This window comes from Ailuropoda melanoleuca, chromosome 4 (genome assembly GCF_002007445.2).
Source record: "Ailuropoda melanoleuca isolate Jingjing chromosome 4, ASM200744v2, whole genome shotgun sequence".
In the NCBI taxonomy this organism is placed as follows: Eukaryota; Metazoa; Chordata; class Mammalia; order Carnivora; family Ursidae; genus Ailuropoda; species Ailuropoda melanoleuca.
In genome coordinates, this window is record NC_048221.1 from 144585640 (window position 1) to 144729818 (window position 144179).

Below are 144179 nucleotides of genomic sequence, written 5' to 3' on the forward strand. Positions count from 1 at the left end.
AGGTAGGGATAGAAGTGATTGGTTATTGNTATTTTCTTAATAATACTTTTTAAAAATTTTAAAATTTCGATGCAGCCTGATTTTCCATTTGTTCTTTTTGGGTTAGCGCTTGTTTTTTTTCTCTTCAAGAAATCTTTGCCTACACGAAGTTTGCAGAATATTCTCCCATGTTTTCTTCAAAGAGCTTTATAAGTTTACTTTTTATTTGGTATATGACCATAATTTATTTATATGTGTAGTGAGAGGTAGGGATAGAAGTGATTGGTTATTGGGGTGCCTGGGTGGCACAGCNTCCATTTGTTTATTTTATTGTTACAACACTTTTTTAAAAACACCATTTCTCCATTTAGTTTCTTTAGAAATTTGTCAAAAATCAATTTATTATCTACATGGGTATCTATTTATGAGCTAGCTACCTGTTGTTGTGCTGATCTAATTGGCTAGACCACACCGTCTTTATTACTGTGGATTTTTAGTAAGTCTTGCAATTAGGTAGGATGACTTCTCTNCATTTCTTAAAAACACCGTTTCTCCATTTAGTTTCTTTAGAAATTTGCCAAAAATCAATTTATTATCTACATGGGTATCTATTTCTGAGCTAGCTACCTGTTGTTGCGCTGATCTAATTGGCTAGACCACACCGTCTTTATTACTGTGGATTTTTAGTAAGTCTTGCAATTAGGTAGGATGACTTCTCTTCTTTCTTCTTCATGATCAAAAGTATTTGGGCCTTTCCAGGTCCTCTGTATTTCCATATAAATTTTAGGATTAACTTGTAAATTTTTATAAAAACAGCCTGTTGGTATTTTGGTTGGAGTGTGTTGAATCTAAATAACAGTTTGTGGGCATTTGAAGTCTTAACATATGAATCTCTAAATTAATGACAGTAGTATTTCCCACCATTTATTTAAATATTTGTTAATTTCCTGAATAATTCTTTCCCACTTTCATAAAATATGCTTCTGAATATTTTATATTCTATCTTAATTCTATTATAAATTAAGTTTTATTTTATTTTCCACTTGCTTGATGCTAGTATATAGAAATATAAATACAATTAATTTTTATATTTACTTTGTATTTTATGGCCTTGCTAAATTCACTTACTATTTCTAGTAGTTATTTCGTATATCCCTTAGAATTATCTGCATAAACAATTGTTCCATGTGTAAATAAAGACAGTTTTCCTTTCTTCTTTTCCAATTCATATGCCTTTTTATTTCTTTCTCTTGTTTGATTGCACTGGCTAGCTACTCTGATGCAATGTTGAATTTAAGTGATGAGAAAGAATATCCTTGCCTTGTTCATGATTTTAGGGGGAAAGCCTTCAATATTTTACCATTAAGTGATCTGTAGGTTTTTCATAGATGCCCTTTGTCAGATTGAAGAAGTTCCTTTTTTATTCTTTTTTTTTTTAAAGATTTTATTTATTTGTTCGACAGAGATAGAGACNTTTTTTAAAGATTTTATTTATTTATTCGACAGAGATAGAGACAGCCAGCGAGAGAGGGAACACAAGCAGGGGGAGTGGGAGAGGAAGAAGCAGGCTCACAGCAGAGGAGCCCGACGTGGGGCTCGATCCCATAACGCCAGGATCACGCCCTGAGCTGAAGGCAGACTCTCAACCACTGTGCCACCCAGGCGCCCCTTTTTATTCTTCTGTTTGCATTTGCTAAAAATTTTTTTATCACAAATAAATGTTTAATTTTGTCAAATATTTTTCTGCATTTAATAAAATTATCATATAGGTTTTTTTCTTTATTTTGTTAATATGTTGTTTTATATTGATGGATTTTTCAAATGTTAATCTTTGGATTTCTGGAATATATCTTACTTAGCAATGTTATACTATTCTTTTATCATGTTTTGTATTAGGGCTGTGTGGGCTATGCGAATAAAATCAGTGAGAAACTATTCCTTCATCTCCTATTTTTGTAATTTTTGTAATATTATTTCTTTCATCATTCTAGAATTCATCATTTGGGATCAAATTTATCTTTGAGGTAAGGCTTTTTTTAATAATTTTCAATATAGAAGTTTACATTTTAAATTAGACACATAGATATTTAAATTTTATATTTATTTTTGTGTCAATTTTGGCAAGCTGTCAAAGACTGTCCATTTCATCTAAGTTATCAAATTTATTGGAAAAACTTTGTTTATAAATTCCCTTATGGTCATTCTAAATTATATTAAAATTCTGTGATATTCCCACTTCCATTCTGATATTTTCTGTTTTTATTCTTTTTCTTGATTAGTCTCAAAATATATAGAAAAATCTGTATATTTAAATATGGTTGTCCTGAGGTTGCTTTAGCAGAGAATAAAATTATACCAGGGAAAAAGTGAGGCCCATCAAAAACATTATTGGTCATTAATCCACAAATATCTTAAATATAACAAGTTTTTGTATATATCTCATGGGCATACCATCATCAATATGTATCACTGATGTAAAAAATTAACCCTGAAGCTCACTCCCATCATACAGCTGAGTCAGGATATGGATCCCACTTTGCCACAGCCTGTGAAGGTGGCACTAAATTGTGGTCATGTTACTGATACCGGTAGGAGTTCCCATGCCCTTACTTATTACTGTATGGAACAAGAAGAATTTATATATAAATATTTTTAACACTTCATGTATAAATAAAAAAGAAATGAAAAATTAAATTTGGTAACCTTTTGGAGCCTTAAATTATTTTCTAATACAAAAATCAGGGTTCCTAAGAAACAACCCAGGAGACTAGAATATTAGGTACTGCTTTTGGCTAAACTCTGTTTTCATGCCCTCACATTCTCAAAGCACAATGTTTTATTTATGGGAGCTCTATATAAAACTTGGAATATTGAACAAAAACAAACAGATATGGTTTGTCTTTTGAGTCATGAGAGTTCAAAACTTACCAGTTCAACAGTGTGTTCACAGGACCTTCTAAAACAACATCAGGGTAGACAGAGCCAAGATGGGCCACACACGCCATTGTCACTCCTCACCTGAGCAGTAGAATTGTTGTCTTGGACCTGACATAGTTAGAAACTCCAAGTTCCAGTTCAGCAGGAGGCATCCCAAGGGTGTGGAAAATAAGATTTCTGGCTTCTAGGTCCTGAATCCATAAACCATGAAACTCAGAACATCTGGAAACGTTGAGTTGTGTGTTGCAAGACAGAGGTGGAGGAGTTGACAGAGGCCTATGAGCAACCTCTGCCAGCCAGCTTGGCTCTGGGAAGAGCTCGCGCCCCATCCGTCTCCTACTCATGATAGCTGTTGGGCACAACCATGGAACTCTAGGACTTAAGCCAGAGTTAGCAACCCAAGATTGTTTTTCATATTTACCTTCATAGATTCTGTCTGAAGGTTCTAATTATTTATGTAGCCCTGGAAAGTCTGGAGACATGCACGCAAGGACTGAAGGTAGTCCCAATTTCCCTTGGACAAGTAGAGTCAGTTTACACCGTTTTTAGAGTCTTGTGAGGAACCAAAGGCCAAACTGCAGAACTCTGGGAGAGCGTGAGAACTCATGGTTAGGCAACAACTAACACCACAAAGAAAACAGAAGTTAATTTAAAGTGAAAGAGTTTCCTACTGTCCTCTCAGCTGAGCTGTCAGGATTCCCGCGTGCTGTCTCCCACTCCCTCACTCACGCGGCTCACCCTTCCCTGAGCGCCTCTCTCTTCCTCCGTTTCCTTTTAAGATCTAGGGAATGACAGGTGACATAAAGGACAAATGTGGACTCCGGGAAATGCAGAGGATAGAAACAAAAACACTTCATCCTTCACACAAATCCCCACAAAGTTTTCAAGGTAGGTGGCTTCTTCATGCCAGCACCACACTCCCGGTTCAAGGCCAGAAACAGCACACTGCGCTAGCCCAGAATCGCACCAGCACGTGGAGCTCTGAAGGTCGGGACAGTCTGCTCCTACCCCACCAGAAGCTCTGAATATCCCTAGGCCTCCAAAAAAACCCTAGCTCAAAATGAACAGGCTAGAGGTTCTAAGGTTCCCTTGTCGCTCTAAAGGTTTCTCTTCTCAAATGCTGTTGCTTATACCCTGCCTTGGGGCCTGGCAGGAGCCTGGGAGGAACCGGTGCCTGGCACCCCGTGGTAGGACAGAGGTCTGACCACCTTTTCCATCCAAACAATTCAGTGTAGCTTCATGACTGAAAGAACTATGAGATGGCTTCACTGTCACTGGGACACTCAACCGAGAAACTGCCTCAGAGGTCTTTCCATGAAGCACTGACCGTATGTTGAAAAGAGCCTGAGAATTCTGGCTGAAACTCATGGAATCAGCCCACGAGGCCCCTGGTGCTGTGATCTGAAAAAGCAAAGGCCCACAGTGGCCAGTGACAAAGCATCAGGGGACCCGATGAAGTGTCCAATGTGGGGAACTCTGAGTGCTTCCCCTGGGGGCCAGTGGAAGTGCCAGGTGAACGGCAGGCTTGGCCCAGTGGAGATAAGTCGAATGCTCTCTTCCATAACACATCAAGCTGATTCAGCCAGAGATACATCTTCCCAGGGCTGATAATCCCCTCTAGAACAGGCTCCTAAGGCAATTCCCTCCACCTTGAGAGTCTCATCCTTTGCCCCCATATCCCAAAGTAGCAACATGTTACTCTTTCTTCTTTGCTTTTTGGGATCCAAAAATCAAACATCGGATGCGAAGTCCTCCTTTCAAACGCTGTGGCTCAGGACCCAGAGCATTCCGGATCAGCCACAACTCTGTATGGACCGGTTCAGCCTTCTAAGATGGTGCTGAGAGCAGCCAATGCTCAAACGGGCTAGTACCTCCCCCCAGGTCGGCTGATGTGTCGCCCAGTGTGCAGCTGCGCGGCCGTCCCTGCCCGGAACCACGGTGTGCTGCAAGTGCTTCCTCCTTTTAAAGGGGCACCTTTTATACTAATCTCATTTCAAATCCAAAGTTAATCTATCTTAATATCCAAAAATTAATACTATTTTAGATGCTTAATATATTTTTAATTTTTTTGAAGCAGTTTTTTGCCTTACTGAGAAACACCACTCTGAGCAATGTTGAAAAAGGGGATAAATCACCACTAATTGCCCTCCTCTATCAGAGCCTGTGTAAATCGTGTTTCCTTTATGAGATGGCACATGCTCACATGACCCTATGTGTTAGGGGGTGTCATTCCTGTTTTATAGTGAGGAAAGCAGGGCTTTAAAACTTGCTCAAGGTCACACATCCAGACTCCTGACCAGGCTCCTCTAGGACACTGACGCCATACCCTCACCTTGGCATCCCCATCCTCGCCCCTCCTCCGTCCCCAGTGGGCATGCCCTTCACACCTTTACGTTCGTGGCCACTCTGACCTGGAGACATAAAACTCTCAGAAATGAGTAGGGAGAGACGTGACCCCACATATGACAGCTGCCTTTTTCTCTCAACTTTCCTGGGGCCGGGACACATATGCACATTTCCAAATCACACAGGTAGAAGTCAGGAATTGCAGAGGACGAGAGACTTGACCATGTTGTTCATTAGCAGCAAAGCTAGGGCTTTCCACCATGCATCTCTGTGATCACGGACAAACCAAGTCATACTACAACCACACAAAAGAAGGTCCAACGTCCTGCACATGGAGAACACACTCTCCTTTGGAAATGGTGTAAGTATTTGCATGTATTACTTGAGTGAAGCTTCTATAAAACATCTTTTACTTTATCTGTTTAAAAATTGCATAAAGGGGCACCTGAGTGGTGCAGTCGTTAAGCGTCTGACTTCGGCTCAGGGCGTGATCCCAGCGTTCTGGGATCGAGCCCCACATCAGGCTTCTCCGCTGGGAGCCTGCTTCTTCCTCTCCCACTCCCCCTGTCTGTAATATAAATAAATAAAAAATAAAAAGTGCATATGAATATAAGATGTTCTACTGAAAGTATGATATCCCTCACCTAAAGCTTCAGCAACGGGTGATCCCAGGTGTGCACGGGTCCTGTGGGCTCCAGAAGCTGCGTCCCTGGAGTGAATCCTTCAGCCCCTATGGGGTTCCCAAGCCCAGCGCCAAGCACAAGGTTGGTGAGATTGGATTGCATCCACAGAGGCTGAGAGCTGCTGTGTGCACGGCTGGGTTCCCTGTGTTAGCTCCACAGAGTGAAGACACACCTGAAATTCGCTGTCAGACAGACATGGAGAGACGATCCCCAGCATATGGAAGAGGTTCAGAGCTTTGCTCTTCCAGACCCTCTGTTCCAGCCTTTCTCAGCACCGTGGGGGATTCCTAACCCGAACTTCAACAGGAGGGGCCACCTGTTCAAGGCTCTCGGTGGCTGGGTCTCACCTCGTCTGTAGCCTGACAGTCTAACTATATCCACTGGTCAGGTCCTACTGGAACCACATGGGAAGGGAAAGAGGGAAAGCTGATGATTCTGACATTTTAAACAGGGCAATTTCACACCAGATTTACTTTTGAGAAAGGTGTGTCCAAAAACAGTCCTAAGTGATCAGCCTTCGGCAGTTGGAACCTATAAACAAGCAGATGGGACCCACTTTGCACTGCAGACAGGGTCCGCAGGAGGCTAAGTGTGGTTCCTGACAGCCAAGCACAAGTCCCAGTGTGAAACCCACCGGGGAAAACAGCCAGGGATGAACGAAGGGGGACAGGGCACAGTCATTCGTGTCACTGAATCAAGTCCAAAGATGTCTGCTCGTCCTAGAACCAGATGCACATGACCCCACCCCACAGGACAAAGGACATCTGAGCAGAGGAACAGGAGATGGAAACAATCGTATTCTACTTCTGTGTCTTTCTTTCACATACTGTACAAATGGCAGAAGAGAAAGTTGCCCAAGTTGATAGAAAAGGGGGATCCCCATTACTCAAGAGTCTGTAGATCCCTTTTTCTTACTTTTTATTTAAAAAAATGAATCAAACTTTCAAAAAATGCCCGTGGTATGGAATTCACAAGACACCACACGGTGCGGTAAGAACCCCTTGCCACCTGCCTACCCACAGGCACCCACCCCACGTCCCCAAAGCAGCCCGAGCCCTGTGTCCCACAACCGCCTGTTCGTCTGCTTTAGGTCCCGACTCCAGCCGCACCCTCAGCACTACGCCCCGGCCTGAACAACGGGCATCAGGGTTTCCCACCTGGATTCTACTTTTTAGAAATTTAAACATTTCCTGACTCTGAGACCTCTCCTTCACTTCGAGGTGGAGAATTTCTGAACAAGACGGAGTGGGCGACCTCGCCTGCCTTTGGTTAGATGCTCAGCGTCCCTGGAGAACAGTCTAAGTCCAATCTAAAACAAAATCGCAGGCTTTAATCACACTTTCATAACTAGCTCGTTCTGTATTGATTGCATGTGTCCAAAAGGAGAGTAAGTACGAAGAGCCTGAATTATGCTGGGTCAAATCAAGAGACGCTGTGTCGGGGGCATGGAGGGGGGGGCTGGCCTTTCTCCAACCTCCCTGCAAACACAGAGAGGCTGTTTATATCCTGGTGCTTTTTCTGTCACTTACTAAGCCACCATGGGGAAGATGAAAAATTCTAGGAGCGGCAATGCATAAGTAATTTGGCCAAATGCCAAGCAAGTGGCCAGTGGCCCTCCACGCGGAACTGAGGGTGGAATTTTGCCTTTATTTGGGTACCAGACGAGTAAAGAAAATGAACAAGCAAGATGAATGGAGGCTGAAAATATCTTTCTTGATGAATAGCTCAAATTCCTTTTTGAATTTTGAATTTGGTGGCTAAAGACTTTATCCTCCCATTTTGGTGCCAATGAAAGAAAGGCCCTGGTCCGTGTACGTGAACACAACAAAACGATGACTTCTATTATGAACAGGAGGCTTGCGTGACCTAAGAGTCGTCTAATCAGCATTGGTTCAACATGGACATCTAAGGGGTACCAGACACAGGGTCACCTCACCCTTCCTATTGGCGGCATGCCTCCGCACTGATTTCCCCCGGGGCCGGCACACTGGGGGAGTGTGCCTAAGACGACCTTGGGGCTGGGCGAGGCGGGGGCTCCTGGTCCATTACACCTGCTCCCAGAAGACGCTTCTCTTCGTGGCCAACAGCAGGTTCTGAAGTCTTCTCTGAAAACAATATAAAACTTAGGTTTCTTAGCCTTTTCTCCCCAGATTATCACTTTTGCAGCCATGACTTGATTCCAACATGAGGGTTTATCTCATCTAAAGCAAAGCTGACAAGTTGCAACGCAATAGGAAACTTGAATCTTAGAGGATAAAAAGCCAAAAAGAATTTTTTTCATAAAGATAAAACATTTTGCCAGAATGACAGAGACAAGTTCCCCTGCACTGACCTGGGTTAAGGTCCTGATCCGACACGGTTCGCTGTGGCCTCTGACTCAGTAAACATTCCGCAGGGCGGTTCTCAGCACAGAACCCGTGACGGAGGCCCAGCCGAGGTGCAGCAGGAAGCTGCGTGTGGCCCTGCCTGCTCCGGTGTGGCCCCAGCACCCCTGCTCGGGCTGCAGGCCCTTCCCGCAGGCCTTGTCAAGTGCACACCCAGGCCTGGGCGGCCCCACCGGACAGGCGGAGTCCAGATCTCACCGGAGGAACGGCCCCCTGGCCTCGGGGCCCCTACAGACCGCCGCTGGCAGGGCTGACAGCAGCAGCCCTGCTTCTGCTCCGTCACAGGAAGGGGTCAATCAAACGAAAGCCTCAAACCCTCGCCTCTTGTGTGGGCTGACAGGTCTGACTACAACAGAAGGTCATTTCGTTGAAAAGTGAAAAATGCCATTTACTTGAGTGGTGAGTCATCAGACTGCACCGTTGAACGGGTCCTAAGAGATGCTCCAATTTCATTTTCTTATTTCACAGTAGAGGCACAGAGGCCAAAGAGGGCAAGCCGCTCGTCAGGGTCGGAAGCTAATTAGTGGCCCTGGGACCCACACCTGGGCTTGAGGGTGGCGACCCCTGGCCCCGCGGCTGCCCACGCCTGAGACAAGTCAGCTCTGAAAACGTGGACCTTGTCTCTCCCTTCACGCCCAGGCGCCATCCCACAACACTTAAGAGATGTGCTCAGCTGAACGCGTCCACTGTTCACTATTCTTTTAATCCTTTCAGACCCGAGATGGGTGGTTTAAGAACATCCAGGACTTGGGGACCTGGGAGGCTCAGTCGGATACGTGTCCAACTCTTGATTTCGGCTCAGGTCGTGATCTCAAGGTTGTGGGATGAAGCCCATTCTCTGGCTCTGCGCTGGGCATGGACTCCGCTTGAGATTCTCTCTCTCTCCCCCTCCCACCTCCCCTCTCAAAACAAAAACAAAAACAAAAACAAAAAACATCCAGGCTTTCCTCAGCCAATCTGGATTTAAGTTTCCTATGATACTCTCGGACTAGGGTGGGTGGTAAAGGGACCTGCTCCTGGAGCACTAACCATTCCCACTCTATAAATACCTGTTCAGCGGTGAGCCAAACACCCGCTTGGACTCCACTAGGCAGTAGTGACGGCACCAGCCGTGATCTAGACACTCGGCGTCCGCTCAGTGTTGGTGCAGATTCATGGTCTGGTCCCCGGGACAAGTACAAAAACCGGGGCATATGGTATCTTTTGGATAAGCACTTGCTCGTAGTTCCAAAGAGAACCTTCCTCTTCAAATGCAACTGTTATTTTGGTTAATTAGGCCAGTTTGCAGAACCTTTCTGTGATAGCCATCAAGACGCTACTTAAATAGCCTCTTCCTAAATCAGGGTAGCACTTCCAGTATCACCTACGTAAGTGGTTTCGATTTGGAAAGAATTAAAAGTCAGAAAATTTTCACTCTTGATGGTTAAACTGAGGAAAGATATTGATTGAGTCAATCACTCAGAAACATTTATGGAGTGTCTCCTATGTTCAGATATTCAGCTGAACATGGAGTAGTCTCTAGAAAACAAAACAGATTCATTCTTGCGCTTAACACATTCACAGTCTAGAGCGAAAACCGGCAGCTCTCACCCCATGTTGCCACCAAGCAACCCCAAGCTGTGGGCACTTACGTGAAGGTAAATCTATGCAGGGCTGAACCAAAACACTCGTCCTTTGTAGCCCCACATACACCTGCAGGTGAGGTGTGATGAGCCAGAAACATGTACAGAGAGGGGCTCTGATGTTTCCGACACGTCCCCAGCACACCCCAAAGGCTCGCCCCACTCTTCAGGGCTTATTGGCCAAGGGAAGCAGACTTTCTGCCTTCTCGGTGAGTCCAACAGGAGTGGAAGGGCATCGTTTTCTGCCACGAGCTACTTGGGGCAGAAACTTACAATAAGGTTCACTACGGAGGGCATTGCACGACCTTAGTTTTATGTGCAAAATTTACTATTTGTCCTCTTTCTCGTCCCCTCAACTCAAAGACATCCTTTCCATAAAGCACAAGGGGAAAAATCAGGCCAATGTTAAACAAATGCACTTAGGAACAAAAGCTGAAAACTGAAACCAAAGTGACGTCTGGGGCCGCAGGAGCAGCCCAGGCACCAGAGAGGCCTCTGCGTGGGCAGGAAGGGGCCAGGACACCTGCTCCAGCAAGGCCGGGCTCCCAGCTGCAGACTAGCCCCTCGATGTGTTCTCAGTCCAGGGAACAGAAACGTGCCACGAAAGCTGGGAACACCTGTGCCCTCTCCAGGCAGCAGACCACACCTCTGGACACCCTCAGGGGGAGTGGAGGTGATGAGGGAGACGCAGGGTCCAGCCGGCTACAGCCCAGTGAAATCACAGCCGGAAGGCTTGCTCACCTGAAGCTGGCGACCGAGGAGGTAGGGGTCACTCGGGGCTCCTGCCCAGATGAACAACAACGCGCTGTCTTCCTTCTCCCGGCCCTGGGCCTCAGCAGCACTTTGTAACGTTTCTGTTTGCTCTGGACTCGTTTAAGTGGGGGATTGTCAGCTATTTTTGAACTGCACGAAAGGCTACTCTAAGAACTCTCCTAGGACGAGCACAGTCTCAAAGAGCCAACTGGCTGACAAATATGGCCTCCGTGTATGTTTTTTCCATCTGAACTCAATTCCAGATGTTTTACAAGCACAAAAGGTCTGTGTTGTCCTCTGGTCAGAAAAGGGACTCAGCTGATGGTGTGGAGGCCGGAGCCACGAGACGCCCATGAGCTGACTGGGCGCAAACCGTCTTCACACAAGCACTCGCTTTCAGACCCAGGGCGACACAGCACGACCGTGCGTCACATCTGCTTCGTGACATCTTCCTGGACAAAGTCGCTGCCTAGGGGGTCATCCGTTTTCTCAGGCCCTAAAGCTCCTCTTAGACTCACGGGGGGCATTTCAGTTCTGCCACTGGCTTCTTAAGGCAGCACGGGGGACGTTATTAACGCTCCCGGACCGGATCTCCGTGTGTCTGAGCGGGCATAATCGTAACACCTATCGCATGGAGCTGTAAGGGAGACCCCGTGACCCCCGCAAATTGCACACACCCCTCCGTTTCTGTGCTCGCAGCATTTCATCATCCGACACATGATTTCATTTACCTGTTTATCACCATTCTCCCCTCCCTGGCATGCCAGCCCCATTGACTCACTGCTGCATTTTCAGCCCCCCGAACAGGGCACTCAGTACATGTCCGTCTGTCTCTAGCTTAGAGCAGCTGCCGGCATGCAGCCCACACCTGTGAGTGTTTGGGGAACAACAGTGGGGTCCAGCCCCTAACCGGGCCAGGGAACCCGAGGTCCTTGCACTTGTTATACCCAGACCCACACAATCATCGTCCAGCTGCAGCACTCTGTAGTCATTCTCGGAATCGAGGGTCACAGAGCCAGACCGGCTTCGTGGAAGCCCAGGTGCCCTGGCCACGGGCGGCTTTGTCCCCTGTTCAGGGTTGTCAGATGAAGGCAGTGACTCACCCGCCAAAATGAGGCAGACGTCAGGATGGAGCTGACACCCACTGTCGCTGCTCTTGTTGTCCCACATGCTTCACCCCTTTCTCTGATAGAAGAACCACCAGGCCTTTCTGCACAGGAACCCGTGCAGACTGGACGAGGCAGGAGAAGGTGAAGGGCAACCTGTCTGCTCAGAACTTCAGTCGGTCCCCTGTCCAAGCCCGCTGCCCACTCCTGCCTCTTCCATCCCTGGTACCTGCCTGGACAAGCTGGTGTTTCTCTAGGGCCTCAGGTCACCCACGCGGTATAATGCCTGCGGCCACACTGCCGTGGGCCTCCCGGGCATCTGACCAAACACCATGCTCTCTGCAATTGGAGGGTCATTCTAAGTGTAACCTCAACTACCATTTCAGGGGAAACCAACAAGGAAAGAAAATAAATACACGGTTCACCTGGCCATCTTAAACCAAAGACACACCATTCATTTCTCTAAATGGTATTATTAGTATAAAAATAACTCTCTCTTGTCTTATTCTTTCATTCTCTCTAGATAGAGATATAGAGGTATAGATTTGAAGACCTGTCTGTCTGTCTATCCAGTAAGGAAGAATATATATATTTGAATTCACTGTTGATAAGAATGTGACCTCATCCTCTTTCACATCATTTTTAGTTTACATAGGAATCACCTGACCTGCTTGTTTGAAAAATAAAGAGCTGGGCTGTACCCAGACACTGATTCAGCAGTTCTGCGCAAGCCTAGAAATCTGCATTTAAAAACTCTGCCAGGGGCGCCTGGGTGGCACAGCAGTTAAGCGTCTGCCTTCGGCTCAGGGCGTGATCCCGGCGTTATGGGATCCGAGCCCCACATCAGGCTCCTCTGCTGTGAGCCTGCTTCTTCCTCCCACTCCCCCTGCTTGTGTTCCCTCTCTCGCTGGCTGTCTCTCTCTCTGTCAAATAAATAGATAAAATATTTTTAAAAAATCATCCCAATAAATTATAGTAACTATTTGTTACTAAGTTGTGGCAAAAGGTATCCATTTCCCAACAAGACTGGCCATTCCCTCAGCGGGATTGAAGGAAATACAGCTGACCACTTTGGGGTGGTTAGAACTTTGATAAAAATGTAAATAATTTTTAAAAATACCTTTTTGGAGGCATATTTATTTTTATGTCTGTAATAACTTAGGTCATTAATAACTATGAACATTGAATTAACAGTATGCCAGCTGTCACACACAGGCTAACCCATCAGCATGACCACGCAGTGCAGAGATCTCAGGAAGGCGGTCACTTCCCAATACGGGGCTCGTAGTTTACAAAGACACAGGCAGTCCTTAAATGGAGTCACGCCACTCATTGTCTGGGGAGAGACTCTCCGTCACAGGACCAAGCTCTCCATACTTGAACTGATCTCGATACTGCTGATCAATTCCTAAGACTAACATTGGCCGTTTCTGATCCATTCTAAGAAAAACATCCCAGTCTCTCAGTCTGGAGAAGGAGGCTAACATTTTTGTTGAGAACACGTTGCTTCCTGTAACTACTGACAATCTGAAATAAACTGGGAAGTATAGCAATGCCTCATGCCTAGACCAGGGACTATCATCATGTTCCCAAGGGAATCTCTTCACTTCGTCAAACCCACGGAATTATATCAAGACAACTATTAGCATAGAGCAATTAATGCACTTTTCATTTCATTATTTTGAAATCTTTATGGAATTATTTAAGGAGACATTTAGCCTCTAGTAGAGGAAAATCTTGTACATCAAAGACGTGTTCTTCAATTAAGTGGTCAATCTCATTCAACATGGATTTCCAATCAGACTCTGAGTGACCGCCTGCCAAGGAAAAGTACTGATCTCTGGATAAGCAAGAGGCTTTCAGTAGAAACCCTTAGGCAAAATAAAGGAGCTGTGTTTTATTCAAAAATGTACAAAAGATTCATGGGTTTATACTAGAGAGAGCAACAGAGAGAGAGCCAGAGACAGAGAGCAAGAGAGCTGTATCTGCCTCTCGGTTTGTATGAAACGTGTCAAAACAGTCAGGGACTCTCCAAACTACTTTGGAGGCAAGTGGGGCAGGAAGAGGACCCTGACTTATTCTACATAAGCACAAATTGTGTTTTTCTTTCACAGTGAAAAGCAAAAAGAAATACAGTATCATACTGTACTTTTAGATATATTATTAGTGAAAGTTATCCATTAACATAGCACAAAAACTGTTGATCTGTTAAAAAAAAAAAAAAAGAATCAGGAAAATCCTAAGCAGAGGAATGGCTGGCTATGACACCCCAGACTGAAGCCTCATGGCTAGCAGAAAGACTGAAATTGAATGCTAATTAAAGCTCCATTTAACAGGGAGGATAAATTAACAGAGTGGTTACCATAGCAACGAAGGGAGTCTAAGGGATCAGAGTACCCTGCGTTAAAAACAGGTAACATCATGGTTGGTATACTTGTTGAATAAATTTATCTTGACAATTCACTGCACAGATTCTCACCTGATCACTTTGTCTGGGTAGGACTGGGCCACACGGGACCAAAGCATATTTCATAGATTACAGGAAGAAATAAACTAAAATAAAATACCAAATACATATAAGACAGATTAATTTTTGTTGACCACCAAAGAGCACTGAGATTTCCCAGGCAATCTCAGCTTGAAAAGTCATTCATTTCACTGAATGTCAGTGATGACTGACCTCCAGCAGGCCCTGGGGCCTTGGGCGAATTTGCTGGCGAGGCTCGGTCGGGTCAGGCCAACGACAGCTCATCCAGGGGCTTCGAGTGTCACCGTCGCCTTGTGAGACAGGTGTGGGAGGCACAGCCCTTCATCCATCTTTTACGCAGCTGGTCCCCCAGGAACACTGTTAACCACTCAGATGCCCAATTCTTGTTCTGTTTATAAAATAAGCCTATTTACATGGTTACCTTTTAAAATTAGCATAAGGAGCTACGGGGCCGAGTGGAAGGGTACAGGAGCACACGTCAAATGCCTTGAATCTTGGCCTCAAATCTCCTACGTAATAAACTGTGTGATCTTAAGAAACTTTACCTCTCTGAATAAAACCTACAAAGGGAGCGCATGAGACTAGATCAGTAATTTTCAACTTTTATTAAGCAGTGAAACTTCTAAATTTTTTTGCTAAGTGTAAAATTAGGCAGAAGCCCAATTTAAAAATGAAAGCAGAGTTGTTTAAAATTAAGCAAGGGTTAAGGACCTAATATCAGAATGCGCAGACTTCCCTGTAAATCATGGAGCTCCTTGGAGCACTTGAAACGTGGACACTAGTTCCAGGGCCATGTTCTACAATTGACCAATTCACTCAGAAACAAGAGTAACAAACGGAGACTTTCATACAAAGACGTGTCAAGCACAAAAAAAAAGACATGTCTGTAAAATGGAGATGCCTCAGTTCTTGATGAAAGACAGGAAAGGCAAGAGTAAATTGTAATCTACATGGGGAATAACCTAGATTTACATTCACAGTAGCAGCTCCAAGTCACCACGATTCACTGACTGGCAGGCAGGCTGGTTCACTGACACGTCCAAGTAATCTCCGGTAGGGCTAAGTTTGGTTGCGTGCAGCAGGAAGGCCAGGGGCGAAGTGGGGAAGTGTTTTTGCATAAACAAGCAGGCCCCGGTTGCGCACCCACCACGCAGACGGCAAGCCCACGGTGCCACCAAGGTCCCGCTGCTTTTCTGCTTCACACAACCTGGATTTCACTTTTGCTTTAATGGCTTCAACTTGGCGTTTTCCTGGATCATAAGAAATATGTGCATAGCTGCTCACAACTGGGTGTCAGTTAGTAAGAGGCGCAGAATACGCATGAGGCAGGTGCACCAAACAGCTTCTGTCTGACCTTCCGACAGGCTCTGCAAACTTCTCTCCCTATGTCTGCTCCAGTGGACTAAATACAACGCACCTCGTGACCCCTTCTCCAGCTTCCAGCGAGGTCCAGCCAGTGGGAAGCCCAACAGAACATCAGAGGGAGGAAGGAAAATCGGGGTTGGTTACCATCCTTCTGCTCCTTCCCTTAGCAGTCGCCTCAAAGTGATTTGCCTCCCACCAAAAGTCATACCCACCTCATTATTCTCAACTTCACCCTTTTGGGTCTGGCGGCAGGAGAAGTCCCAGGTACAGCAATGGCACTGCAATGTCTCTACAACCTGTCCATAACTTGGGAAATAACCATACCATCAAACTCTCCCCCCTGATTCTAATGATGAATAAGACAGTAAGTAATAGCTGCCTCTAGCAAAGTGTCCCCTATTGACCAACAGGCACCCACACACACTCCTCTTCAATACCTTTACCAAATTCTCACCTGCACGTTGCTTTCAGCTCAAAACCCTCCTGAGGCCCATAAGGCGCCTCCACTCCACTAACTCATTAGCTTAACAGACAAAACCAGCTGCCCTCTCAACATACCCAACCACATCGGTGCAGGAAGAACAGCACGAAAGCACACGATGAACCCCAGTCGGACAGAAGACTCTACCTGGTGATGGTGAGAAAAACCCTCAGTCTGAGGCACCCAACTTGTGACCATGACGAAATGTCCAAAGGAATGACCGGGGTGCTGGACCTAATGTCCAGCCACTGACGAACCCCAGAAGCTACTGCCCTAACGTCTTGTGTGTGTGTGTGGCTGTGCATGTGTATGTCTACGTATTGTGACATGAGATGTGTGTCTGTGTATTTCACATATACACTTTTAAGCTACTTTTGAACTTCCTGTAACTTATTTTAAAAATCATCGCAAAATCATTCATTCTCAACTAGGTCAGCGAGAGTCCGAACACGATATTCTCATCGGTGGTATGGGTTGTCAACCTTGAAAATAAACAGTAGGGGATAAAATGTGTATAGGGTGAAAGATCAGGTGATATTATCCGTACTGAATGTACGATTAAGCTGTGTGTGTTGTAGAATCCTCAGTGGAAACAATGGAGAAGAAAGAAACAAAGAAATATTACATTTGCATTGGACAGAGGGGAGGAGAGTTGATGAGGGTCTTGACCATACCTAGAAATCAACAGACGTTATTTAACATCATCCAATGTATTTAAAATTATGTAAATCAGTGCTTCAAACCTTTACTGGGAACAAGATCTCTGTAAAATGCAGACTCGGAATCTCTAGGTGAGTGGGGTCGGGGGTCTGTACTTCGCGTTTCTAACAGTTCCCAGAGGACGCCAAGTTGGCCGGTGAGTTTAGGGAAGCAAGGACCCCACGGCATGGGCAGCGCTGGCAGGAGCCACTACCCTGTGGGAGTGGAGTCTCGAAGCGAGCGGTCCCTGAGCCCCACGGGAGTGTAAGCAGCATCAGGGTGTGTGTGTTGGGTTAGATCTCCTTGAGACTCGCTAACTTGATCTGACTGATACAAGTCAACAACTTTTGGGACGAACAGTGTGTGCGCAGAGAACGGGTAGCAGTGTAGAAGTAAGTGTCTCCTTCAGAGAAGATTTTCTAGAAAGTGATGATGATGATGATGAGAAAGGCACATCTTTCTTGAGCAACATAAAGGGTTACAGCAGACTTGACAGATTTTTCCAAAACCTCTTGCCCTCACTGCCCAAAGCCCTAGCTCAAGTCTAGCTAGAGTCAGCCTGGTGGTGATGAGGCTTGGAGATGCAGGGTTCCACAGCGGTAAACACAGTATTATGCTTCTCTGCAAATACCACAATGTTCTTATGCAGCTTAGTAGGGCTTCAATATTAGTTTTAAAATAATTATTATAAAAGGAAAAGAAATAGTGAAAATAATTCTAAAATATCCACAAGTGTTCTAAATATCCATGTCTACAGTGACATAAATTTAAATTTACCAAAAAAAAGAAGGAAAAATGAATTTTCCTTATGAAGTGCTTATTTGCTTTAAAAATAAATTAACCACAGGTTCTTTAAATAACAAACATCCTTAGCATATTTAAGATTCAATTCAACTTAAATTTCACCCATATTCTCAGGGATATACATTAGTAATTACAAGCAAATCCTCAGGGTCAAAATATAAAAAATTGAGCCAGTCATTCAGATGGAATTTCTACAGATGCCAAACATTTGGAAGCATCTGAATGATTGATTCCATTTTTCATTTTCATCTAAATGTTTTTGCCTTTTGTAGAGTAGATATTGCTATGGTATATCTCAGTTTCTCAAAATTAAATGCATTTTAAAAGATGGAGGAAATTATAATTACCAACCCCCTACATATGGGACTATTCTTTCACAAACCTGCTAAATGTAAGGGTTCAAATAAAAGTCAAAGATGTAAAGAGCACTTTTACTTCTTGTACATACAAATTATATTGGAAAACAGCTGGGCCCAGCGAAAGCGTTGGGATTGATTTAAATTTATATCCACTATATTCCATCACTCTGTGATTTCAGCTTGCTGACAATAAAAATGGAATTTCTTCATATTGTGATGTGTGCATGAAACTCCTTGTCAGAAATGTTCATCAGGACTTGAGTAATAACACAGTCACAGGAAATAAGAACTGCCAATCCCTTCAGCATCTATCTGTTAAGTTTAGCACAAAAGATCCCTTGAAACGGTGTATTGCTAACACTTCAACTAGAAATGCCTTTAAAATGACACCAGGCAATTCCAGAAATGACTATTTCAATCCAGACCTCCATTAGATTGGTTATATCCTCATTAACATGGTTATTGATAATGTTTGATAACATTTAGTAAGGGCCCTATCTGAAGAAAGTCAGATATCAAAGATTCTGAGTAATGAAAGCTGTACTCACTTTCTGCTATACATATATTTGGATTTTATTTTATAATATAAACACAATATAATATCAATTATTAAAATGTGCCAGGCAGGGTGTGCCTGGGTGGCTCAGTGGACTGGGTGTCCCACTCTTGATTTCAGCTCAGGTCGTGATCTCAGGTTGTGGGATCGAGCCCCGCATCAGACTCTGTGCTGGGCGTGGAGCCTGCTTAAGATTCTCTCTCTCTCTCTCTAAAAAAACAAAAACAAAAAACTGCAAGGCCGTTGAAATATATTTTGATCTTAGTAAAGTCACAGCAATTTAAGGACACAAAAATAAAATGCCCTTTTTAAAGATGGGATCTCTTCTCAAACTCAAATGTTCCGACTCTGTGGGGAGAAAATAATCACCCATTGCCATCTGCCAAAATCCTGCTGTACAAGATATTGTTTAAATCTATCCTGAAACAGTTAGAATAGGCCCCTCCTGTCCCCACTCGGATATCTTCTAATGGGTGTTTTATAACTAGGTACTGATGGCTACAGGTGAAGTAACAACAGTACAGCACATTGTATTATACACGTGAGGGCAAAAGTCATAACCACAGCATTCAGGTTTTCAGTAATGCTCACAAACAGAGGAAAGTCGGGACAACCAGTGAAGGCACATTATGCCCAACTAATGAGCCAGGTGTCCACAGCAGGATGAGGGTGACAACCTATGGCCTTTAGACCCCTTTAGATCTTTAAAGCATTTGAAAAGGAGCCAGTACTCACAATACTAAGTCATTTCCCATTTAGGCATGAAGAAACTGGGCTCAGAGACACCGTCCTGCCCTAGTTCACATGCTGGTGAGCGGGAATGAGAACCCTGGCCAGCGTCTGTGATCCACAGCCACGTCCATGTTCACTCTGTATGCTGCTTTCCCGGAAGAAAGTGGACACTGGTAAAGCTGTCCCTCTGAAGTATGTCTGTCCCCCTCTCATACAGTCTGTTCTTCCTAAACAGGCTCACGGGCTCTGAGGTTCGCACCTTGGACTCTGCACACACGTCTCCCTCTGTCTAGGATGCTCGGCCCCAACCCAACGTGACGTCCCCATCACTACAAACACCCCTTCTGTTACGGAGTCCACACTTCCTACAGGTATATTCTGAGAGAGCTCCGACTGGATTTCGTCTTTATCATTAACAGTCTACCGACCCTACCTTTACTGTATGACCGTATACTTTCCAAGGGGCCGATCCATGCTCAGATTGTCTCTGTAATTCTACAAACATTGGTTTTCAAAAAACAAGTACCCGATAATATCCGTCTAAGTAATGCTCCGCGAGCACCTGTCAGTAAAAATACTTAAAAAGAGTATGCTTGCTCATTTTTTCAACATCATTTACTTTGTACATACGACGTTCCCTACATGATACGAAGCACTGGCGAGGTAATGGTGAACAAGAGGCAGCTCCTGCCTCCCAAAACGTGGTAGTCCACGGAGGGTCCAGAACGGTGACCTGGGACACGTGCAGACACTAAACTGAGTAAGTGGGGCTGCTGCCGTGATGGCGACAAGCACGAGGGGCAAAGCGGGGGGAGATCGGCGGCGTTCCCAGAAGATCTGCCGTCTACGGTGAAATAGGGTGAGTTACTCAATGAAAGCAAGTGGCAGAAGGAAGGGAAGTTGTCTCAGACAAAAAGAGCCGTCTGAATAAAAGTCTTGGGGGCAAGAATTGGTCCTTCCAACATTGCTTAAAGGAAAAGAAAATATCCCAACAAGTACTGTTTTCTGAAGAAAGCGGGTTTCTCTTACACTGATTTAAACCTACCTGTATGCTTGCTGAGGGGCACCCGGCTGATAAGTGGAGCACTGGCAGAGGGGGCACAGGCCACCCCCAGCCCTGGCTCTTACAACCTCCAAGGCCGGAGGCAGAGGACCCAGTGTGGACCTGTAGGTTCTTAGAAAGGGCAGAGCTGGGAGCCTGACAAGATCGATCGGTTAAGTGACTAACTCTTGGTTTCAGCTCAGGTCCTGATCTCAGGGTCCTGGGATTGAGCCCCATGATGGGCTCCCTGCTCAGTGGGGAGTCTGCTTCTCCCTCTGCCACCTCCCCCCACGCTCATGTTCTCTCTCTCTCAAATAATTTTAAAAATCTAAAAAAAAAAAAAAAGTGTGATATTGGAGCCTTAAGGGGTAGGTAAGTGTCACTAAGCTTTAAGACCTCTTCTCTAGCTGGATTTCATAATTAAACCAGTGCCAGGGAACAAGGTCAAGTCCATGCTCCCTTTAAACCTGCCCATTAATGGTCCTATTCCTCTTGGCCACGGGATAAGAAAACTGAGCAAGAGTAAATCAGTCACATTACAGAGCGTCCCAAGCCTTCATCCAGAACATTCGGCTCATATCTCTCCTAGACTTGCACTGCAGTATGGTTTTGCAGATGCAAAAGAGTGTATCAAAAACTGAAAAGGAGGCGGATGGCCTATGTGTCCTTACAATTGTGGGCTTCCTCTACATATGAGAGAAAGAATTTGGTAGAAGGCTGTATTTCATTCATCCAGAATAAACTGCTAGAGAGCCTATGCACATTATACGTATAAGAGATTACACTGAGTACCTTTACACCAGAAAGACTGGTCCTGTCTTCCTAAATGCTTTATATACTTTCTAGCACCTTCCCCGTGTACTAATAATATATTGATAGCAACAATAACAGAACTGATGAAAGTTAAATATTAAGTAACATATCTTTATAGCACATAAAGTTATCCTTCACAAAAGGTAATAGTTTTTCTCTCTAATGGGATCTTAGATTGTTAAATGATCAACATAATTGTTGAACTAATATAATAATTCATTTAAAAACATGTAGCTAATATATATTTATTTTAGAAGTGTTTGAAGGTAGTTAATAGTCCTCTCAAAAAAAAAATTATACCTTCTCAGGAAGAGAGAAAAGTCATTGTAATCGAAACACTGGAGCTTTAGCCGATTTATAAATTGAAAGACAATAACTCGCCCATCTTACAACACAGATCTATACTAAAAGCGGGCTAAACACAACTCTCCCCTTTCTTGTTAGTCTTCGATGATCTAACATGGTTTTCTCAAAAAAGGAAACAACTAAACCAAATCTAGCAAAAGTTACTTTTGCCAATAATGCTTAAAATATAGTGTTGCTAACTTACCTCTTTCGGACCCTTCATAATAGAAAGTTGTTCACTAACGTACGGAATTAAATTATGTAAGATGAATATATCACCTCTTCTTGCACGAAAACAGATGATGAAACTCATAGTGACTATTTTAGTGAATTAATTCACTTCAGCGCTTTGAAGAAATACTGCATTTTTTGTTTTCTGACTTTTTTGGTAACGATCAGAATTATACAGCTTTAGACTTCAGAGACCATGTAGTTCAACTGCCCTATTTTATAGGGAAGAAGTGGAGAGCCTAAGCCATTTGTCAAATATAACTTTATATTTTCACGTAAGCCAGTTTACATATACTTTGCTTTGCATTAACCAGTACAGACAATTAATTTAGCTGATCAGAAAGTGTTAACAATGGATACATAAACCATATTTCAGGTGACTGGAGAACTCCGAGGCGTTCTTCCTGACAATACCATAAACTGAACAGCTCAGGAGAGATTATAATTCAGTGCACTTTTTTATTTAGTTGAGAAAGTCTATAAAATGGTTTATACAAAATGAGTGGCTCCTGAAATCATTTCCGTACAGAGCTTTGCAAAAATGAATGAATTAAAACATGCTGGTCTGATTCCTAATTGCCAGCTCTCATGAAACTGAGCACTGACCAAGCACTAGTTTTGTTGCTGTTGTTCACGCGTGTAAGCATCTGACGAGCTGGGCTAACATACTGGCATATACTATTGGGTGGTAGAATGGAGTCATTCAAAAAATCCGTTTGTCTGTCCTATTAAAAACCACAAAAGAGAAAAAGGACAATATTAATTACTAGTAAGGTCTCCTTGGTTGGTAGAATTTGGAGAGGGGGGAATACTTCTAATTGGTATTTTTTAGAAAAACCTAATTTAAAAAATTAACTTTTAAAATTAATTTCTTATTTTTAATTGAAGTACAGTTGCCATATAATATTAGTTTCAGGTGTACAACATAGTGATTTAACATGACATGCATTAGAAAATGTTCACCGTAAGTGTAGTTACCATCTGTCACCATACAAATTATTACAATATGATCGACAGTACTTCCTATGTTGTGCTTTTCATCCCTGCGACTTATTTATTTTATAACAGGAGCTTTGTACCTCTTAATCCTCTTCATTGATTTCATCTGATTTTGTAAAACAGTATTTAAAAGGAAAGACTCTATGTAAACTTAATATGTGATTAGGCTAAATTCTTGTGGGTTGGTTTTTTTTTTTTTTACTATAGCAATATTTTTTATTTCCGAAAGCAATTTTTACACCAAAATGTTTAAGGACAGAAGCTCCCCGTGCTCCTTCTATTGGGTGGGAAAGAGGCTCCTGAACCCCTGGGCCACTGCGGGGCGCCCACAGTGGGAGGCTTTTGTCACTAGGGGGCGCTCCCGCAAAAGAAGCTCACCCCACCTTGGGGGAAAAGGGAAAAAGGAAAAAATCCTACTTCACCTGCCTAAGAACTGTCTGATAAGAATTCCCCCCCCCCTTTTTTTGGAGTATATCTTAACAGAAACGCTCACATTTCAGTCATATTGTCTGCCAAAAGAAGTGCTCACTGAGAAATAAACCCATTTCCTTTTACAGAGAACAGAGTATAAACACATCCCCCCAAAAGTTGTGGGGAGGGGATTTAGACGATCACATTTTAGTATCTTCTGTCTCTATTCTATTTACTCCAGCCCTACTTTGACAAACTCACTTTGTGTTCCCGAGGAAAGGGAGACAGAGACAGAGAGAGACCGAGACAGAGAGACCGAGACACAGAGAGACAGAAGAGAGACAGAGAGACAAGCCAGAGACAGGGAGACAGAGCAGAGACAGAGAGACAGAGACAGAAACAGAGACAGAGAGAGACTGAGACAGAGAGATAGAGACAGAGAGACACAGAGAGACAGAGCAGAGACAGAGAGACAAGGCAGAGACAGGGAGACAGAGAAGAGACAGAGAGACAGAGATGGAAACAGAGAGCAGATACAGAGAGACAGAGAGAGAAACAGAGACATTGAGAGACAGAGACAGAACCAGAGAGCAGAGACAGAGAGACAGAGATGGAAACAGCAGAGATAGAGACACAGAGAGATGGAAACAGAGCATATAGAGACACAGAGACGGACACAGAGAGAGCAGACAGAGAGACAGAGACTGAGACAGAGAGGCAGAGATGGAAACAGAGCAGATAGAGACACAGAGACAGACACAGAGACAGAGCAGAGACAGAGAGACAGAGACTGAGACAGAGCAGAGACAGAGAGAAACACAGACAAAGAGATACAGATTGAGAGAGTTCTTCCTTGGGGGTTCCTGCCCCTGGGAACCCCAGGCCTGGCTCAGGGGTCCGCACCGCTCGCCCAGGGCGTCTCTGCCCAGGGACCCTGTGTGCTGGTCCTTCTAAGGGTGGAGGCTTTTAATTCCTGCACGCACCCTCCCTTCTGGTATTGTACTGAGAACACCTTTCCCCATCAGATCGCTGACTTGGAGGATGTCCAGCTCTTGCCCAGAAAGTGCCAATAAAATGGGAAAGCACGCAATTGATTGATAATACATTTTACAAGAAAAAAAATTAAAGGAGATAAACTGTTGAAGCCTCACAAATGTGCCTGCCTGCATCCAAAGAACCCAAACTTTCAGAAAGACTAGGCCTGGAGGGGGTGCCCCAGGAGGTCTCCTGCGGACGTTTCTGAGGAAGGCGAGCGAGCCACCAGCCCCCACAACCCGGAGTGCGGACCGCACTGTCCCCTGCGGGAGGGGCTTCGGCTCGACCTTCCGCGTGGATTGGGGGGATGAGCGTGTTGAGGAGGGGGCTGTCACGTGTCCTGCCAGGTAACTGTGTGCATCCCGAGGTTACCAGAGCTTTGCCCATGTCCTACCCTGAACCCAGGCCCCTGCCCTGGGGGCTGCCCGGCCTCGGGGACCTGGCCTGCTGCTCCAGGCCGTGGGGCGGTGCAGACCTCTTGGGGTCCTGAGAGTGGCCCCCAGCCACGCCGGAAGATTCCTCCAAAAAGGATAGACTCTAATTGACTTATTAAATGTCGAGGCAATCAGGCAGCTCCTTTTTTAATAGCCCAAGATCTACATTTAGACAAAAACAGATCTGAGTTCCTGGTAAAGGCGTTTCTTCTCATCCTGTCACAAGTGACAGGAACGGAGGGAAACAGACTGAGGGAGAGAAGGGGGAGGGGAAGACGAAGGGGAGGGAGGCGAGGGACGGGGGAGGGGAAGAGGGGAGAGATGGGGTAGGGAGAGAGGGGAGGGAGCCGGAGGAGATGACGAAGGAGGAGATGGGGGAGGGGAGGAGATGGGGCAGAGGGAAGAGAGGACGGGGTAGAGAGGAGGGAGGGGGAGGGAAGAGGGGGAGACAGACGGGGGTAGGGAGAGATGGGAGGAGATGGGGGGGGTGTCTGACGAAGATCCGCACAGTGGTACGAACACTTCAGCGGCTTCTAATTAAAGCCCCGCGCGGAGCCCTCGGGGACCGGCCTGACGTCGGCGGGCGCGGGGATAAGAAGCGGCCGCGGTAGGAGCGCAGCCCAGGCAGCCGCGCGTCCGGCGCTCCGAGCGGCCGAGCCACCGCGTCTCCATCCCCGCGCGTCCTGTGCGCTCCGCACGCCGGGTCCCCGCGGGGCATGGAGTAGCGGGGCGCGCGGCGGCTCCGGGACGCGGGGACAGGCGCCGGGACAGAAGCCGAAGGACGCCCGCGGCTCCGGGACACGGGGACAGGTAATCTGGCCGGGCTGCGACGCGCAGGTGGCCCCACGGGCGGCGCCGGGCAGGTGTGGGCCGGGCTCCCTCCCCTCCCCGATGGCGGGGGGTTTCCAAAACAGGGCACCGCGGGCGGCCGGAGCGAGGGTCCCGGGGCGGAGGGCCTTTTGGGAACACGCGGCGGGAGGAGGGGGCGACCACCACACAAAGGCGTTGCTGCAAACTTGAGCGCAGCCGCTCGGGCGGGGCGCGCGGCCCCCACTCACCGGAGAGCGCCACGCTGCCCGGTCGGGAGGAGATAGGTGCGCGGGCAGGACCCTCCTAGCGTCCTCCAGCCTTCCTGGACGGGTGGGCGCGCGGCCGCCCCGCCGGCGGAGTAGGCGCCGCAGCGCCGCTTGGCTTTAGAGGTTAAGAAAGTTGTGCCGACGCCGTGCGCTGCGAAACGCAGGCGGATGTGCCATTCCTCCGAAAGTTGGGAGGGCCGGCGCGGGGGCGGGACGCGGGCGGGAGGAGGCGCGCAGAGGAGGGCGGCGGCGCCCGAGGCGAGGCTCTCGGCATCACCGCAGCGGGACCTCCCCGGGTCCCGGGGACACCGCGTCCCAGCCTCCGCCGCCGGCCCCTCATCCGCCCGGGGTTGCGAGGGGCCGCGGTCTCAGTGGGAGAGCCTCGCCTCGCCTCCGCCAGCACCCGCCGACTTTCTTTCCCGGTCTCCCCCTCCAGCGAGCCGAGCTCCCTCCGGCCGAGCGAGCGCACGATGCGCGGGCCTGGGCGCCCCCTCCTCCTGGGGCTGCTGCTAGTGCTGGGGGCGGCGGGGCCCGGAGTCGCCGAGCCCCGGGAGGCGGCCGACAGACAGACCCTGCTGCGGCTCATCGTGGAGATCCTCCAGGAGCTCAAGAAGTACCATTCGGGCGAGTCGAAGAGGCTGCCGCTCTCGGGCCAGCACGACTACACTCTGGGCCGCCGGGAGGCGTCGGACTACCCGGTTTATCCCGAGGAGCAGAGAGTGGGTGAGTGCCCTTGCCTCGGGCTTGCGGACCGAGTGACCTGCCTCCGACGGTTCCCTGGGTGTGTGCAGTGTAGACGGAACGTCTCAGGAGACACTAGAACTCGTGTTTGCTTGGAAATAGAATGGTCTTTGAGAAAATATACATATTTTTAACAAGATAAAACCATTTCGAGTGTTTGAAAAAAAAACTAGGCATTTTTTTTTTAAAGAAGAAAACAGGAGGTCGGTCAATGATGCCGCCTCGCGTATAAATGTCCCTACTCCACTTCTAAGACACGTGAGTTGTTACCTAGGTTGGGAGCTTTGGCACAGAACTGTCATCTGTTATTTAGGAAATGGAAATATTTTCAGCAAAGCACTTTCAACTGAGACAGAAACGTTTCAGAGCCACCCCTCCACCCCCCTCTGCCAATGGCAGAGCCTTCCCAGAGTGGGTGCCCCATGGGAAATTTCCAAAGAAAGCAGGCAAGCTTTTAATGCTTTCATGACACAATTAGGTCAAATGTGATAAGGTCAATTTCATACAGACTGACATTCAAGAGATGTCTAAGCCTTGCAAGTGAAGAGGTCCACAAGAAACCGCTCCGTCCTCAGATGAGGGCTACGGTTGGTAAAACAAAGTGCCATCACATGCAATCACAGCAAAAGTTACTATCCAAAACAAGGGAGTGAAAAATGGTTACAGGTGACCGTAAAAAAGCAAAACAAGGCCTGGAGTTGGAAAGAATGTCAGTGGGACCATTGCTAGTTCCCAAGTAAAAGCTGAGTGCTGTCTTTCTCTGGGAATTGTGCTTTAATCTTATAAACCAGGTGAATATCTACTTCCATGCATTTACACCAGCCCTCATAACAGTGGTTTTGAAGGCATTTAACCCTTTTGATAAATATATACCTAGAAAAAAAGTCTTATAACAAGTTTTGTTTGTTTGAAGGATTGGGTCTTCATTCTAGAACTTTGAGAGCTTGTGGTATTTGATTACCAAGCTGTCCAAAATGAAAATGTCTAGAAGTGATTTATATACGGGAAGCTACCATCAACAGACACCCCTCTTCACCCTTACATAACTTACGGTCTCTGTCTTTACACTCGTGGCAGAGACAAGACAAGTAATGTTGAAGCTTTGTGAATAGCTCATACTTTATCTGAAGAAAACTGTGACCCTGATTCCAAGTCTTCGCATTATGTCGTGTACAGTAATCAAGGGGGCTCCAATCTGTTTTATTTAGTGCTATGTAACATGGATAACAAAGAGGTTCCAATAACTTTTCTTCAACATTCACTTAGATCACATGAAAAAACAAAGGTTCTTTCAAGCAATGCGATAATCAGCCTCTTTCCCTTCAAACAGAAATTGTTCCTCGGGATCTGAGGATGAAGGACAAGTTTCTAAAACATCTTACAGGTAAGTGCCCTCGTCCCTTTACCTGTGCCCAGTTCTGGCATCCTGCAAGTCCTCACAATCTGCTTCTTCCATGTTCCAGGTCCTCTTTATTTCAGTCCAAAGTGCAGCAAGCACTTTCACAGACTTTACCACAACACCAGAGACTGCACCATCCCTGCATGTAAGTGACAGAATCCTGATTGCTTTGGGAAGACCGGCACATATCGATGTGTTTCTCGTGTCCTTCCACGCCACCTTCTAAATCTCCTCTTTGCTAATATATATTCCCTCTTAGCTATGGAGTTAAGGGTTAGGGTGACCAGACCATAGAAGAGGGTGACTGCATTCTATAGCAGCTCGTGCCAAATGGAAAATTATTTACATTCACTGGAATTAATCAACTCTTGGAATGGGCTGAACTCTTCCATTCACATTCTTGTTGTGTTTATGGATTCTGGCATGATGTCTATATTTGTATCTATGCAATATGACAAACAAACGTTAAGAGTGAGTTGCTAGGATGACTGCCGTGGTGTTGCGTGCTCTGGAGTAGAGACAGTCTGTGGACCAGGGCCCCCCCACCCTGACTGGACGCTGCTCTTCAGTAACCCAGAAACACGGAGCTCCCTCTCGGTCTACGGCTCAGCAATAGCTTTCTGATTGTATCTGAAAGAAAAGGTATTTCATTCCCCCAAAAATGGTCACTAGTGCTCTTCAGAAAACATGTACTGATGACAAGTGGCTTATTAGCTAGAGTGGCATCAGTTAAGGCCCTACACCAATTTTCTTCGTAGGGACTACAGCTTTCATTTCATATGAGGCTCGCAGGAGAAAGGTGGTGCAGACACCCCGTGTGTCTTCGTAGCTGCCTTCAGAGACCATCCAGACCAGACTTCCCTGCCCTGCCTCCAAAAACGAAAAGTAAAAAAAACAAGCCACTTTGTATGGAAGTTCTTCCGCTTAGGCAGTAAGGTTGCCCCAGATAATCGCAGCGGCCGTGCGTGGAGCTCCTTGTCCAGACGCGTTGAGGAAGCTGGCCGAAGCCGGCGGTAAGACGGGGAGCACCACCTTCTGCAGGGAGCGGGGGTGCCCCGCGTGAAGGCCCTCGGGCTCTCACCGCTGCCAGGGCTCAGCCACGGCGAGCTGCACACCTGTCCCACAGAGCTTGGATTCTTATTTTTCAAGCACTGGCTGCTTTGGTCCATCCTCCCATCCATGCCCTATGCTCCTGGCACGTCCCCTCTCCCCCTTCCTCCCTCTGAAATGGAATCGCCTTCTGTTTGACAGTTATTCATTATTCCATGGGCCAGAGAACCTTCTCATTTTTATTGCTGAAATGTGTATTTTTAACTGCCATCTTACAATAATAGGATCGCAGATTCTGAATTTGATCTCTGGGGTCATTACTTCTACTAATCTTCTCATATATGGATGAGGAAACAGACAACATGCTTAAATTCCTTGTGCCCTGACACACAGACACCACACACTCGACCCTGCCAACCCTTCCCCAGGACACCATGAGTGCCCACACTCACTGCCTCCTTTGCTCAGAGTAACTCAGCCACATGCCACCCAGATCCCTGCTCACCCGTTATGGGAGGTGGCCATCAGGGTCCATCACAGTTCCCCTCGGGCCTGGGAGACATGAAGCCCACAGCTGTGTGCACTGGGTGAGTGGCTACTTACACTTTACCCATATGGAGGTGGAGAGCCAAAGCTGGGCCACTTCTGTGTTGCTTCAGGCTGTAGGAAAGAAAACGAGAACCCTGGGAGGTCAGGACTGAAAGGAACCAGAGCCTTCTAACTCAAAGTGTGGTCCCAAGGGCAGCTCTTCAGAGTCTCCCCAGACCACCTTCACAAGACGCCCAGATGACGTTAGGGCTGGAGAGCATGTGGGTGGGGTGGGATGGTGGTCAACTTCACGGTCTCTAGATGTGCTGCAAATGCAAGTATTTACCTTGAACTCACACAACACTGCATCCACACGTACTCTATCTAGGAAAACTGCCTCCTAAAATATTTGGTGCAACTGGGGAAGAGGGGAAAAATGCCAGGAATCCAGACGACCCAGCCTCCAGCTGTTAGACTTTCCCCTTTGAACACAAACTATTACATCATCGAAATATTTAGGAGCTGCATTTTTAGGGGTTAGCGGCTTGTCCGACATATTGTGCAAATTCATTGTTGTCAATTTACTCATTCATCCAGAATTTCAGTTAAGAGCATGAATTCTTCCATTCTTAAGTAGGATTTTGAGACTCTCGAGAAGTGAACTTTAGTAATTTATAAACTGCTGTCGCTTTCCACAGAACTTCAAACTGAGGAAATCCTTTATGGCCACGATCACCAAACCTCACTTGTTTCTCTGAGGTTAGCACCTATGGAATAATTTAATAGGAAATTAGGTGAGATATCAAAGAAAACCTGTCTGTACTCAGAAATTAGCTTATTGCTTCCTTTCACCATCCAAACCAGGTCTTTCTTCTCTGTTACTTGTTGACCCACTTTCTTTACATTGTTATGCATAGGGTTTTGTGTATGATCGACCCAAGTGAGGATCCAGCCTGCAGTGCCCTGGAAGTTAAGTCACACAGGGCACAGGAGACTGTCTGCTAGGGAGCAAAACCAAAGTCGTTTTGACGAGCGTGAGGAGCCGCTGGGAAAAGAAAATGGGCAGGAGAAGATCCTGCATCTGCCCCTCCCTGCAGCCTCCAGTCCCGTTCTTTATCTTCTGCCAGGTGACACGAAAGCCCCTCAAGTACCGTAAATTATTACGTCAACAACTGAAAGCTCAGGAGTTCAGATGACAGTCCCCACATCATTTCCAGGGAATTCAGAATATTTAAAGAAATAAATGGCTTTAGCAGTTGATATTAGGAGTTGTTGATGTCACTGACAAGGGTCCACGATTTATTTTCACCACAGACTATAAAAGATGTGCCCGGCTTCTTACCCGGCTGGCTGTCAGTCCAATGTGCATGGAGGGATAAGGTAAGCTGACCACAGCCTCGCTGGCACACACACCAAAGACCCAAATCCCGTTTGTGACATGAAAAATTCATGGGAGTTAGAAATACTCACTCTTTCACTAAAGTAGCCTTACTTTGAATAAGGTTAACGTAACACTCAAAATATCTCCAAATATTGGCCATCAAGAAAAGGTACCCAGGCAGCTGGGTGAATATTCTGGTGAGCACTCAGTTGGAAGAGTGTGTGTTAATTTGAAACACAGCCCATTAGTGGACTAATTTCGGCACATGACTTAGTGCATAAATTAGGATACATATCTAAAATCATGCCTGTTCACTTTTAGGGTTTCACTCATTCATTTACACTCAAAAATGAGTATATGACTAACCATATCCATGCAACTTTTATAGACATATCTGGCTAATGTTTGAGTTGGAATCTATCATTATGCCAGGAAGCTTATAAGGAACAGCTAAGAATAGCTATGCTCTCTCTGTTTCTATCAGTTATGTTTCCACAGCCTCCAATGGCAAAATATAAATGCACATGGAGAGTTTATGAACTCAGTTTTTAGCCTTGCCTCTTGAGGGCTGGTGAGCAACATGTAACACCAACTATCAGCCATACTGATGGTGGAAAGGTTTTATTTTCCTGACACAAATGCCATGGATTTCAGTCACAAAACGGTAATTTCGTAATCTATTTACGATGGGTCTTGTGTGTGCTGGGCACTGCCAGAGGCCACGTTTACCCCCACAAATAAGATATGCTTCTGGTCCTTGACGGCTGTCCGGGAATATTAAGAAAGGGGATATGATACTGTGTGCACCGTGGTTACCCTCTTCGTCTCGTGTGAGTGGAGGTGGCAGTCGTGTTCTTTCTCACACAGACATGCCCGTTGTGGGAAAGCCTGTGAGATAAAGGTCTAGACAGTGCAGAGGGGGCTGAGCCAAACCCTGGCAGCCGTCTGGCCATGCAGGTACAGCCAGCGCCTTCGTGGGCGCCGTCTTCTCCCCGCCGGAGTCCCACTGATGATGAGAGAAACAACATGGCAGTTCAGTGAAGCATGTGGTTAAGTGCAGGATTACGAGACCACATCCTTGAAGGTTCACAGGAACTTGTAGGGCACTTTTTATGTGGGGGAAGTACAAGCATGGCTTTTAATGCCAAAGCTGAGAAATGCACACAGAAGAAAAGACTTTTTAAAGCAATGAATGGATTCTCCTAAGTCTCTCAAGGTGATATGCTACAGGAGATGGGAATGTTATTTTTCTTAAGCATTCCTTCATAGTTAAAGCACTGTTTCCAGATATGAACCAGGCACATCCTCGGAAAACAACTTCCATTTGCTTACAGGAAGGAAGACCAAATGCCCTGTGCTCCTCTCCACCGAAACAACTCCTCCCTGTCTCACTAACTCGTCTCCAGCCAAAGAGAAACTAGATTCCCAGCTACTCCCCCTCGTCAGAGATACTCCAGACCTCTCACACACATTACTTCATTACCTCCATCTGCAGCTAAGTTAAGTTAGAGGCCTGAGCTCTGGAATGTATTTCCAAAGAAATGGAGTTTTGAGTAACAAGGACCTAGTTCAGTCCACAAAATGCGGCTTAAGTTTAGTAACCCTGGAGCTTACCATTATTTTTAAAATTAATGAACACTGTACCAGTGATTTGGGTAAACTGCATGGGGTGCTAGAAAAAAGGGTTTATTCTTGGTTTTTAGTTTTGTAAATGCTCATGCAGATGGAGGCATGAGGGCCAATGAGCGGTTTCTCAGGACTGCCAGACTGTCAATCACTATGGTCCGAATTAGAGGACTTCACAACACACGTCAGGTGTGCGGGCTGTTCTTTAGACTTTAATAAGCATTCAGTTGTACCGATGATGTTTTTCATTCCTTTAGCATAGTAGGCATGTAACAACTGTAGAACTTGGTTATTTCCACAATAAAACAGACAACTTTTTGGAACATAGAGAAATACACATGCAGACTATGATCCCTTGTGTTTTCAAACAGATTATCATTTGATGATAAGAAAGTGTGAAGTTATATGAAACCAAATGTGTTTTTCAGCAGTGAGCAGAGCTGCAAAGGACCAACAGCCCACGAACCATGAGAAGTGCCTTGGAAATCAACAGAGAACAGAACCTGCTACCTTCACGAACACATCCCCTTGTGAACAAGAGATTTATTTTTGCAGACAGACTCTTCCATAATTCCTTTAACTTGAGTTTTGTATGTTGTTGACACTGTTGGCAGACACATATTCAGTAAATCAGCGTACCTGACGGTAACACTTGCCATTCGTGATTTTGGGGGTAAAAGTGAATGCTCCACATTCGATGTGTAGTGCTATAAAATGACAGACAAAGCTGTTTCATTCTCCTGATTAGGCGAAATCTCAGAGTATTTCTTTAGAAACATAAATAGAATCTGAAACTATATTTTCATATAGCATATGGTATGATTTAATATTTTTGTTACTTTTACAATTAAATTCCCAGAGTATTATTTGGAACTGCATGAAGGAAAAAAAAAAAAACTTGTCATGATTTGGAGACAGTGGAGTGTAAGTCTGTGAACATATCCAGGCTAATTTCATTTGTCCTTTTGTATCATAAATGTAAGATAGTATCCAGATATTGTGCAATATGTAAATACTGTAAATAAAACACTTAATAAACCAAGTGTTTGTTATAACGAGGTCTTCAAAGTGACTCCTCACTTCTAACAAGCTCGCCGGTGGGAATTCCTGATTTATAGACCCATGAAGAGATCCCAACACTGCCAGAATGTCATGGAATATAAAAGGCATAAATACATGAAAGGGGAAGGTGACGAATTCTTGGAAGGGACAGTTAAACTGGCATTTTTTAAAGGAGATGCTGCTATGTGATGGTGGCATGTCTTACGACAGAGCCTGATAGGGTGGAGAATATTCAAGTAAGGCTGCGTCTGTATTTTCCTGTTTGACTTCGTAATCATAAAAACACGAAGAGGTAAGACTTCTAAGCAGCTGATTTTTACAGGCTATCTGAACGCATCCAATTCATGACAAGTGAGTTCGACACCGAGTTTCTCTGTTCACAGGACCTCTAGTCTGGATGCAGCTGTAACAGTAAAGTAGACACGATTCCCAGGATGTTTCTGAAGTGTGTATTTCAGATACAGATGCAAACAGTACAGAAAACCAAGGGTAGGGATTTATTCACGATCACGAAGGAACAGAGTATGAAATTACTTAGAGATTAGTAAGCAACTACTGAATGATTAGGGCAGAGAGTAACTAAAGTGCTCTTTCTTACCCTATTTTCTACTGACGTCATCTCTGCAGCCGAGCTCTTCACTTTCTGGAACATCGTCGCCAATCTCTCGACCCACGTACCTCGCGAGGGTCCTACTCGCCTGAGGAGAGGCAAGTCCTTCAGGTAGGACTGTCTTTGGGAAACCCACAGGGAGTCAGACACATGTCCTGAAGAGGTGCTGGCAAGTCACCGTGCTCACCCTCTAGGACTAAATGGTCCCACCCAACCCCCCACCCGGGACCCTCAGGTTCTGAGGACTGGCAACTGTTCCTCTAAACTCCTCCTTCTGAGCAAGGGTCCACTCAGGCTCTGCAATGAAGACTGATCCATGACTGAGGGGTCCTCCCAGGATTCCGGGCCTCCAGCTGTGACTCAGGGTGAAGACGGAGTGCAGCAAACTCACTCATCTAGCTGTGCCGCCCGGGAAGGCCCAGCTTGGAGGGCCAGCTCCAAGGAGGAGACTGCCACACTCCACAGATGGTGGGGTCAGGCAAGGACACGTACGGCTACAGGGGCCTCAAACTTCTTTCACAAAGAAGTGGAAGCAATGTACTTATTTCTGTCATTTTATTTCCTAACGCTGAAGGCAAATATGCACATATAACAGATCATCTGAAAGGGACAATACAGGCACTGTTTTCTAATTCTTCACTTATCAATAAAAAAGCAGGCAGACACCAGACTTCTTAGTTGTGTTTTTATAATTTCCCCAGTTTATTTTAAAAACAATCTTTTCTGCCATATATCCATATGAATTTTAGATTAGTTATCTCAAAGTGCACAGAAATTACCTGTATTTGTCTATAAATTAAGCACTGATGAAAGAGTACTTAATGTCAATATTTAAGCATCCCCGGGGCGCCTGGGTGGCACAGCGGTTAAGCGTCTGCCTTCGGCTCAGGGCGTGATCCCAGCGTTATGGGATCCGAGCCCCACATCAGGCTCCTCTGCTATGAGCCTGCTTCTTCCTCTCCAACTCCCCCTGCTTGTGTTCCNAAAAAAAAAAAAAAAAAAAAAAAAAAAAAAAATATTTAAGCATCCCAACATAAAAGAACTTTTCCCGACTTTGTAATTATTTTTTCCCACCTAAGCTAATCTATATTTGACATTTGGGTTCTATAGGCATTTAAAAGCAGACACGTTCCTCAAACTGACAATAAGATAAGCCAGCATACAGCGTCCTTTCTGGCTGTAAATTTCCAGAGGGAAAATGGTTCGAATGGAATCAAGCTGACTCCCTTATGCAATAAACTAGCAGGCAGGAAAGGTTCTGCAGACTGACACCTTAACTCTTCCACGTAAACAGTGTGCACTGTGAGCTCCCGTGGACGGGCGGCTGGGGCTGGTGGAGGGGCCCTGGCGAGAAGAGGCCGTACAGACAGCAGAGGACATGGTCCCCATCGGTCGTCCCGAAAACTCAAGGGAGAGGTAGAGCTCAAGTGCCTGAAGGATGCTGGATGCCGTCATGCTCCGGTGCCTGTTCTATTCTGTTTGTTCCACCGTTTTTGTAACTGGGGCAAAGTGGGAGGTTCAACGGGTCTAAGAACACTTCGCATACCCCATAAACTGTCTGGATGAAACATCTTTATTTATTTGTCTGTCAAATACAGTAACTGATTTCCATCTACAATTATGTAAGGTAAGACACAGAGGGTCAACTGAAGAAACAGTTGTGGCCTTACAGCCCAGGCTGCGGGGCCCACCGGGGGCTGCGGGGAGAACAGGCGTGGCGTTAGCGGGCCTTCTCCAGGAAGGCTCTGCAGCACCTCACACACTGCTGGTAGACAGTCTCGAAGTCGGACTCACTCCCCTGAAAGCACAGGGGGAGAAAAAATAACAAAACCTGCATAACAAAACGCCCTCAGGAGAACCTTCCTGTGCTACCGCACGTGGCAGGACATGCACACAGGCTCATCCCCACGGCTGCTACACACCAGCATCGGAACAGAAATGAGAGGTGTACTTACGTAATAGGGGTCTTCAATAATGAGTTGATTTTGTGGATCATAGCTCCCAAGTAGTTCAATTTTAGCTTTGCAGTTTTTAATTTGATTACTTTTTCTATTCAAGTCTCTGTAAAATTGAAACACGAACTTAGTTTTCTGATCTATGGTTTCAAGTTAAACAGGGACATCTGCTAGGGTTTTATGAAATATCCATATCAAAATCCAGCAAGAGTGACCTGATTTAAAAAGGAAACCCAAGCCTCGGCACACCTGTGTGACCCTCCGTGCCACAGGTTTCCGACTCTGGCAAGAGGGTCCCCAACAGCAGCATATTCTCACAAATACTTTACACAAAATACGCATCACACAGTAATTATGTACCCTCCTGTGAAACACACACTGAGACAACCGAATCAAAAAGCTCCTATTTCAGACATTACACAAAGGTGGCAGAATGGAACTCAAAAAGCCACGTGAACCAAGTCCCAAAGGGCTGCCAATCCCACCCCAAAGTGTCCTGACGCAGCACTTCACGCAGCGAGCCTCCCTGTCTAACCGCTTCTCCTGCTCCCGTTCCTCCAGCCTCTGCCTGAGCTGGAAACACAGCCCCTGCTCGCCGCCCCCGCCCCCGCGCTCACATGGCAGCGAGCGAAGCGGCAGGCTCCCCAGCTGCATTCTGACCAGTCCTCCACTGAGCACCTAGGATGAGTCAGACGCAGCGCTGGTGTGGGGGAAAGGCTGGCCAGGCCTCCGAGCAACAGAACGTGTCCCCAGAGCAACCAAGGCCGAAGTGTGGGCTTCACCTGCTCTCCAGAGAGACCCTGCTCTGCACGCCCACCCAGCCTGGAGACCGGGCTAATAAACGGAGTCCCACTCCTGGCAACACCTGTCAGCTACTGTGGAAGTGAGGAAAATGAGAACAAAACAAGCCAACAACTGAAAAACAAAAATAGAAAATGTATGTATTTTAGTGATGTTCCTGATTCATAAAAACAAAAGTGGAGCCGCGCCCCGTATCTGCGCACTCCTACAACGGCAATTAAAAGCAGAAACCGTTTCTATTCATAAAACGCGTGGCACCCTTGTGAATTAGCAGGGTTTCGGTGAAGAATCCCTGCAGCTCTGCTGGGGGCACGTCCCGGCCCTTCTCTGTGCTGGCAGAGTGTGGAGGCTGGCAGGAGGGCTGCGGTCTTGCTTCGCAGCGCTGTAAACCGTAAACCGGCCGCGTGGCAAAGGGGCGCCGGGCCCTGGCCTCACGACCGGAACTTCTTCATCCATTCTCTTGGGTCACTTACTCTGCAACAGCTTCCACATCTGTAGAATACAGTGTGTTCACTTGTTCTCGGCATCATCACACCGCGTCGCCACGCCGCGTCACCACGCCGTCATCACACCGCGTCATCACATTGCGTCATCACATTGCATCACCACGCCGTGTCACCACGTCATCACATTGCACCACCACACCGCATCATCACATTGCGTCATCACACCGCGTCATCACACTGCGTCATCACACTGCATCATCGTGACGGCTAATTTTGTGTTAATACAGGTGGCCCACGCCAGACTGTAGACGTCATGGGTAGGCGGCATCAACAAGTCCTCATCCTTGTTTCCCGGTGCATGGCACCGTGTCAGGCACACAAAAGCTCACTCAAGAAACGCCACGAAGTTCCTTGTTGCTCAAATGCAGGTCCCCATGCAAGGAGACAGGGCACCGCGGGGAGCATGGCTCACGAGAGAGACAGCGGGCTCTGCTTCGCAAAGCCTAGGCTAAAATTCTACACACCGATCGGCTCCATCTGTGAACCGGGGCAGGTAACTTAACTTCTTGTGCCTCTCTGATAAGATGCAGAACAAGGGTTAAGTGCTTTGGCGTGCAGAGCACGTAATACACACCACAGCGTAGTCAGCCAGCGTTACCTAATACCCAGTCTGTCTGGTGTTGTTTTTATATCCATTAAGGCAATCAACATAGTCATAGGGTAAAAAGTTTCCCTTTTTGTCCATCTTCCTCTTGGGGGGCTGGGGGGCAGCAGTCATGGGGGGATAACATGAGAAACAAAACAACAGGACACGGCCCATGAATCGCTACAGCAGTGACAACACTGCTCTCCTGTACAACAAACCCCACCCTCAATGAAACTGCTCACCACCCAGCCGGTCTTCGGGTTATACCCTAACCAGGCTCTCCCCTCCTGAAAGCATCTCTGCATGAACACACCTGGGAGACAATTCTCAGCTCCCCCCTGGTTTCTTACTACTCTAAACAGATAATTCTGTATGTTCTGACCATCACTACCTTTAAAACTTAAAGATAATAAAAAAATCATTTTTGACAACAAACAATTGGCCTATTACTGAACTGAGAGTTGAACGGAAACACCCTTTAAAATATGATTACCTCAGATTGCTTTCATCCATACATAGTATATAATCAAATGTGGCAAAGTCCTCCTTGGTAACCTAAAATTAAATAAGTCAAAAACATAGTGTTTATATTTATAATAATCAAGCCTAGAGGATCCAAAGCAGTCAAAAAAAAAAAATTTGCTGTATTTGAATTTGTTACTCACTTAAATAATTTAGGGTATTTTAAAGTTAAAATAGAGTTAACCTATTTTGTAACATTGTATTGCAAAGAAATTTTACATTATTAAGTTCCTGGGAATAATTCTAATAGTATAATATGTAAACACAAAGTTTATACTCCATCTGCAATTTCTCAGTAACAAAGTATAATTCACTTAACATATTAAAATGTCACATGTTTAACCCCCTTCATTGTTTTACCCTATTTTTCATTCTGCTCTCATTCTGCAAGAACATAACATCCTAGGCCCCAGTGACAAACACCAAACTAAAGAGATGGATGGCTGTCCCTGTGAAGCCTCCCTCCTGTGCAGGGCAGGCAACACGCTGGCAGAGATAAAAACCAGGCAGAGCCAGGTGCAGAGTTTTGGGGCAGAGAGGAAGATAAAATGTTAGGTAGGGTGTTCATGGAAGGAAGAGTCCCTAAGAAGGAAACACACAAGGACCTGGACACATGGCTCTTCTCTCCCCTGAGCACGCACAATCTGAACACAATACAGAAGAGGCCACCCAGTATTTTTACTGATTCTGTCAGTTTTCTGACATCATAATTATCAATATAAGCCCACTAAAATGTAAATGGGAAAATTATTTGATGATTTCTGCCTTTATAAATAATGGCAGACACAGAAAGGAAGGCACATAAATAGGCCACATAATGAAGGTGGGAATAATTTCTAACAATGTAATTTTTCAATAATAACCTTCCCCACTAAAAAAATCATCTAAAATCTAGGAGTGCCAGGAAACTACAAAGAAGATATTCAAACCCTTTTGTTTCAAACAGTGTACTTTTTTTAACTTTTTAATTTAACAGAGTACTGACAATCAGCGTAGCAAAAGAATAATAAATCTGTTCACTACTCTGGTAGACATTCTAACTGGCGGCTCTTAGTATAAACTGCACTAGCTTTAATGTAGCGTGTTCATCAGTACTGAGGACTGCAGTTTGTCAACATTCCCAAGATACTAGCTTTTTCCCCAAAACAGTTTACGAGAAGGTGCTTGGATTCACATTGTTTTTAATCTTAGAATTACTGCAGTTATGGATCGAAGATGGTCTTAGAACTGACAGCCATCTATAAAAACCATATGCAATGTTTAGACATTAAAATGACTGAGCAGGGACGGAAGAGTGGGGAGCGAAGGACTTACGACTGCAACAACACACGGACGCCTGTGGCAAACCACCTCCGTGGCCAGAAGCGAGCAAACGCCCAAAAAACAAGCACTTCTGCAGAGCCGTGCGTGCGCTGCTGTGGGGACATGGCCTGGGGAGGCCTGGGAGAGCAGAACCCCAACGGGAGCCCCCTGGGGTTACACATGGCAGTATTTACCACTGAATACTGAATATTTAATAGCATTACTAAAACAGAAAAATTTTAGGGGCACCTGGGTGGCTCCGTCAGTTAAGCATCTGACTTGATCTCGGCTCTGGTCATGATCTCACAGTTGTGAGTTCGAGCCCCGTGGGGCTCCACACTGGGTGAGGAGGCTACCAAAAAAAAAAACCAACTGAAAAGTTTTAAACCTTTATTGTCTGTTATTATAACATTTTTAAAGATAAAAAAACAGCTATACTTTCTAAATGGGAACAGTCCCTAAGGAGTGGCCCTGTTCTACATTTCTGCATATCTCTGTAATGTCTGCTTGCTGGAGGACAGAAACGTTTCCTCTGAGCCTCTGTATCTGACCTGCAAAATGCCATCTGAGTCGAAGTATATAAAGTGAACCCAGCCTTGCACAAGTATGTAGTTTACAAGGAGTATTTTTACAGCTATTGTAGGTAGCTATGGGTAATCTTTGGTACTGCACCAAAACTCAGTAAGTGGTAGTTTCTTAAAGGTGACTGGCACTATAGGATAGGAAAAACATCCATAAGCTTTTCTTCCTCTGTTCAAGTCCACTGGTCAGTCTGACACTTTTGACCTCATGGACACTTTGAGAATTTGAGGGCAGTGATTCTCAAAGAGGGGGGCAGCTGGCAATGTCTGGAGACATCTTTTTTTTTTTTTTAAGATTTTATTTATTCATTTGACAGAGATAGAGACAGCCAGCGAGAGAGGGAACACAGCAGGGGAGTGGGAGAGGAAGAAGCAGGCTCACAGCAGAGGAGCCTGATGTGGGGCTCGATCCCATAACGCCGGGATCACGCCCTGAGCCGAAGGCAGACACTTAACGTCTGAGCCACCCAGGCGCCCCACGTCTGGAGACATCTTTTATTGCTAGGATGGAGAGGAAAGGGGTGTTCCGGCATCAAGTGGGTAGAGACCAAGAGTGCTGCCAAACACCGTACGGTGCCCAGGATGGCCCCCCAGCAAAGGATCACCCAGACGCAGAGTCAGCAGTGCCAAGGCCAAGCACCCGCTCTAGACGCTGAGTAGCCTGGGCAAAGGACCACTGCTGGAGAAGAGAAGCGCCAAGGACCAGTCAGCAACCTCATAGGCTGAAGAGAAAAACAGCACATAAAGGCAGGCCCAACAGAGACCCCAGGAAGCAGTGAGCCTGACACTTACAAGCTTTCTTCTCAAAGCCTTTGCTAAGTTCTTAAACTACTCAGGGCACAAAGCTAAGAAGCCACAGGGACGCTGCAGCTACTCAGTGAGGGAGCAGCTGCCAAAGAGGAGGAGCCCTGTCCGCTGCACACCAGGGGCTCTCAGGTGGGGGACCCTGGAAGGTTCGGCCCAGGAGGGAGGACCAGTCCAACACAGTCCAAGCCTCACAAAGCCAGGGCCAGCAGGTGAAAAGGATGGAAAATGGAGAAATTTCTGTTCAAACTACAGACAAGTTGAATCTCTGAAAAAAGAATGAAGAGAAGGAAAATATAAAAAGAAAACAACATAGAATTTTTCAAAACTGATGGAAACCATTGAGGTGAAATTCAGGAAGCATACTTTGGCCTATCGTAGTAAAACTGCTGGAAAAAAAAAAAAGAATACAAAAGAAAAACCTAAAGACATCAGAAGAAAATAAGAGCAATTTCAAGATACAGAGACAACTGATTCAGTGAATCCTGCCAAATCATTAAGCAGAAATACTTTCAAAAATCACCAAACTTCTTCAGAGAACAGAGAAAGAGGGGACATTACTGACCGGTTTTATGAGGCTAAACAACCCTGACACGTGGGCTCCAGAGTCTAAAACCCACCCTGATACGTGTGTGACCCTCGGTGTGCATCTGACCCTGAGTGTGCATCTGACCCTGACACTGTGTGTGACCGAGTGTGCATCCCACCCTGACACTGTGTGACCCTGAGTGTGCATCCCACCCTGACACTGTGTGTGACCTTGGGTGTGCATCGAACCCTGACACTGTGTGTGACCCTGAGTGTGCATCCCACCCTGACACTGTGTGTGACCCTGAGTGTGTATCCCACCCTGACACTGTGTGTGACCCTGAGTGTGCATCCCACCCTGACACTGTGTGTGACCCTGAGTGTGCAACCCACCATGACACGGTGTGACCCTGAGTGTGCATCCCACCCTGACACTGTGTGTGACCCTGAGTGTGCATCCCACCCTGACACATGTGTGATCCCAGGTGTGCATCCAACAGAACTGCACACAAGCGTTCCCCAAAAGAAACACAAATATTCACCAAGGCCCTCCGCCCAAAGGAGAACCAGCCCACCTGTCCATCCAGAGTAGAACAGATACAACAGCAGCAGCACGACTGTAACAACGTATCAGAGTGAGTGCTACAACAGAGGCCATGGAGAGTCTCACAGAGAAAAGCTGACAGAAAGAGCACACACTGTAGGATTCCAAGGCCATAAAGTTAAAAAGGTAGAAAGAATCTGAGTAGTGACCTCTGGAGTGGAGGGAGCAGCACTGGTCCCAAGTACCCACTGACAACCTGTCAGCTGTCAAAGGGCTGCTGAAAAGAAGAACAAGTGTATAACAAAGCACGTATCTCCACAGAACTAACTGGATGTGCAATCACACACCCAAAAAACACGAAGCACCCTAAACATATTTTATTTATTAAACCCACGTTGAAAGTATTAGGAAAATCAAAATTTTAAGAAATAGAATAGTTCTCTTACACATTCTGACAACTGCTAAAGAGAAAGCCTATATGGGCGCCTGGGTGGCTCAGTCAGTTAAGCGTCTGCCTTTGGCTCAGGTCATGATCCCAGGGTCCTGGGATCCAGGCCTGAGTGGGGCTCCTTGCTCAGCGGGGACCCTGCTTCTCCCTCTCCCTCTGCTTGTGCTCTCTNAAAAAAAAAAAAAAAATTTTAAAAAAAAAAAAAAAAAAACCCTGTAAACAATCACAAGATGCTAAAAGGTAACAAAGATCTAAAGATACTAATTTATAAAATACATCTTGTCAATGTTTTGAAATAAAAAAATCATTGAGAAATTTTTCTTTAAAGGAACAGGGAAAACAGAAAAGGGAAAGAAACAGACTGTGTGGGAATATTACTTCTAAAACCAACACTTACAATTGATCTTTAAAAATTACAAGTTTCTAGTTTTTAAGATTTAAGATTTTAAATATTAAAATACTTCATTTTTACCCAAATTACATACTTGTGTACAAAAAATAATCCGATCTTAAAAACAGAAAACATGAAAGTGTGACTGCTTGAAATCATGAATGACTACTCAGAATAAATCCGCATTCTCTGAAACACAGAAAGTAGAAAAGGACAAGGTGTGCAAATCTTGGAGATGAGGACATGTGACCTAAAAAATGTGTACTATTCTGTCCAATGAGAATTCGATGTAAGAACAGGTCAGTCCTAAGGCAGTTAACTTAAATAGTTAGCTGTTAACATACAGAGTCAACTGACAGCCAGAAATGAGAAATTCAGATTCCAGGGTAAATTTATCTAAGCCAAAATAACGTGTATTACTAGCTTCTGAGACATCACTAACGCATCAGAAGTGTTTCTGTGGCACTTTTGTGAACTTTCTGGCTCACACCTGTGTATGTTTTTATTAAAACGAACAAATAAGCCCATGGTCAAATCCCAGTTCTACCACTTTGAAGCTGGATGACCTTTGATAAGTTATGTATTTTCTCTCCAGAACTCAGTTTCTCCGTGTGCAAAACAGATTTGCCAACTACTCCCTTCCCTAACAAGGTAACAGAGAGAACAAAAATCAAGATGATCAAAAATAAAAACGCAATGCTGTATGGCAAAGCAATCTGAAAAGCTTTCAGTAAAGACATGGTTTAAGATAATAATGATTAGAGTCTTTGTCCAGTCTTATACAAAGTTCTTGTTCAAACACTAACACTAAATTGTAGCTCTCACACTGCCAGCCGTACTTCTAAATACATAATATATCTGACAACTCATTTTCAAAACATCTGGCAGCTTCTCATTTTAAAGGCCTCAAAAGCTCATCACTAGACATAGCCTGTTGTTTCTGATGCCAATCCACAGCCTTACTTGGCCTACAGAGCCTGCATATTTTGTTAGGTTGGATACAAAAAAACTTAGAAGATTTAGCCAGATTTTAATTTTTTTTTTAATTTTTTAAAGATTTATTTTAGAGGGAAAGTGAGTGAGAGAAGGGGCAGAGGGAGAGAAAGAGGGAGAGCAGACTTCTGCTGAGTGGGGAGCCTGATATAGGGCTCAATCTCATGCCCTTAAGATCATGACCTGAGTCTAAATCAAGAGTTGGACGCTTAACTGACTGAGCCACCCAGGCGCCCCAGGCCAGAAGTTTTAAACATTCAACTGAGTCTCCAAAAATAATGATACTGATAAAAGTAACTTTCCCTGCATAACAACATACGAAACATTTTGCATCAGAAACTAAGCACATTTCTTTAGCAGCTAGCCCCTGGGGTTCTAGAAGGTGCCAGAGGGCGCAACTGCAGCATGCTCCTTTTTAAAGTTTTTTTCTTTTTAAGATTTTTTTATTTATTTGACAGAGAGAGACACAGCGAGAGAGGGAACACAAGCAGGGGGGAGTAGGAGAGGGAGAAGCAGGCTTCCCGCCAAGCAGGGAGCCCGATGCGGGGCTTGATCCCAGGACCCCGGGATCATGACCTGAGCTGAAGGCAGACACTTAATGACTGAGCCACCCAGGCGCCCCTGCAGCATGCTCCTAGTAATGGAACTCTACGTGCCTGCCCTTGAGCTTCAATGTCTCACTGAGGCTGTGGTGGAACCCTCACGCTCTCCCCGGTGCTAATGCATGACTCTTAGAACTGTGTGGCCCACTGAGCTGCTTGCCAGTTCCAGGCAGCTACTTAAGTTAAAATGTAAACTTCAGTTCCTCCGTCACACTGGCCGTATTTCAAATGTACAATAGCCATTAGTGGCTTCCACACTGAACGGAGCAGATACAGTGCACCTGCCTTATCCCAGATGTTCTACTGCTCAGGACTCCAGAATCCAAACCCAGAAGTCCAACTGCTGGGATGCAGGCTATGCACCCATAATAGTATTGGTGCTACCCTATATTTCTAAGACACTTCACAGTTGAAAATACATTTTTGTAGACATTATAGAACTTTATTCTAGCAACAAACTTGTAACGTAAGCAGGCTAGTTACCAGGGCTTAAATGTTTCAATCACACAGATAGAAATGAAAAAGGAGATTATAACTCAGGTCTCCAGGTCCGAGGCAAGGCTCACACCAGGATCACTTATGTGATTATAAATGCATTTTAGCCTTTCTCTTTCCTCCATCTTGGAGCCTATAGAGGCCTGCTGGGAAGAGGACTCCTAAAACGCCAAATATGTCTGGAAGGCTGTGGTCCAAGGCCATTTTTGCTGGCTATAGGCGGGGTCTCCAGAACCAGAGGGAGCACACGGCTCTTCTTAAAATCGAAGGTGTTTATGTTTGAGATGAAACTGAATTCCATTTAGGCAAGAGATGTGCTTATGTGTACAAAGCAAAGGACACCACAATGACTCCTCGTGGCAAACCGAACAAACCAGAGTAATCTGGGGAAAAGGAACTCGAGCTCATGGAGACAGTGGCATGGTTCGTGCCAAACCACGAAGCAACCTCCCTGCTAAAGCTGTTGGCCACAGAGTCCGTGTGATGCTGTACCCCTCAAGGATTTAAACTTAATGAAAAGTAAATAAATAAAGGTGTAGACTTGTTCTCTTGTAGTTTTGTTAAATTAATTAAAAATAAATGCATTTTAATAAGTAAATTCCAAGATTATGGCCACCTTTCAGAACTGTGGAACCAGCAGTGAAACAAAATGGGTACGCTGTGGCTATGTAAGCGGACCCAGAGTAAACACCCATTAGCACGTCAGTGTGGCTAAGCTCACAACTTCTCAGGTTAGGGGACTCCAGTATTAGAAATTAAATGAGATCTCTTCTACCTGTCTTGCTTTATGGGCTGTGTTAATGCCATGATTTCTGAGGCAGCTCAGAGCTCTTGGATCTGGTGACCGGCCCACGTTCCAGTCAGACACAGCGCCGCTGTCAGTGACCCACTGCAACACAGAACACATATATACGCCTTCAAGTCCCAGCACAGTACCTGCCGGGCAGTGTGACTCATAGGGACACCATGCTTCTTCATGCAGCTCTGCCCTCGATAATCAGGGGGGTTTCCTATTTCATACGTGGATGTCGCTGCACTGTCTATCCTCCACTGCAGGAGAAAAAAAGAATTTTTTTCACAATTTCCTGCTGCAAAGGCAGTCAGGTTGGCCTCTTTAAGACAGAGAATGGTACTTACATGATCTGAAAGCTTTTGATCTGTTACAAGTTTTCTGAAAACTGCTTCTGCAATGGGTGACCGACAGATGTTACCTTAAAGAGAAGGGAAGGCAGAGAGTGGGCGTCAGGTTTGATGCTGGGGCAAATGCTGAATTCCAGCGACCACTTCACCACAGACACACAGCAACAGCACTTCCCTAGGGCAAGTGAGGCCGGCATCCTACCAGTGCATGCACAGTAGGACCTCTGGAGAACAGCTGACCAAACCCAAGCTCAATGATGTGACACCAGCTGTCCAAGTACTCAAAGTACAAATAACCAAGACGTGGGAAAATCAATTACAACTGAAATCCCTGTCTTTCAGGCTGCTATCAGTAACCCAGAAGTAACTCACAAAATCAATGAAGTGGGTTGCAACGAGCCTATTTTAAAATGAAATACAACAGGATTAAAAAAATGTATTTTCAAGTATATTGCACATAAGGATGAATACTGTTTTCATAAAATACACAAATACATTTCAGCCTAACAGTAGTTCGACACAAACTTTCAGGGAGCAGTCTGTTGGGATTCGGTCAGCTGAATTAAGGGTGCTGCCCTCCAGGTCACCAAGTCTGCCCAGAACTTCCAACACTGGCTGCAAGTTCAGGGATTCCCCAGGGGCCACCCACACTTCAGAGCAGCTGGCTACAGATCCAGGAGTCCCTACACGTTCACACGTTCAATAATTCTCTAGAAGAACATGTAAAACTCAGGAAATGCCAGACTTAGGATTACAGTTTTATCATAACAAAAAGATTCAAAGCAGAAAGAGCCAAAGTTAGAAAGCATAGGGCAGATTCTGGAAGAGTCTTGAACCTAAAGCTTTCTGGTCCTCAGACACACGTCACCCTCTTGTCATCCATGTGAGACAATACTCAGGGTATTGCCAATCCAGGACGCTCCCCAGAGCTCCAATGCCAAGGGTTCACTGAGTTTCATGAAGTAGGCATGAGTGATGGAATTATGGGCCTGCAGCTGAACTAACTGTCCAGCCACCCCCCCCACCGCCGGCGCCAATATGTGCCTCAGAGACCCCACCCTGACTCACCCTACATGCACGAACTCTGTAAAGACCTCCTAGAATAACAAAACATGCCCACTACCCTAAGAAATTATGCTAAAAGCAAAACAAGATAATAAGAAAATTACTTACAGTAAAAAAAAGGAAGATTGGAATTGATCTCTTAGGAAGAGGACTTTACTGGGCATTTAAATTAGGGGGTTGTATGAATAAGAGAGCAATGAACGTGTGCTGGTGGGTCTGGGTTACAGGAACCGTAACTGTGTGCAGGATATGGACTTAGTGGGTCCAGTGGGAAGGGAATGTTCAACAAACATATTCTCCATGTCTGTGACACAGGAGCCCAGCACTCTGCAAGGGCCTGAAGAGAAAGACCCTTCCCACAAGTTAGGAAAACAACTGCAGGGCTGGAGAGCCTGGAATTCAAGGTGGAGACTCTGCCTACAGAGGCCAACACTAGGAATAGACGGGAGCTAAGTTAAGAAGACACGGGTCACTCTTTACCCACATTAGAATCTTTGTGTTTGTGATAAATACGTAGAACTGTATCTTCTGAAGTGTTGTGAAACACAATGAATGCTCTGTTACACAAAACCAACACTGACTTTACTACAATATTCTTCACTGTCCACATTAGTCTCAGGCCTTATAATGTATTTATAAAGTACTTTTTTCCCCAGAGATTGTGGTTTCCACAGCAGTGAAGTCTAACAACCACTCAACCATGAAAGGGACAGGAATTAATCCCCAATGTCTTCTATAAGCTAGTTTGTGTTGTAAAGTTTCTTCTTACCACATTCTGAATTTTTGTTTAGTTTTTAAAACAAGTATTATCATCCCCACTATGTTAATTACTGAAAGGCTCCAATAGATGTGTAATTGTTTTATCTGTCCCCACACACTCTGGAAATACTGTCATCTGCAACCACTCTATTAAAGACAACTGTTATTATTTTAAAACTCTAGAATAGACACTTACAATCTCACATCTAAAGACATAATAAAAAGACTAGTCTCATCCCTTAACAAATAATTAACTGCAAAATAACAGCTTAGCTTCCCCACAAGACAAAAACTAGGATTATTTACTGCCTTAAAGTCAAGGCATATTCATCCACACTTAACTTTTTCCCAGATAGTTATACTTACAGCAGGATGTATGTATAAGTACAGATGGGAAAAAAAATTACTACTACAAAAATTAGAAGTCATACTACTTATAAAATTAGCAGAATCCTGCTTCCTTTTAACTTGCTCTCTTGATTTCAAAAGTTGGTATCACCAAATTAACGCATTATTTAAAAATGGAGCTCATAGTAAAACAAAGTACTTCAGGGACCCCCTTTGGAAAAGTTCTAAAACTTAAAATGTCATCTTCATATTTCTTCAGAAAAAAGCTCAATCTGTGAAGTCTCAAGTTTGTTTTTTTTTCCAAATTAGGGGGCATAATATGCCCTCTTACTCAATATCTGTAATTCAAGGGCCGAGACTCACAAAAGGAAGAAATGAAATTCTCCAAGGGTAGGGGCGGTGTCTCTTACCTTGGACTGCACGCCCCACCAGGTGCAGCACATATGAAGTATCAATAAATAATAATTAATGGTAGGAGAGAGGTGACCTGACCCCACTACCAGTTATCATTCCCAACCATGCTGGCTTCCACAGAGGCACCAATGCCTTCAACAGAGCAGTATATCTCTACAGCACAAAACACGCAACACATTTAATAATCTTGCCAAAATAAGGAGTGCAGTTCTTTCCTGCCATTAGCCTTACCAATGGAAAACATCTGACACTCCTCTCTACACTTCAGTCTGAAAAGAGCCCATATAAATGCTCTGAAGGAATGATTTTTTTACATTTCAAAAATATACCGTTCCTACTGCTCTATGTATATACAGGCTATTCATCGACTCCTCAAACCTGCCCAGAACTTGACCACTTAGCAGCCCCACCAGTGATGCTCTCTCTGACCCAGCACATGCTCCTCTGCACCCCCTGGCCTCACCCCTGCGGCCTCGCCCTTGCCCAGTCTAATCTCAACACAGCAGCCCAACACTTCTTTCTAAATGTCCCACCTCTGCTCAATGGCTTCATCCTCCAGTGGCTTAATTCCTTCAGAGTAAGCCCATGCCCTTACATGGCCTCATCAGACATGTCCTCTGTAGGCCCTAAAACAGCATCTGAAAACTATGACCCACTGCTCACACCCTTTGTGTACAGCCCACAGAACCAAAAATAACGTTTACCGTTTTAATAGTTGGAAAAACTCAAAAGAAGAAGAATATCTTGTGACATGAGAAAATCACACGGAATTCAAACTGCAGTGTCCATAAATAAAGTTATACTGGGACACAGTCAAGCGTTATTGTTTATGTATTGTCTAGGCCTGCTTTTCCAAAGCACCAAATATTTACTTTCTGGCTCTTTACATAAGGAGTTCACAGACTCCTGCCCCAGAGCGCTCATTTTTATGTAAGGAATTAACTTTCCTATACATCCAGAATAGTTCTAGTTACGTATTTCTGGTGACATTGAGAAAACAGTCATTCAAATTACCTTCCAGTTCAGGTACAGATGAAGGTCTGGCTGAAAAAGGCTACTGGGTCTCTAGGCCAGGCCACAGTAGTTTCCCTGCCAATATGAATAGGACGAGCACTCTCATTTCAAAACTGTTCACCCACTTTCTTTTGAGGCCCGACACTTTTCCAAAGACCCAAGGCTTGCTTTCTCAACTCTCAAGTCTTTGCCCAAACATCACCTTATAGATAAGGCCATCCCTGACTGCTCTGCATAAAGGTGCATTCCACTCCCACCCCCTTCCCCATTCTACAGTTCTTAACACATCACCAACTTATTAAGTAACCAAGTACTGGGTTGTTGGTGACAGAGAGTGAGCTCTGCAGAGGCAGGGACTTTTGTCTGTTTTGCTCACTACCACACCCTATCACTCAGAGTGCCTAGTAATGTAGCAGTTGCTTAAGAAAAAAATTTTGTGGAAGATAAATATACACAGGTATACATCCCTTGTGAATAACCACCATGGTGCATTATGTCAGCATAATCGACAACAACAAGTAAAAGAAACAAGGCAATGGAATCCTGTTAGATGCCCAACATGAAATGAACTACCCTTGAATCAATTTTTTGATTCCATAAGTCAGCCTTCATGGACAGCTTAAAAACCAAATGATGCTACCAAAGTGAAACACGGTGGCCCTTTTACTTTTCCCCTCACAAAAATTCAATTCTGCAAATACCTAGTTATCGTCACATATTGTCTGTCTTAAAGCTGGAAATACAGAAAAATAAGCTGCAGTTAATGCCCTCAAGAGGGCTAAACCTAGGTGTGATCCCAAGAGGCTATCAAGTAATTATAATAAAATTCATGTAATGAAAGCCATCTATAAAGGATTATATGTAAACTACCTCCACTTAGAGGATCTGGGAAAAGCAAAGAAGAGAATATTTGGACCTAACCTTACAGAAAGTCTTTCCAGGGAAAACGCACTACGGCTGCCCAGAAACAACCACACAAAGGTGCAGTAAGCACCTGAACTGCTGGGAGACAGCAAATCACAAGGTATGGGCAGGAAAAGGTAATGCAGATGAAGCAGAAACACATGGGCAGACTTCCATCCTCTTCTTGAAGGGGGCAGCATAGAAAGGAGGGGAAACTTTAGTCCATAGGGAATGCAGACTCATCAGAAGATTTTAAATAACTGGACTATTGATGATTTAGGCTTTCCTCTCTTGGAGGTTAAGGAGATAGAGTGCAAACACTGAGAGCATATAACCCTGTGGTGCCATTGCAAAGGAAGAATGCCGACAACTAAAGGGAAAGTGAAATCTAATTTGGAACACTGGTCCATGAGTCTGGTTACATAGACACCTGGAGAATCGGCTTTCCCTGGTTCGGCTTTTATAGGTAAGAAATCCAGAATCCTTGCACTCCATCTGCCTTTAGCTTGCATCCATTTGTAAGCAGAGGACAAGAAAATGAGCCAGCAAACCAGGGTTGTAACGGGTCTGGGGGCATCAGGAAACCCCTAAGACAGTATATCAGTCCAGAAGCCTTGGGTCTACTCAATGAAAGAGTAACAGGGACGCTAGGCGGATGCAATGCAAAGGACCCTGGCTTGCAGTGTCGGTGCCGCAGGTGAGGACGGCTACGTGAGCAGACTGAGGTGACAGGTAATCCGGCTTGTACAAGACTGCGCAGGTGAGAGGCTACCCGACCTGGACCGGACCAAGCAGGGTAAGAGGGGACCCCGCTTGCAGAACGGGCAGGTAAGAGAGAACCTCGCTTGGAGAGTGGACTGGGCTGATGAGGGAACCCAGCTTGGAAAGCAGCCCAGCAGGTGCGCGGCGCGGAGGAAGAGCCCAGGGCTCTCCATCCCACCATCCGGTTTCCCCGTCCCCGGTCTCCTCCCGATCACCGTTTCTGGCCCAGCGGCGCAGCCCAAAACGCACGAGACCCAACCCGACCGTTCGGAAAAGTCAGAGTGGGGCTAGATCAGCGTTGTCTCACCCAGACACACGAACAGCACAGACTTCGGCACCTGCTCAGCCATCTTCCCGCGCGCACACTCAGGCGCCCACTGAGCGCGTCGGAACCTTTCCTGCGCGACGCAACCTTTCCTGCGCGACGCATGCGCACATCGAGCGTCCCTCCCCGCGCGCCTGCGCAGTACAGCATCAGCCCCTCCCCGGAGCGAGGGCCCGGGCCTTGCGACTGCGCAGTACTGAGGCGAGGGCCGCAGTCCTCCGGAGGACGGAAGGGGCGCCACGGGGGCGGGGGAGGTGTGGGGGTGGGGCAAAGGGTCAGGAGGCGGAGGAGGGGCCTCGGGGAGCGGGAGGAGCTTCGAGGAGAGGGGCGGAATGGGGGCGGGGCCGTGAGTCACCCGGAAAGGGGAGGGTCTCAGTGGGGGCTGGACTCAGGTCACCTGAGGGCGGGGGAGGACTCCCGGAGCACGGGGCGGGGGTGCGTGGGACTACTGACCGATACCCGAGGGGCGGGGTCCTGACCGGGTGCCGGGGGTTAGGCCTCTCCCTCCTGGGGTTCAGGTGAACGTCCCCCCCAGACCTGGCCGCGTGGCCCAAACGCGAGGCGGGCGATCAGGGGGTGAGCGGAGTCCGCACGGGACCAGGGGGCACCTCTCTGGACCCCGAGACCCCTGCCTCGCCCTGCCGCCCACAACCGTCCGTTCTGGGACAGGGCAGTCGGCTAGGTTATCCCAATTCGAAGATGGGCTGCTTTAGAAGCCGCCACGGGACTGACGAGGTCGAGAGCAGACCTTTCTTGGTTGTCACCCCGAGTGCTGTGTTGTTTTTGTCCAGAGAATATGTATAACGTAGGTGCTTTGTACCAGACAAAAGCGGGGTGTTTACCTGCTCCCTTACCTGTCTCAGGTGTGCGCCTCGCCCGGGCCCCTCCCTGCCCTGCGAGGCGGGGCTAAGCGGAGAGCGCCCTTCCTGTTCCTGGCTGGGTGTCCGCAGCTCGAGGGGCGCCGCAGAGGACCAGGCTCGGGGGTCACAAGTGAGTAGAGGTGTCGGTCACGCCACTGAGCCTCACTTAGAATCGGGGTCACTTCCACCCTTTTCCCCTTTAAAAAGTTTTGCTGGAGAGGGTAAATCCTTGGCGAAGGAGGGCGAGAAACGAGGGTGTCTTTGGGATTTGCTGTTACGCATCTATTAACAGGTCGCCCCGCAAACTGTCAAAGATTAACCAGCTCTCTGGACTCGACCACGGTCGTTTCCGTTCACAGAACAGCTCTTCCCAGCCTTTAACAATTGTAATTCATTTTATGTTATTCGTAATTATCTAATGTTTGAAAACCCACTTACTAGTTACTGTCTTTTCCTTTCCACTTTGTTCCAATAAATGACACTAGAGCTATGTCACGGTGGTGTGGGTGTGCTGTGCGCTTGACTTGTGGGGGCAGGAAGCCGGGAAGATGCAGGCTGGGGGTTCCCCTGAAGTGTGCCAAGCCCTCCACGCACTCACGTGGCCATCCCTAGGACCAGCCAGGCGGTTTGGGGAACCACTTGGAGTAAAGAGATCACTGAGAAGGAAAGCGCTGGGTGGGGTGGCTTCTCTGGCCCTGGGAGTGCAGGACGCCTGTGGATCTCGTGGCTGCGGTGGATTTTCCCTATTGAAACAAGTTATGAAAGGGCTGTGCACTGGCGGGTGACCACAAGGAGGGATGTACGTGCTGGCCAGAAATGTATCCTTTTCACTTCAACAAATGTTTCCATGTTATCACTGCTGCTGCCAGGGTTGAGTTGGGAAGAATGAGACAGACAAGGCCCCCTGCCCCCAGGGAGTCAGAATCTGACGGGCCCAGAAAGTTCTACCAGTAGGAGAAAAGGTTTTCAGGTTTTCCTCTGCTTACAGAGCATGCCTCTCCTGCGTTCTTGCTCTCAGGAATGTTTTTATTGAGATGTGGGAGATGCCTAATTAATAATAAGTTAGAAGATCTGTATACATGCACTCCAGAGAAATCACAGGTCTCCCAGGAGCCTTCACTTCCTTGTGTGGGCCTGCTCTTGGAATGCCTGTGCAGTGCCTGACTGCTGAGGTGTTTGCAAATTACTATGTTGGAGGTTAGAATAATCAACATCAGTTATAACTTCCATCCTGTTCATCCTGTTTAATTTAAGGAGAATTGGCTGTTTGGTTTGCTAATGTTCCATTCAAACAAAGTTCCTGTAAAATGAGAAAATACTAACCTTTATCTTTTGTAAGATTAAAAGATAATAATAACAAGTCTTTGCTCATCAAGAGTGATTTGATGCTTTTATTCCACTTACGAAGTAGGATGTGGCACTTCAGATGGAAAGCTGGTATGGGTCAGAGGGCAATCTGGCTGGCTGTGTCGCTGGACTGACTGCTGGTCACCTGTTGCCTTGTTTGCAACTGTGTCGTGATAAGACATAATCCTATGAAATTTCAAACCTAAGCATGCTGAATTTTCTGTTTTCTTTGGGAAGAGCCCATCTGTTACACCAAGTGATCCGACTAGAGTGGCATGTGTAGTCCCTGTAAGCCAGGATCACTCTTCAGTTTAAGAAAAGATAAAGTGAGTGTAAATCAAGGGGCTCCTTATGCTGGAAGCTAAGTTCTCACCACTCACTACTCTGTCCCCCATCTGCAGCCTGGTCAGGGGGAGGAGGAAAGAAGCACAGGGCACACCAGTATCTGGGGTTCAAATGGCCAATCTGGTTTAACATTTGGGCTATGAAGGCTGCTGATGTGACCAGAGAGACCGGTTTTGATTTCTGAAACTGATAAGTCCTGTCCGCTTCAGTCAAAGGATGTAGTTAAACCAAGGTCACAGAAAGGTAAGAATCCACTTAAGAAACAATGTCCATAGTTGTCGGACAGTGGCGTTCAAGGTGGTAATGTTCTAATAAAGCTTCTGAGCTAAGGGCAATATGTCTAAGCCTTTAAAAAATTAAATAGATGTATGAAGTTTCTTCTACTTTGACTAAGATTTAATCTATTTATTCTATGTATTTCCTTAGCAGCATTCTAGTTCCTTTGATTTGGGTTAGGGTTTTATCAATTCAGTGAATTAACCTTTATTTCATGTAAGTTATAAGGCTTAATAGTTTGGTTAATATCTAATTAATGGACATTTGGAAAACTGTTTCTAAACTTCTAAACTTTTCCTGTACGTACCTCTCTCAGAGTAGAGCGTCCACTGAGGAAAATATTATCGTGGGTGCTTGTTGATATGAAGGAAAGTTTGGGAAGTCCTGGCCCTGCGTAATGGGGTGGGGGGTGCTTAGCTAGGGTCAGTTTCTCCCCGCAGGTGGCAAGTTTGCCAAAGTGACCCAGCCCCTAGTTTATTGCCCATATGTAAATTATTTCCACAGCTTAAGCTTCTTTCAAGCTTTTGAGGTTTCCAAAGTAAAAATTTTCTTCCCAGTATTTTAGAAACTCTTAATTTACAATAAAATTGTCTCAGTATGGACATTTTCAAATGTTTTAATCATTTTTTGAGAAAGTTTTAAGCTAAGTTTCCTAGCTTGAGGTTTGGCAGCCACTCACTCTCAAGAGGAAACTCAAATATTCTTAGAGAATTTGCTTTGCCTTGGGATTCAAGACTCAAGACTTTTATGAATGTTCAGATGCTAACCATGATTTAAAATTTAAAAGGCTTCTTTAGTAATGACCTGTATCTTCATAACTTCTGACCAGACCATGCTGTCTACATCCCTTACGGCACAGGAGAGGAAAAGTGGGTGAGCCATGATTTGATGCTGAGGACGGGAACTGACACTTATGTCTAAATTGTTATTATTTGTTGGCTCTGACAGAGAAATTCACTATACATAACTATGACCAGGCGATATGATTTTATCAGAAATTTAATAAAATCTGTGCTATTAAAACAAAGTAAACAGAGTCTTGTATAGTTGAGCTGAACACGAAGGCATCCTGACCGTGACCAGGACTTAGAGACCGCACTTTGTGGTGCGCTGGAGGCTATGTCTGAATCCCAAGTCCAATAGCCCCCTTCCCGTGTTTATAAAAAAGGCTGCGACCTTTCCCCACAGCAGGATGTTTGCAATAGCAGCTCTCAACTGTGGAATTTGCTTATTTGACTGGTTCGATTCTGCTTGCTTGATAGGGTTCACAGCAGAAAGTCTTCTGGGGGTAAGATTTATGTACTATTTACTAAGTTTTAGTTGCATGTGTTAGAAAATCTGATCCAAATTGGCTTTAGCAGAAAGGGAAAATGTGCTGGGCCAAGTGACTGGACAGTCCTGAGCTGCTGTGGCTTCAGCTGTTGCCTAGTCCTGGGCTCCAGCAGGGCCAGCAGAGCCCAGCTTCTCTCTGCAGCTCTTGCCCAGTGCCCTTCTGCGTGGCTTTGCTCTCAGGCTCTCCCCTTGTGTGGACAAAATCTTGTAGCAAGTCCAAACGGAAGTGCTTGGGAGAGAGGAGTTCTGGCAGTTCCACACAAGCGCTTGGTGAGCCGCTGATAGGTCTGCTTTGGTTTGAAGCTCTGCTGTGGCATGAGATTTGTTCCTATTTGCACCCTTGGGTCACCTGCTCCATTCTAGGGGTAGCATCAATGAAAGGTGCAAACTGTGCTGGTTCTGAACTAAGATAGGTGTTCAGGAGGAGAAGGAACACATTTCTGCCACAGTTTGCTAATCCAATTCGGTAAGTTGTATTGAGCTTCTAGACATACGAACAAGGCACTGCAGGGCACAGAGATCAGCAAAACGTCCTGCTTGTGCCCTGCAAGGGTTGTAGTCTAGTGGTGCAAAAAGAAAAAGTTGGGAACACAAAGGAAGTAGGAAGAAAAGACACTTGGATGGGTGTGAGCCTGAAATCACAAACTCAAGTGCCAAAAATATGAAAATGTATCATGAACCCTAGTTTTCTATCAACTTTGTCTGTTTTCATTCTCCCTGGAGGCAGTCATGTTTCAGGGCGATGCCAGGTCTGGGCTGGCACTGCCCACTTAGATTTGCTTTTGGTCTTCAGTGCCTACTAGTCCAGGAGCTTCTGCTAAGCGGCCCCTTGCTGCATTCACAAGGCTCCGACAGTCCAGGCTGATCCTCCTGCGGGCAGCACTGCTGGCCCTCTCGTGCCTCCTGGGCTGACAGGAACTTCGTGGGGTGAGCCATGCTGGCACTGGGCGTGCACGGGGCTGCAGCACTGGTCTCATGGCAGTCAGACCTCCTTGGGTTTCCTTCCCTTTTCATCCTCCCTTTCTTTAGAGGACCTGGAAAGGACTGCTTTAGGGCGTTGCACCATCAACTTGTCCCTTGCTTCCCTCTGGCTCTCGTCTCTCATAAGGTCTGGGAAATATAGCATCTGAGAGGCAGAGAAATTTTCTATTACTCAGTACATTTTCTTCTAAATCCATTGGATTTTGTATGTAAATGGACTCTGTCTAGTCCTCACAGGGATTTGACCTCTAATTCCCAAAAGCCACACAAATATGCATTTAACACATGTATTGGGCACTTAACTATATGTCATTATGGTATGTGCTGGCAATATTACAGTTAATAAAATAAAATAGTCGATGTACTTACCATGATGGTGTTGACCTTGTTATGAAGGAGATGTACAAGGAAGACTGAGATAGATAGGTAGGTAGGTAGGTAGGTAGATATGGTGGATACAGACGGATAGATGTAATTGATTGACAGATATGATAGATACAGATGCAGACAGATATATATGGTTAACAGTAAGGATATAGGCTATATGGAGAAGACTACATATGATGGGAAAATTTTGAGGGATGCAAGCAATGGGGTAATGTTATTTTAGCTATTACTTAAATGGAACATTTCTATGGAGAAATGACCATAGGGGTTCAAGACTAGGAACAGAGAAACCAGTCAGGAGGCTTTGAATAGACACCACCCAAACTGATCATCTTTGGGCCAGGCTGGTGGTGGGGAGGAGGAAAACAATGGGGTCTGGGGGACAAGAGGACCCTGGTAGGAAACCAAAAAGGAGGACTGGCCTCTGCCTCTTCATGCTGTCCTGCAGGTGGGTCAAGGCAGTGCTAGCAGCCTTGGTGGATTCTGGGTCCTTGTGAGAACCCTGAAACCAGACCAGGGGGCAGGTTTGTTCCTGAGCTCCTCAGGTCATTGACTGGTTTGTGCAAAGCCACAGTGGAGAAGCCCCGCTCTGCTGCCCCAGGAAGGGACAGGCCATGAAGCTGCAGGAGACAGGAGGCCACCTTGCTGACCTACCCCGTAAGCCTGCTCAGACAGCATGCCCATGAGGTCAGCCCTGGCAACAGTTCAGTGATCCGAAGGGGCGTGCGCAATGGCTTCACTCAGAAGCAGCATTTTAAATTGGTCTTGAAGAATGAGCTGCATTTCAAGAGGGCAGAGGTCGGCAATGTTTTTTCTTACAGGGCCAGATGGTACATATATTAGCCTTTGGGGGTATATGTAGACACTTAAACAACCAGACAGAAAACAACGACCACAGTTTTTTTAGTGGATAAAAACTGAAATATAACTGAGAACTTTTTATTTTTTGTAATACAAGTCTTGTGATGAGACAAATGTGATTATATGGGAGAACATTTTGCTACGTGAGGTTCAAAGTTAGTGTTCTTATCATCAAAATAAATCACAAATGTCAGCTATTAATGCTGGTCTATGATGTGATCTTACCGGTTACATCTTTGAAAATGTGTTTTCACACAAAATATTATTATTCTTTTGATTTAATTTGTTCAGCCATTGCAATGTAAGAGCTGTTCTTACCTCCTAGGCCATAGGTGAATAGGTGGTGGCCGGACTTGGCCCAGGGCCATAGTCAGCCAACCCCTGCGGGGAGGGTGGTCCCTTTTCAATTTATTGCCCCTCACCTCCGAAAACGCCCTTCACTGTGGGCTCTGGGGTCCATTATGGGAAACAGCATTCCTCAAAGTATTACTTCTTTCAAACGGGCCCAGTGATGAGCTTCCTCAGTAGTGGGTGTGGGAGGAACACTGCAAGAGGGACAGGCAGGGGTCAGCGTGTGGTGAGAGGACACCGGGGGAGCGCACCCAGCCGCAGGCCCAGGAGAGGCCCCTCTACTCAGAAACCAGAGCTGCACAGCTCCTGCCAGCACCCAGACTCCAACCGTGGCCCTCGCCACCAGCTGCTGACTGCCTGCACCCGGGAAGGTGTCCCAAGAGCCCCTGAGCAGGTCCAGCCTGGGGGAACGTGGCCCTCTGCCGTCCTCTCCACGGAGTGTGCACTCTTCCAAACCCATCCTTGTTGGGGCTCTCTTAGCCTCAGGTGCCATCCAGAACAAATAATTCTCACGGCAGACTACCCTCTCGATCTTCCACGTCCTGTTTGGAGCCCAGCAGGAGGGGTTACAGCTGCAGGGCAGCACAGCTGGGGTACGGGAGAGCCGAGACGGGACCCCAGAGCGTTGAACTGTGTTACGGTGTACACTAACAGGAGATGCGGGTATAGAGAAGATCCATCTTTTTAAATGTTTTAACGTTTAATAGAAAGGGAAAACCACTGCTTTGCTTTTTTTAGAAGGACTTGCAAATAGTGTACTATGAATATTATGTAATCAAAGAGATAAGAATGTTAACATATGTATGATTGTCTCTGGAAAGTGTTTTTACCCATGTTTCTACCTCTCCAAACCAATTAAGTGATTATATATAAAACAAGTCAAATCTTAAGTCAGAAAATGAAAATTATATATTAGAATATATATAAAACAAGTCAAATCTAGTCTGATGTCAGAAAATGAAAATTGCAAATACTTCTCCACCATCTTACTTCTTCAGAGATCAGAAATAATTTTTAAAATGTAATAATTAGGGTAATATTACTGCAATAAAAAGCTTCCAAGTCTCAATCACTTAACACAGTAAGAATTTCTTCTCCTTCAAATAATATAGTCCAGTGTAGGTAGTGGGTGGCTTTCCCCATGTGGTGATGTTCCATCCATCTCTCTTGGGACTGTGATGCTGACAGGAGAGAGAGGGTGGAGAAAAATGTACTTCTCCACTGTCGTGTCACCTTCTCTGGGCAGCTGCCTCCCGGGGACAGTGCTGCACTGCAGCATAGACGCACACATGTGGGTGGGCAACTCGCTGCCCCGGCCACACAACCTGTAAAGTTGCACGTCTGCATGCAATTCATTCATCCTGTGAAAGGTAAGGTATGGGGCCTCGTCTTAGACAGCAACAGAAATTAAGAACCTCATCTAGTTGTGATGCAAATTACAGTCAATGCAGGTACCTTATGTGCAGACAAGTTTGTGTTAGTTTCCGGGTATGCTCCCGTTTGCCGACTCACACCTCCACTCCCTCAGCAGCCAAAATGGAAATGAAGCCGCTCCCATCTCAGTGTATGCTCACCAAACATGGCTTTTATTTTTTAAAATATTTTGTTTATTTATTTGACAGAGAGAGAGACAGCCAGCGAGAGAGGGAACACAAGCAGGGGGAGTGGGAGAGGAAGAAGCAGGCTCATAGTGGAGGAGCCTGATGTGGGGCTCGATCCCACAATGCGGGGATCACGCCCTGAGCCAAAGGCAGATGCTTAACCTCTGTGCCACCCAGGCGCCCCCAAACATGGCTTTTAAAATCTATCAATTGTACCAATACTGTACTGGAAATTTGGAAAATTGGAAATGCCCCTCACCATATATTTATTTTCTAGATCTTAGGGAATACCAAAAAACAACTGTACGTCATTAGTGTGTCACCTGGAATCATGGCTAAAAACTAACTCCATAAAATGTATTTTAAAGGCCCAAATGTCTTTATAGCTATAGAAATTGGAATTTTTCTAGTTTTTATTTTTTCTGAGACCCTCTAAATCCAAACTGTATAATCAAAGCCTTAATAATAGGACAAATTTGAAGGTTACTAGTAAATTGACATAATTTTGAATGGTTGTCTTACGATTCTTTCCTTATATAAAAATTACGTGCTTCTGAAAACTTTTTTGTGTTCATCTCTGTACTTAAAAGAAACCATTGCCAGTAAAAGGAGCAGAACCAAAAGAGTATGAGCCTTCCAGTTTCTCAATACCGTCTTCAAGATGGGATAGTTTCATTTTTAAATAAGTATATGACTGAGAAGGTGAGGAGTAACTTTATAGTAGCTCCTAAAAATTCAAATTCCAGAAGTAGCTATGTTAGACAAATGCATACCATAACAATTAAGTATTTAATGTGCAGCCTCTCACCACATCCCTGTCCTTTGAATTTTGTTGGTGCCTATTTGCGTGTATGTGTGCAGGACAGGGGGAGGCCATGTGTGCACAGGAATGTGGACAAGGTAAGCATACAGTTTTTACTTTTCCACGCCTCTTCATGCAACAAATGTTGCTGGCCCAGAGAGGTCAGATTTGAAATGATAGACAACCTATGGAGTCATTATCCATTATATACATTTTTACAGCAGTGGTCATAAGGGGCCACTAATTTATTAAATATTTCATTACATAATATTCAGCTTATGCTGAACAATCTTAGTGATATAATATTTCAGACACACAAGGGACTATTGAGGATAACATAACGTACGTGCACGTTATGTTAGCCTAAGGAAGAAAAGTGCAAACAAACATCAAGTAAGCCCCTAGAGAAGCCTTCCCCAAGACCACCCCACCCCCAAATCAAGTATCATTATACTTTTATTATATATATTTATTTTTATATGTAATTTTTACACATAAATATTATGTGTATTCTATTATAAATAAATTTTATATTTTATGCATAAATTTTATATAAAAATATATATTTATTTTTGCTCATGCCTTGAAACAGTGCCGTGAGCATATGATACTCCATATATCTTTATGCAGCTGGTTTTCCCTTTCTGTGTTATTCCCATTTTCCCACGTTGATGCGTGGGTCTCTAATTTGTTTGAAGTTCTGTATAGAATACAGTTTTAATGCTACACCAAACTGTATTTATTCATCCTCTTCTTGAGGAAAATTTGTTTCCTTTTTTGAGTGTGTGCCACAGAGTTTTCCTCTCCCTGTGAATTAACTAATTGAACACTTTGCCCAGTTTTCTGTTGTGCTACTTGTATTTTTATTGATTTTGGAAGATCTCTCTGTATTCTGGAGCCTATATCTCTGCCGTTTATACGTATGACAAGTATCTTCCAGTCTGTCACTTATATATATATATATATTTTTTTTTAAGATTTTATTTATTTATTGGACAGAGAGAGAGAGACAGCGAGAGGGAACACAAGCAGGGGGAGTGTGACAGGGAGAAGCAGGTTTCCCACCGAGCAGGGAGCCTGATGCGGGGCTCGATCCCAGGATCCTGAGATCATGACCTGAGCCAAAGGCAGACATTTAATGGCTGAGCCACCCAGGCGCCCCTGTCACTTATATTTTTATTTTCAAATGTATGTTGACCCAACTTTGTCGTGACTTTAATGTAGCTGAATATAGCTGTGGCTTCCTATTGTCGTTGTGCACCGTCTGGGGCGTTCCTCCATTGCCCAAATAATAAAGATATTTTCTATTACTTTTATTCTTAAAGTACTAAATTTTGCCTTTAGTATTAAGGCAATCAGTTATTGAAATTTTTTGTGTATGATGTGATATTATAATCTCATTTTGTTTTTATTTGAATGAGTGGTTGTCCCAGAATAATTTATTAAACTACCATGTCATCTCTGTCATATATTTTTAAATATGCAAGTATATATATGAATATATTTTTCTTGCTTCTGTCATGAAGGTGACATTTTTAATTAAGTGCTGTGGATTATTCAATAAATTGTGTTGTGTATGTTAAAAATACTAGGTTCTTCATATCCTATACCAATATAAGTCTGAGGTTGGCCAAATATTTAATGTAAAATGTAAGCTCTAGAAGAGAATATAGAGTAATGGCTGTATTAGTTTTGTTTTTGTTTTTTTTTAATCAAGGCCTTTAGTCACAGTAATAGAAAGATGAAAACAGTAGAAAGCCCAGAGAAATGTTGCCACATAAATAAAAACAAATGCTGAAAAACTATAAATAATTTTTTAAAAAAGCAAGCAGAGACATAGACTTCCAACATGATTAAAATTATAGACAAGAGGAGTACGGCACCAGAAAAGCAGTCCAAGAATGTGAAGCGAAAATACGCAGAACAGGAAATGCAATCAAGCAAAGGAAAAATTCTCTAGTCTTCAGATAAATTCAAATAAAATTTGTCACCCTGTTTTTCTGACGTACAGACTTCCCCAATGTCGCCTTAACAGTGGAATTTTTTATGGTAATACCCAGTGGTTCTAAACGTGGGTAGTATTTTGGGGTGCCTGCGTGGCTCAGTTTAACTTGGGTAGTGTTTTTAGAAGACAATTTGGTAATGTAATAAAAAGCTAACAAATTTTGGGTCTTTTGGATTCATCAGTTCCAAGTCTTAAGACTCTATCCGAAGATGATTGCCAGCCAACAGTGTTATCTATAAAAGCTGAAAACGGAAATAATCTACATACTTAGCAATAGGGATCAGTTGAAGCAGACACTAAAATGCAGGCCGTAGTACTGGTGGATGTTACCAGTAGGGGTGGTTTTTTCCTTCAATATTTGCATGTATATACATTTTCCTTTTTGTTTACAGTATGCTTATGCCATAATTTCTGATCATTTTAGAGTCATACTTGGGCCTTTTGCATTATGAATCTGAAAAGTAATTCTCACATAATTTCTGGTCCTTTTATGGTTTGATTTTTGGCATTTCAAATCGTTGATGAATTTGGAGTTTATCCCCATGTAACAAGCAGTGGATAAATGTTTTCCCCCAAAAGATCACTATTTATTGTGTAATACACCTTTTGTACAATGATTTAAGGTGCTATCTTTATTATATACTAAATTATTTTATATGAGTCAATTTCTGAATTTTCTATTTTGTAAAGTTGAATTTTCTGCCTATATCTGCATCTACTATAAATTGTGGAGCCTTTATGATATGTTGCAGCTTCTGGCAGAGCACTTGTGCCTTCAGTACTCTTCTTTCACATACTTTTCCCTCTATTTTCTTTTTCTTTTTTTTTTTTTTTTAAGATTTTATTTATTTATTTGACAGAGAGAGAGAGACAGCCAGCGAGAGGGAACACAAGCAGGGGGAGTGGGAGAGGAAGAAGCAGGCTCATAGCGGAGGAACCTGATGTGGGGCTCGATCCCAGAACACCGGGATCACACCCTGAGCCAAAGGCAGACGTTTAAGGACTGAGCCACCCAGGCGCCCCTCCCTCTATTTTCTTGCTTGTTTATTTTCCATGTGAACTTGTGAGTCATTTCATTTAATTAGAAATACTTGTAAAACTTAGAAGATGACCTTGATTCCATTAAGACAAAAGTAGAAAAACCATCATAAGGGGCGCCTGGGTGGCTCAGTCAGTTAAGCATCTGCCTTCCGTTCAGGTCATGATCTCAGGGTCCTGGGATCAAGGCCGGAGTGGGGCTCCGTGCTCAGCGGGGACCCTGCTTCTCCCTCTTCCTCTGCCCCTCCCCTCCCCCTGCTTGTGTGCTCATACTCTCTCTCTCTCTCTGTCAAATAAATGGATGAAATCTTTAAAAAAAGAAAAAGAAACCAAAAACCATCATAAGAAAATTCAGAAGACAGATGACAGTGTATCAATATTTGTGACTTATATTCTAGAAAAAGGTTAATTCCCTCACTTTATAAATGAATAAGAAACAGAGAAATACCCCCCTTATAGAACAATATGAGAGATTTGACAGGAATGGAAAGATATTTTACGTTACTCAACAAATAAAAGCACACTGAGAAGTTCATGACAAAAAGGACTTACTGCCACTCACTGTAAACCCGTAGAAACTGAGCAAAACACAGTGAGGATCTGCTTTCACATGTTGGACGCCGGCCGACTGTGTCTCGGGCCCCAGGGAGGAGGGAGAAGTGAGGTGAAGCCCATGACTGCCCCTTTTCCTGCCCGAAGTCACCTTCCAGGGGCAGCTCTCGCTGCATGGAAGAGACCACAGGCTTTGGGGAAGCCAGTGAAACTGGAACCTGCAAAGCAGGTCCCAGAAGAGAGGGGCTCAAGAAATGTGCAAGGAGACCCTACGAATCCCTGGCCGAATACCAAACCCTGTGTGAACGGGTGGGACGTCCAATGTGGAGCTAGCAGGAAGCCATGAGGTGAACAGTCTTCCATTCAGTGAGGGTTGAGGGGAAGCAGTTCCCACCATCCAAAGGGGAGAGAGCTCATTAAAACCCAAGGACGCTGGGAGAGAACCCAAAGAGTCACACCATAATTGTAGGGCTCACGTCAAAAATACTTTACAGGCACCCAAGCTAAACACAAAAGCAGGCCTTAGAAAGACTGAGGTGACAGGCAAGTAACTCCCACAGTGCCTGCCACCAAGGGCATCAACCCGAAAGAAGCAACACAATCCAGGCACTCCGTGGGGCAAAATTCACCATCTCTAGCAACCATTAAATCTTACTAGAAATGGGTAGAAACAGGAAAATCTAACCCATAACTAGGAGAAAAATCTGTCAAAAACAGATCCTGAAAGGCCGGAGATGGTGCAATTATCAGTGAAGGATAAAGCACCTTTTAAAATATGCTCAAGTATTTAAAGAATAACATAAATCTACTGAGGACAGAATGGAAAGAACCAAAACAAATGGAGCTTTTGGGCTGAAAACATCGTCTTTGAAATGAAAAATGCATCTGATGGCCTGAACCACAGACTTGACATTGAAGCTTCTTGATCCCTTTGACTCTTGGGATTCCTTTTTCCTGTGAGAAAGGGACGATCCGTCCCCACATACTTCAGGTCTGGGAGGGTTATCTGTGCATTCGTGGGGACACACTCGTGCTTGTATGACTAGAGGACACCCAAGCAAGCCTGAAAGGAAGACAAACACATGAAGTAATCACTCCGTTCCCGAGTCTCTTAGAATTTCACTAATAAGGACAATCCGTACAGACAGTTCAATATTTTGACAAAAATACCTAGATATAGTAAATTTTATATTTTTATTATAGACCATTGTAAGTTACATCTTTTGTTAATTCTTTAAATTTTAATGTTTTTTAATTAAATATTGAGGCGAGTTAAGAATTACAGAGAGCAGATGCATAATTGGGAGATTGGACCAGATTTTGTTTAAGGTCTTTTAATCCCAGGATTTTATAATTTCTGGGATTTTGAGAGTTTAGTGTTTCCCAATCTCAGAATGAATTTAATTTATCAGGAAAATAGAGATGAGACAATAATTTGAGGATTTACAGTTCATCTCTTTTGTCTAGAAGGATACAATTGGTTAGTGCTCAATTTTGCATGAGAAAAAAATGAAATTATAATAAATTTCTAACTACTATTTACTAGATTTTTTCATTGAAATCTTTTTTTGATCTTTCAGTGAATAATCCTATACCTTCCAATTTGAAATCAGAAGCAAAAAAGGCTGCTAAAATTCTAAGAGAATTCACGGAAATAACTTCCAGAAATGGACCGGATAAGATCATTCCTGGTAAATAAAATATGTACCTCTCATTTCTAAATTTGTTTTGTTGTCTAAGTTACTTGGTGCACTCCAAGACCTCAGGCAGAGGACCCCCTCAGGGCAGCAAGCCCTCAGAGCACCATTTTCCTCCTGGCTGATCTCCCAGCCGGTCTCCTGGGGCCCCCTCGCCTCCCTTTGCCTCTCCCTTTTGTGGAGGCTCCCTTTCCTGGCTTCTCCTTCATAGTGCGCACTTGGCTTTCCCCAAACTCACCTGTCATGGTCCTCAGTTCCTGAGGCCTTTAGAAGCTTATCTCGCAAAATCACTAGCTAATCTCATAAACCAATTTTCATTTTGGGTTTTCTTTTTTGAGGTAAGATATTTACATTTTATAGTGGTTGAAGAAGGCATTAATCAATAATTCCTAACCAAGCTGTGTGTCATAGTCCTTGGGTCATTAAAATACAGTGCTTAAACCGCCCCCCCCACCCCGAAACGTGCTGAATCAGACCCTGGGATCAGAATGGCTGGGACTGTTTCTCATGGGATTCTAGCTAATGCAAGGTGGACCACGGAAGACCTGAGTCTAGGGATGGGCTTTTGGAACCACTACCAGTTCTGCCACTCCCGGTTATTTCTACGAGGTGGTTCAAGGAGTACTCCTCTTTGCCCGGAGGCAAAGATTCATATGCAAATTAGCTTGGGTGCTGCTGCAGTCTTAATTAATCATGGGCGTGGGGAACTGATCCTGCATTACAAAAACTAGTTTAACTTCTTTTTTAAAAACTAGTTTAATTTCTTAAGCCAGTTTTTTAAAGTTATTTAGCAGAACTTTAAATGTTAAAAAAATTTAATTTGTTGTTATTATTATTATTATTTTGTCCAGCCACTACTCCCATCAAGAAAACAGTGCTTCATGGAGCCTTGCTACTCCAAGTGCAGACTGGACCAGCAGCTGGCATCACCTGGGGGCTGTAGGCTTTCTCCTTAGTACTTAGTTCTGTATGGATCTTAATTCAATAACTCGTTTTTATGAGTTATATTCTCAGTTAATTGAAATTTCCAAATTATTTCTCCTGCTCGTAGATGTCAATAAAAAACATCTCATGCACGTATCTCATTTGTCATAGCAGTTGCGGGAGTTTTGAGCCCTTAGTATGTTGTGTGCAACATTGGAAACACGCCGCAAACACAGGTGGCGCGGAGGGCGTGGTCCGCGGCTGCGTCAGTGAGTGTGTTCGGCTTATACGTGCCGTTAAGACTGGTGCTGAGAACCCGGGGTCCTGCCCTGCAGAGTTTTGTGTGTGTTGAATCTGCTAAACTTGCTTATCTATACAGGCAAGTCCACCAAAAATGCTCACCTGCCCTTGTCTTCGATTTTACAGCTCACGTAATCGCTAAAGCCAAGGGCCTTGCGATTTTGTCTGTGATAAAAGCTGGATTTCTGGTAACTGCTAGAGGAGGCAGTGGGGTCGTGCTGGCACGTCTTCCAGATGGAAGTAAGTTGATTATTTTCATTTTGGACACCTTTGGCAGGGAGCATGATAGGTTTCCTCATGCCCCTAACGTTGTCATCCTGGAATGTGCACTCTGGATGTCCCATCAACAAGGACAGCGAGCGTTCCCGTTTCTCCTCCTCTTAGCATGTTAGACAAGACTTGGAGCAGTGATCTGGTTCCGTCATGTGTACATCTTGGAATTCTTCCATGGAGCAAATATTGAACGTGACAATATTTGCATTTCTGATGTTAAATATGAATCTTATTTTTCAGCTTCGTGGTATACATGTTCTTTTGTTACATGGAAGTTGATAAGAAACTCGGAGGCATCTGCAGTCTTTCTGCTGTTCTGGTAGAAAACCGTACAGACTGAAATTTTTCTTTACAGCCTGTACCCAAGTTAGAAGCACGTCAGGATCGAACACGTTGGTTGTACTTTCTGGGGTGAATTCTAATACTTGATTTTTCAAAGATGAAATCAAAATATATTTCCCTTACTTCCCAATATTTAACCAACATTTATAGTAATATTTGAAATGTGTGTAGATGTGTCATAACCAACCAATTGGTGTAAAAATACCAATTTAACATCTTAGCTCACTCATATAATTGAACGTATTTCTCTCTTAATAGATTTTTTTAGTGTAAAAAATTTCATTTTACTCTGAAAGAGAACATAAGACAATGATAACAGATGCATCTGGGTGTTTGTGCGGCACGTGGCCGCGGAACCTCAGTGGTCAGGTCCACCGTGTCCTGTGATGCATCCCCACAGTAAATTAGAGTGTCTCCCTGAAGGTGTGGCTCAGCATTTCATGGTTCAGTCTTTGCCTATGAAATGAAAACAGCACGGTTCTCTTCTCAAGCACTCTGCACATTTTCCTGAGCAGACTTCCGGCAGCACAGCCAGACGAAGCAGACGCACGTTCCGAGGCCCGTCAGGGTCTGTGAGGAGTGCCCCACGGTGGCTGATCCAGAGGCTGTCTGCAAAGGTGGAGGCCTCACAACGCCTGGGGTCTCTCAGAACCTCGGGGGGACTTTTCTACGGGGCTGAATACCTACATTTCTCTCTCTCATCTTCCTGAGTGTCAGCCGCTCAGTCTGCAGAGGGTAATTGCCCAAATGAAACAGCAAATTCCCCAGATCCCAGCCAGATGGGCAGTCTTCAAACAGGGACAGTTCCTAACATAGGAAATGGAAAACAACTTTGGGATTCTATGACACTAATTTCTGTAATCAGAACTCTCCTAAGCCTGGGTAGATTAGTTCTGAATATATTCAAGCAATATCCTGTTATCTGGAACACAAAATTAGCCTTAGGAAGCTAATAAGCATTCAGAAAGTACTTTATCTATACTATCCCGCCCTCCCCCATAAAATTAATTTTTTTTCCTAATTCAAATGGAATTATTGTACTTAGTTTTCAAACATAAGGAAATTTATCTTGTTAAAATCTTAGTAATCTTGAATTTATAGCCTATTTCTTGTTCTTCTAGGCACAAAAAGACCAGATTTTGCTCTCAGAGATTTACAATAGAAACGGTTTATTATCATGTTACCCCTTAGAAGTGATTATAATAAACTTTTTTAAATCCTTTTGCTCTCTTATATCTATGATAAGATTCTAACTAAAAACTCGAATTATACAGCTCAATTATTTTGTGAAACATTGTATAAATATTGAGAGTTGAAATGATCAAATGCTGTGTGTGTTTAGTAGGTAATGACTCAATAGTTTGATATATTATACCCGTTTATAGAGAAAGATTAGGGGCATGGATTTGTGAGTCTGTGAGCCTTGATATCTAATTCCTTTCAAACATTTTTAACTTAAAAATTATATAAACTTATTAACGAATATTAAAAACACGGGGAAATGCCAAAGTCTTGTTATTTTTAAAAGAAACACGATTCATTCTCAGTGTAGCATTTTTCCTTCCCATATGTGTGTGCTAAGGGGTTTAATGTTAGAGTAACATTTGTTTCTTATTTTTATTAGAATGGTCTGCACCTTCAGCCATTGGGATAGCTGGGGTTGGTGGAGGATTTGAAATAGGAATTGAGGTAAGTGTGTAAACATACAATTGCCGTTTTCTCTAAAAGCAGCTGAAACTTTACTCCATTGAACTTGAGAGACTAGCTACTGTCCTTATTTCACCACCAACGAAATATATTTTATTCCACATATTTCATTTTCTGGATAGATCCCCACCTACAACTATCTGATGTTTACCAGTGTTCTTTCATTGAGAGTAAATTTTTGCTCATTCACCCTTTGCTCTCTTTCCATCTTTGGCACATCTGTAGAACAGATATGCCTCAAATCGGACGGACTGTCCTTGGCCACGTATGGCTTGCTGATTGCAAAGCTGCTTATCTCCACAGTGGGCTGTCGAATAAACCAGAGCTCAGATCCTGGGCATACCTGGCTTAACACAGTGTATCTTCACGTGTGGCAACACCCAGTTGTGTTACATCCCATCTTCAAATTACTTCAAATGCTGACTTTGCATTGTTTCATTTTGTAACTTTGCTTCTAATGACTATGGCCTCTGGGGTGCGCTCCTGGCTACACTACCCTATACCTGTTTGCTGAGGTCTGTTACTCAGGGTGACCAGGGGTTAACATTCCTCCCCGAGCTTTTCCTGCAGGGTAGTTGTGCTTTCTTCATTCTTTTGTGTAAGAATTGAATTTTAATGCAGAACTGACATCTTATTTATACTTACATCTCATTGTAAACTTCTTAGGAAACCTTATCAAATTTTCAAAAGTCTGTCTTATACTGTTCCTTTGCTCTGTTGCTCCTGTTTTCTCTCAGGGAATCTGTTTTGCTTTTACTCTAAGGTGCATAAACAAATCTAGAGCTGCTGGCCCCCGTCCTGCTCCTTAAATCGTGTGGAGCTTTGACCTGGTTCTCTCATTAGCAATATCACCGAAGAACACAGGATTATTTTACTCTTATTTCAGAGAGAACTGAATTGAGATGAGACAGAAAATTAAAGGATTACTTTTTTCTTTAGTTGACTCATAGGGTTTTACCTTACTTAATTCTACTAAGAAGTACCAAGCAGAAGGGGACAATATCAGTGAGGTATTTACATGGTCATGGCAGGGGATTTATACTTCCTGTATGTGTTTATACCAAGCATCATGCAAAGCAATTTTATGTATATTACCTAAAAATGTATATAAGATAGAGCTCATACAATCATTGGCAAAATTACTTAATTTTGCATAAAAATGCTAAGTAATTCTGTATTATTCGGCACCACAATCTTCAGAAATTGTCCATATTTAAAATGGAAATAACAGGGGCGCCTGGGTGGCGCAGTCATTAAGTGTCTACCTTCCTCTGAGGGCCTTATGGGATCTAGCCGCATCAGGCTCCTCCCCTGGGAGCCTGCTTCTTCCTCTCCCACTCCCCCTGCTTGTGTTCCCTCTCTCACTGGCTGTCTCTGTCAAATAAATAAATAAAATCTTAAAAAAAATAAAATAAAATAAAATGGAAATAACAGTTGATATGAGTCAAGGTTAAGTATTTCATATGGGTCAATTAGCTGATAAATTTAGTTTGTCCTATGGAACTTAAGTGTATTTTTTTCATAAAATGATTCAAATTAAACATTTTTTAAAGACTCTACTCGTATCAGGATCTCATTAGGTCTTTTCAAGTGCAATCTCTTTTGGTCATAAGTATTCTTCTGTGGGTCAAATGAAAACATTGATTTTAAAACACTCATAAAACATTAACGAACTATATAAATTAAGTAATCTTTTAAACATCAGTCTGCTTGGCCTTTACATATTTTATTGAGTTGTGATAAACATGCCAGGCTTTCCAAATGATTTCAGTTAGTCCTTTAAACAACCTTGTATGTATGTCTGTGCTCGTATACACATCTATGCAGTCTACTTACAAATGTGGCCCCTATTATTATACCCACCTTAAAACAGAGAAACAAGCCGAGGTTTCAAGCTGCTCAATTGTTTGCCCAAGATCACACGATATGCTAGAAGCAGAAGTAGGTCATACACAAAGAGTTGAATTTTTAGCCCAAATTCTTAGCGTCAGTCAGTACACCTTCCCTTCTCTGGGTATGTGTGACACACATCTTTGATCTTCAGATAGATGAGTGAGGCGAGTCCTAGTTTTCAGATTTCACGTATGAAAAGATGAGAGACCCAAAAGTAGTCAGAATACCCCAGGTCACACTGCTCTCGAGGAGGGAGCTAGGCTGAAGCTCAGGCCTCTACCGCCGAGGGCTCTCCATATTTCCGGGCTCTCACTGGGCTTGTGGACAGCAGTGGCCTTCTCCACGCTGGTCTTGAGCACTCTTGCCACATTCTAGTTTCTGCTTTTACTTGGAGAATTAACTCAGTAGGAGGCATTAACTGTTAACTAGCTTCCTTCTGATATTTTGAATTTCTGTGCCTAAAAGGAAGTGGACAGCGTGCACTTAATTAGTGGTACACACGTGGCCAGGGATTTCAGTGTGGAAATGTCATTGAGAACCCCGGATCTCATGCCCTTACTCCTGGTTGTATGGTCTTTAGCTGGCTTTCTTGACATGTTTAGCTTAAGGCAGTACTTGTAATCTTTCTGACCTACCTATGTTGGATCTGTTCTGGTTATCACTGTGACAGTCCACTTAGCCTCGCTAGACCTCTGTCACTGCCTACATTACAGGCTTGTTGAGAAGACTGGGGATGTGCACAGAGCCCCACAGTATATGCTTGGTGCATAGCGAATGCTCAGAGGTATTTGTTGTACTTACCTGTGCAGATATCCGTTGCTTACGTCCTCAGCTCAAAATAAAAATGATTCTTCTCTCATATTCTTTCACTGTCTGCACTGAAATTCCTGCTACATTATATGGTATGTATTTGAGTATTAATCAGCATATATTTTAAATGACATTTATACATAATTATGTTTAAATAAATGGATCTCTTCACTCTCAGGTATCAGATTTGGTAATAATCTTGAATTATGACAGAGCAGTCGAAGCTTTTGCAAAAGGTGGTAACCTGACACTTGGAGGGAATTTTACTGTGGCGGTTGGGCCCCTGGGAAGGTGAGTCCTGTAGAGCGCTTTCTGAACAGCTGTTGGATAGTAATGGTTTAAAAATTTTACACAGTTTTGCAACAAGAGGAAGCTTGAATAGAAATGAAACTGATTTATGTTTTATATATGTCCCAGAAGGTTAGGTTGTTTGGAAATAAGAAATTTGTAAAGCACAGCCAGTGTGAAAAATGAGAAAATTTGAAGCTAGAACACACAAAAAGAAACTAAACACATCCGAAACGTAGGCCATTGTATCTACTGGGATGGGACATAAAATTTACCTTTAAGCTCTGAAGGAGCCAAGTCCAATTGAATTAACTGAAAAAGGGCAGCATTGATCATGAAAGAAAAAATATTTTCTTCAAACTAAATTATGGAAAATTTGAAATACAAGTGTTTCACTAGAGTGTTGTTTATGGTATGTATAATGCATTTACCTCCCTGTTATAAACAACTATTTTTAGGTCATTTGAACAACGTAGAAATACTGAAAACTCAGACCATACAATCATCCAAAAAGGTTTCTAAATTCCATGTAAATACTCAGTGTAAAAAGAACCCATAGTCTTTAGTACTCCTAAAAGGTACATTCCTGTTTTAAGAAAGGAAGACAAAGTTGGTAACCATCAGCTTTCCATGAATTCAGTGCAATGTGGTCCTTTGTGTTATCACACCCTTTTATAATGGTTTTAAATAACGGGTCCTTCCCCATGCCCTGAACTTGCTGGACCACGCTCCCCCCAGCTAGCTCAGACCAGGAGGAAGTAAAACATAAGAACAAGTGAAGTCAGTATAGGACAAGGTCGCTCTTTTGAGTGAGAAGTGCAGTGCTGCTCAAATAGTCATCCTAGGGCCCATCTTCTCATGGTCGCTTGGTGCAAAACCTTCTATTCTGCAGGAATTTAGAAGGAAATGTTGCCCTGAGAAGTTCTGCTGCTGTCTTTACATACTGCAAATCAAGAGGACTCTTTGCTGGCATATCTTTAGAAGGCAGCTGTTTGATTGAAAGGAAAGAAACTAATCGAAAGTAAGTGCAAGCCAAATAATTTTAATTGACTTCAGGAAAGTGTGATGAGAAAAATAATACCTCATAGATTCATATAGCTGTTCAGAGTTTACAGAGTAACCCTGTATAGTCTTTTTTAACACAGCATTTGATTCTAACTTTTATTTCTTTATTTAAAGATTCAATGTAAAATAATATGTACTTAGAGAAAATCTAGAAAACACAAAAAACTACAAGAAAAATAAACCATTCTACCCCTTTAAGATTAACACTATTCACATTTTGATTCATTGCCTTACGATGTTTTCCTAAGCATAATTCCCCTCGTTTTGCCACGTATGATTGAAATCATAACAGATCCAATTAGAGATCCTTTTTTTCCACTTAGCATTATAAGACTCTTGAGTATTGGCTACATAATATTCTATTAGTTGGCTGAATCAGTAAGTGTTTTTCAAACATCTCTAAAGGTACGTAACAGTTACAACCTGTAGGTCAATCAAAATATTCCTATTATGAGAGGTTGTCTATTATCACACTCTGACTTTGTCTTTCTTCCATAAAATAGAGACAAATTTTGATTTTTTTAAAAAGGGATTTAGAAGTACTTTAACAGGTAAAGAAGAACGTCTACTTTAAACTGGCATCTGACTAGTTTTTCCCCAAACTGCTCTTCTAAATTTCCACTAAAATATGTCTGGCTGAAAGGCTGACTGACAGAGTAACTTCTTCCAGAACCTGGCAGATTCCCACCAGCTGTGAGCCTGGTGGGAGCTGGTAGTGCAGTGTGCTTCTGGCAGACACACACCCCTGCTCCTGAGGGGAACCTGTGCAGAGGTGACTGGGCCAGTTCACGCAAGAGCTCATTAGCACAGGTGACCATCGTCAATGCACAGGTGACCATCGTCAATGCGAGCCACAGCAACTAGAAAATAGAAGGAACAGGGAAAAAAAAAGGTTTTCAGAGCTTTGCGACTTATAGTCGGGAGAGATGTTCTTACCACTGGTTTTAGAATTAAAATGAAGAGTTCTTTTAGAAACTTCTGATTCTAGGCCTTTGGCAACCTTTCTCGTTGAAGTTCACGTGAATCCTGAGTAAATTAAAACAAATATACTTCTTATTCAGTTTCAGAGCTTCTAAATATGTAAGGCAAATCTTTATATAACTTTGATACAAATAAACATTTTAAAGAAATTATAAAGCCATATTTGTTATTACTTATTACAAAGCACCATTTTTTAAAAAACAAAAACAAAAACTTTTTATTCTATAATTGTTTCAGACTTGCTGAAAAATTGCAAAAATATTACAAAGAATCTGGAATAAACCTTCACCCACATTTTCCAAATGTTAATATTTAACCATATTGGCTTTATCATTCATTCTTCATATATATATATATATATATATATATATTCTAAAACATTTGAGAGTCAAAGACATAACTTACCTCTTTACCTTTTGTCTCCCCTAACTTCCATATTTCCCTGAAACTGGGATATATTCTTACATAACCTCAATACGATGATCAAAATAAGGAAATTAACATTGGTATAATACTACTGTCTAATTTATGAACTGTATTCAAAGTCCGTCCTTTGTCTCTCTTATGGCATTTATAGCAAAATAAAAATTGTTTTCTTTCTTTTTTTTTTTTTAAGATTTTATTTATTTATTCGACAGAGATAGAGACAGCCAGCGAGAGAGGGAACACAAGCAGGGGGAGTGGGAGAGGAAGAAGCAGGCTCATAGCGGAAGAGCCTGATGTGGGGCTCGATCCCACAATGCCGGGATCACGCCCTGAGCCGAAGGCAGACGCTTAACCGCTGTGCCACCCAGGCGCCCCTAAAAATTGTTTTCTTGATCCAGGATCCAATCCAGTATAATCATTGTATCTAATTGTCCTGCCTTTTGAGTCTCTTTAAGCCTGGGACACTTCTTCAGTCTTTGTCTTTCATGACCCTGACATTTTTGAAGAATGAAGGTCAGTTATTTCGTAGGACTCCCTCAGTTTGGGTTTGTCTGACGCGTCTACACAACTGGACTTAGGTTCTGCATTTTGGGCAGAAATACAGCAGAAGTGGTGTGTCCTCATCGTATCTTATCAGGAGGCACTTGATATCCAACTGTCCCAACGTCAGTGATGTGCCCTTGGATCATTTGGTTAAGGTGGGGTCTGCCAGGTTCCTCCACTGAAATAGTGTCCCCTTTGTAATTGATAGGTTATGGGAAGATGTTTTGAGACATGTAAATGTCCTTACAAAGCACCATTTTTGTAAAAAACTTAAAAAATAAAAATCTATAAAAACGTATGTGCTTCTAGGGTCTATTTGCATAAGTGCAGGTGTATTTGCACATATATGTTTATATGCATATATGTTTGTATGTGTGGTGTTTGTATGTATATGTGATTTGCTTTTTATATTTTGGAGGAAGGATATGCATATCAGACTATTTATGGTGATTGGCTCTGGAGATGAGCTTGGGGGAATGAACTTTGGGATTTCACATGGGTTATGGTTTGTAGTTAGTGTTTGAGAAATAGTACGTCTGAAGTACTAGCTGTGAGTAAATGCCTACACACAAGTGTATGTCCTCCAAGACCTATGTCTGTGAATGCTCTTAATCTGATATTCCTTATTAGGTTTTATTGTCAAGACATCCGAGCTTATGACATTTTATTTGGAGAAATACCACGGCCTGCTCACGCGGAAGATCTTTATGAAATTCTTGACTCCTTTACTGAAAAGTATGAAAATGAAGGACAACGAATCAATGCAAGAAAAGCAGCAAGGGAACAGAGGAAGGCTGCTGTAATGCTTGGTTTTTATGTTTCTCTCAGCGGTCCCGTGACATTTCTTTATATAGAATATTCCGTCCTTGATATCATGTTCCCAATAACCACCAAACTTCCCTCGTAATTTCACTTACGTAAAGTTTTTGTAAAAATGTCATATAATTTTGACATGTCATCTGTACAAATTTCAAGGGGAAACATAGCTTGTTTTCCATAATTGCATCTCTCTAAGGGTATGACTTTGTAATACTAAACAATGATGCTGACAATGGCGGCTAATACTGAGGCCTTGTAGCCTCAAGGTTTTTGTGCTCCGAGCTCCACAACACCCTTCTGGAGCTGATTGATCCCCACGGTACAACGTGAAAACCAACACACAAAGCCTCAGTTGTCACTGCCCTCCCAGGGATTGCTGAGCCGGTCACCGTGTGACTGAGGTGCCTAGATGAGGCAAGCTTCCGTTGCAGAAGACCATCCCCTTCAATCTCTGCCCGTGGCATCCATTTCCACTAAGTGTGGCCTGTGCAGCGCACGTGCTCATTTAGGGCGCTTTGCTCATAGGTGCATAGGATGAACCTTGCCACATATATTCACTGGAAGAAAAAAGCCTTATATGCTCCAAGGTAAAAAAGTATTTTAAAATTATGTGCATTTTTTTGCTCCTCCCAGGCTAAAGAATTACCCCCGAAACCATTGTCAAGACCACAGCAGTCGTCTGCACAAGTCCTGCCGAACTCTGACTCCCAAGGTAAATATTTTTATTGCAATTCAAATGCAATTATAATTAAGCAATTATTAAATATTATTGATAAGAAGTCATGCTACATTGTTAAACTTTAGTGTCAAATAGAAGAACTAATGGGTGTTGAGAAAAATAAATGCTCAGCTTCTAGATACAGGAGACAAATTCTCATTGCTGTAATTTGTGAGAGCTTCTGTTCTCATTCAGAAGATGCTCTCTCCAATTTACAAGGAGATTTATCTTTAAAGTTTTTTCATGTATTTTATTTGTCATTTCTTCCAAAGACATTTATCATGCTGAATTGAAATGGGAACAAATAAGCCTATTTTTCTTGTATACTCGTGGATTTATATTCCGAATATTGAGTTTACCATATATTCTTGGGAGCTCAGGATTTCATAAGGTGGCTTTAAAATAGACCAAATTTATACAGCACAAGACTTTGGCCTCTACCCCCCCTCCCATTGCACATTTGTAGGACAGTCATTCTTGGAATCGTGCTTTCCAGGCGCAGAGGCTAACAGCAAGTAGCAATATATTAAAGTAGGTGATGTTTCATATGATAATTCACTGTTATTCATGAGCACGGTGCTGGGGATTTTGAGAGTATAGACACAAGTCCGACTTCCATCCTGTCTTTGAAGGACTGTCAGTCGAGGAGGGGAGATAAGGCATGTGGAAAAATAACAGCCATTACTGTAAGGAAGCACATGATAGTTCTGGAGGAGGAGTAGAAATATCAAAGTGCTCTAGGGGGCAGGGGGATGGCCCCTCCTTCATGCCCTGTATCCCGCCCGCCCTCACCTGGGTGTGAAATCGGAGTCACAGCCCTCACGCTGGCTCCCGGNCCCCCCCCCCCCCCCCCCCCCGCCCCGGGAAGTGCTCAGGAACTGGCCCTGTTCTTCATGACCCACACTCCTGTAACTTAGTCTGCACCTTACTCTCCCGGTGCCGCATTCTTCTTCCAAAAGAACGGTCCCTTCTGATTCACGTTCAGGTGATTCATTTGCATACACTCATATTTCCAGTGAGTAACGAATGTGGGCACCAAATCTATTTTTATTTTAAACCTGAGTGATTACATAAAATTTGACCTGTGTGTAAGTTTTAAAATACATATTTCTGAAGTGTCCTCACTAGGAAAATAGATATCTGTATGATGCATGTATAAAAATCTTATGTCAGTTCCCTTAATATCACTTCCTTGTCAGTGTAGATTAAAAAACTACTCATCTTACCTCAAGGAGCCCCTTTCTCACAATGGAAGAATCTCAGAAGGTTTGTTTCTCCTGTGTGTTCCACATGAGCACGTGTTCTAAAACCTACATGCCTGAAGGTCACCTTAGGTCCCCAGGCCCCTTGCTTGTGCCAGCTTTGGGCTGTTGTTTCCCACTAGGATATCCTGTCTTCTGAACCTTTCTTGTGGAGACAGATGGCGCCCTCCCCACTTTGCGCAGTGATGACTGTGTCCTTGCTGGTTCACCTTTTGGTCTGTGCACATTTCTGCACACTAGCTCTCCTTACCACACCTTCTCATGAATACTCTCATTTTCCCTTGGCTTTTTCAGTTTCTTTATTTGCTATTAGGTCCCTACCATTTGTTTTCGTTTTTCACATGCGTACCATCTTTCTCAGACAACGTATCATCCCAAGTTTTGAGCACTAGTTTTTGTTTCAGTAAAAGGAAAGTTAAAAATTGGTATCTATTTTTAACCTTTTATTTTAAATCTCACCTGTTCCTAAGTTTTTAATTAAAAAACTGAATCTTGATTGTTAATTTCTTTACATATCTTCTTCACATATAATTTTACATAAATGCATGTATGGTTCATGTAAATTTTTTAATGCATTAATTTTTCTTTTATGAGTTGCTCCCCTTTCTGATTTCTCCTCTTAACTCACGTGACACCTGTACCCATTCTCATCCCAGGAAACCCATGCTGACGACATGCAGTGTAGACATCTGTACTTTCCCCATATATATCTTTCTTGTATATTCCTATACACAGGCACACGTACAAACACATAGATACACATGGACAGAATATTTTGTTGCCTTATAAAAATGCTTCCATATTATACATGTTTAACTCTATCTTGTTTGTGAGTTTTGCTTGTTTTGCTGAACAACACCTTATAGAAATCCCTGAGTCAACTGGTCCAGCTCTAATTATTCTTTTGAATGGCTCTTTAATATTCCGTGGTACAAATGAACATATTTTGTTCAGCCACTCTCCTATTAATAGGTACTAACTTCTTTATTTCAGTTTTTTTCCATGCCAGCCAGCTCCACAATTTACATCTTTCTCAATTGATGTGTCTACATCCTGGCACTTTTATTTATTTTTGGAGATAATTACCAGGAGTGGATGTGATAGGTCAATGGATATATTTTTAAACTTTAACGGATTTGGTAGATTATATTTCAAGTTTTTACTACTGCAGAGACTCATCAGCCATTCCCCACTGCAATGCTTCCTGCCGTGCACTCCCTCCACGCACACCCCCTCCACGCACACCCCCACCACGCACACCCCCTCCACGCACACTCCCCGACCATAGCTTTCCCCACCATGTGTATTCCTCACCACTATTAGTGTTAGAGTGTTTTGAAGTATTTCCATGTCTGAGGGTTGGTTGTATCTCCTTTTTAATTAGATTGTGTTTGCCCCTATTAGTGACCTAAAGATTTCTTCATATAATTGCTGGTGTTTTAGATTTAATCTTTTCTGATTGGTCCATTTTTTCTGTTGGAGTGTTTGTTGCCTTTTCTATTTGAAGAAGAACTTTGACTATCATTTGGGTTACATTTTTTTTCTACATGTAGCATTTGTCTGTTAGTCTTGTTTTTCATACATAATAGTCCCCCCTTATCCATGGGGGTTATGTTCCAAGATCCTAGTGGATACCTGAAACTATGGATAGTACTGAACTTTATATAAACTATGTTTTTTCCTATACATGCAGACCTATGATAAGGTTTAATTTATAAATTAGGCATGGTAAGACATTAACAACAATAAATAATAATAAAATAGAACAATTATAACATACTGTAATAAAAGTCATGTGAATGTGGTCTCTCTGTCTCTTAAAATATCTGACTGTACTGTACTTACCCATCCTCTTGCGATGATGTGAGATGATGAAGTGCCTACGTGGTCAGATGAGAGGAGGTGAGGGATACAAGCACGTGTTGTGGTATTAGGCTTTTATTGACCTTCTGACAATAAATCAGAAGGAGAATCAGCCACTTTCGGGCTGTGGATAACCACAGGTAACTGAGACTGAAAAGCAAAACTGCAGATAAGGGGGGACTACTGTATGCAATATGCAACTCTAAAAAATAATATTATAAACTTATACTGATTCTATGATTTGAGATATTAATTACAATAACATGACATGTATAAATTAATTAATTTGGCATTTGTATGATAATCTTTCCATTTTATGCTTTCCATTTGTTAAGGTATTTTTCTGTCATTCCTAAGATTTCGTAGTTTCTGTGCCTTTTTTGTTAAATTTATTCCTAAGTACTTTATAATTTTGGTTTGCTGTGGTGAATGGAATGTATTTTCCCATTTCTTTTCTTTTTTTAAATTTTTAAAAATTTTTTATTTATTTATTTGAGAGAGAGAGCGTGAGAGAGACAGCGTGAGCAGGGGGAGGGGCAGAGGGAGAAGCAGACTTCCCACTGAGCAGGGAGCCCAACGTGGGACCCGATCCCAGGACCCTGGGATCATGACCTGAGCTGACCTAAGGCAGACACTTAACTGACTGAGTCACCCAGAAACCCTGTACTTTCCCATTTCTATTGCAGAGTGCTTATTTTTATGTTGAGAAAGTCCTAATTTGCATGTATTTTGTCCTGTATCTGATCAGTACCCCAAATCTGTTATTTTTAGTCAGTTTTTAAAAATAGACTCTTTGGGAATATTTATACCCCCTTCCCCATGCTGCCAGTGTTTATTTCTATATTCTTATGTCATAAATTTCTTAGGCCAGCAGCCTTCTTGTTGGCGTGCACCTGTCCTTGGGGTACTCAGACACTCCCCAGGGTTCATGGGCACAAATAGTGTAGGGAACCCAATCTCCAGAGCTCGCTCCTACCTACCTTCTTTGTGAAAGCTGGTTCCGTTCAGAACACGACATGCAGGCTATCCTCTGTCTTCTAGACTTCCCAATGTTTTTTTTCACACTTGAGGAAGAAAAACCCCCCAATCATCCTGAATTGTACTATGCTACATTGTCTCCAAAATGTAAGAACAGTGATCCAATTTGAAATACAGATGTTGACATAGTTAGTGAATGATTCTGACAAGTACCAGATCCTTTTGTCAATCTGTGATTTGTTTCTCTGCTTTCAACAAAACTGAAGAGACACAATGGAATTGTTATATAATGTAGGATAACAATAGTAGGTAATATTATTATTATATATTTCTTATTTTAAAAATCACATAGCTATGTATCACCAAAAAGTTATAAAAGTAATATTTTATTATTGTTGTTTTAATTAGAGATAATTGTGATTTTTTTTTACCTCCATCTCAGAAGGAATATAAAATAATTCTGTTACACGGCTGTAAAATGTACCCTTCCGCCCTTCTCTAGTTTTTATAAGGACCAGTTTTTCTAGTACCTACATCTTTAAAAAAGAATACTAAAATACATTGAACCTGTGTCATTCTAGAAATAAGAAATAACCATCCTGTGTATATGAGCTAAATGTCTTACCCATTTATGGAGATGCATTTCAAATAAAAATTGACTTTCATGTTTAGTAAGTTAACGAGATAATAATAGTATATTTAAGATTTTGGTCAGTTGTGTACCAATAATGATTACTATAATAATTCAAGCTAAAAGAAATTATTTAATAGAGCCTTGCACTTACTTCAAATAACATATAAGAAATAAATTTATGTACAAATTTTTGTTGTAGAAGTTGTTACATAAAATATAATATTAACACATTAGTATAAAATCTTTGGGACAAATGGAATGGATATATGACTTGAAGGTTAAAATGAACATTATATAATTTCTGACTTTTAAAAAAACTTGTTTTTTAACTCATGATGGAGAGTATAGATATAATGATGATTCATATTTACACTATGATATTTAGATTCTGTTATCCCAGAAAGAGATATAATTATTTAATTTAAACAACAAAACTGAAATATGCTACAAAGTGTGTCCTTTACAACTTTTAGGCTTATATTGAACAATTTTAGGTGTTAATTTAAAAATATACGAGTGAATACACGCTGTTTAAAAATTATTTTAGGGGTTAAGCAAACAAGGATGTTTGAAAATCACTGGCTTGGGGGCTACAAACTTCTTTAAAATTCAGGTATCATATGATTGCTTCTGGAAAAAAGTTGTATGTGTCTTACCCGTGAATGTGTAATTCCAAGGTCATGAGTGGTAGTTTCAGTGCTTCTAATCCTACAGGTATCAGATATTAACCCCCTGCCTCATGTTCGGGGTACTTTCTGGGTTTACTCAGGCATTCCTCTTGATGTAAAGTGTGATAAAATAATGATATTTCTATCAATCTTAGAGATTTAAAATACCTGCTCGCAAAAGCAAGATTTGGCCATTCTTGGCTACTTATATGCGCTATGCTAATAAGTCTTCTAAATGCCTCCCTTCTTTTTCTTTTTTTCTGTTTTGCAGGTAACAGAAACAAATATAAGCTGTACCCTGAACTTGCCAGCTATCAGGAGAGAGCCGGTAACTAACCTTTCTATGTGTTAAAAATGATTCATATCCATCTCATAATCACAGCCTTTCTAATTAGTATGGCAGTCTGTAAAACTGTGGGAAGGTGCCGAACACCCCTCTGATTTGCAGGGTATGCACTTGAGTTTGAGAAGTACTTCATGTAAAAAATGCTATGCTTTTGCTCTCTTACTTGCTTTGAATCTGAGGTAAGGAGGGCGATGGGGAGCAGTTACCTGCTGGGGGCACCCCGGCTTGGCAGTACGCGCCGCGGACCCCCAGGAGCTCGTCCGAGGACCAAACCACAGGATGTTTTCAAATATTGCCATGATAGAATGACAAGGTTTGTTCATTGTGAGTTATAGTCATCATCACATTTTTTCCTGGGCTTTAGCCCCATGAATACTTTTGTGTTTTCAAGGGACTGTTTATTCCTCATGTCCTGATATTTTGCTGTTCTGGGAGCTACGTCATGAAAGTTAGTAGGATTTGCTGTGATGGAAACAGTCCCTCAACCTGTCTTACTTCAACATTCTTTAGAACATATTCCTTAAAGAATTAAGCAATTATTTAGAAATGTGAATGGGACACAAAATGAAGGCAAAGGTTAACCAGCTGTAAAGCAGCCTGTTTATTTTTTCACATCGTCTTTTGTCACTGGAGTCACAGAACCATACATTCCTGGGTAAGTAAACTGCGGGGCATTACCTGTTTCATATAAACAGAACGTCAAGGTAACTAAGTACCCATTTCTTTTTAAAATTTATAAAGATATTTCAAAATGTCTCTTAAGCAGAGTTCCTTAAACAGAAGTTGACCTTTTCCTGATGGATTAGGGTTTCTGACGTTCCTTTTGCTTCCAGCCTGGTTCCCATCGTGTGGAGCCCACTTGGGGCCGTCCGTTCTCGCAGGGGCTGGGGTAGAGAGAGTCCCGTGTTCAGAGGCAATCTGCTGGCCTGGGTTTAACTGTGAGAGAATGCTGTGCTGCGGTCTCAGGCACAGTGAGAAAACTCTGAGAGGCTTTGAAAAATGTATTTTGCTCTCGTGAATGTGATTTACAACCATGGTAGAGATTACTGAGATTGTCATAATTGGACCTTTGGATACACACCCTTCAGAAGCAAAAGTGGTTAACATGTAAATATTTATACCCAAGTATCATACGCATCTGGAATTTTATATAGCAGTCTTTTAAAGACTGTTACAACTAGACCTACACTTGGGTATCCTGCAATTAAAGCGGTTCTTAAATTTGAGGTCAACAGACAAGCTGAGTTGCTGAGGGACAAGGGACAGCAGAGGCTGTGGTGACAGTGGGGACAGTAGCTGCTTTTTCATGGTTCTCTAGAGCGTGTGCCCACAGGCTTGGTGCCTAGGGAATGTTAGCAATACCCCTAAAAGGCACTGAGGGCAGTGTGAAGTTATAAGAAACAAACCCTGGGTGGGCTCTGGAAACAGGACCGGACTTGAACTCGATACTTTGACCACTAGCGATTCCCAGACAGTTACCAGCCCGTGGTTGGTCAGTTGGTCAGGTTTTGTTTTCATATTTGAGGGTGGGACGAGTTAAATTGTGTAAACAGTAGGTACTAGGATAATATTAATTTATTTTAGTCCTTTCTCCAACATAAGGGATTTTGAAGAAAAAAATGGACAGGAAGGTTTTTAAAAAGTCTATTTTTGAAATAAAACTTACTTTACATGATTGTGTTTTTGTAAAAAGCAGCTGTGGAACCAATTAAATTCTTACAAGGACTTTCTCACATCCTGGCCGAGCACTGCTGCAGAGAAAAGGCACAGGGCCCAGTCCGGAGCCTCAAGTTAACCCTGTCCTACAGGGAAATCCAGGCCCCCATGGGCTGGCTCTCAGCCTGTCCCACACCCACTGACCAGATTCACTTTTGCATGGGCTGTTGGGCAGAGCAGTAATTCTCCAAGTTGCGTGTACTTCTGTTTTGCACACTTTGGAAGCTCAGCCAGACAACTTGCAAGTGCACAGCCTTGTTTACCGTACCTTTCTGTCACAGCCTGTGTCCTCCTGTGGCAGGCTTCACCACCCGCCTCCTGTCGACCCTGTAATTTTCAGTGACAGTCTGGGCACACGCACTGTGGGCGCCACCCCGTGCTGCGTGGACGACCTGGATCGACTCGCTCTGTGCCAATGGTACTCCCTTCCCCGTTGCAGCGACCACACATGCCGCAGACTTTGCCTTTTGAGAACTGCTTTTCTGGCGACCTCCTCTAGTGGCCTTACCTGCCTCACTCACCAGTGACTCTCACCGTCTTCTGGAGGACGCGGTTCCCAAAGTGACAGGCCCCACACCTGGCCTGGGGAAACGTGGTACCAGAGTTAATTAAGTCAGCCATGCAACTCACCACTACATTAAATGTACACAAAACCAAGATGCGTTTGTTCTCTTCTGCTTGCCTTGAAATGGACCTTCCAAAGACTGCGACTCCTTTCCTGAGTCATGTCTGGGGCCAGATACGTGGGTTTCCTGTGGGTTATGTTAGCGGACTCCATGGAGAAAGCAGCTGGGAGTAACCAGTGCCGCCCTATAGACCTAGCCTTGCTAGTGAGGAGCCTCAGGGCAGCTGCAAATGTGTTTCCTGTGAAGTGTAGTCCTGATTCGGGAGAGAAGAGGACGCCGTATTTGAATTAAAGTGAATATTACGATGAAAATGGCTAGCTGCTTCCAAGAGCCCCCATATTTCTTAAACGTAGAGACGTAAAACTTGAAGGCATAGATTACTCCGAAGGGAAGGGATCTGTGAATGCCAGATATTTTAGTTAGCAGTGGGGCCTGCTTCCCCGGTCCCCAGGGGGCTCTCCCTTTCTGGAAGGACATACCTCCCTCTCAGAAAAAAAAGGCCCACCTTTTTTTTCAATAAGCTATTTGTGGGCATTAAACTTTTCCTTATGGAAAGTATCCCTAATATTTACAGTAAGGAAGAGCTGAGTCATTTTGCTTGAAGAAAAAACTAACAGTAGGCACGGTGTGAGATGGCCTGCAGACCGTTACCTCCAGGGAGCACTGGTCTTTGTTGAGGCCTCGTGCTCTCGTGGATGAATTTTCGCCCAAACTCCTCCAACTCCTGCCTCTTCTTGGGCACACTCTGTCTGCCTATCTTGCCTGTGTTCTTCCCTAGCTCTGCCAGCAATGAGCTCCTCCCATCTGCCTCATCTCTGCTCAAAATTTGGATGGGGAGAGGAGGAGTGTTGAATATCAACCTCCTCGAAGCCCACAGGACTGCCTTCTTCTCTGCTGCATCTCAGAAACCCCCCGCCCTGTCCTTATACCCCCTTTCCCATCACCACTCCATCCTTAGAAACTATGATTCGGAGGAAGCTGGACAACACCTACATGGGAAGGGCAGGGACTGAACCAAGTCCGTGACCTTGTCTGTCTTTCATTCAGTTCATAGTATCTTTCTTCCTCGAATTATTCATCACAAAATATATTCCTAAAACCAGTAAGAACCAGTTCAGTTATCAGTGATTACCCAGGATCATCATCCAACATTCTTATAATTTGTAGAGTCTAGATTATTCAGTGATGCAGGAAAACATGCTAATTCTCCTTGAAAATTTGCCTAACAAAAGTGAAATGCTCTGATAACCCTAAGTTCTGTCTGTTGAGCGCAGTTCGGTACCTGTGTGGCTGCAGAGACCCTTGGGGTGTGATGTCAGTAGTGACTATGAGTCCCCGGGGACAGACTTCTGAGCTTCGGGTCTCACCTCCTTGGACAAATTGCCTGACATTCTGTAAAGTGGGGTGACAGCAGTAGCGGCCTCGCTGGGGGGGGCGGGACGGGCTGAGCGCACGGCAGGTGCCGTCACGGTGTCTGACTCCGTGCACAGTGGCTGCTCTGTTGTATACTCGGGGCTGACACCTGTTATCATTGTGATCATCCTTCATGCGTTCTCCTTTTGTGCCTATGTGCAATGTGTAAATGTACACATGTATGGCTGCTAAGATAGCTATGACTTCCAGAACATTCCCTGAGGGTCACTAGGACTCTTCTTGCTTGCTTCTTTGTGTTATCCAAGGTGCCTGGGTGACAGGAGAGAGGCGGGGTTACTGGAGGGCTTTCATTAATTGAGTTTGGTTGAAAGGGGCTGAGCTTTATGAACGGAGGTGGAACATATTAAGTATTGATTAGAAAATGACGTTCAGAATGATTTTGTCCTCCAACATTACCTCACATTCCTCTGATTTAATGACAAAGAGGCCGGTGGGGAGGACTTGCTGTGTGTCCCATCACGGCGCGGGATCACAGCCACTTGTCACGTACACGGTAACGACTGCTCATTCATGTGTGTTGGCTGTTACTCAGCTGGTTTCGATGATATCCAGACTTTGTCAAAATTCTACACTTCCGTGATCCACTTCTAATCTTCCTTAAAATTGATAGACTAAAAGTAAATATAGTATAAAATATAAAAACAGGCAGAACATGTTTGTATGATAGAAAAAAGTAATGATACCAGGAATATCTCCCCCGTAATTCCGTTGTTATTAGGGCTATTTCTTTAGGAGAACTGAGAACCACGCAGCGCGTGTTTTAACAGAAGAACTGTAGCACCATCTTGTGTGGACTACAAATTCCGTGTTTCCGTCGACGTCGTGTAATTAAAGTCTTGGCTTTTTATTTCTTACTGACAAGCCAAATTTGGTTTATCTTTTATTATTATAGTATTATAGGTTCAAATAAGTAACTGGTTTTTAGAATTCGGTTATTTATGTTTTCAGTGTATCTGCACTAAGATGCATTTAACAAGCATCTAATTGTCTAATATGTGCACAAAATATGTGAAACAAATATAACAGTCCATGTAGCTGAATACACAGAAAGTATCTGTTTCTTTATATTTCTTATGACATTATACACTTTATAGTATTTAGTGTTTTTTACTCCTATTAACTCCTCAACTCCCAAGGTATTTTTTCCCTAATACAGTACAGAAAATTCTACACATTGTGTTGAAACTCTTATTAAGTCTATGCAAATGTACTTCTTGTGCTAATTTGGGTTTTATCTGTTTTGAGAGGAAGTATAAAGTAAGCACAGAAATAAAAACAGCCGTGAAGCCTATGGAGACAATGTCTGCTGACGAGTCGGCAAAATGCGTCTGAGCTGGAACCCTGGAAGCCAAAGGCTACAGAGCTTGGCTTTTGTTTTGTTTTGTTTAACATTTTGTTTTATTTTTCATCGTGAGAAGTGTACGTTTTAATCCCCATCCTCCTGCCTCCCTGCCCTGTGGTAGCAATAGTTTGTCTCTAGAGTTAAGAGTCTGGGTCTGTTTCTTGGTTTGTGTCTCTTTCTGTCTCTTTTTTTCTTCCATTGCACATTTTTTTTTCTTAAATTCCACTTGTGAGTGAGATCATATGGTATTTGTCTTTCTCTGACTGACTTATTTCCCATAGCCTAATACTCTCTAGCTCTATCCTGGAGCATGGTTTTTCAATTAAATCTTTTATGATACAATCATGAACGTCAGTGTGTTTTTCTCTAACAGCTACACTTCATGGAAACCATGATGACCATTCTATTAAAAGGGGAAAAATGTAAATTCAGTTGACCTTTGAACAACGTGGGGTGGGGGGGTTTAGGGGCACCAAACCCCATGCAGTTGAAAATCCACATATAACTTTTGACTCCCCCAAAACTTAACTATTAATAGCCTACTGTAGACCAGAAGCCTTACCAAAAACATAAATAGTAAATTAACACATATTCTGTATGCTGTATGTATCATATTCTGTATTCTTATAATAAATGAAGCTAGAGAAAATAAAATATTATTAAGAAAATAAGGAGACGGATGCCTGGGTGGCTTAGTCAGTTAAGCGTCTGCCTTCTGCTCAGGTCATGATCTCAGGGTCAAGGGATCCAGTCCCACATCAGGTTCCTTACTCAGCAGGGAGTCTGCTTCTCCCTCTGCCTCTGCTGCTCCCCCTCCTTGTGCTCTCTCCTGCTCTCTCTGTCAAATTAAGTAATTAATTAAAAAAAAAAGAAAAGGAGAAAATACATTTATAGTATCATACTGTTTATCAAAAAAAATCCATGTGTAAGTGCACAACTGTGTTGTTCAAGGGTTAACTTGTAATATTATAGATTATTCAAACGGTTATAACCACAGATATTTGCTAAATACGTAGTTAAATATATAATAATATGCAGTTTGACTTGTATGGATTTAGGAAATGTTATTACCAAACATTTGCTCTTTTCAAAGAAGAAAAACGTAAGTTTAATAATATGATGAAAATCACACAGACTACACGCTCTAAGGCATTAGAATATCAAGTATTGAAGTTAATTTATATCTTTACCTACACACCCTTCCAAGGTTTTCCCATTAAAAATGTGAATAATTTAAATACTCTGTTTGTTTTAGGCAATTTGAATCAACCCATTGAAGTGACTGCATTGTATTCTTTTGAAGGACAACAGCCAGGGGATTTGAATTTTCAAGCTGGAGACAGAATCACAGTTATATCAAAAACAGATTCACACTTTGATTGGTGGGAAGGAAAGCTCCGAGGTCAAACTGGCATTTTTCCAGCCAACTATGTTACCATGAATTAAAGTTTATATTATTTTCTTCTTTGAGAGTTATAAAACATTTATTTTTCCACTGGCAGGATTTACTCTCCAGTTAAGCAATGTTTAATATAAGTTTTAAAATACTTCTCTTTATTCTATAAACTTTTATCTAATATGTAAAAGATTTTTTATCTCTATAAATGGTTAACTTACTTATCTTTAAATACTTTGTACTAACTTTATCACATATACTGCTTAATAGTTAATATGCTCCAATTCATATGGTCACAGTCCTTTTGTGTTCATTTTCAACCATCACTAAACCTGTGATTGGCTCTGTATATGGTCATTGCTTATTCTAATTTGAGAATCTTAAGGGTAAGGGCATGAATACCAACTCATGTATTTCTGTTTGCAAAGAGACTAGAGAAGGAATCAGCTTAACAAAGGTATTAAGTAATCCTTCTAGTTGTAGGTACAAGCTAGAATATGAATCCTTAAAAATGATTTTTATTTCTTCAAACATCACATATATGTATATTGGTAGCAGAAACATGCTGCTGCAAAGTTCAGCCACTCTGCATTAAACAAAGATGACGTTAACTTTTCTTCTGCGTGAGGTTATGTTTATTCATTTCTAGTAGGAGAACCAACTGATGTTGACATGGCCTCGTTGTCCCTAAATAAATGTTTTAAATGATAAGTTAATGTCTTAATTTTGTTTTTCTTACTTTCTCTGTGTAAAGAAAGAGACCCTGTGCTTGGCCTGAAGGTTAAAACCCACCGCTGTGATCAGCTGCCTAACTTTTCTTTTTAGCTTTACTAATACATACTGACAAATACAACCGTAGAATATTTAAAGGTTACCATGTGATGATTTGGAACACATGCACACCGTGAAAGGGTTCCCACCAAGGCAATTAACACACCCATCATTTCACATAGTTACCTTTTTTTTTTTTTTGGTGAGAACACTGATGTTCTCCTTTCTTAGTGAATCTCAATTATATAAAACAATATTATCAAACTTAGTCACCATGCTGCACATTAGACCATGGAAAACTTGTTCCTCTTACACTGGAAGTTTGTAGCCTTTGACCAGTCCCTCTTAATTTCCCCACCTCCTCGCCCCTGGTAACCGCCAGTGTACTCTGTTTCTGAGTTCGGTTTGCTTACACTCCCATATAAGGGAGGACATACGGTGTTTGTCTTGTACTGACTTATTTCACTTAGGATAATGGTACATCCATATTTTCTCAAATCCCAGGATTTCCATGTATATCTATATCTATATATATATCACATTTTCTTTATGCTTTCATCTGTTAATGAACACTTAGGTTTTCTATATATAATAGCATGTCATCTGTAAACAGAGATAACTGTGCTTGTCCCTTCCCAATGTGGCTGCCTTTTATTCATTCCCTAACCGGAAGCCTGTATCTCTCACTCCCCTTCACCGCCTTTTCTTTCTTTTTCTTGCCTCATTGCACATATAGGATTTCCAGTACTATGTTGAGCAGAAGTGCAAGAGTGAGCACCCTTGTTTGTACCTGATCCTAGAGGAAAAGCTTTTAGATTTTCACTGTTGAGTGTGATAACAGCTGTGGGTTGGTCATATGTGTGCATGTTGTTTCATCTTCACAGATTGATGAATTTTCTAGGTTTTTTTCTTGTAATTTATTTCTACTGTTGTACCACTGTGTTCAGAAAAGATGCTTGATAGGATTTCAGCCTTTTAAAGTTTATTAAGACTTGGTTTGTGACCTGATCTGTCCTGTTGAATGTTGCATGTGCCCTTGAGCAGACTGCATCCTGCTACCATAGGATGGAACGTTCTGCATGTGTTTGTGGGTCCACCTGGTCTGACATGTAGCCCAAGTCCAGGGTTTCCTAACTGACTTTCTGCCTGGATGATCCATTCGTTGTTGCAAGTGGGGGATTGAAGTTCCCCACCCCCTGCCTCACCGCCCCCCCTTGTTTTTGTGCATTTTCTATAGGTTTTTGCTTGTGGCTAGGTGAGGCTTACACAAAACCTCTTAGAGTTACAACTGTCCATTTTAAGCTGGTAACAACTTTGAATGCATATAAAAGCTTTTTTACACCCCTCATTTTGTCTTTGATGTCACAATTTACATCTTTTTACATTGCATATCCATTAAAACTATTGTATAGTTATTAATACTTTCTTTTAATATTTATACTGGAGTTATGTGACTTTTCCACCACCATTACAGTATCAGAATATTCCGAATTTAACTATATAATTACCCTTACCAGTGAGTTGTATTCTTGCATGTTTCCCTCTGACTAATTAGTGCCCTTTCATTTCAGCTTGAGAACTCCCTTTAATCTTTCCTGTTAGGCTGTTTTAGTGGTGATGAATTCCTTCAGCTTTTGTCTGCCTGCAAAGCTTGTTCTCTCCCCTTCAGTTCTGAAGAACAACTTTGACAGGTAGAGTATTCTTGGTTGGCAGTGTTTTCTGTTTTTTGGGTTTTGTTTTTTGTTTTTCCTGTCAGGACCTTGAATATATCACCGGAAGAATGACCTTCTAGCCTACAATGTTTCTGCCGGAAAATCCGCTGATAGTCTTATGGGGTTTCCCTTGTACATAACAAGTTGGTTTTCTCTTGCTACTGTTAAGATTCTGTCCTTGTCTTTAATTTCTGGCAATTTAAACATGAAGTCTCTCAGTGCAGGACCCTTTAGATGCATCTTGTTTGGAGTCTGTTTCTTTTCTCAGGTGAGGGATGTTTTCAGCCATTATTTGTTGGAATAAGCATTCTCCCTTTCCTGCTCTCTACTTTGGGGACCCCTCTAATGCATTCATTGGCCCATGTAAGTCCCTAATCTGTCTCCACTCTTTTTCATTATCTTTCTCTCTACTCTTCTGACTGGATGGACCCCACTGCCCTACCCTCGGATTTGCTGATTCTTCCTTCTGCTCCATGTACTTGGGTCTTGAACCCCTCTGTTGAATTTCTCGGTTCAGTTGTTATATTCTTTGATGAGAAGAACAAAGGTAAAAGAAATGTAGATAAAATTAAATTTCCTCACAACTTGCAGCCCATTGACAAATACTTAAGACAAGCAGAGTATGATAACCCTCAAAGAATTCATAACTGTCTTCACGTTAATGCTTTGCCAGAGGCAAACAGCAACCCTAGCTGGACAAGAGCCACATCTCTAGGGTCCTGTAAGTCCTCTTTTACACAGGAAAGCCCTTTTGAACACTTCCTTTGTCTCTACCGCACCGACTTAAGAGAAGCGTGTAATCAGTTGCCCCCACGATCCCAGTGTAACTCTTCCTGCCCAGGGGACCCGTCCCTGTGCTCTAAGAAAAACACCTTTTTGCACTGAAAATGTCTCAAGAATTCTTTCTTGACTGTTCACTCCTGGACCCCACATCACATCATTCTTCAGTTTGGTGATTTCTGTCTTGTACTTGTTTACATTTTCTATCTCTTTATTTAAATTTCCACTTTGTTCATCATTGCTCTCTTGCCTTCAGTGAGCATCTTTTCCACTGTTGTTTTAAACTTTCTATTGGGTATATCCAGATCTTCTTTTGATTAAGTTCAGTTTCTGGGGATGTATCTTGTTCTTTTCTTTGTAATATATTCCCCTGACTCTCCTTCATCTCCCCTGTCTCTCTTGTTTTCTGCACATCCCTCTCCCAGTTCTGATGGTGTCCTGTAGGAGTTGAACCTTGTTACCAGAGCTCCAGGTCATCTCTAAAAACTCTGTGGTTGTCCGAACAGCCTACTTCGTTCTTGGTGACCTCTAGTGGTTGAGGGCGTGCCAACAACCACTAGTGTTGCAGGAGGGAAGATTCCAGTCAGCACCTAGATGCAGGATGATTGGAAGCTGGACCCTCAGGCAGCATGGAGAAAGCATGTAGTTCATCTCTTTCTGTGGAGAAACTGGGAGAGGAAGCATTTTTACCTGCTCCCTCTGCACTGAGCCTGGATGTTTAGTGTGGGGTGCAGAGTACTCCTGTGCCCACTTAAAAACTGCTTCTTGGTTCGCTACAGTCTTTCGGGACTCATCAATGCAAGCCCTGCCGGCTATCAGAGGTGGTGGTTTGAGGGTCCATCCTTTGAATGGCAGCTTTAAAAGCTGGGGTGCCTGATGCGTGGACAGTCTTCCAAAGAGATGCTTGGTTTCATTATTGGAATAAACCACAGGGAGAAAGCAGGGGTAGTGTCCATTGGCCCCCCAGGGCCCCAGAGAGGACAGCAGCCAGTACCCAAGTGTAAGCTAATTAGATGCCAGGCCCTCAGGCAGCAGCTTCTAAGTGTGCAATCAAGTCTCTTCCAGGAAAGGGGAACATGGGAGAACATGGGAGATGGGTGTTTTGACCACTCCCTCCGAGCTGAGCCCTTGGGGGAATAGATGTCCTGAGTGTTCGTGGTCCCATTAAGAACTGCCTCTTGGTGTTTTATAGTCCTGTGGGACTTGCGAACATAAGCCACACTGGCTTTCAAAGCTCACTGATTTGGGAGCTCGTCCCTTGGATGGCAGCCTTAAAGCTGGGGCGCTTGAGGGTTGGTCCAAAACCTCTGCTCTTCAGGGAGAAGCTGGGAGTTGGGGTTTCCCCCTTGATTGCGTGGTATTGTGCCAGGGGGTAGGCTTCATGGTGACGATGTGTCTCAGCCTTTCCTACCTGTTCTGATGTGGATATTTCCTAGCTCCCCAATGTGGAGGATTAGTTTCTGGATTTCTCTCAGAGGGATTCCTCTATAAATAGTTATGTGTTCAGTGCACCTGTGGGAGAAGGGAAATTCAAGAGCTTACCTGTGTTATCTTGGTCCCTCTAACTTCTTCCTCAAACTCCAAACTCATCTCCAACCACACATTTGACAGCTTTGTTTGGACAGGTAGTAGCATCTCAAACCTAACTTGTCCAAAACTGAACTCTTGTTTTCCCCTTTCCTAGGCCTTATCTTCCCTCAACATTCCTTCTTAGTCAATGAGAATTCCATTCATCCATTTCCTTCGGCCACAGAGTTACCTAGGAGCCATTCTTGACTTTTCTTTTTATCTTGCACTCTATACCAAACTGACCTGTATTACCACCCTAAATTAGGCCACCGTCAGCTCAGCCCTAGACTTTTGTAATGATGAGGGAACAGAGGCAAGCTGAGCACAAAGCAGAAGCTGACATCCCCCACCCCATGGGATGTATGTGACATTCCTCAGGCACTCCTGGATGCCCTAAAGCTAATTCGAAAGGAAAAACAAATAATTTATGGAGATCACAATCCCGCAGGACCTGAATCCCCTCAGTCTACAAATGTCTTAGCAATTTACAAGAACAAAGCATTTCTATCAATAACCTAGCTTCCAGAAGGAAATGCAGATACAATTAAATGTCCTTATAATCTGCAGCCCATTGAAGATACTTGAGGAGGGCAGACTATAATGTTCCTCCAGGAAGTTCCCAACTATCTTCACATTAATGCCTTCCTAGAGGAGTAAACAACCTTAACTTGACAATGGCCAGGGCTCCAGGATCCTGTGATTCTTCTTTTAACATGTGAAAATCCTTTTGAAACCTCCCTTTTTCTCACCTCCCCCAACCCCATAGAATATAACCAGCCCCCTCACAACCAGGGGCAGCAGCTCTTCCTGCCAGGGGTCCTGTCCCTGTGCTTTCATAAACCACCGTTTTGCATATGATGTGGTTTGGGGATATTGGTGAGGTTCAGCGGGGTGGAGCCCGGAGTGCCCTGTGTGCCCAGGCGAGAGCCACCAAGACCGGCCACCTGCGGTCCTCAGGACTGGCCACACATCACGTTCACCTATGAAAATGAGGAAGAATAATCAATAATTGAGAAAAACATTACAATATAATACTGAATTTTAAAAATCCGAATACAAAACGGTGTGTCAATACGATCCCATTTTACTTGAAAAAAGTATATGACAGGAAAGTGAAAAATGTTCACTGAATCAACTGGAGGTCAATGTTAACAACAGGAATTCTCTGAAAGAGGGAAATCCGACTAGCCGGGCCTCCTGTCCCCACCCGGGGGGTCCGGGAGGGGGAGGGGAATGGGGAGGGACAGCTGTGTCTCCACGTGCCCGGGCCTTGGCCTTGACGCGGCCCGCACTGTCGGGAGCTGGGGGGCAGGCAGCCTGTCCTCAGTCGGGGACCCCGAGGGCCGGATCTGCGAGGTCGGGCCGGCAAGTTTGCGCCGCGATCCGGTCCTTGTGTGTCCGACCCCCAGGCCGCGCCCCTCTGGCGCACTGACAGCTCGCGTGGATTTCCTTGGAAACCCGCAGGCTTCCAGGTCCCAGCTCCTCAGAGCGGCCAGTCTTGAGGCCCCAACCCTAGTCACCGACGCGCCCACCTCGCGAGGACTGACCCCAGGGCGCGGAGGAGGACGCCGAAGCAGGGCCTGGTGCTTCGTCCTCCAGAACCCAGCGGGGGTCATCGGTTCTCTCGGGCCCCTGCCCTGGCGCCCCTGCTTGCGCGGGGCGGGCACCTGTGGCCTCGGCGGCGCTGCGGGCCCCGTCCCTGCAGACCGGCCGCGCAGGCTCAGGGCGCACACCGGCGGGACTGCTCTGCGCTGTGGTCACGTCCCTGCCGGCGCTGTCCCCAGCACGAGGCCTGGTCTGCAGGCGGTGCGGGGGTGGGGGCGCCCCTTGGTTTGAAAGGAAACACCCGGGTCTCAGGAACGAGGGCCCAGCGTCCGGGAAGCTGCTCCGAGGTTTGTCCTTGGGAAGAGCTGCTGCGGGCTTGGTTACACCCGCAGAAACGCACATCAGGGAGGTGGAAACCCCGAGTGAAGGAGGGAGAGACAAGCTGAGCGGGAGGCGCTGTGAGCGCTGTGGTTCATCTGGATGCGTGCGAGCAGGAGAGCAGGCGATGGGGTGAAAGGGTAGCAGACAGACAGACAGACCGCTGCTTGCTCATGGGGCAGAGGCCTCCTCCTACATCAGGTTTTTGGGGGAAACGCACCATTTGTCTTCAGAACCTACCTGCCGCCTCCCCTTGAAGTACTTTCTCCAGACTCTGCCCTTCTCTGGCAGGTTTTCTTTGCTCTCAGCGCTGTTTCTGACCAGGCCTGTCACCTGCCTGTGACCCTCATGTGGTTGCATACCACTCAGTCACTCTTGCAAAGAAACACCTTCTGAAATGGTGAAAATTTGTGCTTAAATAATTTTGCCACTGCAAGTAACAGCAAATAACAGGAGACATGAAAATCTCTGATTAAGTGTATCGGAATTTCTTTTTCTCGAATGACAAGAAGCGGGGGTAAAAGTCCAAAGTCACTGACGATATCAGAAACCCTGGAATATTCTCCATTGCTCCGTGTCTTAGAGTTTACTGAGGCAGTGCGTTTGTCCTATGCACTTCTCATTTTTCCATCACAACGCACGTATTCAGTTAGTATCTACCGTGTGTTCCTGGGGACACAAAGTGGGTAAAGAAATTTCCTTATGGAGCTTCATTCTTCTCAGGAAAGACACACAGTAAATAAAATAATCATTAAAATGTTAAAAATATGCTTAAAATGTAAAACGTTTATAATATAAATAAGTAAAAATAGATCAAAAAAATATAAAACATACACACAATTAACAAATATGAAAGTACACCTACAGTGTATCAGCTTCTGGCAAGGGCTGTGGAGAAACCAAGTCAGGGAGGGAGGAGGCTCTTCAGAGCCCAGCCTGGGTTAGGGGAGTCAGGCACTTGAGCAGGTGGAGCCTGTCTGAGAAGCCCCCCAGCAGGTGTGTGCAGCGGTGAGTGAGAGAGCAAAGCAGAGGGGAGGCCTGCAAGAGGCATCCTGTGGAGGGTGTAACATCCCTCCAAGTTTTCCCGTGGGCTTTGTCATCTCTCCTTCTGCCCTTTCTGACCCCTCCTCCCCGGGCAGCCGCTCCTCTGCTTTCTGTCACGATGGAGCACTTTTGCGGGTTTTTTGGTAATTTTCATAAAGAGAATGATTTGTATGAACGAACTCTTGTGGCCCCGTCTGGGTGTAGGCAGCGCGATTTCTTTTTTCAGACGTGCCCACCGGGGGTCCCCCCACTTCACTGCGGGTTAGGGTTGGCAGCCCAGTCTCCACCCTTTTGCCATAAACATCTTTCCTGGATTTGGCTACAAGAGAACAAAACGAAAACACTACCGACATTGTTAGCCCAGTGCTTTGCAAGGCACGTCCCTGACTTCCCTGGAGTCAGTATGCTCGAACCCAGGCGGTGCGAGTTCCCCTCCCAGCTGCGGTGGCCCAGGCTCCAGCCCCACGGGCCGGCATCGGGCATCCCTGGTCACAGGTTCGGTCACGCTGATGGGTTTGCAGCCCTGCGTCATAGCTTCCGCTCCGTTTTCCCCGTGACCAGTCGTGTTGTACGTCTTCCTGTGCTCACCTCCCTTCATGCTTCACACTCAGTAAATTCTCCAATTCAATTTTCTCCTCATTTTAATTTGGGTTTCTTTTTTATTATTGAGTCCTGAAATTTCTTTATATATTTTGGATAAAATCAGATATCCGATTTACAAGTATTTTCTCTCGGTCTGTGGCTTATGTTTTCATTCTCTTTGCAAAATGCATTGTAGAAAGCAGATGTTTTAATTTTATGAAGTCCTCTTCATCAGGTTTTCTTTTGTGAATCTGAGAAGTCTTCAAACCCTCCGCCTCAGAGTTTCTCCAATGTTTCCTTGTAGCGTTTAGGTTGGGATTTTAGTTTCGGTCTATGATCCATTTGCAATCATTTTTGTATATAGTGAGAATGGGCGGAGCAAAATCCTTGTGGTTTTTTGTTCGTTTATTTTCAGTGTTGATTCTTTTCCTTATATGACAGTAATAACACGCTGGACTCCTTGGACCCAAGGACTGCCTTTTCAACAGTTCTGAAAAAATTCTGAGCAAACTTCCTCCAAGTTTTGTCATGTTCTCTCATTCCCGCTTTTTCCCTTGAGCTCTCGGGGAGTGCCCGCCTCCTCACTGTGACCCTATTTTTAAACTCCTTCATCTTCCCATCTCTTGGTCTCATCAGACTGTCCTTTGAATAACGCATTCAGACACACCCTTTTGTTTGCTGTTCATTCTCAGTTGTTGACAAATGCTGCTATTGCACCATCAAGTTTTAAATTTCAATTCTTGCCCCTTTTTATTTATTGAGGTTTTTACTAGCTGAATTTTCAAATGTGCTTCCTCTCTTTATTGTCTCTTGGCGTAGCTTCTGTCTTCTAGTTTCTGCTTTATTTGTGTGGCCATTCGTGGCTTTGTATCTCGTGGCTGCTAACGCCCATGCTGGAACCCTTTGTAAGCTCTTCACTTTGTTCGGTTCTTCGCTGTGTCCTACCCGCAATGCCTTGTTTCTGCCCTGGTTTTGCCTTTTTTGCTAGGAAACGGATCAATTTCCTGGCAACTGTATTTGTGTCTTGGCTTCATGTTGCAGACCTCTAGAGAAAATCTGTGTCTGCTGATGCCCTGGGTGCTCTAACCATCCAGAAGTACTTTCCACAGAAGGGCCCCATTGAGGGATTTGGATCACACGGGTGGTGTGAGCCTGGACCCCAAGCCTGGCTGTGTGACCCAGGCGCCCCTTTCCTTCTGTGTGCAGACCTCATTTCTTGCTTATTCTTATGGCAATGCGTAACCGTTTGGAGTTTCAAGTTATTTGGGGTCTCCTGCCAGCCTCGGGGCCACGCCTTGGCTGTTTGTCCTGTGTTCCGCGTGCAACTCCGGCTCCCACTGGAGTCCAGTGTAGGTCCAGGCAGCTTGGGGGTGGCCCACCCAGCAGGACCCCTCGCTCTGTTTGCCCACTCAACCCTTTCTTTGTGCCAGGTCAGCACCGCTTCCACGGCACTCCTGTTTCTCCTCTCTCTGATCCACGTGTCACAAAGAGTTTGAAGCCTGACTCACTTTGGAAATAGAGTCTTTTAAACCTTCCTGCACTTGTTTCCAGCTTTAAATTTTCTGCTCTCTATGGAGTTCCTGAGGTGCCTCATCGCCCTGATGCTGCTTCTGGGTTTGCTACCATGTTGGAGGGAAACCTGCTTTTCTGATTTCTACCCATTCACACGTCATCTTCTCTGCGTTCTCATTATCTCTTCCTTAAGGTTTTGCTTTTCTGCTTCATGGTCTTGTACTATAGCATTGATTTTTGTGATTGAGGAAATGCTTAGTTGCAATACCTGTTGGTATTGGAAACAATTTGGGGTGCTACTTAGTTTTGCAGTTTCCTTCCTTCCCTACCTCCCTACTTCCTCCCTTCCTTTGTCCCTTCCCTCCCTTCCTTCCCTCCTTCCCCTCTTCCTTCCTTCCTTCCTTCCTTCCTTCCTTCCTTCCTTCCTTCCTTCCTTGTTATGATTGTCCCTTTTCTTCTATGTTCTTAATCATAGAATGAGCGGGTGTTTCATGAGCCAGTATTTTCTAGAGTTTCCTGTCAGGTGAGAGGAGCTGTACTGTCCCTCACGTGGTTTGTACGATGCAGAAACTCACCTTTTCTTCTGCCACAGAAGGGCACTGCTTTCTGCATATGTGGTTTGTCTCTTGATTCCTTGCACACACCCATCTTATCTGCTGTGTGAAGGAGCTGTACAGGGTTGGGCTGGGTGTTCAGCAAACCTTCCCCAGTGGCCTCCTGTCTAGCTCTTGCTCCTCAGTGTCAAGAAGCGGGTCTGCACCTGCCCTCAGGTTCTCTCTGTGCACTGTGGTCTGACGTCAGTTCTGCTTGACATTCCTTAGAATTCACGTGGAGTCTGCAGATTATACCTGCTGCCGTGTTTTGTTGAAAATGGAGTTTTCATCAGTTTTTAAAACTGCTTTGCCCTTGTGGCTTTTTAGTGATTTCCCAGAGGAGAAAGCGGGAACGCTCACTCACTCGCTTACCTTCAAACTGAGAGTCTGGATTGACATGTTCAAATGTTACGGTGTCAGTAGTTTTGTGTGAATTATCAAACCAAACACGTTGTTTCACAAATTGCATTAGTTAGGATAAGACAAGAGGTGTCTTTTAGTAAAAATCTACACTGTCTAGATTATGAGAAATACAGGCATGAGCACTTACAAATACACATAAATATTTAAAGACTTCAGTAACTAAATCATCTGCTGCTTATGTTCTGAATTTTGGGTAATGTGAATAAAAACGAAAGGAAAACTGTATTTTCTAAGCTTCATTTCCACTCACACCCTGAGATGTGTACCGTGAAGCAGGCTGAAGACTTAAAATGACAGTGACCATTGTCAGTTATGTTCAGAGCAGAGTACTCCATTCTCAAGTTTATAGAAAGTCACTGAAAATATCTCAAGTTGAAACATTTTCAATATTTTCATTACTCCATAAATATTTTCTCAAACCAGGTGGCAGCAGTGAGTGAAAAATAAGCCTTTTCCGCTTTTTTTTCTAGACATAACGAAATAGCACGGTACAACAGGAGAGCAACCCGTTGCTCCTAGAAACTGAGGTTTAAGAAGGCTTTTGGAAACAAGGATTTTTAAAAATATGTTCTTGATTTTGGTTATAAATTAATGAAAATTTAATAATAAGAAGAGAAAATAATTGTGATTTTTCAAACACATGAGTTGGTTTTTGGAGAATGGCTTAACATCAAAACCAAAAAATTGAACTCTCTTCTGAAATGATTGATGTTTGGGAAATAGTATGTAGGAGAGCTCGACACCCACTTTCATGCAAATATGACAACTGTCTGTGATCTGCGGGAGTCTTGAAGCTCTTGTTACAGGAGGATGGCTGCTAGGGCAGCGGAGCCGTTTTCAGGGATTCCACAAATCGGATTGTATAGATCAATCTGGAAGTCCCCTTCAGTGTTTGACTGATCTTCTCTAAGCTACAAAACAAATAGTCCTATGTGCAATCTATGAAACTATTGCTGATTTAATTTCACTGACATCACTTTTGGGAGGCTTGTAACATAAACTTAATCTGAGAAATGGAATGCTACACTGTAGCACGAACACTACGGAAAACTAAAATAATAATTGGCCTTCCTAGGCCTATTCCTGGTCAAAATTTTCATTAGCATGTTGGGTTTCACTATAGAAGTCTTGATTACCGTATTCCTAGATTAAGCAAATTTGGCACGGATCACAAATATGTAAAATGCTATTTCAATCTCCAAATATCTTCACAAACTAGAGCACAAGGCCAAACCTAACATGATCTAATTCCACCAAGGAAAAAATAAGTCAGCATTTTCTCCCCTCCCCACAGCCCACTCCCTGAATTGAATAAATTAGAATGGCAAAAGAGTAGCTTAAAAAAGCAAACGTGGGGGTTTAAGAATTTCCATACCCCTAACTCACAGTCAATCTTCAGTGGAATATCTATTTTAGGCATAGGAAAGAAAACATTTTTGTGTTGGCCGGGGATTAACAAAAAGACAGAGTAAGAAGCTCAGCATAATTCTCTCTCCAAAAAGCGAAGAAAAAGCTTGACAGAATTGTCCAAAACAACCATTTCTGAACTCTGAAAATTAACCACGAGCATAAGACAAGCTGAGAAGCGTTTATTCAAGGAAAACTACTGAACCTTGGTAAAAACAGAGGGTTGGACTGACACTGCCAGCCCTGCCCCCCAAGAGCCTCAAGTGGCCACCAGAAGCCCTCAGAAAAAGCTGGAGTCTAGCACTGTTCTGAAAACCATCAGGGAAGGTCAGGCCCCAGCTGCCCAAGGTGGGACAATGGTGAGAACAACAGACAAGTCCACAACATGCACAAGGGGGTCTGTGGACGGACACAGAGCCTTGGTAAGCCCCACATATTCCTGTAGGTCTGAAAGTCTGCACGTATCCAACTTCACAAAACACACTTTTCTCCTCTTGTATGAGCCTCACACTGACCCCTGGACTTTTACCCTTCTAGTCTCTGCTGGAACTTGAGGCTGCCCTTGGCCAATGACCACAGAAACAACCCACGTACATAAAAGCGTCCCTGTGAGTGTCTGGGTGCAACAGGAAGAGGTGGGACGTGTCTGACTTGGCATGATATGCGGTTAGACCTTGTGCCCGTCTGGAGTCCAGTCTCTGCTCAGAGTGTTTTCAGAAAGGCCTCTGCACCACCCAAGAGCCCAGATGAACACTGGAAGTGCCATGATGCCAACATTCACCTCCACAGGGCGGTTTTCCACCAACTTCACCAGAGGTCTTTGGAGAGCCACCATGTAAATAAAACTTCACTTTAAACAGAATCAAAGATCACGAAAGCGACATAAGTTGAGCAGAAAACCACACAGTGCGCTTGCCGTCTTACAAGTGAAATGGCCTCTGTGAGCCAAAGGGCTGAAGAGAAGGAACTTGCCTACATCACTGACAGCACTTTGATCAGGTAGTGCAAATGAAGGAAAGAGATTAAAAATTGTACATACGCAGCATATTCTAGTTGCTGGGTTATCTGTTTAGTGGTGCGGAATAGCCATTAAGAAAGACTTCAGGCATGCACTAGGGTTGAAGAAACGGGAAGATACACTGAAGATATGAGGGCCATGTTTTTCATCCTTAGAAAAAGAAGTTACAAATACAGGCCAGGGTAAGGAGTAAACCCAAGTCTCGGATTAGAATCAGAGGCATCAAATATGTGTATATTGGTTTAGTCAACACACTTGATTACAAGGGGAGAAACAGTAACCTGAGCATCAGAGAAACCCAGCAGACAGTCCTTTATCAAGTGGTCAGAACTAGATCCTCAATGGTAAGATGTTGAAGGACAGTCTCCACAAGTCCCCTCTTCTCATGAGAGACGTGGAGAGACTGAGGACTGTTGACACAGGGAGAGACCAGGGAAGTACGGTAACCAGAGGCAGTGTGCGGCCTGCAGCTGGATCCTGGAACAGTGAGGACAGCAGTAGAAAGACATGAAATCCAAATAAAATCTGTAATTCAGTTAATAGTTTAGATAATGGTACTGTGGTCACATAAGATATTAATGTGAGAGGAAGATGGGTATGTGGGAAATCTATGTACTATTTTTGCAAATTTCCTATAAGCCTAAAATTATTTCAAAATGAAAAAATACAGAATTGCATTTGACATTTTTGCACAGAGGTTTTTGTGTGTGTGTGTGTGTGTGTGTTTTTAAGTTTGCATATTTTTAAGTGCTGTTTGAATATTCCTTTCAGGCCTGAGTCTCTCTTTGGCATTCTTAGGGGTCATGGCTAAATTGCTGTACTTGGCTGGGTCACTATTGTGTTTGGCTTTTCTGTGTGTTTTATATGCACATCTACATTATTTCGTAATTGTATTTTTATTATCATAACAGTGAAAACAAGGCTGTCTCTCTTCAGACACAAGTTCCTACGGGCCACGTCAGCAAAGGATGCTAAGTAGAGACACCAAGACTTTGCTTGAGGTGAGGGGCCCTTCTCACCGGGTTTCGCAAGGGCCACCTGAAGATTGTCTCCAGCCCTTAGGCTGTTGGCTCAGCAAATATTAAAACAATGTTTCTGGGAAAGCTACCCAGACTTGGACATAAATTTGAAAGAAAAAGAAGCCAGTCTTGAGTGATTTCTTTCTTTCTCGGCCGGGTCAAAGCCATGCTGTGAACACACTGTTCCTTGCTCAGGAGGTCCTGCTGGCCCGTCTCTCCACACTTCATCTGGCTTGCAGTTACGAGAAGCTTGCATTTCTTGTTAGTTAAGACCCACACTTGCTTGAGTTCTGTGGGGCCAGTGTAGATTCTGATAGTCTGATCTCTCCATCAGGTGCCTCGAAAATCCCTACTGGTCACAGTTTAAGTCAATACAATACGACTTGTGTCATACCAAGAAGAAAGTGACCAAGTAATCTAAGTAAGATACCAATAAAACAAATTTTTAAAGCTTATGTAATTGTATTAGTTAAAAATGGTGAGCAATGTTTTTCTTTAACACGTAAAAATGTCTACAGTATCATTTAAATCAAACAAAAGTATTACATGTGTGTTTCAGGGTTCATGGCTTACCCGTAATTTTAAAACCATTCTCTTTGAGCCCTCATGACTGAATGAGTGTGGGACTGTTGTGCAAATATTGGTGGTGAGGAAACCGCCAGTGAGCACAGAGCAGAGCTGCAGAGCCCTCTGCCGGGCTGTTTCAAAGCCGTCTCTGGTCAGCTGGGACACCACGGGGACCAGCTCTTCTCAGCTGCGGTTCTCAGCCATACACCTCCAGGTGCTGTTTCACCATAGCCCTTCCAGGGCCTGCGCTTGGAGTGACTGAGTCTATGCACCTACATTTTCAGTCAACATGATAGGCTGTGATTAGACAGAGACGGGATCTGGAACGCAAACCCTGGGTGGGACACTGGCCCTGCTGCCCACCAGCTCCAAGGTTCGTCTAGACAACTTGCCATCTTTGAATCCTGGTTTCTCATCTGCAAAGTAGGTACAAGACAAGAAAATGAATATGGATAATCTCAGTGAGGACTGGCACACAGGAAATGCCCAAACAGCATTACTGAAGTATTATTGCTCTTGCTACATAAATTTCCAACTTGAGCTGGTGATCACCGTTCACCAACACGCGTAAACACACAGGTCCTTCAGATTCCAGCCACGAATGGAGACATAGTGCTTTATTCAGCTTCTGCCATTCAGCGTGCTCATCGAGAGATCTTCTTGCCTCCCAGAACAAGTTGGAGGAGCCCACGGAGCATCACACAGGGCTGTTAATTCAGGAACCCCCGTACCAAGGATTCTAACTGTACTTTCAGTCGCACATTTATTGAGGATGGGCTATGAGCGTAGTCGCTGGAGGTCCTCACTCTAACTTAGCTTACCTCTAGCTTGCACCGTATTTTCTGTGCCAGCTTCCATCTCGTATCTCCCAGCAGACAGCGGTAGCTCCCTGCAAGGACAGCAGCTGTGTCATTGTGCCCTCTGAGCTTAGCATGCTAACTGATGAGCAGTAAATGCCAGTTAATAACTGGGTGTTGGGTAAGTTTTATAGTTCCCATGTTAAAATCTTATACCTACATCATATATTAAGACCACTTCCTATAAGAATTTAATACAAGAATTTATTATGTGAAATGCCAATTCAATCATCCATTCATTCGATTGACATGTGTTTATTACCTGCTATGCTCCAGACACCGTTCCAGGCAGAGAATAAAAGAGACAAGCCCTCCTGCCCTTGTGTGATGGTGTGAGGGTTACTGAGCAAATGCCCGGAGGCTGTGGATCTGGTGCACAATGGAAGTTGCTTGCATTCCTGTCACTTACCAGGGCCTAGAAAATTAACACAAGAATGCATTAGAAGCAATATTTGGTGGAACTAACACTTGGTGATGCCATGCTATGAAATAGAAGTGAAACTCATCTGGTTTCACTTAGGTCTTAGCTTCCAGGAAGGACTATCTCCTTCCTGTCCTTGACACATGGAAGCCAGGCACAAACCTGCCAGTTGACAGCCTTTCTCCTGTGTGTGTCCCTCCCAAGACTGGGCTCCCAATGGCAGGGCTGTGCCCGTTCTCCATTCTCGTCCCAGTGCACATGTCAGGTCAGCAATATGCTCAACTGAATTGAAGCAAGTCTTGCAGTTTGCTTGCATCCTTGCAAAAAAGGCGATAACCACATTAAGGCTGAGTAAGACCTAAGTGTGTGTGGGGGTATGTTTGAGCTACTCAAAGACGACCAGCAGGCTGGCAGGATGAAATTTAACTCAGTGTTTTGGATTTTTATTTCCCTAACTATTCTAAAATGATGACACTGCTTTATTCCCAAAGAATAAGCACAGGCAGAGGAAGAATGCCTCCTTCCACGGACCTTGGCTGTTCTGCACTGTACCCATCCCTGCAAAGGCAGCTTCCATCTGAATTTATTTTCCTAATTACATGCACGTTATCTAAAAAAAAAAAAACAAAGAATGTGGGAAAGGATAAAGTCTAAAATAAGCTTTAAACTGTGGGAATGCAGGGGACCCTGAGAATGACGGAGAGAATGAGTTCAATATCTCTGTTTTAATGTGCTGACCCAGCAGGACCCAGGCGAGGGGGCGTTCATGTTGCCGACTTGAAATTAAGGATGCAACAACGAGAGAAACTGATTTTATTCTAAATATTTAATGAATTTTAAAATATATAAGCATAGGCTGTTGTGGCCGTACATGTCATGACATTTAACTTTTTAAATGCCTAAAGCTTTAGGCTCTATTTCTTCTGCTATGGTACAGTGCTATTTTGTTCACAGCCATCCTAACATTTATTAATCAGTATTGAGGCACTGAAATATTACTCAGCCACTAAAATTATGATTATGACAACCAAATACCAGCACAGACAAGTGCTCATTGTCCAGAGGAAACCAAGATCCCACAACTCCATGCGCATTATGGCCGCAGCTGAGTAAACTGTGTGCGTTCAGGAACTGGAAGGAAAGTGGAGCTGGACATGTTTTGTGTGCTGGGTGCTGAGGCTGTGCGCTGAGACTTTTTCTTGTCCAACATTTTATTGCATGTCTTATTTTCTCAGTAATGGTAACAGCTACAATAAGAATTTAAGTAGAAATTAATTTTTTTCTGAAGGATTAAAGTAAACATAACCACGGTATCACGTGCTCTTGCTTTGTTCTGGCTGACCTTCTCCAAACTAGCTGGAATGTCTCCCCTAGCACCTCTAAGGAGATTAAAATTATAATGTAAATCCTGAAAAAGAAAACTTCCCGTGAAATTGGTGACTCCTTAGAAACAGTGCGTTACAATATAGACAGCTTAAAGCTACATCAGCAGTAAAACAAAGTTAACTGGGAAGCCGTCCACATCAGTCCACACACCTAGAGAATAACTTTCTTGGAGCACATGTCAACAGATAACCTTTTATTTTATTTTAAAGGTTTTATTTATTTATTTGAGAGAGAAAGAGAGAGCATGAGCCAGAGAGAGAGAGAAGCAGGCTCCCCGCTGAGCAGGGAGCCCAATGCAGGACTTGATCCCAGGACTCTGGGATTGTGACCAAAGCCCAAAGCAGGTGCTAAACCAACTGAGCCACGCAGGCACCCTGATAGCCTTTAATTTGAAATGGTTAAAAGCAAGTATCTTTTACCCAATAGAAGTAACAAAGAATCACGGGAGTTCCTTCTCACTCCTCAGCTTGTGTGGTGGACTGAAGGAGGACTCTTGTCTGGACCCTCTTCTGAAACGAGCAGTGTCTATTGCCCGGGCCTGACTGGGGTAGGTCCCACTTGGACCAGGTTCTTAATCTTCAACTGTATTTGAAGGGTTTCATAAACACAGGACTTTACAAAGCTATAACACGTTTAGTTGAAAAAGATTGAGTGTGTGATACATGGCTACAGGCCTACACCGCATAATTCTAGAAACAAAGTAATTAACTTCTGTTTCCCAGGGATTATAATAGTTTCACTAAGGTTCCTGTGCTCTGCTGAATGAAACCCATTTTCAGTTTAGACGTGGGGGAGCAGTGTTCTTTCCACCAACGAAGATGCTCTCTCCACCCACCTCTGCAGCGAGCACAGCCGACCCTGCAGGGGTCAAGCACCCACCAACAAGGTTACAGACAGGTCGTGGGTTAATTCTTATGTGGTTGGTGATAAGGGAGCTGAAATGAGAACCAACAAAATCGTAGCACAGAGAAGTCCACGAAAGTTAGACTTTAGACACAGAATGAAATCCACCCCGGACAAAAGTTATTTCTGTAGCTGCTGATGTTGCTCTTTAGTCCAGCCCATGTTCCTGGAGAAGGGCAACGGTGAGGCGGCCCCCTTCCTGTTCCAAGGAAGAGCTGCCTCCTTCCTCACGTTCTTAGATGAGACTTGCAGTGCCTCTTGGTCACCAGTGACAAGGCCAGACGCACACCCTCCAAGTTCCCATTCTTGGTCCCATAAATGATAGAGCTGAACTGCTTTGTCTCCACCGATGTATGGAACAAAATGCTTGTTAGCCAAACCTTGGCTAAGGTTCTCCCTTAGGAAAGGGCCTTTGGCCTTCCCTTGAGCATTGGAATGAGGAACAATCCCCCTACTGCTTCCCTGGGGAATGGCTGACCTTGGGATACAACAGTCTCTGACCTCTTGCCCATCAGGCTTGTCCACGCCCCGCTCTGTGCTTCTTAGCTTATTTATTCCTCCTCAGGAAGGAAGAACCCTCCATGTGTTGGACCATGAGATGTTTAACGATGTCGGGGCCAGAGACCCTCCCTATTGCTATGACAACCCCTCTACTTTGTGAAAGAGGCATTTCAAATAAAGCCTCTCCTTACCTGCTTAGGGATGGATACAAACTATACAGAGAGTGCACTCAAATGCGTTATATGTATCTCTCTATAGAGTATGTCCCTGTTAGGGTATATACTCTCTAGAGAGTGCACTCATATGTGTTATATGTGTCTCTCTATAGAGTATGTCCGTGTTAGGTATATACTCTTCTAGAGATTGCACTCATATATGTTATATGTGTCTCTCTATAGAGTATGTCCATGTTAGGTATATACTCTCTAGAGAGTGCACTCATATGTGTTATATGTGTCTCTCTATAGAGTATGTCCGTGTTAGGGATATACTCTCTAGAGAGTGCACTCATATGTGTTATATGTGTCTCTCTATAGAGTATGTCCGTGTTAGGTATATACTCTCTAGAGAGTGCACTCATATGTGTTATATGTGTCTCTCTATAGAGTATGTCCGTGTTAGGTATATACTCTCAAGAGAGTGTACTCATATGTGTTAATGTATCTCTCTATAGAGTATGTCCGTGTTAGGTATATAGTCTCTAGAGAGTGCACTCATATATGTTATATGTATGTCTCTATAGAGTATGTCCATGTTAGGTATATAGTCTCTAGAGAGTGCACTCATATATGTTATATGTATCTCTCTATAGAGTATGTCCATGTTAGGTATATACTCTCTAGAGATTGCATCCATATGTGTTATATGAATCTCTCTATAGAGTATGTCCGTGTTAGGTATATACTCTCTAGAGAGTGCACTCATATATGTTATATGTATCTCTCTATAGAGTATGTCCATGTTAGGTATATAGTCTCTAGAGAGTACACTCATATATGTTATATGTGTCTCTCTATAGAGTATGTCCGTGTTAGGTATACACTCTCTAGAGAGTGTACTCATGTGTGTTATATGTATCTCTCTATAGAGTATGTCCGTGTTAGGTATATACTCTCTAGAGAGTGCACTCATATGTGTTATATGTGTCTCTCTATAGAGTATGTCCGTGTTAGGTATACACTCTCTAGAGATTGCACTCATATATGTTATATGTGTCTCTCTATAGAGTATGTCCATGTTAGGTATATAATCTCTAGAGAGTGCACTCATATGTGTTATATGTATCTCTCTATAGAGTATGTCCGTGTTAGGTATATACTCTCTAGAGATTGCATCCATATGTGTTATATGAGTCTCTCTATAGATTATGCCCGTGTTAGGTATATAATCTCTAGAGAGTGTACTCATGTGTGTTATATGTATCTCTCTATAGAGTATGTCCGTGTTAGGTACACACTCTCTAGAGAGTGCACTCATATATGTTATATGTATCTCTCTATAGAGCATGTCCGTGTTAGGTATATAGTCTCTAGAGAGTGCACTCATAAGTGTTATATGTATCTCTCTATAGAGTATGTCCGTGTTAGGTATATACTCTCTAGAGAGTGCATCCATATGTGTTATATGAATCTCTCTGTAGAGTATGTCTGTGTTAGGTATATAGTCTCTAGAGAGTGCACTCATACGTGTTATATGTATCTCTCTATAGAGTATGTCCGTGTTAGGTATATACTCTCTAGAGAGCGTACTCATATCTGTTAGATATGTGTACTATATATAGTATGTTCGTATTTGTTTTGCATTTTATTTGACTAAACTTATTGAGAATTGCACAAAGTCCTTAATCACAGTGAACAATAGATGACAGAGAGAGGGCTCACTTCCAATATCTGTGGACCAGGGAACCCTCCCCAGCACAGAATATGCAAAGATGCCAGAAAAAATTAATGCAAACAAAACATTTAAAAACTTATGGCTGAGCACGTAGAAACATAGAATGAACCTTGGAAGTCTGATCTGCAAGAAGAGGCAAGTCTTAATTAGCTGAAGGAGAACATTAGTCCTCCGTGGCCAGAAGTGTGGATTTCATTTTACAGTTGGGAGGTGGCAATGGTTTTTGTAAATTCAGGTCCTCCGAAGGGGGACAACTCCAGCACCTGAGAAGGGAGCCAACCTTGCAGACATACACACCTCTCTCTAGTGGAGGGAAAACAGGATAAAAGAGAAAAAACATCACACAATGCTTCAACTTGGAGTTTCAGTTCACAATTGTGGCCCCCAAACCCTAATTCTAAAGTGTAAAGCCTGGTACCAGGCACGGCAAACACACATTCTCTTTGGGACAAAGGGCTGTGAATATGGCCCAGGTTTAGGTTCATACGGGCCAATCCTTGAGTTTCACTCCTTTACAAGATTCCAGGTAGGTGACTGACCCCAGCTGAGGAGTGGTGGTCAAGGAAGGGCAAAGGTGAGTGAGTAGAGGCCACATAGGAGTTGTTGTGGAAACCCCCAACTTCCTAATGGATTGAAAGGTGAAGACCAGAGGGAGGGAAGGGTAAGGGCCCAAGCAGTGTGAGGAAGGTAATGTGTGTGCTAAAATGGCGACTTGTACAGTAATTCTCTGAGGATGCCTGTTAGCAAGCGGATCTCAAGGGGAGAGCTGGGTCTGCAAATCTGAAGCCTAAGGAAGAGTTGAGGTCAGACACTTTCATTTACCTGAAGTAAAATACAGAGGAAGAGAGAGAGGCAGTTCCTGGCGAGAGTTCTGTGCTGGACTGAGCAGGACAGCAGATGTGAGTGGTCAGCAAAGAAGGGAAAAGGCAGGAAGATTTAAGGAAAGGAAAGCTAGGGAAGAAAAACAGTCAAAATGAGAGGCGACCGCAGTGGGACCAGCTGCCACTGGGATGTCACATAAGACGAAGGTGGAAGAGAGGTCCTTGGGTCACTGGCGTGGAAGCCGTTGACGGTCTTGCAACAGCCATTCCAGGGGTGAATTGACAGGATGGGGGATCTCACAGAGAAAGACATGAGAAGCAGGGAGAGACAGCTGTGAAGGTGGCAAAAGGAAGGCAGAAGCAGTGGGCATGGAACCAGGAGGCCCTTCTGCAGGGGTTCGAAGCTGTTGGTGGGGGCACGGTCCTAGGATGGAGGCCCGGGCAAGGGCAGCTCGTCCAGACCAGGTCCATCTGCTGCCTTGGGAGGCAAGAGGAACGGCTGAGCTCAAATGCTGACAGACTGATAGGTTTGGAGCTCAGAAGACCAGGGCTGTCCTATCTGACTTCTATTCTCATAGAAAAGAAGGAGTGCAGTCTCTATGAGAGATGTGGGGGTTGGGAGTGGAGCGTTGTCTGTGGCTGTGGAGACTGGGAGGCAGTTTTAGGGAAATGGAGTGTAGCTGTCAGTGACGGTCTGGGGTTGAGTCCTCACTGGGCTGCCCGGGGAGGCCCAGGGTGGGGTGCCTGCGACAAGGGGTGCCAACCCTGATTCAGCAGGAAGCTTCTAGGTGATTAATGTGGGGCACTGAGGTGTGCTGTGTAGATTGAGTTCAGACCTGATTTTTGGTGATGTGTTATTTGGTGAGCCCCTCCTGCAGGGACCAGCTTCTGCTTTGAGAAGCTTAGAGGCCCGTTTTGGAGCAGACAGTGAGAAAAGAGCAAGTGTGGGAGAGATGCGAGGCCTCGCTGTGGGGCTGGAGACAAGCCAGGGTTCAGGGCGCAGGGAAGGGGAGGAAAGGCGGCTGGAGAAGAGCTGTGTTGGGAGACAGAGAAACCCCATGTTTCTCTCACCCAGGTATGTGGATGGTTCAAATCATAGTATTTCAAGCCCTTAAATGTTCATTAGTTTGTAAAAGCTAGACTATCTCTGATACTACCCGGCTAAATACAGGGACATGCATCTCAAGAAAGTAAAGGGAGAATGAAATGATAATAAAAGGTACTCGTTTCCATATGGATTGTCGTAATGTGACCTAAATGCCAGTGATGGCAGTGAGTGTGAGAGAATCATGGAAAGTCAGTCTTCAGAAAATTGTGCAGGAATGTGAATAGAATGCCACCGCGTAGCAACACATTATGCTACTTAGAGTAGGAGGTGAAACGATGTTTCCTCTAAGCAAGGGTGAAGGGGAGGCGAACGTGATTTATCCTTATCAACAGGACTAGAAGGGTGCATGGAAATACGAACAAATGATTTGGGGTAGAGAGAATGTGAGCAATGAGAAGGAATTTTGAGGGGATTTTTTTTAGCGTTGTTATTTCTGCATTAGACGCTCTTTAAAGCTTTACGTGCTCTCTCTGGTCGGTTAAAGGTGCGTGTGATCAGCGGGTAGAGCAGTGACGCCCGGTGACTATCTACACAGGAGTGTCCCCGTCTGTGTCCACACTGCCCAGGCTTCTTTCTTCGAAGACTAATAGTCGTGAGACCATCGTCAGAGACGCGAGCCGGGCTCCTGATCCTTGAGGCGTTGTCCTGCCCAGTTCCGTCCGGTCTGAGACCTGCCGAGAGAGTCACGGTCTGTGCTTCCCGTCTCCAGACCCTGCTATGTGCCCAGAGCCAATCAAAACAGCCACAGGTCCCGGTTAAGAATTAATTTCTATTGAGTTTGTTATTCATTAAACAGAGGTTGTGAGCTAGTAAGAGAAAATACATTTTAAGTCTTGGTGTTTTTTTTAAACCAACCTTCTCCTCAGGCTTATGGTATGTTATTAGTTATGGGAAAATGTCCATATGGGCCACAGAAGGGCCAAGACTGTGTAAAATTGGAAGGTTAAAAATAATTTCTAAAATAACCCTCTCTTTCTTTGCTTCCCCCAAAGCTAGAAAATTTTAGGAGTCAGATGTTTTCTGAAGGGAAATAATGTCCCAGGGAGGACTGTTTATAATTCTGAGTAACAGAGCTGTGCCTCTCTGGTCTATTTATAGTCACCCTGAGCTTTGGGTGAAGGAAGGTGCCCTGAAAGGAGCTTCTGGAGGCAGCCATGAGGATGTGAGCCTCCAGGCCTTGGTAGGCACGATTAAGGATTTAAGATCTTTGCAGAGGCAGAAAAGACCCGTGTGGTTAATGGGCTCGGTGCCCCGCTTCTCCAGACTACGGAGTGGAACGCAATCTGGGCTGAGGTGCGGATGGGTCTGCCTGTGATACCGTCAAGCAAGTGAAGTTCGCAGCTGGCTTTCCAGGAGTGAGGAGCAGCCAGCCGCAAGCTTTCCTGAGACACAGGGAGTGAAGGCCAAGTGGTGCAGGCCGTGTGAGAGCTAGGGGGCCATCTGAAGACCCTGGGATCCCAAAGTTGAGGAAATGAGCCGTCTCTAGGAGGCTTTTTCTCCAGGACGACACTGGGTGTCCACGGCAAAGACGAGGGCTGTCCTCTCCTGCGTGGTTGGTGAGAACACACAGTGCAGCCGCTTGAGTAAATTGTCCCGCAGTTTCTCAAACATCAGCCCAGTGACCAACAATCCACTTTTACGTATCTACCTGGGGAAAATGAAGACTATCATCTGATATTAGGTAGTGTATACAAATGCAAAAAAAGAAAACATGCACGCAAATACTTCTATCAGCTTTACTCATAATCCCCCCAAATTGCAACCGGCCCAGGTTCCCTGATGAGCCCAGGGTCATGCAGACACTCAATGCTAAGGCTACCGCAGGGCACCCTCCCCGGTCTGATAGGAGCAATTTGGTTACAATGGAGAAAGGGCTCAGGGTGTTCAAACAGTGGGTCGGGAAAAGCACAGATGCTGGATTCGGAAAGCCTGGCCGCAGGATTCGGAAAGCCTGGCCGACAAGGAGCGAGGAGGCCTCAGGCGAGACTCTTGACAGTTTTGACCGGCAGGTTTCTCACAGGTTATGAAGAAGTACCTAGAACAGGTGGGTGTATAACTGATACTCAGTACATGTTTCTGCTTTTCTTCTTAGGTCTCTTGCTGAGAAAACAGTGCCATGTTTCCTCTGTTTATTCCTTAAAGCAGAGACCCTGCTTCCAGGAGCACTGTGCAGAGCTGAGTGCTCTCCTGCACCGACTGGACAGGTTTGCTTCCATCAGACCCAGCAGGAGTGGCTGGGTGGGTATGGCGTGGGGTTTTGAGGGGAGGTAGAGAGAAACAGGTGCAAATAGAGGAGAGAAAAGCTGGCTGTCATCTGGCAGAATAGGCAGTGACAGAAAATCTACAAATGCGGTTGTGGGGCAGGTATCAGAGGACCCTCAGTCCCACTGCTGGCCCTGCACCTGCGATCACAGCTTCCCCTGGGCTGCGCGATTCTGCCTCACGGCTGGGTAAACACATGTACTCTTTAGAAACTTTAGATTTCATTTCCCATTGCTCTTACAATCACATGACTTTAAATTTACCATCTTAATCATTTCTAAGTGCACAGCTGAGTCGTGTTCACTAACCCTGCATCCTTCGCAACACTTCTCTAGGGCTTCTCTGTCTTGCAAAACTGAAACTCTGTGCCCATTAAACACTGTGCCTTCCCTCCCCAGCCCTGGGCGATCACCTTTCTATTTTGGGTTTCTGGAATGTTTGAATACTTTACATACCTCCTGTGAGTGGAATCACCAACATTTGTTGTTTTGTGAAGGGCTTATTCCACTTAATGTAAGATCCTTGAGGCTTATCTGTGTTGTAGGTGTGTCCTAAGCCTCCCCCCCTTTAAAGCTGAACAATACCCTATTGTATGTTCAGATTACATTTTCTTTATCCGTTGATCTGTCAATGGACGTTGAGGCTGTTTCCACCTCTTGGCTATTGGAATAAAGCTGCAATGAAAACATGGGAGTGCAGATGTGTCTTGGGGATCCTGCCGTGAATTTTTGGGGTATATACCCAGAAGCGGGATGCTGGATCATATGGTAGACCTATCCGCAATCATCTGAGGACCCCCCTTCCCGCTCTCCACGGTGGCTGCAGTAATTTACAATCCCACCAACAGTGCAAATGGTTGTAATTTCTCCACATCCTTGCCAACACTTGATATTTTCAGTTCTTCTGATCATTACCCTAACGAGTGTGAGCTGATCTTTCAATGTGGTTTTTATTTGCACTTCTCTAATGATCCATGATGTTGAGCACACTTTCCTGTGCTTTTCGTCCATTTGCATATTTCTTTGGAGAAATGTCTGTTCAAGTCCTCTGCTCATTTTTAACCAGATTGTTTAGTTGTTGTTGAGGCTGAAGCAAATGTTCTTTTAAATCACACAATTAACACTCAGGTTAATGAAGAAAGCTGGTGATTTTTTTCCCTTAAGAGATGCGTAAGACTAGAGTCCGTCATCTGATATCAGGGAGTATACACAAGTGTAAAGAGAGAGAGAGAGAGAGAAAACCATATCATTTTGAGGTTTCATTTAATTCAGGTTTTCTCAACCTCAGCACTGCTGACGTTTTGACCTGAATAATTCTTTGTGGTGCGGGCTGTTCTGTGTGGGGTAGGGTCCTGGGCATGTCCTCCGCCTGCTGGATGCCCATTGTGACACGCGTGTCTGCAGACACTGGTAACTGTTTGGGAGCCGGAGCGAGCACCCTGGGTAAGAGTCATGTGGTCCTTGTGATGATGGTGGTGTCCCGGGAATTGCTTGTCTGGGTATTGCCCAGTACGGTGATGACCGCTGGCCCCCTTTCTCACCCAAGCAATGTTGTGCCCTGGAGCGGAGGTCTCATATGCCTCGTGCAAGAAAGAAGAAAGACAGCCAACAATTCTCATTTTGAAGATTGTCCATTGGTTAAACTACGGGATACAAATGACTCTGAGGGAAAATTCTGATGTTGTGGAGGAACTTAAACTTTGTTTTTACCTAAAAAATCTTATCAGCAAGTGGTTTGAAGCCAACAGGGAAATACAATTTGTTTGTAAAACAACTAATTTGGTATTATTTCAATTACATTTGACATGTGTACCATATCCTAAGAATATAAAAATAAAACATCTATCTAGACCATTTATAAATATTCTTAGAAAAATAAACTCTGTATATAATTGCTCTTGAATTTTGGCACAAATGCATATTCTTTAAAAATGAAAACAAAAACTCTTTTTAATTTTTCCCTGGTGTCCACCTTAGCTAATTAAGTCTATAGTTTACCAAAAAAATTTTAACACAAAGGACATGTCTTCTTAATTGTCTTAATTGCTCAAGAAAATGTCAGATAAGCCATTCTTGTTTCTCCTACAAGATAATGGAGCATTGTTTATTATTGCGTTTTCTTCAGCACATGCACATTGTACGTGTCTATACAGATGCATGACTATGAAACTTGCACAGGTGGGTTTGGAAATACGTGACAGTATTAAGAAAAAAATAGTGTTTCTTCCAAGTCTTTATATGAAATAAAAAGTGATTGAAATCACACTGTGCATTACTATTTTATATATTGCTTCTTAGATTTTAGTATTTCCCCATGTTTCTCCCACTTTTAAATAATTTCTTGTAGTTATACATATAGATTATTTCCAAGCTTCTGCTATTCCATTTAACACCGTCATGCACAACTTTGTGTTAAGGGTTTTCTTGTAGCACCCCACTTGGGCGGAGAAACTGCTAAAACACTAAGTCAAAGGTTATATTTTAAAACTTCTGATATATATTAGCAAACTGTTTAACGAAGTTGTACAAATGTGTTTAATCTCAGTAGACATATGTATTCCTAGTAAGATGTGACTTCAAAAAAATCAGAGGCATGCAGCTGATAGAATTATATAGGAATGGGTATAAAGGTGAATACATTTTTTGTTCATAAAAATGTCTCCAACAAACAAAGAAGTACTTGAAATAGCTAATGTCCATGTGTTTCCCACAGGGTTTTAAGATTTTCCAAGCTAAGACTAATAATTTATTCATAAAATAACACTGTCTGATGCTTTTGTTTTGTATAATTTTTCTTTATTTATGCAAGTCAGTTTTTTTTTTTTAAGATTCTATTTATTTATTTGATAGAATGAGAGAGAGAGAGAGAGAAGGAGAAGGGGGAGGGGCAGAGGAGGGAGCGGCAGCTCCCTGCAAAGCAGAGAGCCTGACCCAGGGCTCGATCCTAGGACCCTGGGATCATAACCTGAGTTGAAGGCAGAGGCTTAAGGGACTGAGCCACCCAGGGGCCCCAAGTCAGGTTCTTTTCTTAGTAGCTATTATTACTATGGACCAGATAATGTTGCAGGGTTTTGAAAATCTTGTTACCTTTGATACACTGGCCACGGGATTCCATAAGCTGTCACATACTCATATCTAATCAAAGAACAAAAGCTTACATGTTTTATTAATGTGATTTCTTTAAACATTTTTTAAATTAAATTATTATTATTAAGGTAAAGTTGACATATAACATATTAGTTTCAGGTGGACAATTAACGATTTGATATTTGTAAACATTGTGAAATGATCTTTGAAGTATGTCTGGTTATCATTCATCACCTCACATGGTTACAAAAATTTTGTTTTCTGGTGACTTTTTTGTTTATTCACACAACTTTGTTAATATTCACTTTTATAATTTTTAACCATTCCTTTCTTTTTTTTTTTTTAATTTTATTTATTTATTTGACAGCGAGAGAGGGAACACAAGCAGGGGGAGTGGGAGAGGAAGAAGCAGGCTCATAGCAGAGGAACCTGATGTGGGGCTCGATCCCATAACGCTGGGATCATGCCCTGAGCCGAAGGCAGACGCTTAACCGCTGTGCCACCCAGGCGCCCCTTAACCATTCCTTTCTTAAACTGCTCTTTTTTATTGAACTTACTGGTAATTTTTTATTGTGATGTAAGTTGAAATAATTCCAAGAATAGTAGAAGGAGCTCTCAGCTCCGATTTGCCCTTTCACACCAGCTGTGTTCCTTTTCCCCATTTGCTTATTGTTTCATACATCTTTATAGGTTTTCATGTATGTGCACATCATTGCTCCTGAGCCACTTGGAGTGAGTTGGAGACACTGCGTCACTGCATCTCCAGGTACTTTGGCAGCTATTTCCCAACGGTGGAAACTCAGGGTGGAGGAATCTATTTGTTGCCTAATGCTACACAATAAATTACCCCAGAGCTTTGTGGATTAAAACAGCAAGCATTCCTGTGCTTTAGGGGTCCAGGGTAGCATAGCTGGGTGCTGTCGCCCCTGGGTTTGCACGAGTCAGCCATCGTATTGTCAGCCGGGATGTGATTGCCTCGGAAGGCTTGGCGGTGGGTTTGCTTTCACGCTCACTCGAGGTTCTTGGCAGGATTCGCTTCCACTGGGGCTGTTGGACTGAGGGCCTCAATGCCTTCTGGCTATTTGCCAGTGGCCCCTCTCAGTTTCCTGACACATAGGCCTCTCCAGAGGGCAGCTCGCAACATGACGGCTGGCGTCCGTCAGAGCAAGCGAGCGGGAGAAGGGGAGAGCACAAGCAAGATGGAGCCCCAGCTTTCTGCAGCCTCAGCTTGGAAGGAACTTGCCCTCACTTTTGCCACATTCTGTTTATTAAAGTAGGTCACTAAGTTCAGCCCACCCTAATGAGCGGAGTTTACACAAAGGCATGAATACCAGGAGACGGGATCACTTGGGGGCCATCTCAGAGGCTGCCTACCCCAGAAAAGATTCAGTCGGTTCTGACTGACCATCTCCAGCGAGAACTATTCGGGGGCTGAGGGCCACCGCACATCCCAGGTCAGCTTGATCATGTGTGCTTTATGTTACAAAAAGCAACAAAATGAAAACTAACAGTACTTTCAAGTATTTACAATAGAGACATATTTCTACTGATGAATAATTTAACTGGAATCTTCATCTTCTTTAGACTAGGCTGCATTCAGGCTCCTGGGGGAACTGGAGTACCGATCCCACTCATTGCTGTTTCTCTTCCCCGGTAAAGAACAGTGACTATTTGGAAACAGTAATATAACTTGCACATTTTCTTTGAAAGAAATACCATTGTGTTTGTTTTCCTGTTAACAAGCAACGGGAGTTTTATAGAACTAAACTATGTTGGGTACCTAGTGCCTCTTTACCTCCCCTTACTTAGCTTGGTGTGTAAAGACAAGCATGTTGTGTGGGCAGTGAGAGTGTGCACGGAACTACAGAGACTTGGGCTGGTAGTGTCTCCCACAGAACACGCTGCCCACCGGGGCTCGCTCGGGACTCACACTCCAAACGCCTTGATGTTCTGAGACAGTTGATATGTTTCTGCATTGAGTTGTGCCTACTAATTCGTTCCATTTATTCTCCTACTCTAAAAGCATTTAAGGAATTCATTAATGAGGCCTGGTGGGCTGTCCCTGTATTTAAGTTGCTCTTAGGTTAATGAAGCAAATGAGGGATGTTTACACCTAACTGCCTTGTAGGGATGCAGGTGTGCACAGATGACCACAGGAAGACGGCAACCGGAATCGTGAATTCAGCAGTGGGTATTGCACGCCGGGCCCCTCTGCATCTGACTCCTGCTTGCTCCCCCAGTCACAGCTCTCCTCACGCACTCTTGGCACACGGCTGTAGGGAATTACATGTGGCTCTCTGAAGTTCTAGTACCTTCTGCCTTTGCCCTTTCTCACCCAGCACCTGGTACTGAGTAAATCAACGTATTGATTTTCTTTTTCTGGGTCAAACATCGTTCTAGGCACCTCAACAAGCAACACATTTAATCCACACGTTGGCCCTAACAGGTAAATACTGTTATTTTCTGTTAACTGGAAGAAAATTGAAGCTTGGAAAAGTATGCCCACCTTCTGGAACCTAGTACAGGTGGAAAGGGGCTCTGGATTCTCTCTGCTCAAGTCCCACTGCTTCCTGACGGCCCCGCTCTGTTTCACATGCTCCGTAAGCCAAGGGCACTGAGAGCTCAGCTCCTCTACAAGTTCCTTCTTTGAATCAAGGGCATCTTTTTGTAACTTTTATTGCAAGAGAGATATTTGAGGCCTTTGTCAGATCAAAACGCTGATGTTAAAGGTGTCTGTTTTTCTAGAATACACCACATTTAGGAATTTATGACTCAGTAATGAAAACTTCATCTGGCATAGCCCGAGGCATTTGAGCTCCCAGACCAAGAAAGATTTGTTTTTCCAATAGCTGACAAAACCTGGCTTGATTATGGTTTATAGGAATGCAACACCCCAAAAAGAGACCCTAGCATTTTGGAGAATTTTGTTTACATTACCTTAAGCCCCAAATGACCTTACATTCTAAATAAAAGTTCCATGGGCAATTCGTATAAGAAGCTTGTTTAAAAAAAATAAATTATATGACAGGTTTATTATATATATTACAAACTAGACTGGTGAGCATTTTACTCATCATTTTAAAGTCTTTAATTAAGACCTTGCGGTACATAAGGCTTACGTAACAAAATGTAGCAAAAATCTTTAAAATGCAAACACATTTCTAAAAGAACGAAGGGTGCCAGGTGGATTTGTGGGCTCTCGGGGTGGCTGCTCTGTGCTGGGACGTTGTCCTTCCTTGTATTGCCATTGGCTTACCCGACAGCATCGGCCCAAAGGAACGTCCACAGCCCTGCGTCCTGTGGCATTTGGCAAGTAAGGTCTGTTTAATGTAAGGTGTCAATAAAGCCAAGGTCATGATATCTAAAAGTAACCAACCCTGATCCCCAGGGCTGCACGTTTTAGTTAGTGTGCTCTATGACCTTGCCTGCATCCATCTTCCCAGGATCTAGAATCCAGCAAACGGCACCTCCTTTTTCCAAAAGAAGAAACCAGCAGCCTGAGGTCTTGCTGACGTTCACAAAGTTTAGGAGAACACCAGCGAAGAGCCCGTCCTGTTCCTTATTCTACAGTAGTGACCAGTGCATGAGAGCACTGCCCAGGGCACAAGGCCTGTCTGCTAATACTGAATGGTTTTTTCTCGGGAGTCACAGAATTTCAACTTGTTTTGTTTTTACACGTTCCCAAACAGATCATTTGAAGAATCAAAGAAGTTTGTACAGCTTGGAATGAAAAATCTGAAGCGAGTAGGCGAAGCTGGGTGTCAGATCACAGCTTTGGTGACCATCCGGCGGTGTGCCTTCCCAGTGCCGCAAAGAAAGGAAGGGACCCTGCCCCGCGCCCCCGACTGTGGGCTGTGATTCCCTTTCCCTGGAGGAGGGCCCAGCAACCCCGCCGACATGCTGGTCGCGCCAGGTGCCCGGTGCGAGGGAAGAGCGCAGAGCCCCAGCCACCTGCTCGGCGGGGAGACTCTGCTCCTTGTCCAGGGCGGGCAGAGGTTTACAGGTGGGCAGGGAACGCGGAATTCGGGCAGACCTCAGCAGAGCAGCGTCATCACCGCGGTGGTGCCTCCTGTCTCGGATCTCTTTGAAGACGTCGTCCGCCTGCCGCTGCTCCGAGTTGCGGAAAGCGCACCCCGTGCAGTCTCGGTTTGCGTAAGGTTCTTTCACTTGCGCGTGAATATTTGTAAACAGTTGGTACTGGGGCGCCCTGGAAGTGACTCCAGGACCATCTCCATCCATCCACTGCCTACATTTTCTTTTTCTGTCTGTCCTAGAGGCTGCACGTGAAAGAGAAAACGAAATCAGGTCTCATGGGTCACACAGGTGTCCTTTGGTTCCAAAGGGAGCTGAATCAGTTTCAGGGAACACAGGCCTTAGTGTGTGAATGGACAAGGAGAACAGGAGGACAGGGAGACGACAATCGTCCTGCCAAGGGCAAACCCCCAGCTGCCCAAGTGCCTTGTTTGACCTTTTTTTGCACGGCAAACTGTGGGTGTGTGCACGTGTGCGGTATGTGCGTGCATGCTTGTATTGACACTGCGCACACACACAGGCACACACGTGTGTGTTCGAGTGTGTGCATGCTTGTGTGTATATGTGCATGGTGTGCTTACACAGGTGTCCAGATGTGTGTGTGCATGTGTGTGTGCCACATTTGCTAATTTAGTCTCCAGAAATCTGACGAGTCTTTTCTTTCCTGTATTTTTATGTGGGTATATACATTTTAATTTCTTTTTTTTTAATTATTTTTTTTTAAAGATTTTATTTATTTATTTGACAGAGATAGAGACAGCTAGCAAGAGAGGGAACACAAGCAGGGGGAGTGGGAGAGGAAGAAGCAGGCTCATAGCAGAGGAGCCTGATGTGGGGCTCGATCCCATAACGCGGGATCACGCCCTGAGCTGAAGGCAGACGCTTAACCGCTGTGCCACCCAGGCGCCCCTACATTTTAATTTCTTAACATGGACATTTTGCAGTTATGTGGGTCATTCTTTCCAAGTGAGGGTTTAATTGCTTCACATCTGGAATATCTCAAGTTTATCCTTCTTGGAATCAGTGTCATGAGTGTTTTTTCCCTGGGTCAGTTCAAGAGTCTGCTGCCAGCACAAGGCTCTCTAATTACATGGATTCGTGTAAGTTCTGGCTCCATGAACATAAGCTCCTGCGTTTCAGGCTTTCTTCTTTCACCCCTGTTTGCATATTGTCCCCTACTATGCCCTTCCCTCTGGCTCTGGCTCCTGGTGCCCCAAGTTTCCATATTGCCCGATTACTTTCGGGTGATGGAAGTCAAGCGCATGGAGTTGGTCATCTGGAGCTCTGGTCCCTCCTCCACTAATTACTTGCCTAAATAAAGCTGTGTTCCAGCAGGTAGCTTCATTTATTTGGTCTTGGATTTCTCACTAGTTAAATTTCTATGTTTGTTAATAATAATTGTAATTACGGAGTTGTTTAAAGGTCAAATAAGACAGTGTATATCAGCCTGTTTTGTAAACTTTAAAGCTCAGATCTGGCTATTCTTATACGATTTTAAAATCTTCCCCTCCTTGTTTCTTCCTTGGTTGCTGGCCTAGATATTGAGTTAATTCTAGCCTTTCTATTTTTTTTTTTTAAGATTTTATTTATTTATTCGACAGAGATAGAGACAGCCAGCGAGAGAGGGAACACAAGCAGGGGGAGTGGGAGAGGAAGAAGCAGGCTCCCAGCAGAGGAGCCTGATGTGGGGCTCGATCCCATAACGCCGGGATCACGCCCCGAGCCGAAGGCAGACGCTTAACCACTGTGCCACCCAGGCGCCCCCCTTTCTATTTTTTTTTTAAGTTGTTATGTTGGACATGAGAAATTGGTAATATTAGACTATTTTTACCTATAAGGGTGGCAATTTCATATGGTTTATCCTACTAATTAAAAATACATCAAAGTGATATATTTACATGGCTACATGAGTAATTACACGCAAATGCTGTTTGCGTCTCATTTTGCTGGGGGCTTAGTTTCTTGAGTAAAATACTATCTGCTGGTTTATGTTCATGTCCTTTTCACCTGGAGGCAGCTTCCCTCAAATGTCTGGCGATCCTTATTTTCTGTTCACATTTAATAGTGCCCATTAAAATGCTGAACAGAATCTGTGTTGTCATTAGCAAGGCTTGCTCAGGGGCTTTCTTTGGGGTAATTTCATAGTGAGTCGATCGTTAGGCTAGTGATCTCCTGAACATCAGAAAGTGAGGTCTTTGGTCTAGTCTGTGTCCTTTCTCTTCTCGCTGAAAGGCAAGCAGGAGCTTGCTGGCTGGTGTCCTACACTCTAGTGCCAGAGAGGGCTGAGGTGGGTAATGGGTGCCCCGCTTAAAGTGCAGATTTTATTGATCCCTGTATTTTCGGGTGGTTGTCTGCGTTCTCCTCTAGGCCAGGGCCCTGCTATGTCAGCCTCTGATGCTGCAAGCCTGTGCCTTCCTTTTCCCAGTTGTGCTGTACTGTCACAGAAATGGTTTCTGGGGAGGGAAGGGTGGCATGTGTGAGCACTTGGTCTAACATTATTTCATTTTTTAAAAAGATTTATTTAATTAATTTATTTGAGAGAGCGGGAGAGAGAGCACAAGAGCACGAGTGGGGGGAGGGGCAGAGAGAGAGGATCTCAAGCAGAGACACGNGGTCCAGCTCACGACCCCGAGATCGTGACCAGAGCTGAAACCAAGAGTCGGATGCTTAACCAGCTGAGCCAACCAAGCTCCCCTTGGTCTATCATTAACTTGGAAGGCTTTTTCTTCTAACTAATAGCAAAGCATGGGGAAAAAAAGTTTAAAAATATTCAGTAACTCAGCTTTTTGGGACAATATGTACATCTTAAGTCACTAACTTCCTGAGTTTCCTGAAAATGATTATAAGGGAATAATTAAATATTTAGCCTCTGCTTTGTTTTAAATGTATTATGCAGCTTTGCGTGGTATTATTCACACTCAGAAAGTGCAGATCAAGTTTTGATACAATGTTTTCTCTGAAGAAATCACGTAACTAGGTTTCAGTGCCCTCCTTGCGGTGCCATTAAGTCTTTGAGACTAAATGGACGCTTTTTCTCTATTAAAAGAAGATAGTGTATTTTGAAAAAATATGATTTGGGAATTCTTGTATCTTTCTTGGTTTTCTTGAAGTTTTGGGATGAAAGAAAATGACCAGATTATTTACCCTATTGTTGCTGTTTAACATCTAGCCGGGCAGGAAAGTACTGGAGCTTTGTTAGTAGAAGACAAGACAGGGTAACTCTCACTACCTCCCTTCCACAGAGGATGAAACCGAACTTCAGAAATGTTTTTAAGAGGCTAAGTTGAGAGTAGAACCTGATTAATGTTTAATTAAACTTTAATTTCCTTTCTCTCACACCCTTCGGTACCCACCCTCGTGCACGCATTTCTTGGCTGAGGCTGACTGATGATGAATGCAAACTCTCAACAGGCTACACGTGCTTTTCTCTCTCTTTTCCTTTGTTGCTGTGTGCTGCGCCGGTGGGTCTGAGAGGGCTCCGTGTGACCACGTTCCCGTTCCCAGGGCCTTGGAGGGTGCGGCACACCCGCCTGGGCCTGGGTCTTTCCCCGGCAGTGACAGAGGGCCCTCTGGTGGCCGGGATCCCAGCGCCAAAGGGATGTGCTCAAGGTTGCCAGGAGGACCCATTTTCTTCTGCTAGACTCTCCTGCCTCCATTCAAACAGGTTCCCAGAGAAAGGCAAATTATCCAATCAGATTAGGGGTATCTGAGAGGTTAGATGCCTCTGACATCATCTGAGCCAGTGGTTTTCAAAATGTATTGAGGGAACTTCAAGGAGCTGCATAACTTACACATTTTACATTTAAACTCTGCCTAAAACAGTTTAACCACTTTATTTCCTCCATTCTAGGGCATAGTTTTTCATATTTTCATATTTCTGAAGTCACAACACATCTTACAACTGCTGTTCTGCACTTCCTGTGATATGGTCTTTCGTAGCTCTGAAATATGGAAGTTTATTGATCATGAAGTTTCAGTTACTAGAATCTTAGAATCAAAAGCATCCAGCTTACAATCATTAACCATTCCACAGTGTTTAAATGCATGAGGATTATAGTTCTTTTTTTTAATATAAATTAAGTTATATATAGAAGAAGCTTCCACATATCAAGATGTGGAACATTCCAGTTCACAGGGGTTCCTCTTCACATTCTCCAGCAGAACACTGGACACTTGTGTGACCCACACATAGTTGGAATCATATCCTATGTGACCTTCTCAGATTGTCTTGTTTCACTTAGTAATATGCATTTCTGGTTGCTCCATATCTTTTTGTGAATTCAAAGCTTATTTTCCAGCTGAGAGACACTCTGTTACTTGGGTGTACCACACTTGGTTTATCCATTCACCTATTGACAGACATCTCCCTCGCCTCTAGTTTTCAGAAATTATGAATAAAGCTCCTCTAAACATTAATCTACAGGTTTCGTGTGGACGTGACCTTTTAACTCTGAGCACAATTACTAGATCGTATGATAAATCTATTTGAGCTTCGTGAGAAACGGCCAAGCTCTTCCCCAGCCACTGCACCATTTGCGTGCCCACCAGCGACGAGAGAGCAATCCTGTTGCTCCACGGCCTCGCCAGCACCTGTGTTGTCCACATTCTGGATTTCAGCCATTCTAAGAGTGTGCGGTGCTATCTCACCGCTGCCTTCGTGTGCATGTCCCTGGTGACGGCTGATGTGAGCACCGTTTCACGGGCTTCTCTGTCATCTGCCTACCTTTGCATATCTTGCAGGCATCTGCGCAGGGTCTGCCCATTTTTAACTGAGGTACCTGTTTTCTTATTGTTGTTTTAAGAGTTCTTTGCATATTTTAGATACAGATCCTTTCTTAGATATGTTTTGCAAGTATTTTCTCCCATTCCATGGCTTGTCTTTTCATTCTCTTAACAGAAGTTTTAAATTTTATTTTTATATTTAGGGAAATCATAAAATGTTAAACTTTGGAAAAGACTCAGGTATTAGAACTCTGAACTATAAAACTTGAATTTTCATTCTAAAATGTGTGGGGTTTTATTCAGAATTGTATATTTTCTATTTATTTACCAATAACTATAAGAAATTTCTTTTGGGCATCTTCATAGTGGGAGACGTGACATCCCCATCAGTGTATTGGTACTATCACAAGTGTCGCATGGATTTTTCTTTACCTCTAAACAAAGTTCAATGAAATCTAAGTGGAACTTAACCCAGTACTTATTTAAGGTTACCATGGTAAGCTTCTCATATGCTGCACACATCTCAGGGTTTCCTAAAGCAATTTCGAGGGAGGAAAGACACCTCTGTTAAGTCTAACTATTGGGAAATTTTCCTTGTGTGGTGTTGAAGCTGGGCTCCCTCTGGCAGGCCTCTGTGCATCCATAAAACGTCCACGTGACTTTTCTACATAGTTGCACATTCAGTGTTTGGGGGACTACATGCTCCTGCAAGAAAAATGTCATTGTTTATGCTCCTGAAAAGTCAAATATTCAACTGCATTATCAAACACCCATTCCAGTGTGGAAATATGTTGAAATCAGATTTAAACCCTGGAACTTAGAGTTTAATTTATTGATATGTAGTTATTTTCAAATTTTAACTACAATATTCAAAATCACTAATCATATTTTGGGGGAATATTACATTAAAAATGATTAATCATTGTTTTGAAATTGATGACAAAATAGAAAGGAACATTTCACCATCTTTTCCGAATACTCCAGTGGAGGGAGGGTTCCACGGCAGCAGGGTATGTGAAGACACAGTCTCTTCCAAATTTTCTCTGCACTTAAAAAAAAAAAAAGTTTAATGTCCTTGCAAAAGTGAAATTTTGATTTACTTCTTTCACATGTCAAAGGCTATAACTAGTGTAACCCAGAACAGCACTGTGAAGAGCAACTATCCCCCTCCATGAAGTCCTATTTGTTAAAGATTTTGGAAAGCCAAAGTGTTAAGGAAGAAAATCAGATTTATTGGCCAGAGGGGTTTCCTTTCACTAAATCCCGCAAGGTAGTGAATTATGTACCATTACTGCTTTAGTTTAAAACAAGTTGGTTTTTTTCTCTTTTACAGTGTTGTGATTTTTTGAACATGGATTTCCTGGCCATCAGTGCTAGGTAATAAGAAAAGCTCTGTGGGACAGGAAAGAAAATGACAAATTCACAGATTCAAGAATCTTGGCAAAACACAAATGAGATAAATAAAAAGAGAGCCATGGGGGCGCCTGGGTGGCTCAGTCCTTAACGTATGCCTTTGGCTCAGGACGTGATCCTGGAGTCCTGGGATTGAGCCCCGCATCAGGCTCCCTGCTCAGTGGGAAGCCTGCTTCTCCCACTCCCACTCCCTCTGCTTGTGTTCCCTCTCTCGCTAGCTGTCTCTCTCTCTCTGTCAAATAAATAAATAAAATCTTAAAAAAGAAAAAGAGCCATGAGGAGGGACATCATAGTATACTGCTGAAAATCAAAGATAAAGAGAAAATCTTGAAAACTGTGAGAGAAAAATAACACATTACATGCACATAACAGTGATTCAAAAGAACTATGAACTGCTCATGAGAAACTATGTAGGCTAGAAGACCATGAACAGCATCTTTAAAGTTCTCAATGAGAAAGGTCAACCTATAATTCTACGTTCAATGAAAATACCCGTCAAGAATGAAGAATTGAGAATAAGATATGTTTTGAAAAAGAACATTAAGATATAAGACCTAAAAGCATAAAATCTTGGGAAGAAAATAGAGCAAAAGTCTCATGACATTGGATATGGCAATGATTTCTTAGACACCAAAGGCACAGGCAACAAAAGAAAAATAGTCAAATTGGACTTTATGAAAATTAAAAGAAATTGTGCATCAAGAGACACTACCAACACAGCAAAAAGTCAATCCACAGAATGGAAGAATATATTTGCAAATCACACATCTGGAAAAGGATTAATATCTAGAATATATTTTTAAAAACTCCTAAAACTCATCAACAATAAGAAAACTTGATTTAAAAATGGGCTGATGACTTGGATAGATATTTCTGTAAACAAGACATGCAAAGGATCAACAGGCACATGAAAAGATGGCCACCATCACTAGTCGTTAGGGAGATGGAAACCAAAACCACACTGAGCTCCTGCCTCACACATATTGGGATTGCTACTGTAAAACCAACAACAACAACAGAAAACACATGTTCATGAGGATGTGGAGAGATTGGAACCCTCACACACTTTGGTGGGAACATAAAATCATGCACCTGCTGTGGAAAACGTTCAATGGTCCCCCACCCCGTGCAAAAAAAAGGAGACTACCTCTTGATCCAGCAATTCCATTTCTGGGTATATACCCAAAGCAATTGAAAGCAGGGTCTCAAAGTGATATTTGCATCCCCATGTTCACAGCAGCTTTACTCACAATAGCTAAAACATGGAAGCAACCCAAGCGTCCATTGACAGATGAATGGCTAAAGAAGATGTGCTGTATACATACAGTGGACTATTATTCAGTCTTAAAAAGAAAGAAAACTTGATGCCTGCTACAACTTGGATGAACCTTGAGGATATTATACTCAGTGAAATAAACCAGTCACAAAAAGACAAATATCTATGATTTTACATACGTGGGGTACCTATAATTATTAAATTCATAGAGGTAGAAAGGAGAATGGTGGTTGCCAGGGACCAGGGGAGGGAGGGATAGCAAGCTATTGCCAAATGTGGGCAGAGTTTCAGTTTTTCAAGATGAGAAGAGTTCTGGAGACAAATGGTGGGGAGGGTTGCGCAACAATGAGGATGTGCTTCATGCCACTGACATGTACACTTAAAAATGGTCAAGGTGGTAAATTTCATGTTTTGTGGATCTTACCACAGTTTTAAAAATTGGAAAAAGATAGGAAGTAAATCTCAACAAGTGCTATGTTTGCATGTGATACAAAATGAACAAGCATATGTACCTGGCTGTGGATTGAGACCCTCTAGATCTTTTAACTTGGAGAAAACTGTCTTGAAAATTTATTTTGGCCTGAAGAACACTAAACAGTTGGGATAGTGGTCACGAATCCTACTTTTTACTGCATTGAAATAAATCAAAATGTGCAGAAAAATGCGTGAATAAGAGATGTGTTTATATTGGTTATTAGTGTTTTTAATTCCTCATGAACTGTAAACCCTAGATTCACGTAGACCTAGCTTTATTTTGGAAACTAGACACTGAAATAGAGCACCTGTGCTGAAGATAGCCGCGATTTTATTCATCTCATTTGGAGACTTGGCACTTTCAGAATGAAAGCATCAAATATGACGAATATGACTGCATGAAGACAAAAGCCTAGAAAATTTTGAATATAGAAATAATGTCAGAAACAATGTTTTGCATTTTGGAGATATGATGCCATGGAAAGAGAACGACACTGGAAATCGTTTAACGGTGTTGCTGCCACTTCACGGTGAGACCCCGGGGGAGAGCCAGCCTCCAGCCTCCAGGGTCTTTATCCGTAAAATGGGGTAGCGACATATGAGAGGGTTAGGAGCTAACATACCTTGTGTAATATTATTCTCATTGATATTCATTTAAAGTCCCTGTGGAGATTAAACTCAGAAATAAGATTAGAGGCAATATTCCATTTGCTGGAGTGTCTGCTTTTCTAACCTGTGGCTGGGCTTGTAGAAATTCTCATTTTTCCATTTAAGTCTAAAATATTTATGTTATTACTTTAAAATTTGAAGTTCAGTAGCCAAGGAGCAATTATTTCTTCTTATACTCTTCATGGTTAGTAGTCACACACGTAGCAAATCAGGAGTAGCATGTGGTGTGCGTCCCACAGCTAAGACAATACGTGCCGTGTGCTAACCTGTTCTTCATCCCTAACACATGTGATCTCATTTGGTCCTCACCATAACCTGTTTACTTGTTACTCCTCTTTTACAGCCAAGGGTGGGTTTATGCTATCCAAAGTAACTTAGTTTTGAGCAATAGAGCTGGAATTTAAACCCAGTTTAGCTGGTTTTAAGTAAACTAAGACCTGACCTTGAACTTCTCCACATTCTCCATGTCAGTTCTCATCTTTTGAACCCAGGGTTTGGAGGCACAGACTTGATTAAGCTGTGGTAACAGCAAAACACTCACCATGTGCAGGCACCTGCTTTACGTGTCCTGAATCAAGGAAACTAGAAACACTGAAATTAAATCACATGCCGAGTCTCCATCATTAGCAAGATTTAGAGCAGGGATTTGGACGCCAGAGACATGGCGCTAAGCGCCTGCTGTGCGGCCAGCGCATGCGGCCGTCTGCTCACTTGCATTCGGACTGTCCAGGGACACGGTTAATACTGATGTCTGTGTGGGGTTTAGTCCGAAATCTACTTGAATGAGAATTTTCACTTGGTTAAGATAGAGCCACAATCTATCTTTCTTTCTTTCTTTCTTTCTTTCTTTCTTTCTTTCTTTCTTTCTTTCTTTTTAACACTTAATATGGTGGGACAAAGATCATCTCAAATTAATCGATAACTTTCTGTGTGTATGTGGTAATGTGCACAGTGTGGGGAGGGGCAAGGAATGATTGCCATTTAAACTTCTGTCCCTAGAATCTAGTGTACTTCCCGTTAGTATCAGTTTATTAAAACCAGCTAAAGAGAGTTAAAAGCACATAGTTCACCATTGTATATTCACAAGGAAAAAGGTTTCCGGAACAGAAAAGTCAGCTAAAAAATTAATCTAGAAGGAAAAGGTGGGTGGCACTTTTCTTCTTCAACCATGGCCAGCATTATATTTGGAGTCCTATGTTTGCCTGCGTGGGGTCTTTCTGTCTCTTGTCCTTACTCTGGGGCTCATGACCTTGACTCCATCACAGCAATAGCCTTGCTTCTATGTGTCATTCTGGTTGTTGTCCTCAATTAAAATGTCATTCCTGTATAAGAACCAATAGAAAAAAATTAGCTAAATACTCTATTTCTAGACCTACTATAGTTTATGGTTTGTGTTTTGTATGGCTATTTAACTATCATGGCCTATTTCTTCCTCAGTTTACCCAACTGAAATAATCCCCGTCCACAGAAGAAAACACTGAATATTTTAGCAGGTTTTATAATTTCTACCACTTTTCCTGATAAAAATTGAACTTCCATTGTTTGCTTTCCACATTGGTTTTTATGTGATATCTGGATAACGCTTTTCTAATTCATAACACCTGATGGTTAATTTTATGTGTCAACTTAACGAGGCCCGGAAGTGTCCAGATTAAACATCATTCCTGGGCATGTCTGTGAGGGTATTTCGGGATGAGATTAGCACGTGAGTTTGTGAACTAAGTAAAGCAGAAAGCTCTCTCCAGTGGGCATCTTCCAATCTGCTGAAGGGCTGGGTAAAAGGAAAGCAGGAGGAAGGAGGAATTTGCCCCTCTGCTTCCTGACCACCCAGATGTGGCAGGGCAGGGATTATTTCTCTTCAGTGGGGATCCCCAAGGCAGAGCTGGCAGCACCATCTGAAAAGGAATTACTGTCAGCATCTGGCAGGATTTCTTCCAGGCTAGGCTTCGTATTCTATTTTGTCTCCTGCTTTCTTGTTTCGCGTTGTGCTATAAATACTTTCTAAAACCAGAAATATTAGCATCATTTATTGGCTAAATCAAATCTCATTTAATAAGAACAAACTTATTTAAGTCACTTCTTTATTTGAGTGTCCTTCAATAACTCTATCTTCTTCACTTTCTTTTTGCTATGTATGTATCTTCATAGAAATATGTGTAAGCAAATCTGATCATTTAATTTGGATAGATCTTGTGAAATGGAACAAGTAAGCCAAAGAATATAAACTTTTTAAAAGTTCAAATTTATATTGCTGCTTTGTTTTTCGACATATTGCACCCGTGCATGGTTCACCATTAAACTGTTGACAATATTGTTTTTGTGGTATTTTAGTTCCCATCAACATTAGAAAGCTTCTCTTCTTCCAAATTTGGCCCATGCATGACAGTCCGCCAACACATTAACCATCAGTGTCTGTTTTCACATGAAGACCAGTGGCGAATTCAACAGCTTGCACAACAGCTGTGATTTCTGGCCTTCGTAGTGATTTTATGTTTAAGAGTACATAAGCCCCTAAAACCACATGGAGACTGCCTACTGCACTATGTTCTTCTCTTTCCCATGTGTTTCACCTAAGACCCACCACTGAGCACTGTCAAGTCAGCACTGGGACCAGGAATGACAGAGGATCCAGACCCAGGGCCAGGATCTCCCTCGAGGGCTGTGAGGTGGTCAAGATCTGGCAATATCTAAGCTGGGTTCAAAAGGAAGCATCAGGGTCGACCACAGGCCTGTTCACAGCTGGTCTGGCACAGCAGGACGAGCCGCGTCTTATGACCTTGTCAACTAGCAGCAGCCCCCTGTAGCACGTGTAAGCTAAACATCTCATGGTTGAAGCCGGAGCCTTTGCGGTCAGAGGGACAGCTGCCTGCAGCCCATGAGCACCCAACAGGGTCCCCTAACACAGGGACGTAGCTGGACTTATGCACACACCTGCAGCCTCACAGGGCACACCACCAGTGACTCCCCTGTCCTTATGGCAGGAGAGGCCTTCACCAAGTTTCGCACTCCCAGCACAGGTGGAAAACAATGGCTACTCTAAAGAGTTTGAAAGTTTCTTTTGCTCATTTTTGCCACAGTAAAGGTTCTTCCGATTTATCACGTAACATTTCAGAGAAAGGCTTAGCTTTTAAGGAAAACCAACCCCTCGAATTGACAGGCTTTTGTTTGTTTGTTTTTGTTGGGAGGTTGCTTCGTTTGTAAAATAGGCTGACTTCAGGACTGAGCTCTTCTCCGTCTGCCAACTGGAACAAATGTCTCTCGTGCCTGACTTTGTGTTGATGATACTGCCACGTATCCAAAGAGGCTACAATTGTAAAGCCAAGGTATCTTATTTACGAGCATGTAGTGTTAGCAGCTACCAATAAATCATCCTCATATTGAATTAGAATGGACCCTCAAGGTGAAGAAAATTCTGTTGCTTCTCTTGTAAGTGCCTAAAAATTACAACAGGCAAATCTGAGGACCCATTGCCATAAACATCGAAAGCCTCTCTAGGTAAATACAAGGAAGAACTTTGATTCCTCAGTGAAAGGTACAGAAAAGACAGGGGGATGCAAGTCCATCACAGAATAATAGCTGTCGGAGGAGGCACAGATTCTCCCTAAATCTCCTTGGGCATTCCTTTTCCCAGGGTCCTGACTTCTTACACTAGCAACATACTGGCTTTCCAATGGGGGGGGGGAAGTTTCTTACCTGTTGGTGGCCCCAGATAAGGGTTTATCCCCTTTGTGAATAATTCCAGCTGGGTAATCTTAAAAATTTTTTGTCTTCTTTATCATTCTCTATAATCCACCAGAATTGGGTTGCTGCCCCCAATTTATGAGAGCGGTTCCTGCCACCACCTACATTCCCCTTTACTTGTGCCTGAATCCCAGGAATAAGGCTCCCACAGAAGTGGCAGCCTATGGCCATTTTGTTTATCATTCTTTGCTCACACTGTATTTCTTTTTAAATCAAATCCCATCTGCTTTTTATCTTCCAGAAATTTCTCTAAATGTTCACTGATCACACTCTTTCTCATTTGTTATTATGTCACAAGTTTATTCTCATTTTATTGTATCTCTTCTGTAATTTCAAGGACTGGGTAGCAGGAGGAGTCAAGAACAGGCCAACCAAGTCTGCCCTTTTAAGGTCAGATCCCAACCACTTTGGATTTCAACCAAAGTGAGGAACTACCAGGTTATTCCTTCTCTTGGCTCAGAATTTGTACTTAGGGTTAGCTTTCAACTGAGTTTAAATTTGCTTCCCACAAGAAAGTCTCCATCACTCTTTTTTCTCAGGAAATGTCATAATTTTACTAAATTTCATTTAAAAAATAACCCTATTCCCCTTACCCCAATCTCTCTGAAAAGTTTCATGAAAGACTATTACGAACACATGTCAACGAACTTGGAGCACTTAGTTTCACTTTCTGCCTATGTCCCTTTCTTCACAACTCCAGTAGAAAAGAAGCAAAACCTCAGAATTTATGGCCTTCTTGTCATTCTCTAGCACATTTTAAGAACCTGATTAATAAAATTTTAGCACATTTAACTCTTTTTTTTTTAAAGATTTTATTTATTTATTTGACAGAGATAGAGACAGCCAGTGAGAGAGGGAACACAAGCAGGGGGAGTGGGAGAGGAAGAAGCAGGCTCATAGTGGAGGAGCCTAATGTGGGGCTCGACCCCGTAACGCCGGGATCACGCCCTGAGCCGAAGGCAGACACTTAACCACTGTGCCACCCAGGCGCCCCAAGATTTTATTTATTTATTTCAGACAGAGTGAGAAGGCGGTGGAAGAGGGGCGGAGGGAGAAGCAGACTCCCCACTGAGCAGGGAGCTGGCATGGGGCTCCATTTCAGGACCCCGAGATCATGACCTGAGCTGAAGTCAGATGCTTAGACAACTGAGCCACCCAGGTGCCCCAAAACTAATTAGATCCTGATGAGAACCTAATTAATGGGATAGGTCTCCACAGGTGTGTGCAGTGAAGCTCTAAGGGGTGCACGGAAGTTTGGGTGTCACCCCTCCTTCTGGCCCCAAGAAATGGGTAGCAACTGTTAATGGGTGTGGCCAGCGTCCTTTCTGGGTCTCCCCCTTCTCTTGCCCCCATTCCAGCTTCAATGCCCAAATCACAGAGTGCTTTGACCTTTGGTAACATAGTTACTCGAGCTACTTACTCAAGCAGATTTTCTAAGTCCATGCATTCAGGTGGTGAGTCTTTTTGCAGAATGTCTTACTCCCATTAAGTGCAGGCTCCATGGCTGGTGTTGAAGGGCCACACCACCCGCACCTCTGTCTCAGCCTGAGCAGCTTCCACGCACTGTCCCCGAGGGTGGCTTCTCCTCAGTAGGGTTACTGCCCTTTCGAGGAAGCACCCCTTCCTATTCGCTAATCTGATTGAAACAGGCCCTGATGCCCATTGCCTGACACTTGCCCAAACAGCCGTAGCTCAGAAGGAGGGCTAGGACTTTCCCATTCTGGTATTTCAAGTCTAAAATCTTGAGGTTTTACAAGGTTATGAATATTGCAAGTTTGATTTCCCTCATGTCCTTTAAAGACTAAACACAATGCTTCCTGTGCTGCTCCCACGAGGCAGAAGTGTCGTGGTTGTCGTGGTCCGCTGAGAACCCCCACCGGCCCTTCCGCACACCCTGCTGTTGAGGCTTAGTTCCACCTGCTCGCCTCCTCGCCCAAGCTCCTGTTCCCCACATTCCTCAACAAGACAAACGAAGTGAGATATTTTTAATCACCCAAATCCAGAAAGGTACTTTGAGGGGCCAGTTCAGAATTACTCTAGCTTATTTCAGAAAATACAGACTTCTAAAGTTAATATTTCTAGATATTTAGAACCACAAGCAATGCTGACATGGTGGCAGAGGCCTGTGGAGAGCAAGGGCTTGCCCAGGGACGAGGCGTTTGTGGTAGTGAGACCAGAGCATGTGCTTCTCATTCAGAACTCGCTCTGTAATGCTGCACCTGCAACCTGGCAGCCTTGGTACCAGCCTGGCTTCGTAGTTCTGCAACCCAGTCCAAGGAAAACTCAGGGTGCTCTTGATGACAGGTTTTCTGATGAACTGCACCATCCAACTAAGCCAGTCCTGACGTTGTCGTCACATAGCTTGAAAGGCACCTGTGGAGTGCGAGTCAAGTACTAAGTGTTGGGAACGGGTAACGATCCTGTATCAACAATGGGTCCCAGAGGGCGCCTTCCACTTCATGAGTAGCTTGAAGCCACTTAGTTCTAGATGTATTTCTTCACATGAATGGCCCTGCAAGTGAACCTCATTTCTGCTCACAGAATTCTGTGCTTTGAGATGATTCCAGGTAAGTGAAAACACAGAATCTCCATAATAAGAAAATATGCTTTAGGGGGCGCCTGAGTGGCACAGCGGTTGAGTGTCTGCCTTCAGCTCAGGGCGTGATCCTGGCCTTATGGGATCGAGCCCCACATAGGGCTCCTCTGCTGGGGGCCTGCTTCTTCCTCTCCCCCTCCCCCTGCTTGCATTCCCTCTCTCGCTGGCTGTCTCTATCTCTGTCAAATAAATAAAATCTTTAAAAAAAAAAAAAAAGAAAATATGCTTTAGAAGATTAGCAAAAAAAAAAAAAAAGAGAAATGGTAAGATGCCATGGAAACCCCAAGTCATTATGCAAATACTACTGTTGTCAAGATGCGTGCTGCTGCCATCACTGAAATCTCTCCAGTCACCAGGGGTTGAGTGTGGCAAGTTCCTGGCTGAGGCTCCTCTTCTAACCTAAGAGTAAGAAGAGACTCAGAAAACGCAAGGAGTAGATTTGTACCAGAACATGACATCTCGACTGGTTACTTCTCACTGCCTTTGAAAAGTAATCTGGGTGACATATAGACCAATGGTTCTCAAACTGGCTACAATTTAGGATTATCCTGGAGACTTTAACAATAATAATGCCCAGATCCCTTCCTCAGATACTCTGATATAGTTATTTTAGGCTAAGATTTGAGCATTGGTATATTTTTAAAATTCCCAAGACAAACCATTACTTAGATGAAACCCAACACTGAAAAATTGCAATAATATAGACTTCAGAATTAGGCTTTTACGTGTTTAGGTGAATCTCTGAACAATCGCCAGCAAAGTTTTGCACTAACCATGCTGAAATCTAAGCATCGTGTTGCCAACTATCTGAAGCGTTCAATATCATTTATTAATCATCTATTAATCATCTATTAATCATTCTGCTAAAAAATAATGGGATTGCCTAGATCAGGCAAAAAGCCTTCCATATCTCCACCCGAAATTACAATTGTGCCTCCCTATGAGTTCTGATTTTCATTTGCCGATCAGAGCCAAGGGCTGCTGTGGCCAGAAGAAGATAGAAACGTGTTCCGTATGTGTGTATGTTCTAGTTCTTCAAATGAAGATCTTAAGAATCACAACAGTATGTTAGTAAGTATCACAATAAGAACTACAATTAATGAAACGTAAGGGGCATCTTCCTTTGGATTTCTCCAGGTGTCCTCTGTTCCTCCTGCTGAAATATCTCTTATGTGTTTCCTTTAAAACAGCTGTCAATCTTTTTTCCTTTTCTCATTGCCATCACCTGCATCTGGGTCCCTGCTGAGCTGTGTCCTAGCAGGTCATCTGCTTCTCAGATATCCCCACTTCAGTTTATTTTTTCTATCTTGTCATGTCCACACGATTAAGTATCATCCTCATCATTGCCCAAGGCTAATGCTCCAGTGGTTGCACCTCCATCCAGACCACTGGCCTTGTTCCTGGGTCTTCTCCGATCTGCCCCAACTTTCACTTTGAGCTTCTCACCGCCAGTCTCCTGCTTGTAAACCTCACATCAATCACTGAGCATGTTCACGGGCTTTTTGTTCTCGGCTCTATGCCTTCATTTTTGTTGCATCTCAACCTGGAATGCCTTTCATCTTCTTCTCCAGGAAAAAGGTCCTTCCTTAAAAGTCTAACTAAAATCCTACCATCTTTCTAACCATTCATTCCTTTGTTCATTTACCTGTGTATTCATTTACTCAATCATTCAAGAAATGTTCATTGAGTGTTTAGCACAAGCCTGGAATTGGCTCATCTACTTTGATTGAATGTGGTTTTTTTCATTTTCTGGATATTAGTTATATATTATATATTGATATATATATATGAATTAAGAGAAAAGAAAGTATAGATAGAAAATGTACATTGAGTCTAAGTTCCTATTTCTTAAATGTATCTAAAAGAAAGATTAAATTTTTATGTTGTAAATGAAAAAAAGTAAGTGAAAATATTTCTTGTTAAGTAAACATTAAGCAAATATAAGGATTATTGTTTTTGTTATTTTTATGACTCTTAGATCTCCTGGAAGTTAGATGAAAATGATCTTTTCATATTGTTACCAGTTGATATCCAAGTCTATGGATGTGCTGTGATTGTCTGTGTTAGATGTCACAAAATTAAATGTCCTCAGGACCACGGCAAGTAAGGTACTGTTTAAGTAGGCTAGGTATACAGGCCGGTAAATGAGTAAGTTGACCAGATGTACAGGAGAAAAGGACCTCTGGCAAAATATATATATATATATATATATTGTGTTGGCCATAATAGCAACATCTATGAGCCCTAATCAGCCTTCAGGCTGCTAATTTGTGACTTTAACCAATATTAGTCAAATTTGCCTCACTTTTCAACACAAACTTTCTGAATCAAAGCAAATGTGTTTGCCTAAGAGGCTGGGGATACGTCAGGCTGACCCCACCTCCCCCTTTTCCTCCTCACTCCTGAAGAGACGCCTGGTCTGCTTTCTGGTCTAGATCCTACATGAAATCAAGGAATAGCTCATTCCTCCCCTGTGGGGTCCTCATGGACCACTGTAGCTCCCAACATGTCAACCTCCTCAGAATTAATTGTTTTCTGATTCTTAATTATAATTACCACCCACTGTTTATTTCACATTTCAAGCATGTTTATCTATCAGCTCCCAAACCGTTCAAGGTGTTACATAGAAGAACACCTTGTCACAAATTGTTTGTGTCCCTGACCCTAATAGGTAATCCTAAATCCTAGAACACAGCATGGGGAAGTGCAAAGGTTCAGAGTCATGCAATCCAGAAAAGCATCCCAACATCATCTCCTGACATCTGTTACCTGGTATGGAGAAGAACTTGCCAATCATTGAAACCCCAGTGTCCTCAGTAACAAGATGGGAATAATAGTACACAGGTTGTGGTGTCGCTGTGCGCAAACAAAGAGTACAAATACCTCACACACCATCGAACATGTATTAGAGTTTCAACAAGTGGGGGCTATTGTTAGAGCTGAGTAAGTGGACAGAAGCTAGATTTAACAATTCCACTGAACCAAGATTGTAAGGATCTTTTGCAGGCACACCTGAAATTTAAATATCAACATAGTATCACAATTAAAAAAATTGTGTTGCAAAATATTGTATTAAATGTGGGGGGCTTCCCTCTCATCCAAACATAAAGTAAGTGAAGCTGTCAAGGATTTCTTGTGCAGGAAGAATTTGGAGCACTGAATTCATAAATTGCACCATTTTATGTGCTTTCCTTCTGTACTTCAATCCATCTACTATGGAAAAAAATGGAACAGCAGTGTTTTAGGAAATCCCCTAGAGGTAGTTACTGAGTAAGCTTGCTACGTGGTGAATACAAAATGATATTTGTCTTTAAGAAAAACAACTCCTGCTCTTGGACTTATTTTTAGCAAAACAGAGGACATAAGGAGCTTGATAAATTAGAAATAGAACCCTAATGACTAACGTGGATAATACACAAATTCTGATTTTATCCAGCTCATATCTAGAGAAGGAGTTTGTAGAATCAGAGAACGATAAAAAGAAAAAACTGTTTTCATTCAGCAACACCTACAAGAACCGCATTTGTGGGGACAGCACAGAAGGCGGTCTTGTAGTTCAGAATTGCAGGGGTGGGTAAACAGAACGGGGAATGAAGCATGAGAGACTATGGACTCTGGGAAACAAACTGAGGGCTTCAGAGGGGAGGGGGAATGGGATAGACTGGTGATGGGTAGTAAGGAGGGCACGTATTACATGGAGCCCTGGGTGTTATATGCAAGTAATGAATCATGGAACTTTACATAAAAAACCAGGGATGTATATAATAAAAAAATATTATTATAAAAAACCCCAAAAAAGCAAAACAGAACTGCCAGCTCAGCTATTTCTGATTTTTCAACACCCAGAGTCAAACATTCTTTTCAAAGTCCCTTTGGCCATTTTAATAGGTAATCTTTGAATCCTGTCAGTCAAATAATTCCAGAAATTTTAGGTAGGAGGACAGTGTGAGGAAAATCTGATTCAACTCTTTCCTTTAACAGATGAGTGCAAGGGGTTTTCCAAAGTCCTGTAATTTAGAGACAAACTGGGTCTACAATCAGGAGCGTTTGCCCTCAGTCGATTGTTCCGAGAAGCACATCTTTCATGCAACTCTTTAGCAGAGGTCTCTTCCCATTTTCCAAGTTCTAGGCCTTTAACAACGTTAACTAAAAATCAGTTGGAAGGACTTTTTTATTGATGTCAAAGTGAAGAAGAGAAGGGTAAGCAAATACTCGAACTTCTTGCTGAAAGGGACTGTCTCTGAGAATTCTGGCACAATCTTCTTTCAATTAAGCAATTTCTTTATATACAGCTAGTCACGGCAACCTGTGGTCATTTAGTATTTTACTGTTCTTGGTGACACTCGGGCACAGCCTTGGAAAGCCGGCCCACAGCTGAAACTCCTTCCAGAATTCTGTCTTGTCTTCCTCTCTATATCCCATGATATCTACCTCGAGACCTGACACATACTGGGTCACAATTCATCATCTCTCTTGTGCCTGCTCTATGCTGGGCTTTTAGGGTATAAACGTAAAGACATGGTCCCTGACCTCAAAGGGGTTAGAGTCCAGTGCACTCAGTAAACAATGGTTGATGTGAAGTAACGTAGTTTCATCATTACACACTTTACCACAGCACTGTGGTGGTGGAGAGAAAGTTCTCTAGACTTGAACTGCCCGGGCCTTAAATTTCAGTCCTTCTACTCCCTATCAGTGCTACTTTGGGCACATCCTATATGGTCTCAGCTTCAATTTTCCTGTAACTCATAACAGCCGATGGGCATTTTCCAGGTGCTGTACCTATGTTTACGCACTCATTCTTCACATCAGCTTTATGAGGTGGGGCTATTATCATCCCCACCTTACAGATGAAGAAAGTGAGGCTCCAAAATTTTAAGCAAATAAAAGGGGCAGAATTCAAAAGCTCTGTCCGTCTAATCACTGTTATACCTCCTGGAAAGAGTTCTATTTGGAGAGCAGAAACAGGTGGCTGTGGGATGACATGGGATATAACATGGAATACACATGGAATACAACATATGACATGAAATAGTTTATAGTAAATGCCAGCCAGAGTGCCCAGCTGTATAGTGTGCGTTCAGCCATATAATAAGACGATGGTGCTTCTCAGTCACTGGGAATTTCCTATGAAATGTTGCATTATTCATCCTGCAGGAGGCTTGGATCCCAACAGTTCGCCTTGGTTTTGACCATCTTTCATCAGAGCACTTCCTCTGCTCATTGCCTAATCTCGAGGTGTCCCGTTTCAGTCTTAGTGCAAACAGCACGGAAAGTTCCCGGACATTCTTCAAAGGGAACTGTCAGAGTTGACACTTGCTAAATGATATATTTATGCTCAAAACAAAATAAGGGAGTTTAAGTACATGCCAAGCTTCTTACTCACGATGCATCGCAATCACAAATATTGCCGGCCGAGGTAGGAGGGGTCAGTATGCTCGCAAAGGCACATTTCTGTTGCTCATTCTAACATGATATTTCATTTCATATGAAACTTGCCTACTCGCCCAAGAAGCATCACACAGACTTTTTCTCTCTTACTCCGAAAGCACTTGTCTTCACACTTCACTGGGCCTGTGGCCCAACTTTTTTTATACCGTGCTCCCTCAGCCTTTGATCTAGTGCTGGGATGGGCTTCTCTGAGGACCTTACTTCACCCAGATTTGCTCCAGATGTTCTGAAGTCATGGCAGCCCAGGCAGGCTGTGTCTCTGGTGTCTTCAGGGAGGTGGCTGTAAGTCCTACTGACTTCCGGCCACAGTCAAGCCTGTAAACTAATGGCAGAACAAGGTATTTCCCCCACAGCAGTTGTTTTTAAGTTTGTTTTTCAGAAGCAGTGATAGTAATAAAATACTGTGTGGGGCTCATGTTTAGACGTCAGCCAACACTGCTAGGCAAGTGTCCTGATAGAACAACTTGCAGCAGAAAAGCATGAACAAAAGTGTGAGAGATCTTCCTTTGAACTTAGCTCTTCTCATTCTGATCAGTGTTCAAACTAACACATACTTTGTATGCTCAATTCAATTAATTTTATGCATTTTATTCATTTATGTCTTTCTCCAGCAGTCTGTGACATCAATAAGATTCTCAAATATTTGTGGAATTAAAAACACGCTGTGGTTGACACTTGAGAGGGTGCAAAAGCTTAATAGATTCATTTATAATTTTTAATTATAGCCTCAAAACATGCCACTGAGTCTGAAGGCCCCAGGCCTCACACATTTGCCTCTGGTGCTGTGTCATAAATATTTTTGGTTTGACCTTCCATGAGTACTGGATTCCCATCCAGATGACAAATGTGTTTGATTTAAATGTATTTTCTGCAGCTATGTCTATACATTTCTAATTTTGATCATTATAGATTCCTGGGTGGAGAGCACTTGTTATCTATAATGACCTGTTTCTTTTTTCCCATATTATCATGACAGTTCTATACACAAATGAGGTGGGGAAAGAGTCCTACACAGCTCGCGGGCCAAAAGTTACTGGATTTCCCAGACCCGATCCACAGTTTCCGAATTACTAAAAATATGCTAACTTTGCTTGATCTTCCATTTAGTTAGTAGGGATTGTTGAGGTAACAATAGCCCTCTCTGAGAAAAGAGATAGGATTATTTGGTCTTCTGAAATTTCAAGGATGTAATGGGTTTGTTTAAAAACACCCCTGACTATCCTGAAGCGTATGTGATTTATATTTTCAACATTTAGATTCATTAAATAATTAGATTAATTTTTTAATGTATTGGAATTAAGTCCTGGGGTCAAGATTGTGGTCACCTTTCTCCAAAATGTTCCATCTCCAACTATCACTGAGTTTGAAGAAAGTGGGTGCACTAAAAAGGCAAATAAAATAAAAACATGCAAATACCTGCTTTTCAAAATAACTGACCATATGGATACATGCACTCACATAAAATGAATTCTCAGAAACTGCACATAGCAATTGCACACAGAGGAGGGGAGAGTAACAGAAACAGGTTCCTTGTCATTTCCTTGGAATGCTTTCGCTGAATTCATTCACTGAAGTAATGGTAACCGTGCAAAAGCAGAGGATACGTCCCTCAACAGCTGAAACTAAAACATGCCTACTGTGGGGCAAGCACTATGCTGAGCAGTTCTCGGCACTCCTCGCGCAACCTGAACAACAATCCAATCTCTCACTTCACCAGCGAAAGCACAGACGAGCCCAGCCCCTTGCCCGGGTCCACACAAGTGGGGCACAGACATGTGAGCAAAGCCGTATTAATCATCAACCACCCTATTCCCTATTATCAGTTCTCTATGATCAGGTATTTTAGAGGAGTTTTAATAAAACTGGCAGAGGTATGGAGGAGTAATAAAAATAAATGCAGCCTCACTCCCACAGGCTGCTGACCTTGTGGATTCTTCAGATTGGTTTTCCCTGACCTTTTTTTTTAAACGTGTTTATATGTTTTTTGCCTTTGGAA

The 144179-nt window shown here is 43.6% G+C and overlaps 3 protein-coding genes, 1 long non-coding RNA gene and 1 pseudogene across 11 annotated transcripts in view; 3 read left to right on the top strand and 2 right to left on the bottom strand.

Moving 5' to 3' along the window:
- Nucleotides 1-5767, bottom strand: part of LOC117802073 — a 15089-nt gene extending 9322 nt beyond the window's left edge. The window contains exons 1-3 of one of the 2 annotated variants that reach the window (XR_004625140.1): nucleotides 5708-5767; nucleotides 3588-3697; nucleotides 3338-3501 (exon numbers count right to left, since the gene is read on the bottom strand). This is a non-coding gene — a long non-coding RNA (uncharacterized LOC117802073). Of the gene's footprint in view, nucleotides 1-3337; nucleotides 3502-3587; nucleotides 4879-5707 lie in introns of those variants that run through there. The other variant, XR_004625139.1, reaches the window with a different exon arrangement.
- A 19338-nt stretch (nucleotides 5768-25105) lies between these two features.
- Nucleotides 25106-32969, top strand: ALKAL2 (ALK and LTK ligand 2). 4 transcript variants are annotated; one of them, XM_034659983.1, is made up of 6 exons: nucleotides 25106-25414; nucleotides 26117-26403; nucleotides 27752-27805; nucleotides 27885-27965; nucleotides 30713-30778; nucleotides 32834-32969. In XM_034659983.1, the coding sequence occupies exons 2-5, from the start codon at nucleotides 26151-26153 to the stop codon at nucleotides 30775-30777; spliced, it is 453 nt and encodes a 150-aa protein (XP_034515874.1). In that variant the 5' UTR covers nucleotides 25106-25414; nucleotides 26117-26150; the 3' UTR covers nucleotide 30778; nucleotides 32834-32969. The 4 variants fall into 4 exon arrangements, with proteins under 4 accessions (XP_034515874.1, XP_034515876.1, XP_034515877.1 ...); XM_034659985.1 differs by having other exon boundaries at nucleotides 32837-32935; XM_034659986.1 differs by having other exon boundaries at nucleotides 32777-32834.
- Nucleotides 32970-35627: 2658 nt separating this feature from the next.
- Nucleotides 35628-52002, bottom strand: ACP1 (acid phosphatase 1). Of its 4 annotated transcripts, none has more exons than XM_011231856.3 (6): nucleotides 51848-52001; nucleotides 46273-46346; nucleotides 45911-46024; nucleotides 38419-38480; nucleotides 36033-36138; nucleotides 35628-35875 (listed from the first exon to the last, which is right to left on the bottom strand). In XM_011231856.3, the coding sequence occupies exons 1-6, from the start codon at nucleotides 51888-51890 to the stop codon at nucleotides 35798-35800; spliced, it is 477 nt and encodes a 158-aa protein (XP_011230158.1). In that variant the 5' UTR covers nucleotides 51891-52001; the 3' UTR covers nucleotides 35628-35797. The 4 variants fall into 4 exon arrangements, 2 of the variants coding, with proteins under 2 accessions (XP_011230158.1, XP_002924895.1); XM_002924849.4 differs by lacking the exon at nucleotides 45911-46024 and adding an exon at nucleotides 46072-46185; XR_004625137.1 differs by lacking the exon at nucleotides 35628-35875 and having other exon boundaries at nucleotides 36064-36138; nucleotides 45911-46185; nucleotides 51848-52002.
- On the top strand, nucleotides 45311-45642 carry LOC117802072 (annotated as a pseudogene).
- Nucleotides 52003-52223: 221 nt separating the features above from the next.
- SH3YL1 (SH3 and SYLF domain containing 1) lies at nucleotides 52224-90339 on the top strand. The gene is made up of 11 exons (XM_019805523.2): nucleotides 52224-52383; nucleotides 52729-52855; nucleotides 66184-66294; nucleotides 67651-67764; nucleotides 69764-69828; nucleotides 72728-72840; nucleotides 73730-73858; nucleotides 76483-76651; nucleotides 77305-77383; nucleotides 83066-83122; nucleotides 89514-90339. Coding segments are annotated over exons 2-11 (1029 nt in total). The 5' UTR covers nucleotides 52224-52383; nucleotides 52729-52854; the 3' UTR covers nucleotides 89705-90339.
- Nucleotides 90340-144179: the final 53840 nt, after the last annotated feature.

What these genes read in the sequence shown, in the direction of transcription:
- ALKAL2 (XM_034659983.1), top strand. Translation starts at nt 26,151, where the DNA reads ATGCGCGGGCCTGGGCGCCCCCTCCTCCTGGGGCTGCTGCTAGTGCTG. An exon ending in TCCCGAGGAGCAGAGAGTGG is followed by an intron (nt 26,404 to 27,751) that starts GTGAGTGCCCTT and finishes CCCTTCAAACAG; the next exon opens with AAATTGTTCCTCGGGATCTG. An exon ending in AGACTGCACCATCCCTGCAT is followed by an intron (nt 27,966 to 30,712) that starts GTAAGTGACAGA and finishes TTTTCACCACAG; the next exon opens with ACTATAAAAGATGTGCCCGG.
- ACP1 (XM_011231856.3), bottom strand. Translation starts at nt 51,890, where the DNA reads ATGGCTGAGCAGGTGCCGAAGTCTGTGCTGTTCGTGTGTCTGG. An exon ending in TGTGCTGTTCGTGTGTCTGG is followed by an intron (nt 46,347 to 51,847) that starts GTGAGACAACGC and finishes CTTCTCTTTAAG; the next exon opens with GTAACATCTGTCGGTCACCC. An exon ending in TTATTGAAGACCCCTATTAC is followed by an intron (nt 35,876 to 36,032) that starts GTAAGTACACCT and finishes CTGTGCTTTCAG; the next exon opens with GGGAGTGAGTCCGACTTCGA.
- SH3YL1 (XM_019805523.2), top strand. An exon ending in ACCGGATAAGATCATTCCTG is followed by an intron (nt 66,295 to 67,650) that starts GTAAATAAAATA and finishes TCGATTTTACAG; the next exon opens with CTCACGTAATCGCTAAAGCC. An exon ending in AGGAAAGAAACTAATCGAAA is followed by an intron (nt 73,859 to 76,482) that starts GTAAGTGCAAGC and finishes ATTCCTTATTAG; the next exon opens with GTTTTATTGTCAAGACATCC.